The 144,179-nt window shown below is 44.8% G+C and overlaps 1 protein-coding gene across 2 annotated transcripts; it reads right to left on the bottom strand.

Annotated features, from left to right (window-relative positions):
* Positions 1-26,012: 26,012 nt before the first annotated feature.
* Positions 26,013-87,373, bottom strand: LMCD1 (LIM and cysteine rich domains 1). Of its 2 annotated transcripts, none has more exons than XM_019800882.2 (6): positions 87,205-87,373; positions 58,440-58,528; positions 52,252-52,507; positions 45,104-45,433; positions 31,714-31,929; positions 26,013-29,684 (listed from the first exon to the last, which is right to left on the bottom strand). In XM_019800882.2, exons 1-6 carry the CDS (start codon positions 87,244-87,246, stop codon positions 29,526-29,528), a joined length of 1,092 nt encoding a protein of 363 aa, XP_019656441.1. In that variant the 5' UTR covers positions 87,247-87,373; the 3' UTR covers positions 26,013-29,525. The 2 variants fall into 2 exon arrangements, with proteins under 2 accessions (XP_019656441.1, XP_034514579.1); XM_034658688.1 differs by lacking the exon at positions 87,205-87,373 and adding an exon at positions 60,346-60,529.
* Positions 87,374-144,179: the final 56,806 nt, after the last annotated feature.

Raw genomic sequence — 144,179 nt, 5'->3', positions numbered from 1 at the left:
GTCTTAACCCCACTTGGCTGCGACTGCCTTCTCTGTCCACTCTGACTTCCCCTCCTGTGCCATCTCTTGTGTTAGGTGGTGCTGGGGCAGCTTGAGCAAGCCTGTGCAAGCTTCATTAAATCTCTGCTTTATCACAATTTGCAGAACACCTGAATTCTATTTACTTAACATTTCTTTACCTTGTCTTCTGGTTGTATATGGGAAGCCAGCATCATTTCCATAAATAGGAAGTGGCTACAGAATTCAGTATGATGAAAATCAAAGTTAGTTAATCTTGGCTAGATACCATTGCCCACAAGGACTCCAAACCCGAGGCTTGGTTTCTGTTAAAAAGGGGGATCAGCTAGCATTAGAAAGGTGTTCAAGACACTGGCACCAAAAGTGAGCCCTTGTCCTTGTAGACACTGGCAAGATGTGAAGAGAATTGACGTCAGAACATGGTAAATTTCTCAACATGTGCATCAGTGTTATTTAGTGCCTGGGCTGTGGACCAGCCAAAGCCATTCCTGCACTGTGGGTGGAACTCCCCCTACACCATGGACAGTCCTGGCCCAAAGACAGGCTGTCATATCAATGTGTCACAGGGCTGCACTATCAGGACCTGTAGAAATTGACATCGACAGGTGGACACAGGTAAAGATGAGCTCAGGATTAATCCGCTTGGCCTTTCAGGCTGGCTTCCTCAAGCAGGCGGGAGAAAGGCCCCATCACACAAGGCTGCTATTTAGAGAAGGCATCTCCTCTAAATAGCTTGCTGATGACATCACTGGAGCCACGGCACAACAGTCCAGCCCGGAGACCACCATGAATCAACTGAAGGGACAAGAAATCTTCTAGAACCTTCCCCAGAGATTCCCCCTTCCCATGAAGGTGGCTGAAGCCAGCAAACTGGCCTCCCAGAAGAGAAAAATGAGGATGAGCACCTTCCCTGCCATGTTTTTAATGAGCGTGCTTTTCTCAGCCCCTGCCCTGCTCCACAGCAATTTGTTCAAATGACTTCCAGAAGGACTAATAAGCACTAACATAATCACGGACAGCAGAATTGACCTTGGCAAACTGTTTGCATCCTTTTAAAATTCTCTTTCTAGGCTGTAACATAAGCAGCGATGCTCAAAATATTGGCAACATCTCCTTTTCAAATCTTTAATTATAGAAGATTTCAAACATATGTAAGAATAGAGAGAATGGTGTCTATGACGAGCCCCCTCGTGTGTAGCACCCAGTTGCAGCAATATGAACTCACGGCCAGTCTTGTTTCATCTATGGCCACCTCCCCCGCTCCCGTACCCCACTAGGGTATTTGGAAGGAAGTCCTAGAATTATGTTATCTCATCCACAAGTACTTCAGAATGTGTTAGGTTGAACCCCACAATTTTTTGAAGTTGGTTTTGGAGTGAAGAATCAAACGGTGTCCACCTATTCTGGTAGCTTCTTTGTGTTGCTGCTTCCCTTCCCTCCACCAGCCTCCATCCTTTTTCTGTCCCCCAGGTGTATAGTCATCCCAAGGGGGAGTTTGGGGAGGGAGGTACATTTGTTTTTGGAACCCCCAAACTCTTCTGGGGGTTGTCTTCTCTGTGGGGTTCCCACCCACCTCCCTTAGGCACTCAGAGATGGTCTATTTTCTACCTATTTAGGAATGTCGATTCTCCAAAAATTCTGATTCCCTGAAGAAAGAGGTTCCAGATATGAGAGAGCCAGTGAATTGGATGGTAGAAGGGCCTCCTTGGTACTTCTGGGCCCAGTGGGGCTGGCATGTCTGTTTAAGAATTGACAGAAACCTTGCCACTGCTCTGTGACCCGGACCCAATCACTCAACCTTTCTGGGCTTCAGTTTCTTCATATGCCACAAGAGAGAATTCAGGTCAGTTATCATTCCTTTCCTTTCCTGCTGTTAGAATTGAGCCTGCCTTGTTCATCACTTTACCAAAATGCCTGTCATGAGCAATACCTCACATGTCGTGAGTGCATGTCATGAGCTCTCACTCAGCTGCTGGGTGAATGGATGATGTGCTCTCAGGAACCCTTCCCCTCTGAAGCTCCGCTGTTCCACCACACCCCGCCTGGCCGGTCACGCCCACATGGAGAGGTCTCCCGTCCTTGTCCCAGTGAGGGAGATCTTCCATCTCTACTTGGCTTGGCTGATGGAAAGGAAAATGATTGTGGACAGTAGTGGAGAAGTGGTCGGGGACATCAGAGGCCACTTCCCCAGTGTCCTTGACTGAATGTCCTCTCCTGGGTGGCAGCCTGGGTCCCCATGCTCAGCTCTATTTCGGTCACCGTTTGGCATGTGTCACCTTCCAGAGGCCTGCGCCCTCAGGGACAAAAGGCCAAAATCTGCTACAAGAATGGTAATTTGAGGAAACCTGGCCCCCTGCCCCTGGAGCTTCGGTGTTCTTTGGGACCAGTTGAGTAATGGTATCACGGAGTAATTACTTTCGGGACTATGAAGGGCCTTGTCTCCGGGCTCAGCCAGTGTGAGGCCCCAGGGAGCCTAATTTAGGAAGAGGAATCAGTGGGATGGCAGCTGTTAAAAGTGCTTGGCTCAGGCCTTCAGCCAGAGAATTTAAGAAAAAGGCCGTTTGAGCACTAGCTCTAGGCAGGTCTTCCCTCCTGAGGCCTCTCAGTTCTTAGAGATGAAAAGGCCCACAGAGGTCCTCTGGGCCCGAGAACACTCTTCCCAACCCCCCTAAAAGGTGGTCATTCTGGCTGGGCTTGATTACTTCCAATGATGGGGAGCTCAGTGTCTCTGGAGACAACCCATTTGATTACTAGACAGCTCTAACTGCTAGACAGTGCCAACCTGGCTTCTACATGGCCCAGGCTGCCTTGATGCCCCTTCCATTACCCTGGGTTCAGCCTGTGGAGCAACATAAAACATTTAAATTCCTCTTCTCTGTGGCAACCCTACAGATATTTGAAAGTAGCTCTCGTGTCCTCCCTGAGTTTCTTCTCCAGGCTAAACATAGCTCTTTCAGCCATTGCTCATATGACATGACTTCAGTCCGTGTCACTGTCCTCAACATTTTCCACTGGACGGACACCAGCTTCTCACTGTCCTTTAGCCGAGAGGAGTCGGACCCGCCCTTTATTTCGACCCTCGCACATCTACTGTCACAGCTCTGCTTGGCAGACGCCCACACTCTACACACAGCAAAAACCCCTGTGTTGTCCTCACATATGCTGCTGTTAAGCCATGCCACCCACTCTGGGATTTGGGCAGCTGCGTCCCAGGGCCCAAGCACAGGGGTTCCAACCATCTGTCCCCATTAAAGTTTCGCCTTGAATTTGTGCTATTGTTCCAGGCTTTCTGGGTATTTTTGGGTCCTAATTCTCTCACTCACCGTTGGCAGCCCCTCCCAGCTCTGGGCTGCCCACACAGTTGACTGGACTGCTTCTTGTGCTCTCTGGATCACTGGGGAACATGACCAGTGGGAATGGGCATGGGTGTCCCTTTCAGTCTCCTGCGAAGCATTATTCAGCACCCGCTCAGGGTGGGCATTTGACATATTCCTGGTTGTAGGGTCCAGTGGCTCCTGTTTCTTCACGTGCTCCCAGGGACAGTTGGGGAGGCTGGGTTGCAATCCTGTGCGCCAGATATTCTGTGTCTGAGCACAGTCCCTGCTGACTTGTACTGTCGAAGGCGATGAGGTGGGTCAGCGGTATCTCTTGCGCAGTGACCCCACGCTACTCCTGGTGTTCTCTGCTATCTGGGGACCCTGGGGGAACCCTCCATGTTGTCCTGGAAGCCAGAGGGAGGCAAGCATGGGGGTGGCAGCCACCTGTGCGGGGTCCTGGGGATTGATCATGAAGGCTCTAGGCTCCTGGCTGAGGTCAACAGGAAGGGCTGGGTCCTGCGTGACAGGTGCAGGGAAAGGGGAGCCACTCACTTCATACTGGCCTGCTCACCTCTGGAACCTTGTCCAGGGGCTGGGCTCAGTGGGTTTATAGCTAGAGGGACTGTAGGCCTCAACATTTCTCTTGTTTATTTTTTTTCCCCCTTCCCTCCCTTTCCTTCTTTCTCACTTTCCCTGCCTTCTCCTTTTCCTCCTTCCTTTCAGCGGTGCCTTACCACCCCTCCAGCAAAGTCTGTCTGTGTTGGTGTTTGTTCACCATTACCCCCCTCCCTACCACCAGGTTGCAGGCCAGTGGATGAGACACGTGTCAATCACTGACATCCATCCTCCTGGTGGGAGGCGGGCCCAAAGCGCACCAGGACCCTGTGGGAATGCTGGGTTTCTGGGTGAGCCCAATCTTGAGCTTCTCCATGCTCTTCATAAAGCCTTTGAACTCCTTGTGGAATTATCACACTTTGGTGTCCACATGACAACTTCCCAGATTAACTTTCATACCTGAAAGAGAGTAAAATTTCTCTGTTAGATGCTGGGCTTATTTTTGGTTTGAAAAATGTATCCCTGTAATAGGTGACCTTAAAGTTAGCCAGCTTATTTTGGGATTCAGGATGCTTCTGAATTTGGGGACAAAGCCTGAGAGGGAGCTGCTAACCATAGGTCAGTGTGATCTGCTGGAATCAGGACCACCTGTGGGCTGGGAGCCTGGGAGAACCGGGAGCTCTTAGGACCTTCTGGAAAGAATGTAGATTCTCTCATCAGTCTTAGGTTTGTATGGTAGCTCTTCCTCTCACTATGTGTGCAATGTTGAGCCTCAGTTTTCCACATCTGTAAAATGGGGACAGTATTTTGCAGTGTCAGTTGTGAGGATTCATTGAATTAGTGCAACACCTGGTAATAGCAGACCTCGTATTTCTAACTTCACTGTTATGTCTCTAATAGCACTATGAGCTCTTTTTAAAAATCTGTCACTCTTCTAAAAAGGCAAACTGTTGGAGAACATGAATAATGTAGTTTCCATAGGGGGCTTGAATTATGGTTTCAAAATGAGTTCTAGTATATTTCTCTCATGCATGTTACTTGGTGTAAGCTTGCCTTTCTTCACTGTTGAGTTTTGTGAGGAAGTCTTTTGAGAGGGAAAGCGCAGCTGCATTTCAAAAGAAAGATGCAGGGCTTTTCTTTGTTTGGGACGGCTGGGCCCCACAGAGCAAGGGTCTGTCCTGATGAACAATGACAGGTGGGCCGAAGCCTGCCCTGATCTGTGCGGTGGGGCGCAGTTAAATCGAGGAGCCCCCCGCAGTGCTGATGGGGAAGTGCTTTTGCGTGGCTATGACAACAGGATGGAACAGTGTCCTGGAATGTCATGCAGGAGAGATGTTGGGAGGCTTGGCCACTCACTTCTCCTGGGCTCCTGTCTAAGGAATGAGGTCCAGGAGCATCAAAGTGGGGAAGATTCCTCCTGCTCTGCTGACCTTCACTTCCTCCTCCCCCCTTTGCAAAGTCAAGGTCTGAATTCCATGTTCTCCATCCTGCCTACCGTCCTCACTTATCTGCTCACCGGGCTCAGCCCAGCCCGGCTGCCAGCTCGCTGCAGGTCAAACTGAACCTCATCTGATATCATTCTCTCCTGGATTTGTCTCCTTTTCCCCTTCCTCCCGAGTCCCAATATGGCACAGTGTCACCAGGATTTCCCAACTCTGAATTCCGTGGCATGGCCAGCCCATGCCATTCCTCATGAAGTTAAGTCAGCAGATTTCATACTATTTATAGGACGATGTAGTAGGTCAGACCTGGCGCCTCGGAGACTGGCCTGGCGGCCACAATACACTTTATTTTCTTTTCTCTTTTTCCTTTATTCTCTAAGTTTTAAAGATAATTATTCTCATTGGGAAAGACTTAAAAAATAGAGAAATATGGAGAGAATGCTTAGAGTAAAATATTTAGGTTTCACTTCATTCAATTCTGACACTTAACAGCTTGGTATGTTTCTTTTCAGTCTTTCTTCTATGCATTTATATACATATCTGTGTAAATATAAATGCAAATGCACATCCGTCTGTGCAGTAGAGATTTAACCTTCCTCAAAAGGACCTCTGGCCATAGCCCCCAGCTCCTGGGAGGTGACCTTCATTTGCCAGGTGGCTTTGGGCCAGCCAGATAGTAACAGTGTGATTTAGGGTGAGGCTGGCCGTGCCAGAGAGACCAACAATGTGATTTCGGGAAGGGGGTTTTGGGTCAGGCTCAGCTGACCTGCAGATGAGACCAACCAAGTAATCGATCACGCCTATGGAAGAAGCACCAGTGAACACTCTGAGCGCCAAGACTTGGGGGAGCTTCCCTTGTTGGTGATACTCTGTACACATTGTCACACATGGATACCAGGAGGGTAGTATCTGTGACTCGATGGCGGGAGGACAATGGGAGCTCCGTGTCTGGCCCCTCTCCTGGACTCTGCCCTACGTGCCTCTTCTCTTGGCTGATTTTAATCTGTATCCTTTCTCTGTAATAAACCAGAACTGTGAGTGTGAGAGTGTTCATGAGTTCTGTGAGTTTTTCTAGCAAACTATTGACCCTGAGGGTTTGGGGCAGCCCCCTGAGTTTGCAATTGATGCCAGAAGTAAAGGTCATCTTGGGGACAGTGCCCTCTGACTTTATAGTTGGCCTAAACTCATCACTGTGTAAATTTACATGCATGTGGGTCTATGTGCGTGTGTGTGTGTGTATTTAAAATTATGTAATTGGGGATTCTATTCATGGTTCTGTCACTTAAATGATTTCACCTTTCATGTGCTTGGAGATCATCTTTTAAGGCTTTTGTGCCTTAGTTTCCTAGGGTATAAAATGGGGTCAGTAGAACCCCTTGTATCTATCGGGTCATTATGAGGAGTAAATGAATGAATGTTTTTAAAAGTTCTTAGTGCCTGGCATGGAGTTAGGGCTAAGTGATGATGATGATGATTTCCACACCAGACCACTGAAGTCTAGCTTATTGCTTTTAATAGCTGATTAATGGTTATCACTTCCGTAAGTTCCCTTTGGGCATCCCACAGAGAGGGTAGTAGGTTGGGGGCTGGAGTGCTTTATAGGCAATGACTCTGCTGCACTCCAAGGTCAGATAAATTAGCCAGCTGGCCTAGAACAAGTGTTTATGAGCACCCATTATTTATCAAGCAAACATTAATTTGGCACACATTATGTGCAGAAGCCCTGTCCTGAAAACTGTGGAATTATCAGAGTAAATGTACTGGGGGAAAGAAACAGAAGAGAATGAGCAACCATTGGACACACTGTGACTCTGTTCTTTCATTTTCTCTGCACCACACCGCTGCGAGGGAAATATTAGGACCCCCAGTTTCCAGAAGAGAAAACTGAGCCTCAGGTTCAGAAACTTGCCTATCTTGACCCCACCAGGTTATGTTGGGGGCAGAACTAAAGCCCAGGTGTGCTGTTTTCAGAGCGCTGCTGCACAAGACCTGGACCTTGGCCCGAGACAGCTCATGTTTCTTTGGAGAAGGTGTGGCAGCGGTGGGAAAGACCAGGCATGATACAATCATTATTATTATTATTATTATTAAAGATATAATTTATTCGTCAAGAGAGAGCATGATCAGGGGGAGCAGCAGGCAGAGGGAAAAGCAGGCTCTCCACTGAGCAGGGAGCTGGATGCGGAGCTCAATCCCAGGATGCTGGGATCATGACCCGAGCCAAAGGCAGCTGCTTAACCGACTGAGCCACCCATGCCACAATTAAAGAAAGCTCCGACTCTTAGAAGCACATCCCCGTTTGTGAAGTTGCTCTGGCCACCAACGTAGCATTGGAATTTTCATAACGACTCTGACATAGGCAAGCATCATCATTCCCATTTGCAGATGAGAAACCTGAGGCTCAAGGGGGCTCAGTGCCTTGTCCCATGTGAATGTCTGTTAAGGTACAGAACTGGGAGTTGAAGCTCAGGGAGTGACCCGGAGTGACAGGCTCCTGTGGGCAGGGAGCCCTTGCTTCCCCCGCCGCCCCCCAGGACTTGCTGCCTGTCCCTGGAGGGTGTCTGCATCTTCTCGGATTCCTAACTCCTTTCTCTTCTGGGCTAAATGCTTGAGTCCTCAGGACCCTGAAAGCACATTCTTTTGGGCTCCTGGTAACGGAGCATTTCAAAATTGAACCTAAATTAAAAATAAAAGCCTTAATTAGTTCCCTTTGCAGTTTTATATGCAAGCAAATAAATGGCTGCCTCTAGAGAGGTTTCTTCATTTTTCCAGGCATGATTCATCGCCAGATAAATGCTTCCTCCAAGATACAGTAGAAAACTAATGAGAATCTAATCTCTGTTGAGCAGAGAAGGAAAAATGCAAGTTGAATGCAGGGATGGCCACGGGGCAGTGAATGAGTGACTTAGAATGCTCTGTCTGGCCTCGTGTGGCCTTCAAAAGGGTGGTGAGCTCTGAACCACCAAAATAAGGTCCTGAATGAAATTGGCATTTATTTCCTACGTGAGTTTCAGCTTATGGGACACTCCCAGCACTTGACCCTCCCTGTGGCGAGAGCTCAACCCCCACAGCCTCTGCAAAGATACCAACTCTTCCTCCCTCTGGCACAACCACACTGGCATTGAGGTGTCCCAATCCCTCCTGGAATCTGGGATATGGTTTTCCTCTTTGGAATCACAGATAAGCCTGGGACAAATACTGGGACCATTCTCTCAGGCTCTGAGGACCACAGCATTGCTGGGTTTTGGGGAATTACTCAGGAACCTTCTGCTCTGAGAAACTTTTGTTCAGTGGAAGCAAAACCAATTCCTTTGCCCCTTCATCCGGACCGCAGGTGTAGCCAGGAGCAGAAGAAATGTGGGTCCCCCGGGGAGCTGGAATACTCTGTGGTCATGACGAAGTGATTTCACAGCCAGCCTCAGCTCGTACCCACCACAAGTACGTGGACGAGGCAGAGATTAGTCCCTGCCATCTTCCAGGTGACAAAACCGAGGTTGGAGAAGGGAAAGTGACTGGTGACAATCGCAAACTTGTATTGGAACCAGGGCTTCAAAGTCACAGCCTTTTCTCCCCCCTGGTGCACCTCCATGCCAACACACTTGGCAAACTACGGGCAAGTTACTTCCTGTTTCAGAGCCTCAGTTTCCCCTCCTCTAAGGTAGGGCTAAGGGGATCTACTCTGCAGACCTGCTGAGGTAAGATGATGTAGATGGATATTAATAGGTAGACGTCTGTCTGTAGAAATAGATCAAACAGATAATAAGATGCTTAAAGCACTTGGCATTCTACCTAGAGCATGAGACCAATCACCATGACAGCATTAATACCAGCCAATCTTTATTGAGTGCTGACAATGTTTCTGGCAAGTTCTATGGCTGTCTCCGTTTTGCACTTGAGAAAACCTAAGCTTGCAGAAGGGAGGTGATTTGCTTGATGTTACCCAGTTTTCTGCTAAAGGTGATAAGGCAAGTACTCAAGGCTATAATATAGGCACATATTCCATTATAACTCCGGGAACTGCATCCCCATTCCTTTCACTGGTGGAAAGAAAAGGCAATTATTTCGGACCCCACAGGGGAGAGGCTGAAAAGCTCTCTTCAGATAGCTTATCCATAGACTTTCCAGATGTTAAGCTAGGCGTAGATTCTTGAAGGAAGACTGGGGCCTCGGGGCCTCACTGGTGTCACCTGACCGATGGGGATGGTGGTAATCTCTCCAGCTTGTTGTGAATATTGAGTGAAGTGCCTGGGTTATTAATGACCTGTTGTTTCAACTGAAGACCTGATTTAATGTCATTTCTTTTTTTTTTTTAAATTGAGAAAGAGAGAGTGTGTGAACAGGGGTGAGCGGAGGGTGGGGGCAGGGGCAGAGGGAGAGGGAGAGAGAGAATCTTAAGCAAGCTCCACACCCAGCATGGGGCCCAACATGGGGCTCAATCTCATGACCCTGAGATTATGACCTGAACCAAAATCAAGAGTTTTATGTTTCACCAACTAAGCCACCCAGGCATCCCTAATCTCATTTTTTAACAGACATGTCCAGAAACTGTTTTCTTGTTCTCGTTTTGCCTTTAATAACCTGCCTCTTGTCTTAAAATAATGGTCGGTGTCACTATATTGAGGTGCGTAATTCAAAGGGGGAAAAACAACAGAAAATTGAAATTCCTTTTCCAGTAAACAAAACACTAGAAATACCCTGTGCTGCTCCACCAATTTTCAGATGTGGTGAAGAAACTTAAGGTAATAATTTCTTTTTGTAGATTTTTTTTTTTTTGCACAAGTATGCTTTCTTATGGTGGTAAAAATATATATAACAAAATGTACTGTTCTAACCATTTTACACATGTAACTCAGTGACATTAAGCACATTCACAGTGTTGTGCAACCATCACCACTATCAATTTCCAGTACATTTTCCTCATCCCAAACAGGAACTCTATAACCAGTCAGCACTAAATCCCCATTCCCTCTTCTTCCCAGCCTGTTAACCTCTATTCTACTTTCTGTCTCTATGAATTTGACTACTTTGAGTATCTCATCTGAGTGGAATCACATAATATTTGTCTTTTTATGTCTGGCTTATTTGCTTAGCTTAATGTTTTCCAGGTTCATCCATGTTATAACATATTATGAGCTGAATTGTGTCCCCTGCCCAGCTAATTCATATGTTGAAGTCCTAAACCCTCAGTCCCTCAGAATATAACCGTGTTTGCAGAGAGGGTCTTTATAGAGGTGATTAAGTTGAAATGAGGTTGTTGGAGTGGGCCCTAATCCAATGTGACTTGTGTCCTTATAAGAAGAGAACATTTGGATACAGACACATACAGAGGGAAGACCATATAAAGACACAGGGAGAATATGACCATCTGAAAGCCAAGGAGGGAGGCCTGGAATGGATCCTTCCCTCATGGCCCTCAGAAAGAACCAACCCTACCAACATCTTGATCTTGGACTTCAGCCTTCAGAACTAAAGAAAATAAATTTCTGTTGTTTAAGGCACCCAATCTGTGGTACTTTGTTATGACAGCCTTAGAAAACAGCATGTACCAGAAATTCCTTCTTTTTTATGGCTGAAAAACATTCCACTGGATGTATGGATTACATTTTTTTTAGGCATGCATCTGTCAATGGACACTTGGGTTATTTCCATCTATTGGTTGTTGTGAATAATGCTGCTTTGAATAGTGGTGTACAAGTATTTTCTTGAGTGTCTGCTTTCAGTTCTCTTGGGTATATGCCCAGAAGGAGAATTGTTGGGTTGTATGGCAATTCTGTTTAACGTTTTGAGGAATTGCCAAACTGTTTCCCAAAGTGGCTGTACCATTTTAATTCCTACCAGCAAAGCACAAGTATTCTAATTTCTCCACATCATTGCCAATATTCATTATTTTACTTTTGGGGGCATATATTTGTTTTTTAATATTTGTTCAACCAGAGGCATCAAAATCAACAACAAGGAGTTACACTTCCCAGATGGCAGAGTAGGTTCCTAATAGGTTGTCCTCCCTCAGAGAACAACTGTGAACACTGGATAAAATACAAGAATCAGTACCTGAAGCCTCTGGAAAGTCCACTAATGTGAGCAGATTTTGAAGAGGGTCAAAACTTGAAAGAAGGGACCAATATTAAGTAGTTTTCAGCTTTTGTGGCTTCAGCTTGAAGGTGCGGTGCAGTCATGGTGAAATGAACAGTAGCTAAAACTCCAGTGGAAATCCTGCCATATTTCTGGCCTGGGAACTAGAGCTCAGTTCTGTGGGGCTATTGTGACCACTGGAGAGCCAGTAGAGTCCTGGACAGGAGAGAGCTGGAGAAGGGGGACCCCCCCCAAATTCTTCTTTTTCTCTAAAATGCTTCTGGCTGTACGTAGAAAACACATATGCAGGGCAGATGTAAGTAGCTTCCAGCTAAGGTTAAACAAAATCACATGTGTTTTTATTTGTTAGAAGTAACAAATTGGAAAGTAAAATTTTTAGACATTACAATATCATCAACAATTTAGGAATACACTTAACCAAAGATATCCGAGAGTTTTGCAATGCAAGACATTGGCAATAAGTCTTACTTACATAAATGAAGTGATATACAATATTCATGGATTGGATGACTCAATATTTTTGAGATGACAATTTTCCCCAAATTGATGTACAGATTCAACACAATCCTAGTCAAAATCCCAGCAGACACTTTGGTAGAAATTGATGAGCTGATTCTAATATTTATGTGGAAAAGCAAATGATCTAGAGTCGACCGAAACAATTTCAGAAAAGAATAAAGTTGGAAGATGTACACTATCTTATATAGTGTAACATTCATTTCAAGACTTTCCATAAAATCGTAGCAATCAAGAGAGGGTAGTATTGGTGAAGGACAGACATATGGATCAGTGGAACAGAAGAGAGTCCAAAATAGACCTACACATACATGATCAATTGATTTTCAACAAAGGTGCTAAAGCAATTCGCTGGGGGAAAGAATAGTCTTTTTGTTCTTTGGGCCAAAGCGGTTCCCAAAGCTAGTCCAGAATCATGGACCAGGGAAATAAACTCTATCTACCTCTTGATGGAAGGGGCAGCCAAGTCACATGGCAAGGGCTGTGGAGACAGGGAGACATGAAGGACTGGTTTCGTTTTAAAATCTACCACCTCAAGCAACCTGAATGAGGCTTTGGGACAATTCATCAGAGAACTCTGTTTGTCTGCCTAGGCTTCAGCTCAAAGGCTACCTACTCTGAGAGGCCTGCCTAGATGGCTGTACCTCAAGGTGACCCACCCATGACTATTTATCACACTGTTTTGTGCAGCTTCTTCATAACTCTTCTACAGTCTTGTTTCTTATTTGTTCATTGGTCTGTCTTCCCCATTAGGGTATGATTATAGTCTAAGATGGCTTTGAAGTAGGTGGAAAGAATTGAGGCTGGAAGGGTAGCCAGAGGCCAGGCTGGGGCTTCAGTGTTCCAGTAGGGAGTTCAGACATTAAGTTGTACAAAGGGTCAGGAGTTTAGAGCAAGGGTGTAACCTGATAATGGATATTTTCTAACAAGACTCCTGTGGCAAGGGCACCAGAGTAGAATTCCTTGAGAGGTGGGGTGAAGGGAGAATGGGATGGGGTGAGAACAGGGACAGAGCGTGGTCCATCTGAAGGTGGCTGGGTCAGTCTAAGTGAGAGTGGATGGCCCCCACAAAGGGTCAGTGGGGCTGGGGAGGCAGGTCCCTGAAGGTGGATATGGCTGGGCCTTCTGATTTTTCAACAGAGCATGGGCATTTAGATGTTCTGTGTGGAATCTCAATATTTTTTGTTGTTGGCAAATAATAAAAATGTTTAAACTATATTGGATGGTGGGGTGTGGCCTGAGCCCCACTGACAGCCTCTCTGCTAGGCATCTTAATTACGATTTAGCGGGTATAATTTTAACTTAACTTGAATGCCTGGAATCCAGGTTATTGCTCTGAATGGCTCGTGTGAGTAACCCATCATACAGCACCTAGGAGACGAGGTCAGAAGGTGGAGGGCACAGAGCAAGGGAAGATGATGAGCCCCACAGGCAGATGGAGGCCCAGCTCTCTGCCATCACGGGGAGGATTCCAATACATGATGAGTGCTCACGGACCAGCTCTGCCATTTCTTCTTTTTTATTTCTTCCTCTTCAAAGTAGGAATAGCTCTGTTCTTCTCACATCTGGTTGGTGGAGAAAGCAAGATCAGTTCTGTGCCCTTTGCCTAAATGAATTCCTAATATGAACAGCAACTCTGTGAAGTTGTTATTGTGTGTGTGTGTGCATGCGTGTGTGTCTGTGTGTGTGTGTATAGTACTTTCAGGCCCCCTGCTGTTCTATAGAGGAGAGGGGGGGCTGGAAATTGAGTCTATAATGGGTCATGTTTACATGATGAAGCCTCCACACACATTCCTAATGTACCAGCTTCAGAGAGCTTCTAGGTTGGTGGGCACCTATACATGGTGGGAAGTGAGCGCATCCCCACTCCATGAGGATTGAAACTCCTGCACTTGGGTCCCTCCCAGACCTTGCCCTATATGTCTTTTCATCATATCCTTACTAATAAACCTGTAAATGTCAGTGTTTCCCTGAATTCTGTGAGCCATTTTGGGAAATGATTTCACCCGAGTTGAGGATTGTGGGAACCATGATTTATATCCAGTTGGTTGGAAGTACAGGTAACAGCCTGGAATGGGTGATGATGTCTGGGTGGGAGGCAGTCTGGTGGGCCTGAGCCCTTACCTTGTGAGGTCTGTACTAACTCTGGTTAGTGTCAGAATTGAGCTAAATTGTAGGACACTGAGCTGGTGTCAGAGAGTTGGTCAGTGTGGAGTAAAAAGCCATCCATCTGGTCCCAGAAGTATTCTGTGGGTCGTGAGCCTGCCGAGTTGGAGAAATAGAGTTTTCCTTTAGTTGGTATAGAGGAGTTTTTCCCTTACAGGGGTATAACACAGAATGACTGGGGACTGGCCTTTCAGATAAAGTGGCCAGAGGTGGCCTCTACAAAGAGGTGATATCTGAGTTGATGCCAGAGCCAGCCATGTGACCATGTGGGGAAGGAAGGAGCATCTCTTGGCCCAGCAAGTGCAGAGCTCCTGAGGCCGGAAGAGGCTTTGTGTGTGACATCCCAGGCAAACGTGGAAAGGCCTGAATGGCTGGAGCACTGTGTGCAAGGGAGGGAGTCATAGGAGAGGAAGTCAGAGAGGTTTGCATATCCCAGATCTTACAGACTGGGTTTTATTCTATAGGGAGATATCATAAGGCTGGAAGTGGGGAATGACTTGAGCTAATGTGTGTGGGACATCAGCTTGTGGGGGGGGGATGCAGGGATGCATCATGGTGGGGGCAGGAATAGAGACCAGTTGAGGCAGAACTGAAGTCGAGCAGATGTGCGAGGACAGAGCACCAGTCACTATGCTGGACAGTGAAGGAGCCACAGTCCGCAGGGGCTTACGGTGTAGAGAGCACACCACCAGGGAACAGACGTTTACATACCTGGGACAAAGACAAGGAGCTCATCTCCCCAAAATGCCAGTTTCATGAGCCTTGTCTTCCTAACTGGACCATAGAGTTCTCCAAGTGTCCAACTTTCTCTCCCACATTGCTCTCCTGCAGGGAGAAACCAGCAGAACCTCTTGAAAAGAAGCCGCTCCCTGGAAAAGCACTTAACAGTATGCTCAAGGCCCCTAACCTTCCTCTCCACTGCGGTCTGGGTGAACTGTGAACAGGGCTCCAGGCCCTTCGGCATGTGCCTTGAATGCAGGTGGGTCTGCTGGGGTCACTGCTGTTTTTTCTGCCTTTTTTTATACATGTTCTTGTTGAGGTATTTGACCTTCTAGAAGTATCTCCCCGGGCCAGTCAGTATCTTAGTGTGGATTCTGTGAAAATGGAGGTCATAGTTGTCTGTCATGGTTCACTGAACTGCACTCAAACTCTGGCCAACACAGGGAGTCTAGCCACCGGCAGGGACTAGGCTCAGGGTTGATTGAACTACTTGGGATGGCTTGATTTTTGTTTGTTTTTAAACTGAGAGGGGAGGACCAACTGCACTGCAGGGAGAGTCTGGTGAAGAATGACAATAAAACAAGAAAAATGAGGTGTTTTTGTTTTTGTTTTTGGATTAATTCTTCATTCGTCAACCTACCTCAGTTAAATTCTCTGAACTTTGGTCAAAGAAATGATGAGGGGGTGCCTGGGTGGCTCAGGCGACTGGACATCTGACTCTTGATCTCAGCTCAGGTCTTGATCTCAGAGTCATGAGTTCAAGCCCCACACTGGGCTCCATGCTGGGGGTGGAGTCTATTTTAAAAAAATTAGAGAAACAGTAACAAAAATAGTGGCAATATCCTTAATAGTTGCTTCTTGCTGCATGAGTTGTTACCACCATTCTTAAAGAGGAGTAGAAAGTTCTGGAGACCAGGAACCAGGAAAACAGGTTCTAGTCCCAGTTCTGCTACCTCCTAGCCACGTGGTTTTGAGCAAGTCACATTTCTCTCGGGGCCTCAGCCTCCTCATGTATAAAGTCCCTACACTACGTTTTATCATCTAGGAAATGCAGTGACACCTGTCCTGCTTTGCCAGCCATCTGCCAAGTGACACTGGGCTTGCTACTAACCTTGCTGAGCCAGAGCTTCCCCATGGGCACAGAGGAGTTGGTAACACCTACTCTGGTGTGGGCAAGACCCAGGGCCTGTGGTAGGGTCCCTGGACACGAGATTTCTAGGCTGTATGACTGGCAGTAATGTCTTCCTCCTGAATTGTCCTCACATTTTCCCTGTTAAAATGTTCCTTTGCTCCACACTTAATATCCTATGATCTACAATGGCACAGTCATGGAAAAACGAACACCGTTGTTTTGAGCTTGTTTTTCTGGGTGCTGGAGGGTCTGTCAGTTTTGGGGAAGAACAGGACTGAGCAAGTCCTCACCAGTTACGTGAGGCTGGGAGCTGGGACTGTGTTTGTTTGTTTGTTTGTTTCTTTTTTTTTTTTAATTAATTAATTAATTAATTAAACTTTCTTTTAGTGTTCTGGGGTGGAGGTTTGTTACTCCTAGGTTATCTCTGGGCCATTTTCAAAGCTGGTTTCCTTCCTGGCACTGCTATCTTGGGTGGGATAGTAGCCCCAATCCACTACTTGAAAGACCCCAAAACTGCTCTGGCAGCTCCAGCTCCAGGGCCAAAATGCTGCTCCAACAGGTTGGTTGGTTAAGAAAAACAAATGTGAGGAAATTTCCCTTAGTTCTGCTATTCATCCCCCCATGGATTGTTTGGTCAAATTGCCTGCTGTGCCTTCCCAACCCTTCCTATGTCCTTCCTCAAGGAGCTTCCAGAAGGAGCCAGCCTGGCAGCAAAGTGGCAGCACAGGACACAGGGGGCTTTAGCTCCTGCTTCTGTGAAGTGGTCACTAGCCAGGGAGGAGCCTGATGGCAAGGTCTAGTCTGGAGCTTTCCCCCCGGTTCCTGGGAGCTGTGGGGTCTGTGGGCGACCTCAGAGGTTGCCATTAGTTTGAGACCTAAGCTGAATGAGGGTGGGGGGCTCTCCAGCTCCCCTCCCCCTGCTAATCCTTGCATTCTTGCTTTCATTTATTTCGTATACAGGGAGGCTATATAAAATTTCATCCATATTAATAGTTCAAAAATGTTTGAACATGCCGGAGCTAGCCCACTGGGTGCTACTGAAAGAGTGTTCATTTCCAACTGCACTAGGAGAAAGCTGATATTTCTTCTGGGAATATCAACTCAGCAGGCCATACACGGATAGGGCTCTTTATCATCTTCCCAAGTCTTGCCTATCTCCTGTCCCGTCCCATCTGTTGCATCCCGAGAGGTGGGCAGGATGGACGCGACCACCTCCATTCTACAGGTGACCGCTGAGGTTTAGAGGGATCTCATGACCCGAGAGCTCAGACCCGAGCTCGGGCTTTCTGCCTTGTAGGCCAGTGCTTCCTTTGTTTCGTATCTAGAACCCCCGAGAAGAACTGGGAGCCCTGGCTGCTGAAAGGGGACCCTGGCGAGAAAAAGCCCTTAGCTAGTGAAGTGTACTGGAAGAGGCGCCCCCCAAATGAGCTATAGACCAGTGAGAACAAGCAGATGCTTGAAAAGCTCTTCAAACAGGGCACAAAAGGAAATCCATTTTTATAAAGTCAATTTGTATTTGTAAAGTTGTCTTCCTTTCCTGTAATAGGAAGAGAAGGGCTTAATAACTCCTATCAGTGGAGAAAATGTGGACTTAATACTGCATAACAAACCTTTCTAAACAATCCTTATTTACTGTACTTTTCTGGCCACCTTTCCATAACTTGCCTCTTCCTCCCAGAAGCCCCAAACCCCTTTTCCTTTGCGTAGACTAAGATTATCTGGAAGCCTCGTTCATCTGGTCACCTCCTTGAACCACATTTTTCTTTGCAAACTGCTGTGTGCAGATAGGTATGTAATTGAAACTGTTCCCCCCCCTTTCTTAATCCATTTTTTTTTTCAGTTTGATTCATTGGCCCCAGCCAATGAACCTAAGATGTATAGAGGGAGAAAGAACTTTTTTTGCTCCCCTGCACTAGTCTGCCAGTGGTGCCCAGATATCAGGGCCGCAGTGGCAGGGGTAGAGCGAGCAGAGTGTCAGAATGGTGTCCTAGTCTTCAGGCTCCTCAGAAAGATCCTGTCTCTAAGTAACACCTGGGGCTGACTCCTTTGGTGCTGAGTCATAGCGTCTACCATTCTTCCTCTTCCTTAACCTTTCCCTGCAACACTGCAGGTAGTGTTCGTAGAAGGGGAGAACTCAGGTGTTAAGGCAGACATGGTAACTCCCCTTCGTCCCCCATTGAAAGGAAGTCCAATTTGGCATGTGTCTCTAATATATTTGTTAGAATAACCATCTGGACTCCTTGCTGCCCAGTTGCCTGCAGATGACTTAGCCTTTTGGAAAAAAGCCATCTAATTCTAAAGAATTAGAGAAAATAGCTCTTCTTATGCATTATAAATGGAACAGACAAGATCCAGATTAGCTCTGTTTCTTATTAATCCTTTCGTTTCAGAGAGTTTCCTAGCGTGGAGGATGCCACCTTTGTCACAAAACATTTGCCTAGAACTTTGGGATGGAAAAAAGTTACGTAGAGGGAATGATGTGCTGACTCCAAAGTGAAATTTGTCCCCAGGCCACTCTTGATACGAAACAGATGGCCAACAAATAGAGCAAGTGTGCATCCCCATGCGGGGGGCTCCTTGGCAAGACGATAGAAAGCAATCACGGTTTGGGCAAAATCTGGAAGATCTCACTCGGACAGGTTGACCACCTAACAACAGCCCGACCAAAACAAAAATGTGTACCCATCAGAAGGCACTTCCAACTCTGAACACAGAAGAAAAAATCAAAGTCAGGAGGCCAGCAGTGGGCTGCCAGATACTTCCTGACTCGGGGACCTGGCTTCTCATTAGTTCATAGGAAGTATCTCTGGAGCCATGTAAACTGGTCTTTAGTTGTTCCAAAATAAGGTGTTTTCATTTGATGTGGGCATTTCATCTAGAACATTTGGCATTTTCTTCCAGGCCCCTATTTTGAAACCCTTTCATTAAAAAAAAAAAAATGCTTTCCTTAAAAAATGTGAACGTTTAGGTGCAGTCATGGCTCATTCTCTTAGACTCTGTGCTAATTTAGAATTTATGATCATTTACCTAATGGATTTCTTTTAGCGAAGTTACACGGGTCGGATGTGGTGTTAAAACCACCTGTGGGGGAGTGGGGTAAGGGTGGGGGTGAGAATTGAAATTCTGCAAGGAAATGACAGTTTCAACCTCTGGCTCCAAAAGAAACCATACCATTCATGGAAGCAAGCCATGAAGTTTTTCCTAGGTGGAAAAGCATGAGTTGCCCTGATTTAGAAATTCAACTTGCATACCCTCTCACATTGTAAAATGAGAAGCCAAGAACACCCTGTCTTCTCCCTTTCTGAGGTGGATATCTTTGGATAGGTTGGTCTGATCCCTCCTTATGTGTGGATTTTACCTCAGTGTGCATACCACCCACTTAGGCAACAACTTTGTAAGGGGCTGGGGGTGGAGGGAGGGAGAAACTCTATCAAATTAAATGTATACTCTAAGTCTAAGATGAATCCTCATTGTATAATGGAGTGTTTTTATATAATGTGTGCTTTGGAAGTGAGGATGTAAGACACTCAACTTCCATCCTCTGTTTCTACAAACTCACAGAGGACAGCACTTTACTGACTTTGAAAGACCCAAGTTGCATTTTAAACTGTTTTATAAGTCATAGATTGTATAAATAGAGACCATCCCCCCATTGTCTAATCAGCTTAGGTCGGGGCGGGGGGTGGCCACTGGCCAAATCAGGTCCACCTCCTGATTTTGTAAATAAAGTTTTATTGGAACCCAGCCATGCTAATTTGTTTACGGACTGTCTGTGGCTCCTTTCCCACTACAACAGCAGAACTGAGAAGTTGCAACAGAGGCCATATGGCTTGCAAAGCCTAAACTATTACTATCTGGCTCTTTACAGAAAAAGCTAGCTGACCCTGGTCTAAGGTTATGCAAACTGCCCCCCCACCTACCAGCCGTAGCCTACAGATATGTTTAGATGGTGTTTTAAAAAGTGATGCAGCAAGCAGGCATACAAGCAGCACGGCCCTGCTGTTGGCACCGGGCCCCCTTCCTGCATAACGCTCACTGCCTGGCACCTGTAGGCAGTAGATCCCACCCCTGGTTAGCAGACTCAGGAAGGGGCTTGGCTTGAAAGTCTGGAGACCCGGCTTGCAGTCTTGCTCCACTTTGAGCTTACCCTGTGACCCTAATAAAGCTAATTCTACTCCCTGGCCTCAGTTTCCCCTTGTCTTACCTGGCTTCTAAGCAGCCCTTTTGACTCTAACACACTCCTGCCTCGCTGCTCCAAATGTGGTCCTCAGGCCAGCAGCAGTGACATCACCCACTACTTGTTAGAAATGCACAGTCTCAGGCCTCCGTCCAGACCTGCTGAACTAGAACCCACATTTTAACAAGCCCCCAGGTGATTCTCGTAAACACTAGGTGTGAGCAGCACTTCGCTAGAATATCACCTTCCTGATGTGATGTTAGCAGCGAAGTAAATTAGAGGTGGCTGGGGCTTTCCATTCTGAGTTGTTTTTAGTCCTAGGGTGAGCTAGGTGAGACTTAAAATGTGTGGTCTTAATGAGCAACATTTCCCTAGGCACTTGCTTAAGACATTGTGGGACCCACTGTGAGTCTGAGGGTCAGCAGAACCGCTCACCACTCTTAAAACACACATGGCACAAATGCAGGACAGGTGCCACCTGGCTGTGAAATGGTAGCTTGACTTTACCAGTAAAGAAAGAGTATCTGTATTCGCAACTGTGTGTGTCACAACTGTGTGTGTGTGTGCAGCAAAATGCTGAAATGTCTCTTTCAGTGGGGAGGTGCTATTCAGGCATTTGCCAGAAGGTCTCAAGGAATCAGAAATGAGGAATCAAAAATGCAAAAATCAGAGCATGTTTGCTGCTGGACTTTAAGAATACACACAGAATTCTTAAAAATTGCTGTTTCCAAGAGTCGAGGAGATTGCATTTGAGTCATCTTCTTCCAGGGTCCACTGTCCAGTAACACAAACAACAACAATAACGGTAACAGCCAGTCCTTCCTCAGCGCCTACTATGTGCCGGGAGCTGTTCTCAATCTTTTAACATGCATAAACCCATTTAATCCTCAGAGCAGGCTGATAAAGTAAATACTATCACTATCCCCATTTGGAGATAATGGAGAAAACTGGGAACAAAGTGAAACAATTTATCTAAGGCGACAGGGCAGAGCCGGGATTAGAAGCCTCTAGCTGCACGCTGTCAGTGGCAGTGTTATGCTGCCAGACGTTCTGAATCCATTTGCTGGGTGACTGGGAAGGACGGAGCTGCCTGTAGCCTATTTGCAAGGAGCCCCGGGGATATCTCGGGAAGGGGATAGGCTGGATTCTGCTTGCCTGCCTTCTTGTCTGAGTAGATAATTGTCTGCTATTTGTTACTCTCCTCTGATAGATGGTAAGTCCTTCACAGCAGGAGCCATGCCTCCTTTGTCCGCCATTGTATTTCCAATGCCTTAGCACAGTGCTTGGGCCAGACTAAGTGTTGAGTAAATGCCTGGTGAATGAATGAAGAATGAACTAGTGAGTGAGTGGCCTATTGCTTGGAGGACAAATCAGAGTCCAACATAGGTGCAGTTTGGCCAAGGGCTGAATCACTCAAATGGTTGAGACTCTGAACATCTGAAGGAATCACTGAGGCCTTCCTGGAAGAGGGAGTGCTTGTGCTGAGCCTGGACGCAGAGTGGCGGAAGGTGGGAGTGAGTATTGAAAAAGCAGCGTTCGCAAGCTCTGGTCCAAGATGTCACAAACACCTCTCTTGCGGAGGGAGACCACACAGGCAATATATTGAACAGACACCTTCCTGCTTGGCTTGGGGCTTTGGCTGGAGCACGTTCTTCTGTCCAGCTTTGGCACCAGATGGGCCCCTTGCATTGGCCAAGGATGCCCGCCTGTCTGCTCCTTCTCCCTCCTCTGCTTATCAGCTGAAGATGAACTCCGTAGAGCCCTCCTGTCAACTGAAGCACAAACCATTCCCTTGTAGGGCAAAGGCTTGTGATTCTTTGCAACAATATTTCATAATTTATATATTTGATTAAAAACCAGAACCTGTGCCAGCAGCCTGCATAATCTAACATATTGGGATCATTAGCTGCTTGTGTCACTCTTCTATTTTAAAACTTTCCATATTTGAACTCATGGAAGTACATCCTTCACATTTATTAAACTTTTCCCATAAAAACAGTTTAGTAAGGATCCATCATCTTTCACAGAATTAAAAACAAAGGCCACAATAAAACCCTTCAGACATTTCCTTTAGGGAATACCATTTTATTTAGGCCTTTAAAAACATTTGTCTTTTCTTGCCAGTAATTAAAAAAATATCAAGACAAATGAGATTTTTAGTGGCTTGATAATTAGTTCAAGATGAGCTTTGTGACTTGGCTTCTATCCTTGCTCTTCGGGGCAGGTCCTCCTAGGCCTCTCAGGAACCTGCGTTCCCCAGTCCTGGGACAATCTTAGTCCCTTAGTCTCCTTGGGTTGGTTCTCTTCCAACTTCTCAGATTGTTCCTTTTCTGTGCTTTGCTCCTGTTGTTTCATCCACCCTCCCTCTCTGTAGAGAACCAAGTCAGCTCTACTTTGCCCAGCAGCCCAGCCCCCCACCTCTGCCTGCCCAGCTCTAACAGGGCCTCTCACTCTTTTTTTTCCCCCCACTAGGGGCCTATTTCAGGGGATCTGCTTGTGGCCCCCTTTGTGAATCCCTTCTCTTCTACCTGCAGTTGCCAGGTTGGCATGTGATTGAGACTGTGCCAATCACAATACCCCAGTCCTCTGGCACAGTGATTGGTCGAGGGGTTGGCACGTGACCCACATTGGGCCAACCAGAGTCCTTCCCAGAAAGCCCCAGAAAGAGACGGTCATTTTTCTTCGGGCTCACCAGCACCAAGGGCAAAAGTGACCCTCTGGCTGCTGCTGGTGGCCATGGCCCCTACCATCTAGGTGAGCTTACCTGAGGATGAAGCCAACATGGAGGGAAACAGAGGTGAGATGTGGAGAGAGGAATCAGATTCTTAACTACATAATTAGAATTACTAGATCCAGTTGTTCCTGAAGCTGGCTCTCCTCTTGAACTTTCTGACTAAAAGATAGATTCTAGAATGTGGATTCCCTCTCATTGTATTTGTTTGTTTAAACTGGTTTGAGTTGGAGGTCCCTCACTTGCAACAACAGTGTCCCAGATAATATTTATTCTGTCCAAATCCTTTGTTATTCAAAAGCTGATGTTGTCCCAAACTGAGACCAAAGAACCACTTTATGCTGATGGTTGCAGTTTCTATTATAGAACAAAGGGAATCAGACCAAGAGATCATTTTGCTTCAAATTAGTGGAATCTGACTGAATGTAAATAGCAGTTGAGAAAAAAGGAGCCAACGCACTTCTTCCTTCAGCAGCTCACCTCCAATGTTGGCCATTGCACAGTCTTGTCTTTTATGTAACTTTCTGGTATTTGATCACAAACATTTGAAGCCAAAGTCTGATAACCCAGTGAGTCAAGCACTTATGTCACTATCTCTTGTGTCCCCATGGGACAGACTGGATTAAAAACCCAAATGAACTGAGGAGTGTAATGGCTTCAGAAGTATATAATGCACCCAGAAGTTTTGGGTGTCAGTCACATTGTTTTGGCTAGAATCAACACGACCCCACTAATGACAAACTATGTGATGAGGCAATATGTTCCACAAGAAGGAAATGTCTCACCCTGCACAAAGAATAATGAAATGTATTGTCTCATGTAACAAGAAGCCCTGGGGTACGTTCACTGCCTGGATGATATAACCAAGTACCTAGGCTCTGTTTGACTCTCAGGTCCATCATCCTCAGCTTACTGGCTGGGTTAGCTTGTCTCCTCGAGGTTCCAAGATGGCACCAGCAATTCCCAACCCAACTGCACCCCACTCAAGAAGAGGGACCTGCTTGAGAAATGGATGACCCCAAAGCTGGGGTAAAGAAAATACAAGATGAGCTGTGAACTCCTGATTGTGCCAGAACGTTAAAACCGTGTGTGAAGAATGATGGTGACATATCAAAAGGACATAGCCAGTTTGAAAGAGTTTTCTCTGGGACAATTTGAACATCCAAATAAATAACGATTATATTAGATTGATTGAGCATCAAAATAAATAATGATAGTGTTAGCTTATAAGTGATTTAATAAAATGGAAATCTATATCTCCAAACTGATATAAATAAGGGGATAAATAAATAGAAGAGAGAGCTTTTCCTTATAATAGAATGCTAATTAATAAACATAGAAGGATGACGCAATTAGAAAAATCAACATTTGGCAGCTATCACAGTAATTAATTCAGTCAGGAAACATCAATGAATACTTAGAAGCAGCGGGTGGTATGTTGATGAGGAATAGCATATTAACATAGTGTCAAATACGAGCATATCTCAATTTATTGCACTTTGCTTTATTGCATTTCACAGACATTATGTCTGTTCATTTTTTTTTTGATTTTTTTTTTTTTTAACAAATCGAAGGTTTGTGGCAACTCTCTACTGAGCAAATCCATCAGTGCCATTTTTTCTGACAGCATTTGTTCACTTCATGTCTCTGTGTCACCTTTTGGTAATTTCCTTAATACTTCAATTTTTTCATTATTTGTTGTTGTCATCTGTGATCATTGATTATGACTTGCTGGAAGTTCAGACGATGGTTCTCATTTTTTAGCAATAGAATTTTTTTAATTAAGATATGTACATTGTTTTTTAGACATAATGCTATTGCATGCCTAATAGACGATGGTATAGTGTAAACAAAATTTTTATATGTACTGGGAAACCAAAATATTCATTTGCCTCACTTTATTGGTGATACTCACTTTGTTACAGTGGTGTGGAACTGAACCCACAGTATCTCCAAGATAGGCCTGCACCTTCCCACAAGATCCTCATTTAATACAAACAGGAAAAGGGGCACTTTACAAAGGAAACACTTAGCTTAATCAAGTGTTGAAAATTAATATCAACACTTAATAGCACAAATGCAAATCTCGTACCATCTGTTAGGGCACAATGAAAAGAAAACAACCTTCCTTTCGTGGCATTCCCACCAAGAATGCATAACCTGAATCTGATGATGAGAGAGAATCAGACAAACCCAATTTGATGGACATTCTACTCAGTAAGGAGCCTTCTTAGATGCCGAGGTCATAAATGTCAACGCAAGAGTGAGAAATACTTCCAGATTACAGAACACTAAAGACACAAGACAACTAAATGGAATGCATCATCCCCGACTGGATCTTTTTGTAGTAAAAGATATTACTGGTACAACTGGTGAATCTGAGGATTCAATGGTAGAGTGTTAATTTCTGATTTTGATGGTTGTTTTGTGGTTATGTAGGAGAATGTTTTTGTTCATGGGAATTATACACTAAAATACTCAGGAGTGATGGGGCATTGTTTCAGCCACACCCTCATATGGTTCAAGAGGAGAAGTTCTTTGTTCTCGTCTTGAAACTTTTTTTGTAAGTTTGAAATTATATCAAAAGAAAAAGGAAAGCAGGGCTATTTCTTCCGGATCGTCTCTTTCCATTAAGGAAGGAAACTTTTCTTCTTCTTTTTTATTATGTTACATTAGTCACTATGCAGTACATCATTAGTTTTTGATGTAGTGTTCAATGATTCCTTATTTGCATATAACACCTAATACTCATTACAACACGTGCCCTCCTTAATACCCATCACCAGGCTACCCGATCCCCCCACCCCCCTACCCTCTCAAGCCCTCACATTGTTTCCCAGAGTCCATAGTTTCTCGTGGTTCGTCTCCCCCTCTGATTCTCACCCCCTTCAGTTTTCCCTTCCTTCCCCTGTGGTCCTCTGTGCTATTCCTTATGTTTCACATCTGAGTGAAATCATGTGATAATTGTCTTTCTCTGCTTGACTTATTTCACTTGGCATAATCCCCTCCAGTTCCATCCATGTCGATGCAAATGGTGGGTATTCATCCTTTCTGATGACTAATGTTCCACATCTTTATCCATTCCACTGTTGAAGGGCATCTTGGCTCCTTCCACAGTTTGGCTATTGTGGACATTGCTGCTATGAACACTGGGGACCCAGCAATTGCACTACTGGGTATTTACCCCAAAGATACAGATGTAGTGGCAGAAAACTTTTCTAAGCAGCTCCCCATTGGAGAAGCCCATTGGCCAGGACCAAGTCACATACTGTTTCTTTTTGGAGCCCAGGGCCACTGACAACAGTGAGTCCTCCAAGAGCCCTAGGCTGTTTATCCTTGCATTTAGTTGCTGGGTGCTATCATAAGGATTGGGGAACCAGAGATAGACTATCCTCTTAAGAAGTTCATAGGGGGAGCCTTTCACCAACTAGGAATTATAACCCAGTAGCATCAGTCAATGATCACAGAGCGCCTCAGATATCTGAGAGCACAGATGAACCTAAAACACCCCAGAGGGGAGGGTGAGGCCAGGGAAGTCTTCCTAGAGAACAGGAGTAATGGGAATGGCGGCTGCTCTTTTTGCTGAATGGGGGATAAAATCAGGCACAAGGTAACACTGTAGGCTTTGAAAGCATACCACCTTCCGGTTCTGCTCTAGAATGCCACTCAGCTCTGGCGGTTCCACAGACGAGGCAGCAGTTGAGCCCAGTGTGGGGAACTCTGGGGAAAGGGAACAGCCTGAGCAATGGTGCAGAGGCAGGGAAAGCCTGGAGCATATCTGGGGCCCGGCAAGCTGTTTACCTGACTTCTGAGTGGGGAGCAGGAAGCAAGGTGGTTCGGGGCCAGGAAAATTAAGAAGCTTGATTGTAAGGCTAAAAAGTTTTGACTTTCTTCCGGGTGTGCCACAGGAAGACCCTGACTGTTTTAGAAGAGGCCTGTGTTTCTGAGCAGTTCATGTGGGCAGTGCGTGGAGAGGGGTAAGTTCGTGGTAGGAAGACTCACTAGGAGACTGTTGTCAGTCTGGGCAGAAAATGTCCAAGGTGAAATATGGCCTCGGGGATGGAGGGAAGGCTATGACAGAGAGAAAAGACTGTGCTGCGTGACCCATCTGACAACAGGGGAGTTTCAGAGAGGATTTAGGTGTTCCAAGTGCAGGCATGGTGTGTCATTAGTAGACAAGGGGATGACAGGAGTGTGTCTGGTGGGGTCTGTCAGGGGACATCACTCCTACCCACAGTGGTGTGGGCAAAAAAACCAGGACAAAATCAGTCAGGCATCATGCTGGGGTTTGAGCAGAGGAGAGCGAATGTATCCAATAATCTCTCTGTCTCGTCATTACCACTGTTGCTTAAAACTCTCTGAAGGCTCCCCATTGCTCTTAGGACAGAGACTGTTTTTTTCTGTTGTCCACAAAATTGGTGTAACTCCTGCGTCTCACACCATCCTCCCTCTCTGTAGGCACCACACTAGTTTTCTTTCAGTCCCATCCATGGGCCATGGTCACCACTGTATTTCCAACACTAGTAAATACGTATTGCATAAACTGATGTTACTTCAGCCACAGGACCTTTGCACATGCCATCTGCCCATCCATCCTTAACCACCTTCCTTTCCCTCTTTGGCTGCTCAGAGTTTACTCACCTTTAAATCTCAGTTCAAGTGTTACTTTTCCAGGAGCAGCTCTCCTGACATCCCTGACTAGGTCCAATCTCTTTCATATGCTTTATAGAGGCATGTACCTCCCCTTTCTGTAATTTTACATTGACTTGTAGGAATATTTGCTAAGGCCCATCTCCCTCACAGACTGTAAAATCCAGGGGGCAGTGGGCACTGTTCTTTCTGTGAACACTCTATCTCCTGTACTCAGCATGGGTAATGGAACTCTGTAATGCCCAGTGGATATCTGCAGAATGAATTAGTGAGTGAGCAAATGAATGAGTGAATATTCCATTGGTGCCTCTGGGAAGGGATTGAGAAGCAGGTTATGCTTGAGAAGCACCTTATAGGATAGACAGAATTTCAACAGATAGTGTTGGTCTTCAAGAAACCAGCACACATCTAGCAAAAGCACTGAAGAGGGCTTGATCAAAGGCAGTTGGTGAATGTCTAGGAGAAACAGGAAAATGGAAATCAAGAGAAATGAAGAATTCCAAGACCAGAAAAACAAGCCAGATTTTGGAAAGATCCAAATGTCGGGGAGGTCTTGGTTCTTAACTTGAGACACGGGGGAGCCATGGAGGTTGGGGAAAGAAGATGACACACCCAAAGCTTCTCCCTGGGGAGATGGACATGACAGAGAAGCCGGTAGCTGGAGACAGGAACTGGAAACAGAAAACCACCAGGCAATTGCAATACCTTTAGCCAAACGTGCGAAGTTGGGGTATTGTAGGTGAGAGATGAGCAGAGTGAAATTCGGGTGGGGGAATGAAAGAAACTTGGCAACAGATGGGAAGTTTAAGAATGAATGAAAGCCACAGGTGACTGGGCTGTGAGCTTGTAAGACTCATGTCTTTTTTGTCTTTGGATCCCCCCATAGAAAAAGAGATTCCTTTTCTTAGAAGTCGTGGAAAGGAAACCAATCTGGGAGCTGCAAATGCTCAGAGAGGCCGTAAAAAGAGAGGAAATCTGGCCCAAAGACTTATTCTATTTGGCTCATTCAGTGTTCAGTTGGCAACATTTAAAAGCAGAGAGATTTCTCATCAACATCCCATATTTCTTCAAGACTGCCCTCACTGGTCACCGTGTCCCCCAGGGCACCCGTTGGCTGAGCTCAGGTGGCCTTGTGTGGCTGCTCCCCAACACTCCCCCTGGTCTTACTCCTGGAGGAGTTCCCTCACTACCTGTGAGGGCAGCTGACCAGCTCCCAGATGCCGCTCTTCAATGTAGCAGGAAACATGACACGTTCCATCACAGATCTGGGGCTTCCTGGAACTGGGGTCAGGAGTTCTGCCCCGAGGACCTACACTCTCAAAGAAATCTGATGAGACGTAGTTGACAAATAGGCACGCTGGCACTTAGGGCACCTCCTGCCACCACTAGGCGCCCAGGGTCACAGGGATCACCGGACACCGCAAGATCACTGCCATGGTGTAAATAACTACACCAGGGCGTATGTGGACTTCATCAAACTTTTATTGATATGTTTATCATGCCAAAAAAGTTTTTAAAATTCAAATTCCATTTGAAAAGGAGGCCACAAATGATTGTTGGGGTCCCGGCCTGCTCCGGGACAAGGCCCCACGCTCATGAGAAAGCACACACATTCTACAGCTACGTGATCTGATCACCGAGAACCGTGTTCTGGGAAACTCCTAGCGATCCCTCGCAGGATGCCAGCTGTGTCTTTAGTTGGTAGCTGGGAAACAAGAACAAAATAACTCCATTCTAAGACTTCTCAGAACATTGCTGGCTTTGAAACTATTGACCCTCAAGGATCTACCACCACCCAACCTAGAATATATGTATGTATGTGTATGTGTGTGTGTGTGTGTGTGTGTGTGTGTGTGTGTGTATATATATATATATATATATATTCCCACTAAAAAAATCACTGTTTTTGTTGCTTGCTGCTGGCACATCAGACCCTTAGTATGGCCTCAGCACCTGGCCTTCCTTCTTGGTGGGATCCTATGGATTCCGGCTGTGGATGGGCGGCCCTTCAGGAGCGCTTGGACTTGCTGCAAGTTGGGCACAGAAGCTGCCCCTTGGTGACGATGTACGCCCGGCCACTCAGCTGCTGCTCACAGCCCTCACAGACAAAGTGCTTTCGGTGCCAGGCCAGATCTTCCACGCGCTGGTAGTCCTCCGAGAATATGATCTGGGGAGGGGAGCAGAGGAAATGCACGACTCAGGTTCTGTCCCTAGTAGAGACAGTGAGTGGAGGACGAGTTATAGATGGTGGTTCCTCTTCCCCATTCTCACCCTGACGTTTAAATGCGTCACTGGAGGATTCTGACCTAAATCTCAGGCAGTAAGTACAATATCTGGCACAGGTCATGACTACATCTTAGCTTCTTAGATGGAAAAAAAAATTCTCCGTCACAGGCAAGTTTTACTTATCTAGCATCTGTAATACTCTTTGGCCCAAATCCAAAGCCCAGTTGTGTTCTGAGATGGGATTACATACCCCAGTGAAGACAGCCCAACGATAGCTAAGGGCCAATGGCCGGTCTTCAACAGCAAGGTCATGCAGGGTCACGTGGGCTTGGAATAAAGTAACACTTTGGAATGTGTATATATATGCTGAGGAATCCCTGAGGAGAGCAGACAGCATACTTACTAAATGTATTTTATGATTTGGGGGGTCAAACAGGAATCAGGGAACCAGCTTCATGACATTGGGCAAATTACTTCATCTTTCTGTGCCTCAGTTTCCATATCTGTGGAATGGGGACATAAAAACTACCCATCCCACGGGGTTTTATGAGTGCTACATGTGTTACTACATATGAAGTACTTGGCATAGTGGCTGAGACACAGCCGATGCCATGTGATTGTCACTGACCTCTCTGAGCTGTTCTCGTCTCAAATGTAAAATAGAGATAATGACAGTCTCTCTCTAAGGGACCTCTGTGAGGTGTAAATGGCACATCGCATATAAAGTATGGAGCAAATGGCTGACCCACTGTAAGCCCTTAATATTGGGTGGAGTGTTGCGACTCTAAGTATACTGTTGTCCTCACAAAAATGAAGTTGTGGGGGAGGGGTGCCTGGGTGGTTCAGTTGGTCCAGCCTCTGACTTCAGCTCGGTCATGATCTCAGGGTCCTGGGATCGAGCCCCAGTCATCAGGCTCTGTGCTCAGCAGGGAGTCTGCTGCTTACTCTCCCTTTGACCCTCCCCTGCTCATGTTCTCTTTCTCTCTCCAATAAAATTTAAAAATCTTAAAAAATAAGGTTGTGGGGCAGGCCTGCTGACAGTCCTTCTCCCTCTTAACCTCTCTTGATCACACAGTTATTAGATAAGACAGTTGTAGGGTTTTAACTTCATATGGAGAGCAACACATGGGAAGGTGGGAGGAGGGAGGAGGCAGATACTGGCTCAAAATGAAGAAGACGTTTCTAACTGTCCTATGTGCCAATGATTAAGGGAGTGAGTTTTCTGTCACAGGCATGCAGACAGTAGTTACCATTATCATAATTATCACTGTCACTGTTAATATACCTTAGAGTTCCTCTAGCCTGAACTCATATTGGAGAGTCCAAGCCCTTCATGGCATCTCTATTGTAACGAACTATAGAAATGATCCCTGAAAGTATAGTCTGATGGCATCTCTATTGTATTAAGCTAATGTTGTAGTACTGTATCATATCATATTATATTACATTGTAAGACTACTAGAAGCTCCAATTTATTAATTACTTAGGCCCTGTGCCAAACGTTTTCATGCATTATTCCACTTTATCCTCATAGCAACCCCTTGGGATGGGCCTATTTTCCTCCCATTTTATGAGTGGTACACTGAGGCACGGGAGTCAGGTAACCACACCACTAACTGTGCAGAGCCAGGTCTGAATGTAGGCAGTCTGCTTTCTGGCACTGCCTCCCCCCCCATAGTGTTCTTCCGAGTACTTACTAAGTGCCAGGCATTGTGCCAAGGATCAGACCTGACAAGAACGATGTGTCCGACCCATCCCCAACAACCCCATGAGTGTGAACTAATTTCTACCCCACTTTGCAAATGAGGAAACAGAGGCCGAGCGCAGGATGTGAGCTCTGAGCCTCAGTTTTCCTATCTGTGGATCACATCCTCAATGAAGCCACACTCACCCTGGCCTCTGGGTCCTCTCCCACAGTAGAGGGAGTACCCACCCCACTGCCCCGACCTCCCCCCACCCCCGACTCTCACCTCATCGCAGCCAGAGCACCGGGGCCGCAGGCTCTCACAGTAATGGCGGCCACACCAGGGTGCACCGTCCTTCCAGAAGTAGATGAGGTCCACCAGTGGCTCGGAGCACTTGACACACACAAAGCAGGTGGGGTGCCACTGCTTGTTGTAGCCTGCCCTGTCTGAGTAGACCACAGGGCTGTCAGCGGGCGCCGCTCCCTTGCAGAACTCACAGAACTAGAAGGGGAGGAGGACACCAGGGATACGAGATGGTCAGAACATTGTGACACAGGTTCGAGTTTCCACGCCTCTCTTTAATCCTGAGGGCCCTCCAGCAAGTTACTGTACCTCTCTGTTCCTCAGTTTTCTCATCTTCAAAGTGGGATAACAATATTGCCTACCTAGTAGGTTGTTGTGAGAACTGAATAAAGTAGTTGTTTAGGTCAGCGAGTCTCAAACTTTTTATCCTCCAGGACCCTTTATATTCTTACAAATTATTAAGAACTGCAAAGAGTTTTTGCTCATATGGGTAATAGCTGCTGAGATTTATCGTAAGAAAAATTAAAGCTGAATAAAAATTAAGTAATTATTTATTCATTTAAAAATAATAAATCAACATGTTAACATAAATATTCACAATTAAAAATAACTGTTTTCCCAAACAGAAAAATGTAGTGAGAAGAGAGGCCCTGCTTTATATTGTTGCAAATCTCTCTACTGACTGGCTCACTAGAGGACTGTGGGATTCTCATAACTGCCAGAGTTCCTCATCGCTTGCCTTATGTTGTTTTCTTTGAAGTATATGAAGGAAATCTGACCTCACACTGGTATGAAGTCGGTTAAAGGAAGGGAGAAGTATTTTAACAGCCTTTTCAGATAACTCTGGAGATTCTTCCTTACTCTAAATCAAAACTGGACAAGTGATAGTCTCTCAGAAGTCAATGTGGAGTCTGAACCATATCAATCAACCTTTCATCCTGGTTACATTAAAACCCACCAGACCATCTTGCACTTTGAATGGATCTTTTATCCACATATGATTATTTTTTAATGAACTTTAAGTTTTAGAAGAGTTCTAGATTTACAGAAAAATCGTGAAGATAGTACAGAGAGTTCTCATATACCCCATACCTAATTTCCTCTGTTCTTAATGTCTTAGAGTAATAATGATATATTTGTCACAATTAACCAATATTGATATGTTATTCACTAAAGTACCAACTTTATTTATTTATTTATTTATTTATTTTTTTAAAGATTTTATTTATTTATTTGACAGGATAGAGACAGCCAGCGAGAGAGGGAACACAAGCAGGGGGAGTAGGAGAGGAAGAAGCAGGCTCATAGCAGAGGAGCCTGACGTGGGGCTCGAACCCATAACGCGGGATCACGCCCTGAGCCGAAGGCAGACGCTCAACCGCTGTGCCACCCAGGCGCCCCAAGTACCAACTTTATTTAGACGTTCTTAGATTTTACCTAATGTCCTTTTTCTATTCTAGGATACATTATATTTAGTCCTCATATCTCCTTAGGCTCCTCTTGGCTGTGACTTCTCAGTCTCCCCCCATCTTTTTTTTGGTTGTTTTGTTTTGGGTTTTTGTTTTTTTGAGAGAGAGAGAGAGAGTGCGTACGAGTGCAGGGGTGGGGAGCAGAGGGAGACGGAGAGAGGGAATCCCAAGCAGGCTCCGTGCTGATGTGGGACTTGATGTCACGACCCTGAGATCATGACCTGAGCTGAAACCAAGAGTCAGACACTCAACAAAATGAGCTACCCAGGCGCCTCTAGACTGCCCTTGGTTTTGATGACCTTGACAATTGGGAGAAGCACTGGTCAGGTGTTTTGTAGAGTGTTTCTCAATTGGGACCTGAAGTTACTGTCATGATTACATCAGGAGGAAAACCACAGAGGTTAATTGCCATTCTCATGACATAGTATCCAGAGTACATACTTAATCCATCAAATCTTTCGAGTCGTTTTGGAGTTATGTCCTGCTCCTCAAAGCTCTGGTGATGCTAACACTTGGTGGCTCTAACATTTCCTTAAGACACGTCTATGTCCAGCACTACGCTCAGGACTGTGCATGCCTTACTAATAGCCCTCACAGAAACCCTGGAGAATTACTTCCCCTTCTAATTTAGCTCCCTTTTAAGGAAATCATTATTTCCCTCCAGATATGGCAAAACTGAGGTTCAGGGAGAGTCAGTGATTCCTCAGTAACGTACAGCTGATAGGAGGCAAAGATGGGATTTGAACACGGGCCAAGCCTGCCCCGGAAGCCAAGGTTCTTTCTACTCCATTGCATGTAGGCGTCAGCAAACTGTAGCCACAGCCAAACCGGGCTGCTGCATATACTTGTAAGACCCACCAGCTATGAATGGATTTTATGTTTGAACTCCAATTCAGTGAAATGTTTTCACCCGAAAAAGAATTCCATTTTTTCTCATTAGTGGACCTGTATTATGGACTGAATTATGTCCCCCCACCCCCCCCAAATTCCTATGTTCAAGTCCTAACTCCCAATGTGACTGTATTTGGCCATAGGGCCTTTTAGAAGGTTATTAAGGTTAAATGAGGTCATAAGGGTGGGGCCCTAGTCAGACAGGACTGGTGTCCTTGTGAGAGAGCAATCACCTTCTCTCCCACCCTGCGTGCCCACAGAGGAAAGGTAGTGTGAAGACATAGTGGGAAGGCAGCTACGTACAAGCCAGGAGGGAAGGCCTTAAGTGGCTCAGCCCTTAAATGTCTGCTTTCAGCTCAGGTCATGATCCCAGGGTCCTGGGATCGAGCCCCACAGCGTGTTCCCTGCTCAGTGGGAAGCCTGCTTCTCCCTCTCACACTACCCCTGCTGGCATTCCCTCTCCCGCTGTCTCTGTCAAATAAATAAGATCTTAAAAAAAAAAAAAACCAAAAAAAAAAAAAAAAAACCNACCTATAGCACCTGCACTTTGATCTTGGACTTGTAGCCTCCAGAATGAGGAGAAAATAAATTTCTGTTATTTAAGCCACCCAGTCTGTGGCATTCTGTTATGACAGCCCGAGCTGACCAATATAACCCGTATTACAAAAACCTATGCTTAATGCTTTTATCCTATGCTTAATTCTATTTTGAATTTCAGAAGTGGAAAACTTGGTGGAAATTTGTTTTCTCTCTTGTTACATAAAGTACCTACATGATATCATCTGTTTTAGCTCTTGGCCTACAACACCTGAAATATTTGCTACCTGGCCCTCCACAAAAACTGTTTGCAGAGCCTGGCTTTAGATGGGAACTTGATCTGACTAAGCACCAATTATAGGTCAGCCCAAACAGAAATACTATTTTGCCATGCAAAGATGAGTAAGCATATGTTAAGAGCCTAAACACTTGGTATCCTTAAGTTAATAGACTTGAATTACATACTTAATAAATATTTTTGCATATGAAGATGAAATAAAAGTTATGATGACGAAAAGTAGGGAAAGAAAACCAAACGACGAGGAACGCCCATGTACTAATAGGGGTCCCCAAGCACAGTAGTTGTTGAATGAATGGCTAGATAAAAAATGTGCTTGCTAATTGATTCGGACAGCCTGACAATGGTCCTTAGAATGTGCTGGACTTGTTTCAGTTATGCCCCCGAGAATGAACAGTGAGTCCTTTACCACAATGAAAACCCTGTTCCCCTGCACATGACTGAGTCCCAGCTCCCATGGAGCTCATCAGAGGGTCTAAACAAAAAACAAGTGATGAATCATCATTCACTTATTTTCACCCTCCCTTCGGCACAGCTGGGAAGTGTAAACTCTTTGGCAAGCGCTGTATGAGTACCAAGTGAGTTTTCTGTCTGGCTGGCTTTCTGTAGTTCACGGGATGAAATTTCCAGCCCTTTACCTCCCGCACAGAAGGGACTTAGTGTCAATCCACCACCCAGTTGGGTATCACCGGGATACACCAGTGGGGCTCCCAACTCCAGATTTCCCAGATGTTGCTTAACATGGAAGCAGGGAAAGGGATGTAAGTGCACCTGGGTGCGTCTGGGGAGTATCGGAAGGCACCCACAATCCACAGAAGGAAATAGAGCGATGGGAGGTCACAAAGGCAGTTTGGGGGGCCGTGAGCCCAGGTTATGGTTGTGACTTCTGGAGGTAATGAGGAGCCATTACTGGTTCTTGAGGCTGGGGGCACTGTTTGGTTCACACTGTAGTGTGATAATTCTAGTGGCAACAGCAGCGTGGAGGGGGAAGGAAGAGAAATCTGTAATCGCAGAGATTCGTCCCCAGCATGTCTGAAAGTACTGTCTCAAGGGCCTCCCTCAATGAGGAGTATCCCTTCCCTCATTGTTCCCCCAGCATCCCTGGCTCATGGCCTCATTACTACCAGTAGCCTGCCCTTTTCAAAGCAAACAGTGTCACTGCCATTTTATGAAAACAAGATGTCTGGGTAATGAGCCCTGTCAGCATGTGTCAGGAACCAATTTCCTTCTCTGGACTCTGAGTTATTTTCTGTGCTCCTTTCCTTGTCATCTCAAAGGATAGTAGACTTGACAGTGTCCCAGTTCTGTCAGCCTGGTGGCCCTTCAGACATGAGGGGCAGGCTGGCAACCAAGGGTCAGAATGCCTAGCCTTTTTGGCTCCTATGATCCTGACCCTGCCTTTCTCTGCACAAACTTTTTCTCCTACAACCTTGGTACTGAAGTTGACAAATTCTAAACTGCAGTGGAGGGTTGAGAGTGGGGCTAGCTGTGTGACTCTGGGCATGTTACCCAACCTCTCTGTGCCTTAGTTTTTTTCACCCATCAAGTGAGGACACTAATAATATTAACATCATATAGTTGTTCTTTGGATTAAATGAAATAATAGAGTTAAAATCTCCTGTTATCCCTTCCCCAGCCCTCTTTATAGATGAGAGACCTGTGGCACAGAGGGGTTAAATCACTTTCCCAAGATGATGAAGACATGTTGAAGGCAGGATGTGCTTTTGGTTTGGAGGCCTGGGGTTTCTTTCCATAACACCAAGATCACTTAGGTCTACAGGGGGTCATTCCTCCTATCAGTGAGCTTTGTTTTTTCCCATCTCCATTTTTCCCATCTGTGCATGGCCAGCGGATAGAGTTGTGTGAATTGCATTGTCAGTCGCTACCCCAGACTCAGCTACGGTCAGTCCCTTCTCCCAAACCACCCCCTGTAAGACAGTGGTTCTCAGACCCGAGTCTGCCCCAGCACGCCGTAAAGGGCTCGTTAAAGCAGACCATTGCGCGGAACCCCAGAGTGTCTGATTCGGACAGGTCTGGGAGGAGCACAGGAATCCGCAAGCTCCCGGGGATGCTGGTGTGGTCAGAGGACTCAGTTTGAGAACCACTACCATAGAGTGTTTAAAGAAGAACTTAAAAATAAGCTCAGCAAAAATGATACCACTAATTCTGTTCGGTTACAGCAAAAGCCAATTTGAATTCCTGAGATGCCTAAATTCTAGACAATTTTTAAGAAAGCCCACTGTGGTCATTCTCAGGCTACTTTCCCTGTGAAGAAGATAGTGTGGCCAAGTAAAAGTCCCTTGGGACTATGTTAAAAGGCATAGAGAAGAGCATTTATCATTAACATATCAGTTGGTTCTTATTCATACTCTCAACCATCTAAAATCAGAGCTTGCCCTTGAGAATCTAACATTTGCCAGATAGCTTAGTTTGCAGACTATTCCCCCCTGGGGGCAGAAGGTGTGGCACAAAAAAAGTGAAGTTACTCCTTGTGCCACTGAAGTTTGGCCCTGTCCCTGTTCAAATAGAGATCCTGAATGAAAAGGGTCTAAATGAAAGGGTTTGAAAATTCTGTACTTTGGGCCTTTTGTGATGTATAAAAACACCTGCTTGGAGACAGCTGAGAAACATTTTAGATTTCGTTGCCTTGGGAGGTAAGACCCCGTAGGGAAGTGATGTTGGCAAATTCTTGGACACGCCTCCAACCAATGTATCTAAGTCCCTTCCTTTGATTGTGTTCCCTCCTTAATGACTTGCTTCTATTGAATAGAATATAGTGTGAGGGATGTTACAGATTCCTGAGGTCGGTCATAAAGACAACACAGTCTCTTCCACTGGGGTCTCTCTATACACACACCTCGGGAGCCCTGGGCAGGCAGGAAAGGAATCCCGAGACCTCTTTGCCTGGGCAACCCTGTGGTTGAGAGGGGAAGAGGCCCAAGGAGCCCCTCCCTGGCTGGTCCAGCCCAGCTATTTGTGTCTTCCTAGCACCCAAGCCACAGACCAGTGAGACAACGAGCTTCACAAGCCTCCAGCTCCCAGCCTGCAAGCTGCTCCAAATGATGCCACATGGGGAGAGATGAGACATCCCCACTGAACCCGGCCCAGATTGCTGATTTGTGAGCAGGACAGATGTTATTTTTTTTAAGCCTCTATACCTTGGGGTGGTTTGATATGTAGCATTAGGTGAGAAGAACAACCAATGTGGGCACACAGAATTATTAAGACTTCTGAAATAGGAGTAACCGAGACACAAAGTGTTTTAGGCAACAGTAGATTAGGGATAGTGGCCAAGGGTTACATGGCCAAAGAATGATCTCTAAGGACGGAGCTGTGTTGGCCTTCAGAGAATGATCAACAGATATGGAGAACCCTCTGAACCAGCAATAATCTCTCTCTTAGGGTTGCCAGAAGTTCTGTCCCAATCATTCTGTTCTTTTCTGGAAGGCTCTTATCCAAAGGCCTACTCAGTCTAAACCCAGAGTGCCTTGTGAAAATCTCACTATTACAATACAGTAAATATTAACACAAGGGCCTTGAATTCAGGCGTTGGGTTCTTTCCAACACAAATACTCAACAATTTATTTATAAACAGCATCTCCCCATTTCCTCTTATGGTGATTATTCACCATCTTTGCTTAGCAGCCTCATGTATCACAGAGGTTTTTTTTTTTTTCATATTTTCTTTCCTTTTTTGGCCCAGTGTCATTTCTGGCATCTTTAGACTCTTGCCTTCTATTCCTCCCCACACTGTCATCTTCCTGAGAGTTGCAGTACAGAATGGGCAGGCTGGATGCAGTGGTTAGGGTGACGGGCTTTGGAATGAGATCGCTGCCATTGCTTCATCACCGGTGAGCCCCCAGACAAGTCACCCACCTCTTTGAGCCTCAGTTTCCTCATTAGTAACATATGGCAGGCCCTGATTCATGGGAGATGCTTTACATATGGTGGTCACCGTTGTTGGTCAACCATTTCACCTCACGCTTCTTGGGGCAGATAACTGAATATGGGGCTCTCTGCGGAGCAAGGTACCATGCTAGGCATTTCTAACTGACTCTCCCTTACCGCTTATCTGCTAAAGGGGGAACATGGAGCCAGGAAGGCTTCATATATGCTATCCTCGGAAGAGAGGCAGTCAGCCTGGGGTGTTCTCAAATCCAGCTCTGACTAGTGTGTAGGCAAGGACTGGCTTCCCATCAAAGGAAAAAGACTGACATGGGATCATCTCTGTTGGAATGGCCATGCTTGGTGCCTGCAACTGCATGGGGGCTGTGGAAATAGAAGGTTCCATTCACTGGAGTCTTGGTGGGGTTTGGGGTAAGGTAGGCCTTAGTTTAGTTCTGGCTTAACTATTCATAAGCTAGATGACTAGAAAAAGGGGAAATTATATTTTGTAGGAGAATTCTTAGAATTCAGTAAAAAAAAAACTATGTGAAGCCATTGGCATAGTGCTGGGCACAATCTAGACAGTTAAGGGATGGCAGCGGACATCGTCATCATCATCCTATTAACCTATAATATCAAAATGAAGTTGGATAAAACCAAAGTAATTCATAAAAAACTAATAACCATCTTTTACAGTGGTTCTAGTTCTGGGTGAGCAAACTACATCTGTGGGCCAAATCCAGCCCACCACTTGTTTTTACAAATAAAGTTTTACTGGCACACAGCCACAGTCATCTGTTTAGATCCTCTCTATGGCTGCGTTAGGGCTACAAGGCCAGAGTGAGTGGCTGTGACAGAGACCGTATGGCTTGCAAAGCCTAAAATATTCACCATCTGCCTTTTACAGGAAAAATTTGCCAGCTCCTGTTTTAGTCAATGGAATATGACGCAGCCCACTCCGGAAAAAAAAAAAAAAAATTGCTTGTGAAGCTTATGTGGCAACGTGGAAAAGTATTTATAGCATAAAAAGTGGGATAAAGGGAATTTTCTGTGGAAAAAAAAATCCCTTTAATGTCATTAAAATATCCCCATTGTAAAGGAAGGAGGCAGATGTTGAGAAGCTTGGTAACCATGGTGATTTTCTGGGCCTTTTGGCCTGGGTCCTCCAGCTCAGACAGGGCTCAGGATTCGGGGGTGGGGCGCTGGTTTCAAATTCCCAGAGAGGGGCTGGCAGGAAAGCCAGCCTGCCGAGCCCACAAGCCAAACATCTGCTGCACAAAGATTTGGAAGTCCCTTGCCCACAAATATGTCCCTTGTTGGGGCAGGAGTCGGGCTGAGCAGCCAGCTGCTGTAAGTTTCCATCTGAGAGGCAGACCTCAATGGGAGGGGCGCTGCGGGGAAGGGGCTGGGTGGGGGGCACCCGGCAGGGATGATAAATACTAAAGGGTGGAGATTACACCCAGTGCTATGTTCTGGCTCTCTTTCCCCTTTCTTCAGTTACAAGTTTGGGGTGTAGGGAGAGGCGGAAATTCCACGCCCAGGAAATCCGTATATTTCATTTCTGAGAAAATACCAAGTAAGCATTCTAAGGGCGGGGAAATGTTTTGGTGGGGCTGTTAACAATCAGAGCATTGAGGTCATTGCCCTCGCGGCCCAGGAGCTCATAGGTTCCATCCAGGTGGGAGAGGTGGGGAGCAGAGGGCCTGGAAAGTGGATACAGGGCTTTGCCATTCTGGAGTGAATGTTCCAGGTTGCTGGCATTGGCAGTTCCCTGGCCATGGAGCCCTCTGAAGCCCTCCAAACCCATGAGAATTCATCGTGAGTGGGATTGGGGTGTGGTGGGAAGATCCTTCCATTGTTTTTGGCATGCAGACAAGAGGCCCCCAGATTCTTCACTGGACTGGGCTGTGAGTGACTCCAAACATTGCCGCTCATCCAGCAAACCCAAATACAGGCACCTTCGTGGCATTGTCCCCACCAGCCCAGGGCCCCACCCCAGGGCTGCTCAGACCCCTCAGGACCGGTGATACACAAGGACCTGGGATGGAGTCTCAGCCCCACCTCTTATCAGCAAGCCTCTTAACCTCTCTCTGAATCAGGTTCCACATCTGTGAAAAGGGTTAACAATTCCTGACCTCTCCAGCTAATTGTTAGGAGGGTTCCAAGACATGAATGAGTCTGCTGGGCAGTAACAGGCCCTCTCCCTCCTACACCGCATTCCTTGCCAGCACATATACCTGCAGCAAGTAAAGAGAGGGAGGTGAAATATTTTGGGTTTTTAACTGGCATCACTGATTCAAAGGGCATGCTTTGGGAGTGACAGCAGCTGAGTTAGCCCCTGGGATTCTTCTCCTCATGAAGACAGATACCTGCGACAGCATTTCCCAGGTGTCCTGCCTCTCCTAACGTCAGTGTAATAATGACACTTTCAGAGGGCTGCTCTGAGGTAGGTAAGGGCAGCCACAGCTCTTGGATTCACTCTTCAGATGTGCCTTGGCTGATGTGAATTTGCCCCGTCCCTTCAGGGGGAGGCTGTGTGAGGGCCCGGAGCAAGAAAACTGGGGTGCACATCTATGAACCGGACTCAGATCTGAGTAACGGCGCAGCCCCAGCCACACAGGGGAGTTGGGCTCAGAGGGTACTGTTCCCACCAGCAGGCTGGCCTGGCCCACCCATTGTTATATGGCCTCACCCCTAACTCAGCCCCTGGGGGCATTTCCACATGGGCGATTTGGAAAAGGCTTCTGGCAACAGTGTTCCTCTGGTCTGGATAACCCTTTCCTCAGCGCATTTTGGTGGAGGGGCTTGGTGAGGAGGACTCCACGGTCTGACTCAGCCGTTGCCGGCTTCGGGCCCCTCCCAAGGTCTCTGAGGGAGGATATCACGGTAACAGGCTGACAGCAGCTTGACGGAGCCAAGCGAGCTCACTGGAGGACCGCCCTGTGGTGTAGGCTGATTGCAGCACAGAGGAAAGGGAGCTTGTGACCTCAGGCTGCTGAGTAGTGTGGTTGCGTGGGGTATAAAGCAGTGTATAGAGCAGCTCTGTGTTTCCAGAACTCCCCATGGACCATTCAAGGAACGGGAGAGTGTTGTGCAGTGTCCTTAAAGCTGGACTCCCGAAGCCAGAGGCCAAATATGTCTAGAGAATGCCCGTGTTGTCATCTCTTCGATCCTTGCCATATGCCAGTTTAGTGATATCCTTTTTCCCGAGCTTATATACTCCTTAGCAGTGGTTCTCAAAGGGTGGCCCCCAGACCAGCATCAGCATCAACCATGGTGCTCAGTAGAAAACCTGGGTCTCTGGCCCAACCTGCCCCTCCTGAGCAGGGAGCTCAGGGGTGGGGCCCAGCCCTCTGGATTTTAACCAGTCTTCCAGGTGATTTTACTCTGAGAACCACTGCCAGCATCTGCCATGGGCTCTCAGAAGTCCCATTACAAAGAAACCCATGTAGTTTTGGTCACTCGAATGTCTCCTAAACTTACATGGCCATGTAACCCTTTATGGCCTAATATCCATTTAGCTTTCCAAGGAATAAGCTTTGGGCAACAGGAAAGATGGACTTGGGGTCTGATGGAGGTTGGTACAAATCCCACAGCTTTTCTTCAAGGCCTTAGGTGGTTGGGAGCTTTAAATCAGATACTCTAGTGCTTAGCGCTACCTTTGGTTCAGAGAAAGCTTCCCACATTGTGGCTGCTAACGATAGTAACAATGATCACTGTTTGGATGATAAACCAAGCTATGTCACCAATATAGTTTTAGGAAAATAGTTTTTGTGTATCTTTCCTTTTGCCTCCATTTTTCCCCCCTAAATCGCCTCTTGGATTTGGGGTTTCAGCTGAGTTCTACAATTTCCTCTCCATATCTGGGTTCTCAAATTGAACACCCTGACCACTTCTGGCAAAGTTCCCTGTCCTCATCGGGGAAGCAAAAATCAGGATTCCTGCTTGATGCTTGGCTCTGGTAAACTGTCCTATGCTGCCCATTATGAGAAACAGCAGGCACAGCACACAGTATGGCCAGCACCCATGTCCACTTAAGCTGGCTACTCACTGGGGTAAGGCAGAGCAGTCCTGGGAGCACACCCACAGCTAAGTTTGGGGTTGCTAGGGACACACTATCTATGGTCTATGTCTATCTAGGTACCTTTATAGCATTTGCTCCCTGGCTTCAAGGAGATAAACAGGGAGTTATAAATGAGAACACCCAGCCTTCTTTCTTCCTGGAACAGATCATGAGCAAGGTTTTATAACTCTGCATCATGTAGTAGGAAAAGTATCGGATCTGGGTTCTACTCCTTAGAAACTATGGGACCTTGGAAGAGTTACCTACCCTTCCTCTCTGAACCTCTGATTCCACACCTATAAAATGGGGTTGGTGAAATTCACTCTACTAGGCACTTGTGTGATAAACAAAGATCCTGAAAGAGTGGGCAGTGTATCTGGCTAGCACAAAGCAGGTGCTTAATAAACGTGAACTTGGATCCCATCATCCTCCTGGGCAACATGGCCATCTAGATTGTCCCCATTGTTTGAGGCTCTAGTTAGTTAGAACACTCATTCATCCATTTGTTCATTCATTCATGGTTCACATATTTATTGAGCACCTACTATCTATATCAATGGCACCTGCTGAAGATACAGAGATGAAAAAGACAAGCCAGCAGCACCTAGAGGTGACACAAATACAGACATACAGACATGAATCCGCTAATTACATAACTAGTTATCTAAGCAAGATTGGGGTTAAGGTAAGGAAGGAGAAGGCCATCTTCCCCAGCCGGCCCAGCCCAACCAATACGGGCTTCCTTCAAATTCTCTGTTTATTGTCTGATCTTGTTTATGTACTTCCAGACTGTCACAGCTACTTCCTAAAGTTGATGGTAGGCAGAGACCTGGGATCTCAGGGCACCTTTGCCCCACCTCCATGCTGTACAAATATGTGGGGCTGAGTCAAGGATAAAATATGTTCTCAGATCAGCATCTGTCTCCTGGGCATGGCAATTGGGAACTGTCACAATGACTTGAAGAGATCGCCTTCCAACTTGGAATTAGGTAGTATTTATGCTTTAAGGACAGATGATTATGTGGATAGAGGGCTGGCTGGAGAGGAGACTAGTTTATGAAACATGGTAACTGGATCTAAATTTTTTTTAAGTTGCTGGGACATATATTCTTCCTGAGAAATGGGTCTTTTCAACACCATTTCCAAATTTGTGGTAGTGAAAATAAGTTTTGTCCTTTTGTCTTCAAGTTCTCAGATTAGGGGCACCTGGGTGGCTCAGTGGGTTAAGTGTCTGACTGAGGTCGTGATCTCGGGGTCCTGGGATCGAGTCCCATGTCAGGTTCCCTACTCAGTAGGGAGTCTGCTTCTGTCTCTCCTTCTATCCTGCCCTCTGCTTGTGCTCTGTCTCTCTCTCTCTCTCTCAAATAAATAAATAAATAAAATCATTCAAAAAAAAAAGTTCTTAGATTAACAGTGTGTTCTCAGATTAATAGTTCACTGGATGGCAAACCCAGATGAATGTGCCAACACATGGGGGTTGGACATGTAGGACGTAGGTTTTGAATGACAAGTTTGAGTCACTGCAGGGAAGAAAGAGCCCGGCCCTCTCTGAATGCAATGACACCATTATTGGGGTTGCCATTTCCCTGGGATGTCTGGCTCACACAGGTGACTGCCAGCCTGTTACCAGCAAGGCAGGTAATTTGCTTGAGGGCTCCCTGTATTGGGACATTTATCTCCAAATCTCAAATAGAGGCAGTTGAGACCAGTTGGCTGATAGGGGCGAAGGGAAAAGGTAGAAGGGGACCAGAGGCAGGATACGGCAAACATCAGTGCTCAATGGCACCTGCCTCAAGCTAGTCCTTTTACCACACTCTTTGGAACTCAGGCCTTTTGCACACACTCCCCTCTGTAAGGCAGCGTAGGCCTTCCCTACCAAGCCTGAAGACTTGGATGCATCCTGGCTATTCTTCCCAGGCTGGTTAGGCCTCAGCTCCTCCTCTAAGCTGACCCTCACCCCAACCAAGGTTAGATGCCCTTTCTCTAAGCCATGACAGTTTGGTAGTCTGTGACCTCCCCTGGACAATGAGCCACTCGAGCATGGTGATTGTGTGTTATTTTCTGCAGGACAGTGCCTGGCCCAGAGTAAATGAGCACCACATAGCTGCCGGCAGACGAACGCATGAATGAACGCATGAATGAGGGGAAAAGCCTGGAGCTGGGGCCCTGCCCACGCAAGCTCCAGACCTGGTGGTTTCAGCCACATCGGGAGGCAGGGGAGAGACTTACGTATTCTTTGGATGGGTCGCCGATGCTGCCATTGGTGGTTGGGGCGGTGGTCTCCATGCCCTCTGGCTTTTCCTGCTGCTTCCCCTCCTCCTTGGGCAAGCCCCCCTGCCCAGGGAGGGCCACCTCTCCCACGCCCAGCGCGTCGTTCTTGTATTGCTTGACAAATTCTTCCATCACTTTCACCTCGTTCTCCAGAAGTCCACGGCAGCGAGAGGGGTCCTGGTCGTAGATGGGGAGCTGGTGCATGAGCTGGCGGCGGCGGTAATAGGCGCCCTCGGTGCCTGTCACTGGCTGCTTCTCCTTCGGGATGAGCTCCATGTACTGTAGGCCCTAGTGGGGAGGAGATAGAGCAACCGTGATTTGTAGGCACCCACACAGGGATCTGGAACTGGTCAAGTTTCCAGCATCTTCGGGTTTTCTACAGAACCTGAGGATGGTCAAGGCAGAAATGTCGTGAATCTGGCAACACCCAAGAGAGGCCTGATTTTCACTCTGCCCCATGTTGTCACAGATTTCACATCCTGGATGAGAATGGGGTACTTTAAGTCAGTGTTCATTTTAGATTCATTGGCTTTCAGGTACATGTTTGGTTTCCTTCAGCACTGAACATTTTTACTTCATTTACCTCTTGGCAATGCTCCTGATTAAAAAAAAAAAAAAGTCGATCTAGTTTAAAATTGCTTTTCTTAGAAAAGTATAATTAAATCATTATAGGCATAAGGTATTTTATGGTTTATTAATTTAAAAACAGGCAAAGGCACCTTCTAATAGAATGAATTGACAAGGTCTCAAGGTAATAACATTTCCACATCAATATGACTGGTAACCATCTGAATATTAATATGTCCATAGATAACTGTACAATTTGGCTTTTTTTTTTTTTTTTTTTTTTTTTTTTTTTAGTGAACAGAAATCTTATACTTGGGTGGGTGCCAGGGATGGGGAGATTCAGGGGAGATAAAGGTCAATGCCAGACAGCATGAGAAAGTATGAAAGGCAAATTGTTTTCCTTGACAACTGTTCTCAGCTTCTGGGCCTGCACCTGACTGTGACTCTGACATCCCCACCAGGTTGCCTGATTCCCACAGCCCAGGTGGCTGTTTCCATATTAACCCTCTTGGAATCTGCTTGCCCCATGTCACATCACTTGGGGCTGGACTCATTTTGGAACTGAATTGTGTTAATCAACACGGAAAGTTATACAGCAATTCATAATGACACCCCCGTCGTTGCCTGATGTTAGGGAGTAGGGGTGAGGAACCCGAGGGAGGGGCATATTAGTCCAGAGCCTGGTTTGCTGAGTTTCATAATAAATGAATTCTGGATGAGAGGAGTTTTGGAGAAGGGAGAGGCAGGTGACCCGCATTCCCATGGGACTCATGAAGCGAGTGGAGGCTGTGATGCCCCCTAGGTGGCTCTCTCCTAGATCCTGGACCACCTGGCTAAGCCGTCTTCTGACTCTGTGGGCTTATGGTACACTTGTTAATTTCCCTTCATCTGCATAGTCCCCAGCACTTTTCCAGGTGCTCTGCTGGTCAGGACAGGAAATTTGACCAGACAGGAACTGGCCTGGTGGTGGACATGGTCTTGGGGTGTCAGGAAATGTGGGGTTCTAGCTCCTGCCCTGTTGCTGTTCTCTGGGTAGCCTCAGTTTCATTATCTGCAAAGTCTGGGGTAGACTGCATGATCTTTAAGGGTCCTGACCTCCGTGAGAGTCTGTGGTGACCTCACGCAGTCCTTACCTCAACCAGGAGAGAGAAGCGGTAGCAAGGACCTGAGTCTACAGCTTCGGAAAGTGGCTCAAGGATTCTGGTTGGCCCAAGAGGCCAAGACCCCGACCCCCACACCTGGAAGAACAAGAAGCACCAGGGGGCCACACAACTGACTGCGTGTCTGGCAAGGGCTGAATCCTGACTCTGTCTGGGGAAGGCAGGGGGGATGTGGTTTTTCTCTGGGTCAGTATGAAGTTGCAGGGGGCTTTCAGCAGGAACATGCCAGGCAGGTAGGTGTGAAGAATCTAGTCTCACATTTTAGGGTACATAAGAATCACTGGATGGCCTTGTGAAAAAGCTTCCTGGGCCCACCCTCAACTCTGATTTAGGAATCTGTGAGGGGCCGAGAAGTGAGCACTTTTGCAAGTCTTCCTGGCTGAGTGTGAAGCAGAACATCTGAGGATCGGGGCCTCTCTGGGGACAGTGGGTGGTGGGACAGGATGTGACCATCAGAGGACAGGGAAAGCAGCAGACCAGCAGCCTACAGGCTGGGGCAGGGCACAGGGCCCTGGGGAGAACGGGTTAGGGACAGCTGTGGGGGCAAATACCTACCCCAGCCATTCCGATTTTGTGTCTGGGGCCTGCCCTGCTCCCAGGATCTATGGAAGGATTTTGGAGAAATAGAAACAAGAGCATTGCTCACTGTGCCAGAATGGGCACCCAGACTCGGCCAACATCTCATTCATTCCGTGTTGAAGCAGCTCCAGTTGCATGGCTGATGGAGCTCATGGGAGCATAACCTCTTCTCCTAAGGGGGCCGCTGACCCCCAGGTTGAGTGGTTGAAGGCATGGTAGGAGGAGCTACCCCTTACATGGTGCTTCCTCTGATCCGGGCACCCTTCTAGGTGCCTGACCCGTGCTAACGCATTTAATTCTCACAGAACCCCTAGGAGGAAGGAACTAATAATATTACCCCTCAAAACACCGAGACACAGAGAAGGAACCTCCCACGACTCGTCTGTGGTAGGGACAGCTTGGTACTCAGCAGGTTGGGGCTCAGCCACGTGCCTACGACTTCTCCAGAAGATGAAGGATTTGCCAAGAGGAAACAATTTCCCCCAGTCTCTAGGGGAGTCTCCTTTGATCTCTCCGTCAGGGTGAGGAGGCCATGTAAGCACTGCCTAGGGCCATGGTCCCCCAGTGTCTGGATGTGTCTGAGACTCCGCCTTCAACAGCAGGTATCCCTCCCTGCTGAGCGTTACAATGAACACTACAGCAGAAATCCTGCAGCAGAGGCCCTCTGCAGGTGCTGGCCACCTGCATGTTGATCCCTGCATTCACTGTCCTTTCCTGGCTCTGTCCTGGCCACAGGTGTTTGTGGCCCGCAGAGCTAAAGGATTCCTGGCCAGGGCCCTGGAGACAGGGAGTGTTCCTTCCCCAGGAACCCAGGGTTCCCGTCGCAGCTCAAAGCCCCGGCCGGGTACCGGAGCACCCAGCTGCCACTGGCGGGTGTTCTGTGATGGCTGGCCTTGCCTGGCTGGCCGGAGCAGCCGATTCACACACCTGCGACAGACTCTGTTCATTGACCCTGGGGAGGGTATCAGAGTCGGCCTCAACACGCCATTCAGACAACCACTGTTGGTTGGTGTGGGCTTGGGAAGGGGCTGATGGGGACAGAGGGCTGGGTCAGAATCAGCTGCCTGTGCCGCTCAGAGCTTGTAAGAGAATCTCTCAGGAATTTCTCCAGGAAGCTGATTAAGGTCATGTTCCCAAAACCTTTAGCAAGAGGTCTTTTCTCAGAGCAGCTGGAAAGGTTGGTTTAGGTTTCAGGTTTTTCACGAGGACCTTTCTGAGTCATTTGTGCTTTACTGTCTAGCTGGGACATCCTGGGTGAAGAGGTTCCCAGAATTGGGCTTTATAAGGAGAAGAATTAAAAAGGCAGACAGAAAAGTGGAAAAGAAAGGTGCTTTATGGGGCACCTGGGTGGCTCACTTGTTAAGTGTCTGCCTTCAGCTCAGGTGATGACCCCAGGGTCCTGGGATCGAGCCCCGCATCAGACTCCCTGCTCAGTGGGAAGCCTGCTTTTCCCTCTCCCACTCCCTCTGCTGGTGTTCCCTCTCTCGCTGTGTCTCTCTCTGTCCAATAAACAAATAAAATCTTTAAAAAAAAAAAAAGAAAGAAAGGTGCTTTATTCCCAGGGTTGGGCAGCAGAACACACATGGACTCTGGAATCGGAAGACCCAATCCTGCCTGTTTTTTCTCTTTCTCCAGCTGTCAGGCAAGGACAGACAACAGGCTTCATGGTACATGTCAATCCTAGTCAATAGTGGCTACTTGAAGTTCTGTGTTGAGGAGGATTCTGAGGCCCAATGAGGGCTCCATGGGAGACAGTGACCTGATTGACCAGCAATGTTTGCCGGGTATGGGAGTGGAGGATGAGGTAGGAGTGCCACACCTGCGTAGGCTCCTCAAAAGCCTGTTTGCTCTCCCATAAAATGGGGTTATTATGCACATAGGGACTGGTCAGGTGTTGATGATATATCTTTATGTGTATATCTCTGTCAATCTATCTGTCTATGCAGAATGCTCAATGGATGCTGGTTCCCTTCCTCTTTTCCTCCTGGCCTCCCCCCAAATCCTGGCTAGAGTTCAAAGATTTGCCTAAGTTTCCTCCCTATTCTTAGAAGTCTTCCCTTAAAAGGGCTAATCCAAGATACCTGTTTCTTTCTGCCTCTCCTCCTACCTGTTTGGTTCCCCTGGCCTGGCTTGGTAGTGAAGAGCCTAAGCTTTGGAGTCAGGGAGGCCTGAGTCCAAGGCCTGGCTCTGCCATTTAAGCCACCTATGGGCCAGTTGGCTAGTTGTGTCACTTCTCGGAGCCTCCCTCTGTGGATAAGCATAGTCATAGTACATCCCTAAAGGCGTTGGAAAATTAGATGAGACTGTGCATGTATAGCTCTTAGCACAGTGCTTGGCACACATAAGTGCTCAATAAATATTAGCCATTAGGTTTATTGTGACTAGTCTTTAAAGGCTTAAGAATTTCTCCGTTTTTCATTCTGGTTGGGAAGGATGACAGCAAGATCCAGTCCCATTTCCAAAATATAATCAATCCCGATCACTTGGTAATTAAAAAAAACGTCAGGAGGGTGAATAGGAAGGGAGAACTGTCCAATCTCAGAAAGGCAACTTGCTCAGGCAGGCCAGATGCGGGGCAGACAGAGGGCCCTTTATACCATGTGGTTTTATGAGCCAGCATTAATCACAGCCTGACGATGCCTTCCTCTGATTAGTCTGGGGCCGAAGTGTTTGGGGTTTTCACCAGCCAGTTCCTGACGCCCACAGCTAGCTCTTTTACGAGCTGCTTGCTTTAGTTTCCACTGACATCTTGGAGACCTGCTTGATGGCTTACCCAGACCTGGGCGCTGGAGGCAGACCCGCACTCGGAGCTGCCCGGCATGTCCCAGGACTGCTGTTGTTGGACACCACCCTCTGTGGCCCGGATGTGCCCCTGCCTAGCCCCTCCAACTGGCAAAGGCCAATTAACCATGCTGTGTTTCCTTACGTGTAAAATAATTCCTACTTCACAGGGTGGCTGAGCTCACAAACGCTAACATATTCTTTTAAAATACGTCTTCAAAAAGTATAGCTTTTAAAAAAGCATCTTGCCAATCTCCACTTGATCTAGAAGGGATTCCCCCCTCCTTTCCCCCACTTAAGCTACAGCTTAGAACTGCGCTGCTCAGACTCTCTATGGTGAAGGATCAGGTTTTTTTGTTTGATTTTTCCACCTATTGCAGAATGATTTGTGGGCTCACTGCATGAAATGAGAATGTAGCTCATGCCACATGAGATTTCCACGTGAGTCTGACCACAGTGGAATTCTGTTCAGTGAGAGGAGGTCTCTGATCACATGCTTGGGTGTCAGTTGCTACTAAATTTCCTGACATTTCTTCTCAATTTCTGTACCTCTCCTTGTGGGCCAATCCCAGGATTTTGTGGTGCAGTGTCAGTCCACAGACCACATGTGGCCAGGAGGGTGACGCAGCACAAATACTCATCAAACCTATGTGTTCTGCATGGTGCAAGGTGATGGATAGGATGGTGTGCAGGACCGGTATGGCATCTGCCCTTGATGATAACTAAGCAAAGACACACATCAGACAACTGCAACTTGCAATCAAAGCTTCTAAAGAAGCATTGGTGAACTGAGAGAGAAAAAATGTAGCGGGAAGGTAGGTGGCATCTGCTGTAGATTGGGTGGTTCAAGAAGGCCTGTCTGGGACCTGACTGTCAGAAAGACCCAGCCACGCAAACAGCAGGGAATGGACATTTCACATAGAGGGAACAGCAAGCGCAAAGTCTCTGAGGAGGGCAAAAGCCTAGAGCGTTCCGGAGCAGGAAAGAGGACGGTCAGGGCACTGTAAGGTAATGAGTGAGGGGTATAGCTGAAGCTGTGGGAGGAGCCTGTGGGGATATGAACATGTAGGATGCTGAAGCCTCTCCTTTTTTCCCCAGAAGAGTTTTAATTAAAATGCCAGGCTTGCATCTCTAAAACTGTAGGACTTTTTCATCTCATTAAATTGTGGAAATTATCTAGGCCCTTGCTATTTCAGGTGTGGTCTGGGGGCCAGCAGGAGTGGCATCACCTGGGAGCATGTCAGGAGTGTGGAGTCTCAGGCCCAGCCCCAAGCTTACTAGATGTATTTTGGCAAGATGTGCAGATGACTTACATGCTTGTTGAAATCTGAGGGGCACTGGTCTGGTCTGTTGGATCTTGAAGGTGGCTGCATGTGGGATGACCTGAGGGGTTAATTGCCCATGTCTGGTGATCCTGATCCTGCAACCTAGAACTTCTGATTTACTGGTCTGGGCTGAGGCCTGTGCATGGGGACTTGTTAGGGGTCTTTGTCATGGTCAGCCAGGGTGTGGCCTTGTCCTTCTCTGGGTGCCTCTTCCTCAGGGTTGTGTAAAGCTGGTTTGGTTCTCCCTTCTAAGCCCAAGAGGCCTCCACTGTTGGAGAGGAGAGAGGACTGTTTCTGTGCTCCTCCACGGGCCTGCAATGGGTACATCCCAGGCCACTCTGAGGGAAAACGAACATCTCACACATGAAGACAAGCACTCTGAGTTTAGAATGATAAACCATCCTTTGTCCAGAAGTGGGGAGCCCAAAGGGAACCATGGACAGCCCTGGACTAGAGCTGGAAGGGCCTTACAATTCATAGAGACCCTTCTATCCATTTCATGGATGAGGAAAACCAAGGCCCAGACAGTTTTCACTTCAAGATCACATAGCGAGGCAGGAGCAGGTTTAGAACCAAAGCTATTCCTATCATTTCTATAATCTTGCCTTCTTTTTACCCTATCTTTGAAATTTAGGCATGACTAAGATTTATAAGGATAGGAAAACCACCACTTGGTTGGAGGAAGCTGCCTTACCAGTTTCTGGGTGACTCCAGGCGGGGCCCACTCATAGGTGATGGTGTCAAAGGTGGGATCTTTCCCAGTGGCAATGGGATTGGTCATGATCATCCGATTCCTCTTGTAAATCCGGATGCCGTCCCCGCCTTTCACCCGGGCCGTGAGGGTGGAATACTTGGAGTCCATCAGCAAGCGGCCGATTTTCCGATCGTCTTCCAGCTCATTGCTGAAGCAGTGGTCCTCGTGGCTGCATTTGCATGACTTGCATATTTTCCTGGGGTGGGAGGTGAATTGGGACACATGAGATCAACTTCCAGAGGAGAAGAGCAGAGTCTCCTGCTGGTAGCATCTGCCTTTTTTGAAAGCAAGTTCAAGGTTCAACTTTAGTAACTTGGAAGGGTTGGCAGCCGACAAGTGGTAACCGGAGATCAAAAGGCCTCTGGGATTAGGAACTGCATTTGGGAGACTATCAGTCTGTGGGGAATTTGGGATATGACTTTTGCTGGCAAAAAGAACAGCACATTTTTACTCACTTTGGGTATGACAGCAAAGCCTGGTTTATTCATTAGAGATGCTCGAAAGCAGGAGTCTTTATGACCTGTGGGGTAAATCCGGCCCACAACATGCTTGTGTAAATAAAGTTTTATTGGAACCCAGCCATGCTCATTCATTTACATATTGTCTCTGGATGCATTTGGGCTACAATGGCAGACTTGAATAATTGCAATGGAGACCGTGTGGCCCACAGAGCCTAAGATATCCATGATCTGGTCCTTTATAAAAAAGTTTGTTGACCTCTGCTCTAAGGAATTATTGAAATTGTCTCCCAAGATCCATGAGCCTTGGAGCTTCAGCAGCTTTCAACTCTTTAGCATTCATACTGAAGTTAGAATACAGCTGGAAATTTTCTTCAAGAAATGGGTGGATAGGACCCAGGGGGAAGGGAATGAGCTCAGAAAACCCCTTGGGCTGGAGAGATTGATGTTCACTGGCAAGGCTTTGTGGTGAGGCTCAGAGAAGGAAAAGCATCCTGGGGAAGTGTCAAATTCACTTGAAAGCCTTATGGTTCTGTCTGACAATTAAAAACTAAAGCAACTGGCTGCTTTGTGCCATGCTGTTCAGGTTTCAAAATCCACAGTGTTCCCAGTATAGGGGAAAACCGCTTCCCTCCCTTTCTGGCCTGACACCTGAGGTGTGCTCTATCTCCGTTGCTCTCACGCATGAGATTTAAGAACTTGTTAAGTAAAGTGAGCAACGTCAAGACCTGCAACAGGGATGAGGCAGGCCCAAGCAAGAGACGTGTCACTGCGTAGCACAAGCACCTCACAGCCAGGCACGCCCAAAGCAATCCTCCTTTTTTCCATCAGTCGTTCTTTTTTTTTCTTTTTTAAGATTTTTTAAATTTATTCATTTGACAGAGAGAGAGAGTGCGCGCGCGGCAGGCAGAGGCAGAGGGAGAAGCAGATTCCCGACTGAGCAGGGAGCCCGACTCGGGACTCAATCCCAGGATCCTGAGATCATGACCTGAGCTGAAGGCAGACACTTCACCAACTGAACCACCCAGGCACCCCTTCCATCAGTAGTTCTAAACTAAGGTCACATCCCCAGGAGGCATGTGGCAATGTCTGAAGACACTTTTGATTGTCACTGTCACAGTGGGGTGCTACTGGCTTCTATAGCGTAGAGGCCAGGGAGGCTGCTAAACATCCCGTAATATAGAGGACAGCCCCCTCCACAACAAAGCATTGTCCTGTCCAAAATGTCAATAGTGCTGAGGTTGAGAAACCCTTGTCTAATATAAAAGGAGGGAGGCCCCAGTGCAACCATCCAGGAGCCTATAGTTGGGGTGGGAGAGGGAGAGAAAATCCAACGGACACTGTAACAGAGAGTAAGGTTGGGCCCTGTGAGGACTGCACATGCTCTTGGCGGGGGTGGGGTGGTGGTTCTGCTGGTCTGGACCAGGGCACGTGGAAAAAGGCTCAGGGTGATAAGTATGGGAGACAGTGGGTTACAGCAGGTTAAACACATTTCTCCAGTGCAAGGCTGATTCTTGTTTTTAATGCTCTGATATACAGCGTGACTTTAAGGCAGGGAGAACGCAGTGTTTCCAGTGTTATCTGAAGAGAAGCTTGCAGTCCAAGTTCACATGCAATGCACTATAATTTGAGAAATGGTAAAATCGATGACCTCAAGGATAATTCCAGTATTTCAATACAGAACATGACCCTGAAGATGATGCAGGGCAAAACAAGAAGTCTTTTCTTTTTGTTCTCATAAGAAGGGATTATTCATTTTACAGAATTGGGGCATTTTATTCACAATAAATACCCTCTTGCCTCTCCCTTTTACAAGCCAGGCATGAAGAGACTATCTCTAAGGTAGGGGATGGCACAACCAGTCTACACATGGGGAGGGACAGCAGCAGAGGGGGAAGTGGAAGGAGGAAGAGGAAGGAAGTAAGGGAAAGCCTGGTGTCCCACGAGATCATCTGAGCCCCAATGCCTTCCATGTGTGGAGCTGGGTGGGGAAGCCACCATTTGCTTTTTTGGTTCTCAGGATGCTGTTAGAGATGTGGCAAATGCAAAACATTTTGAAATGGAAAATGTTGATGGATATGAGATATTCTTTAAAATTGGGTCAATGTTCTTTTGCCCTTTATTCATACCATCATGTTGCCAGGCACTGTTGCTGGGATTCTACAGATGAGGAAAATAGCCCCCTACCCCACTCTACTCTTTCCAGGCACCCAGACTGAAGGGGGCACAGACACATCCAGAAAGATCCTCAATGGTATTAAAATGGCTATTTCTGCAGTCTGTCCTGGGCTACCTACAATGCTGGAAAAGGCAAAGCCTTGGACTCTACTTCCAGCCTGAATGCTTGCCCAACACAGGCCCATGGTCAAGTTTCTAATCTGACAGTGAGAGAGCTGGTCTACAGCAGGAGTTGGCAAACTACATTCCATTGGCCGAATCTGGTCCATCCCCTATTTTTGTACAGCTTGTGAAGTAAGAATAGTTTTTATGTTGTGACATGGTTGGAAAAAAAATTCAGAAGAAGATTACTATCTTGTGACACAGGAAAATGATATGAAATTTGAATTTCAGTGTCCTGAAATAGAGACTTATGGGAACATAATCACATTCATTCATTTACATGTTGCCTAGGGATGCTTTCACGCTACAAGGGCCAAGTTGACTAGTTGTGCTAGAGGCCATATGGCTTGTCAAACCGAAGATGTTTATGAACAGGCTGTTTACAGAAAGTTAGCTGACCCTTGGTCTAGTTGATGAGTTTTCAAACTTTGCTGCACATCTAAATCACCTGGGGAGCGTGGTAAACTTGGAGATGCCCCCCACCCCCGCCATGGCCCCAGCTAGTCAGATTCCATGGGTCAGGAGTGGGATCTGGGCAGGGGTACTTGTATTCCTGTTCAGAGGTGATTTAGATGCCCATCAAAGTGCCAGAGTCCCTAGTCCCTAGTCCAAAGTGCCTTTCAGGAATTTAAGCAGCTCTGGTTGACTTTCTCTAGATTGTCTCCCGAAAAGCACAGGCATCCCAGCTCTTTGGGCAGAGTTACCAGTAAAGATTCACTGCCCCGGGGAGAAGAGGCAGAGTTAACACTGTAATTCCCGGTGTAGCCACCTACACCAGCATGGAGACAGGACCTCATCAGAGGGGGTGCCACGATGAGGACACTGGGAGAATCCAAAGAATGACCCCTGAAGAATGTAAAATTGGGTAATCTGAAGAGCCAGTGGTCTGTCTCCCATTTTTCATACTATGTCCCCTACTTCCCTCAAACTGGGGGTTTTTCTCTACTCACTGAAGTCAGTGTGCATTTAAAAAAAAATAAAGCTATTAGGATTATGATAATATTAAAAAAAAAAGAATCCCTGCAAGGAAGAGAATTTCTGTCGGGCTCTGTCTGAAAAGCCTGGAGTCCTGGAAATGTGTGTGCCCCTGCCCTGAAGGGCAGGCCAGAATCCTGAGGATGGTTCAGAAGGCCAGGGGACCGGGCATGTCTGTCAGGGAAGCAGGAGGTTGCAGGCTGCTCGGGGAGCCTCCCCTTCTGTTTTCATGAAAGTCTGCTTTTGCCTTCACTCTGTACCCTTCTCTCCAAATAATTCTACCATCTGTGCCACTAATTGTAATTACCATTCTAATTCTGCTAACCATGTCAATCACTAATTTGATTATAGACAGCTTGCCCGAAACTACTGATTTTAAAGCCAAAAGTGGAGTCTAGAGCACATGGGCTCCAATGTTTCCATTTTTCAGATGGGAAAGGTGAGGCTTACAGAAGGGAAGTGTTTGTTCAAGCTGAGTCAGCACGTGAATTTGTCCTGTGATTATTAGTCCAGGGACTTGCTCATTAAAGCAGGCTGGCTGTCACTTTGGTCATTCAAATATCTTTCAAACTACTGAAAGTAGTTTGAGAACTGGAGCATAAAAATGATTTCATGTGGTTTCACCCCTAAGGTTCTGGGACCTCCCTGCTCCAGTATGACATGAATTTAGGTCCCCATTAAAGTTATTCAAACCAAAGACAACACCTGACATTGGGGGCCAGAAGCTACAATCTGCATTTCTCAAGGATCAATTTACTTGACGTTCAAGTCCTTTGTAGAATGGTGGGGGAATGTAGGGATTAAAACAATGCCGACATTCCTGCTTATAGTCCCGAAGAACAAGGCCCAGAATTGCCCTCTTGCCATAAACAGCTAGAAAATCAGACAAAATATGTTGAATGAACCTTTTCAGATGTCAGACAACAGGCAGTAAGGGACTGATCCTTGAGAGGGGAAAGTATTACCAAACTGAGTTGGTGGGAGCATTCAGGGAACATTACCCCCTACCCTAAGGATTCTAAAAGGAGCTATCCCAGCTGTCTTCGGAAAGCTGATGAGGAGTCAGCATTGTTCTGTGACATCCTGATGGCAGATTCAGGACCAGGGGGCGAAAGGATAGGGAAGCTGCCTCTCCTCAAGCCCAGAAAGGGCTCCAGTGGCCAGAGTAGATGTGCAGGGCATTCTCCCAATGGGGAGTGTGTTTGCTGTGGGAGGAATTTGTGCAGGGGATGGAGTGGGGTTTGGACGACCTTAAAGGTCCCTTGCATCCAGAAGACTACATGAGCTTCTGTGAGGTTCAGGGCTGTCAGGGAACGGAGTAAAGGAACAGTTTTGTGCTTCAAAGGCTTATGACCCACAGTACTGCCAAGCATTTGAGGGGATGGGGGTAGGTTTCATGAAGACCCAAGTTTGAGTTCTGCCATGTATTGGACATCTCCCTGCTACCCACTCTCAGTTTCCTGACCTGAAAAATGGAGAAAATGCTACCTACTGCTCAGGGTTACTTCAACATTTAAATGTAAAAGACTTGGTTCAGCTCAACAAATGTTTTTGCAATTGCCGTCTCACAATGGAAGTCAACAACTCTGAGATAAAAACCTCCAAATTTTCCTCCCCCATTGAGTGCCCAAGGAAACCCTCTGGCAGAGGAGACAAAAACTCCCTCTTTGCTATCGTGCCCTACAGAGGTTAACCTCTCTCTCCCAGGGCTGCTGGGACAGTCACAAAGCCTGTGCCCTACACACCTCCAGTGGGCACCCTCCATGTAGATGCTGATGGTGATAGCGCCTGGGAGCTTTGCAGTGGGGCAGCCCTACCTCCGGTTTTCAGAGTCCTCAATGAAAAACAAGAAAAACTCTGCAGATCCCAGTCCAGCTGGGTCTTATGGCCCTGCCTTGTGGGTATGAATGTACCACAGCCTGGTTTTTAAGTCCTGCGGACACAGTGACTTTTATTTCTGGCCCAGGGGCATCTGAGATTAAAAACAGGGACGATGACACAGTATGGGGAGATCAACCACATGCACCAAGCCCCAGGATAGAACAATCCAGAGAGGACCAGGCACCGACTAACAACTGCCCATATCTTCCCTTGGTGCAGCCTTGGTGGGCTGAGTTTGGTGGCCTCCACCTTGAAATGGCGTGTGAAGCACTAAACTCCTTCTCATCTTGGCTCCCAAGGGCTTCTCTGTCATTTCTGAATTAGGCCAAGCAGGAGTGCATTCACTCCGGAGCCAATCCTCCCCGAAACACATGCATCTTAAGCAGTCCCAGCAGAGAAGAATGACCAGGGGTTCCCAGAAAGGACAGCCAAGAAATGAAGGCAGGCAGAGCCTCTCCTGACAAACTCCGTTACCTCCATGGATGTGGCTCGAAGCCTGAACACGTCCCCTTGCATTTCAAACAAGGCACACCTCTTGCTGACTGCTGCTGGCCCAGGGACATCTGGAAAAGGAGACAGAAAAAAGGGTGTTTTCCTTCTAAAAGTCTTGGACCGGGGATCGCTTGACCTCTAAAAGACTTGGCATGCCAGCAAAGGGATTGTGTGGGGTTCAAAGGGCTCGAGATGAATAAGCCATCAGTTACTGTTTACCAAGAATGGAGAAGACCAGCCAGGAAAGTGGCCATAGGGCAGGCAAGTGTGGAAGGGTGGGGCCCTTCCCAATAAAAATGGAACGAGGTGGGGGCTTTCGGTGCTGTTGCCAGCTAGCCACCAGGGCCCCGCTGGAAATCCCCTGCTAGTGAGGGATCATCTCCTCCTTCTTCCATATTCACCAGCTCCCCTGGTCCACTTGTCACTGGAATGGAATCTTCCTCTCCCTCCTTCGTGATTATTGATAGGGTGTGATTAAACCAAAGCTACAGGCACAAACAAATGCTCATGCTGCCAAATGTTTATAGCTCAAAGCATAACTTAAATATTTTGCTAAAACACGGAAAATCAGGAGCATTTGAAATCTGGTGGTCCTTTGGAAGGAAAACAACACACAGGACAGGTTTTATTCTTTGTCACCAGCTGCTGCTGCTGCTGTGTTGAGACCCAAGTGGCTCTCCAATGGGGTCTTCAAATCAGCAGCATCATGGGAAGCTTGCCAGAAACACAGCCCCTCAGCTCCCGCCCCAGCCCTTCTGATTCAGAATCTGCACATTCACGAAATTCCAGGAGCTTTGTATTACATCAAAACTGGAGAAGCAGGGGCTTAGAGTGTGGATCTGCTGGCTGAGAAACATACCTACCCCTTCACTGGGGGTGGGGAGGACTTGCTACAGTTATGCACGTGTATTATGGTTTTATCAAGAATGAGGCTTCATCAACTCATAAGATAAAGGGATAACCTCCTCACTCAACAGACTATTGATTCATTTAACCATTTGTTTAGCATATGTCAGGCACAGGGATACATCATAGGACTCGGGTGTACCCTAGAGTTCTCAGAGACTAGAGGGAGATGGAAAGACACATACTTATCACCTGCTTCTGGAAGGGGTAAGTTTGAGGCAGAGGGAGCTACCTGTTATGTAGCAGAAAGGCATGGACTTTGGAGCCTGGGAGACGTGGATTCCAAACCCAGCATCGTGACTCAAAACGCATACTGGCCTTGGACACACTGGGCTTCAGTTTCTCTACTTGTCAAATGGGTACAAAGGTAATATATATAAAGTGCCCGTTCACACTGGGTACTAAAATCTGGTAGTCGGTGTTATTTTGCACGCAGACTTTAGGTGCATAGAGAAAGGTGTGGATAGATCTGTATGGGAAGTCCAGGGAGGCTTCTTAGAGGAGGTGACTCTGGATGGGGGTTATGCAAAACGAGCAGGCAGAAGAGGAGACGGGGGTTCCAAGATGGGAGAAAATGTGCAAGGGCAAAAAGATACGAGAGGACATGATAGATGAGATGCTGCCATCTGAGCATCACTCCTTAGTCTCTTTGCTTTTAAGTGGGGGAAAAACAGGCAGTGGAACTTGGGAGACCGTCTGCATCACTACGGTTAGGATCCGAAGAAGTACACGAGAAGACACACTTATTCTTCACCATATTTCTCTTCTGTACCTCAAATCTTCCCACAGTGACCCTAGCTCCCCATCTCTCACTTGACAGCTGCTGTTTGCACACGTGCTCGCGGACTGCGCTGTTCTGATACATGTTCACAACTCTGCGGAATAAGGGCGGTGCTGCACGCATTCGAAAGAGAGCATGTTCACATCTGTGCCTGGTCAGTGCTAGATTCTTGGTAACAAAGAAAAACACGAGGATGCTCACCATCAACTCATTGTCCGAATCTGGGGAGCTTTCCGTCACAGGCAGAACTTTGTTCTGTAAAACACTGGCATCCAACACCTTGCAAACCTCCACCTCTTACTGCTTCTGACTCTTGTCACCTTGGCTTCTACCAGTTGAAACACAGCGATCCTTTCACGCTTCATGTTTGAGTGATTCAGTGGTTATTTTGGAAGGTATACAACTTATGAACAAGGCTTCATTGTTGGATCATTTTAGAAAGACCCAGAGGCAGCAAAGCCTGGAAACAGAAGAGCTATGTGGAAGCATTTCATAAGTGGCAAAGCACCCTGCGTGTGAGCATTGCTGTTCTTCTAACGAGTGGCTGATTTAACAGGCATCCTATAAGGGGATTAGTCCTGTTGCTTGGCCCAAGAGCTGAGCTGCTGGCTCAGGGTTTGCTTAGAAATAGTGATGCGAGGCAGCAGCGAGCTGCAGAGCATGGGCCTGCGGGGCAGGGGGCTGGCTCTGTGGTGCCAACTCTGACATTTATTAGCTGTGCAGCTTGAGGCAACTCATTTCCTCCCCCAGCCGAAGTTGCTTCTCTGTAAGATGAGAAAACTGGCCTGGATCAAGGTTGCTAGAATCCTGTTCCACAGAATCCTTGTTCAGTGAGATGTTGCAAAGGGGTCATTGATGGCTGGGAGCACGAAGGATTACATGATCAAGTAAAAATGGTGGACACTGGGTGTGTGCAATGGCTTTCAGGGCCTCTGAGGTGCTAGCCCATGTGAAGAACAAGACAAGAGGTGGGGAACAGGCAGCTATTTCAAGTGAAGAGGTCCAGGCTTTGGGGTCACAAGGTCTGGATTTTAGTCTTAAATTTGTTCCTTTCTTCTGTGGGACTTGGGCAAGTGACTGGACTTGCAGAGTCTCTGTTTCTCCCTCTGGTAGTGGAGATAATCGGAACCAACCTGCCTCATGGAGCTACTGTGAGGGTTAAATGGGTTGCTGCAGGGAAAGGGTTTGGCATGCACATATTATGCACTGTTTGTTCTTCTTGTCAGCACACCTCGTGTAAATGGTCTGAGAGACCCTGAATCAGATGTTCTAAAAAAAATTCCCTTTCCAGCTTCAGAATTCTAGGGAACTTTAGAGGAACTACTTTCTAACTCCACACCTCATATACTTTCTTACTGTCTCCTTTGCTTCATGTGTCTAAGTGTTGCCTCTCTGAATAAGTACAGGAAGCAGAGAGTTGGCCTTAGTCTCCATCCTGCTAGTGGGACAGTTTCCATGGCGACAGAAGTCCGTGGGAGAGAAAAATAAATGGCCTTGCAAGGAAGAAGCAGATTTGGGCCATCAGGCCACACTTGCTGCCAGTTTCCTGGCCGACTGCTTAACACAATAAATAGCCATTTGTCCCCTACATGTCATTCATCCAGGAGCCAGACAGACCTGGCTATGTCAGACACAGAAAATGATGATCCTGTTTATTGAGAAGAGGAAAACATCAACCAGAAACAGTGTTTCAAACAAGATATTCTGGTTTATAAACAGTAGGTTTCTCTGATGTGGACTCTGTCTTGGATGAAAGATGGTGCAGTGGCGGCTCACAGTGGCTCACAGTAGCTGGAAACAGAAGAGCTTAAAAGGAGCCATCACTTTAAAAAATGGGTTCCTGGAATGTAGCATCTCTTCCATCATTTTTCCTGAGGGGAGATAACATGTTTTGACAATTTTCTTTGGCTTGGGAAGAGTAGGATGTTGTGGAACTGGAATAGCATCAGGGACTTAAAAGGACCTAGGCCAGGAGCCCTGGGGACACAAGGGCTGGAGGACAACAGGGCCTCCTCCCCACTTTGAGCATTTCCTTCAGGTGAACCCCCAGGGGAAGTCTTACAGGGGGATAACAAGGTAGGACAGACATGAAGAAGGGAAAAGAAGAAATGCAATATGGAGTTTAGGAATGAACAGAGGACTTGGGGTTAGACAACGGGAATTCCCCTCCCATATGTAACTCGGTTTCCTCCTCTCCAAACGGGTTTTCCCTGCCCGTTTTTGCCTCCACGGGGCTGTTGTGAGCATTAAATCAGATTAAAAGGGTGTTTGTAAAGTAAAATGTTTACCATTATTTAAAAAAATATCCAAAACTTGAGCATAAGGCAGAAAAGTGGGTGGCACGTCCTCTCAGTGTCATCTGGTGGCAATAATCCCCTCAAGGATTATCTAGATGTATTTACTTTGCTGTACTCCCAGACTTGGTGAAGTTATATGTTAATTTGGAGATTTTTGTCTGGTAAAGATACAAATACAAGGAGTTTTTATCTTTTTGAAATAGATAACCTGGAAGGTTATGGTTTATTGTCCTGTTGGGCATTATCTAGTTATGTACCTAACCCATCAATCTTGTCCTAACATTAAATTGCCTATAAATACCCAGCCCCTCAAATCCTTTTTGAACGGGTCTAAATATCTTATTGAGTACTTCATCAACTAATGAGTTGAATAAAATCTTTGCTAAGTTTTATTTTATATTTGCACAGGAGTCGTGATTTTACGTTTTTGGAAATTCTATCTTCTCATCATCACATGACCTCCTAACCATCCCCGGGTTTGCTTTCTGAGCTAGGGTGTTCTGAATCTTAACACTAAATTCTATTCCACGTCAATCACTCTGATTTGTCTTTTATAGGTAAACTCTATAGGCATATGTGTCATTAAAGATTATTAGCCAACATGCTTTGCTACTTGAAAACAAACCCTTTCCTCCCTACCAAGGAGAGAAGTGGAGTAAGGGCAGTGAAGGGTGGGATGAGGTGAACATGACAAGGTCCAGAAAAGAACTTCCATCATACACAGAAAACAATAATCCCAGAAACTCCTCTCCTGGTATCACCAACTCCAAAATGTGAGCAGCTTAACAATCCATGGAGTGATTTTACTTACTGAAGCATTCTCTTCCTGAACACTTGACAACCCTGTGGAGTGTAATCATTATTCCTAATCAACAGAGGATGCATGACAGTCAGAGAGCAGAAGCAACTTGTCCATTCAGAATGGTCTAGACTGAAGATCCTATGGGAAAAGGGGGGGTCTCCTCACTCTACCCTTATCTGTACTGGGCTTGAAGCAAAAATGTTATAGCTTTCTTAATGATTCTGACTGAGCTAACATTTATTGAGTACACCTTATGTGCCAGGCATCTGCCAAGCATCTCATAATATTTATGCTTGATGAGAGGTACTTTTGGTGACTTCGTTTTCAGATGAGGAAGCAGGCTCAGGTTAAGTCTCTTTTTCAGGATCCAATAGCTAGTGAGTAGTGGAGCCAAGAAGTGAAACCAGGCGGGTCTTACTTCAGAGCTGTGCTCTCCTCTAATCTGCTGTGGTACTTTCCACTAAGGGTACAGCACTTGACAGTTTACAAAGTGTATTTACATTCCTTATCTCACTTGGTTTTCCCAACAACCTTAGGATGTAGACACTTTGCATTTGGCTCATGAAAAAAAAATGCTCATAGAACTGATGGGATTTGCTGCTGCTCAGGACATAATTCACACTCATGTCTTTGGAATCCAGATCCTATGATTTCCTACCACACTGAGAGTCTCCAGACCTCAGACAGCCTCCTACGAGTCTAGCCTTGACTCTGGGCATCAGGCCAGTTGGATCCAAACAGACGGGACAGTGTGTCTGTAGGAGTGGGAGGTCCCGGGTTAGGGTTGGGGGCAGCAGGACAAGGCCATGATCACCTTGGTCCCAAGATTTCTACCACCCAACCCAGTTCTGCTAAATAAACTAAAGTACAGATGTTCAAGGCAATGGACAGGTCTCAGAGGCAGCTGGAGAGGCAGTGGCAAGAGGAGAACATGAATCAGAACCACAGGCAATGCCTATGGCAGAAAAGCACCAAGGCACTGGCTTCCCTCCCTGGAAGCCCAAATGAAACACAAGAGGTCATGTGTGCTTAGTACCGGACCAGGGAGCTGGAGCTCATGCTCCAACCCCAGGCCTGTAGATGACTGGACAGACAGTGGCTTGGGGTCAGCATGCTGAAAACTGTCTTCTAGAAACTGCTACCACTTAAAAAAAGAAGAAAACCATAATAACCAAGAAGCAAGTCATTTCTGGGTTTATTCCCAACTCTTAATAGTTTGTTTATATTAAGGATACTAGCACCCATCTCATTTTGAAGTTGTATTGAGCTGCCTTTAAAGGGATAAACATTGTTGAGTGTTAGATGTCACGGGCTCCCATGATGTGGTCCACCTCACCGGGCCAAGTGTATCTATTTCTACTTCCATATCATCTACTCCTTCTACCCAGTACTACTATTTCTCTTTCCAACCACCCGAGCCTCTTACACTTCTCCTAAATATACACTGGGGTTTTGGTACATGCTCATCTAAACCTCAGAGAGCTCACCCCCACCCACTCTTTAGGGACCAGCTCAAGTCCCATCTTTTCCATAATAAAAATAGTTAATAGCAGCTGTAACAAGTACTAGGCTTTGCAGTTTCCTAGTCACTGTGCTACGCCTGAGCTCAGGCAAATCTTACACCACCCCTTTGAGATAGGGGTCTTGTGGTGGTTCGCAAGATGTGGTCCCTGAGAAGCACCTCAGAACTCGTTAGTAGTGCAAATACTCAGTTTTCACCCCAAACCCACTGACACAGATACTCTGCGTAGGGCCCAGTCATTGCTGTGCAAGCTCCCCAGGTGATTTGGACGCACAACTGAAGTCTGAGAACCACTGATCTTTGCTGGTATCCCCAGGGAGTGTATGAAGTAACTGAAGGGAAACCGATTCTTGGTTGGCCTGAGACTGAGTCAGAGCCTGGAATGTAGGACTTTTTGTGCTGAAACCAGGAAAGCTCTGGACCAACCACGATGTGCTGGTCTCCCTAATTAAGACTATTCAAAGGAGTCAAATTAAGGTGCTGGCGCTTAGATTTGAACCCAGGTGTCTCTGAGTCCTCAGTCTCCATTTTAATTAAACCAATGCACCATAGGTGATGCCAGGAAGACTTTCCCAGATATTTTGGGATGCTTACGCTTATTTCTCAAAGAGCTCCTATAACTGTAGAATTACAAATGCAATTGGAGCCAGGAATTAGAAAAAGAGTGTGCCATGAGTTGGTACTTTAGTAGGGGGATTTGGTCTGGTCTGCGTGTGTTTGGAGGCAGTGACACTTTGATTAGCATAAAGATCAGCCAGGCTCTAGCTAATAGGAAGATTCTGGTCTTGCAAGTCTGGCGTGAGCCTGATATTCCACAGTTCTGCTGGCCTCCCAGCGAAAGCTGCTGCTGCCAGTCTGGGGCCCACACTTTAAGGAGCAAGGGGCTACATCAGAGGTTCCCAAACTTTTCTGCACATTAAAATCACCTGGGGAGCTTTTACCACTTCCAAATTCCAGGCTGCATGCTGGAGCAATTCAGCCATAATCCCTGGGGATGGGCCACAAGCTGCGGTCATTTGTACAGACAAGTTTGGGAACAACTGGGTCTCCCCATTGTACCCTCAGCCACTACAACGTGGACTCTGAGGCTCTCAGCTCATTGGTTCGACATCTTCTACATTCTACTTCCAGACCACCATTCCATACAAGGGGTGTTTTTAACAGCACTCCTGACTTCTGTTATTTCATTTTGGTCCCTTCTTCCCCTGGCACAAGCCCGGCTCACAGGCTTTCATGTCAAGTGCAGGAACTCTCTTAACAGTTAGACAGGAGGGAGACCACAGCCCTTCCTCTGCTTCTAAATTTCATTGGCTGCCTGGCTCCCTGAGGGACTCACACTGATGTTGAGTCCCTTTGCCAGGCCTGAGGTCAGGGGTGGTCCCCCCTAACCCAAGTAGGGACTGAGAGGTCCTGCCAGACAGAGGTGCCCAACCTAGGACCCCTACAGCCCAGATGGTCACATGCTGCATCATGGAAAGTTGTCCACTCCCCCACACCCCCTTAAGAAATGTGAACATTTTGGAGAGTGTCCTGGCTGGGAAGTATAATGAGAGCCTTACATTAACTTTCCCATTCAAAAACCCCACGGTCTTGACAAGGTCTGGACTTCTTCCATTTTTTGAAGCTCCCCAATGATTGGAAGAATGAGTTGCTAAACAGCCTTACAAATTCTTAACAGAGTAATGAAATCAGTACACTAACTAGTATAATAACTGCCCATCCTTGATGTCAAAATGACATTTGCTGCCCTTCCTGAATACAAACCATCCCTGTGACATGTCCTGTATGCTACCAGAGGTAGGGACTGGGGCCCAGGAGCCCGGGGAAGCTGGCTGAACAACACAGACTCTTTCCAGTCTGTCTGCTCTTACATTCGGGGGACTTTGGGCATCCTATTCCATAATGTATATTTGTTTTCTTTTCATGTAAAATGGGCATTCCCTATCTTGCTCCCTCCAATCTTAGGCACAACTATTGCTCTGTGTTTGGCTTCTGGCTTCTGGCTCACTCCCCTCCCTGTTGATGCTTGTACTCTTCCTGGGGAAGCCTCAAGCTAGGGCTTCAGTTTGTGGTCAAGAAAACCCTGTTTCCCCAAATAGGACATGAAAACTGGGATTTGTAGCCCCAGTCCTGGAGGGTTCTATTTTTTATCCCACTTGGCCTTAAGATGGCTGGCTTAGAATATGGTACGCCAGAGGAGTGAGCAGACCCAGCTGCTGGTGGTCTTACTTGTTCGAATTTCCATTCTGCACTGACTGACCTATGCTCTGATGCCATGCAAATTAGCCACGGAAACAAGTTAGGATAAAGCACCTCCTAAAACCAAGCAAGTCTCACAAAGGCAGCAACAAAGACCGTGTCTACATCAGAGGTCATATCTGGGGGGCACGAATATTCTTCAGGGGACTGTGTGTGTACATGGATGTGTGTGCAGATGTAGGTAAATATATGTGTGGGAATGTGTCCAAATCTACTCTTTCTACCCCAGGGTTGCTCCTTGGGCACTTCTAGTCTCCTGTCCGGACAAGCACAGACGTAAAGAAATCACTTCAACTTAGATACCCTTTTCCTGAATTGTGTAATAAGGATAAAAATGCACAGACTAAACAAATTGAGATTAGCCCAGCTGATCTCGTAGTCAGAATTCTATGGATGGAAAACTTGTTCTTTTTCCTTTTTGTTTTTAAAGACCAATCTTATTTAAAGCAACAGAAAAGGAAAACATTTGGTGGGTGATGAGCTGATGGCAGAAATGCTTGAGTTGTCAGTATTTCAGGGTACGGATTCGATTATCTTTCCTAGTCAATGGTTTGTGTGTATTAAATTGATTCCACGGACCAGCTGTGGTTGACAGAGTTAGTCTGATGGATTTAGCCCATGATGTTAGGAGTATCTGGTGTCCCAAACAAAGTTTTTCACAAATGCCCAACAAAAGAGTACTTTTTACTCTCTACTAAGAATTTGTTTTTTCCTCTTCTGTCAAGATAGTTTGTCCAGGCTTGACTCTAGAAGAATTTGTGTTTGGGACAAAATACACTGCCCTTCCTTTCTCAACACATCATGTTTCACAGGTAAAATTAAGTGGAAATCAGGGCAGCCAGCAAGGAGAAACAAATGCACAGAATCCAGCACACGCTGCTCTAGAGTATGTGGGAAGTTAGCAGAATTCCTGGTGGTCCCAGCCCCTTTGGGGTGGTGAAAGAGGCCTGTCGCTCCCCTGTCTCCCCAGAGCTGTCCCTGACATGGGTCCCAATCCCTCTGTTCAGGCTGCTTGATGAACAGTGCACCTGGGGAAGTTCTGGAAACCACTGGCCAGTAACTCCTATCACTTCTTCAGGAAGCTCTCCCCTCTCCCCTCCCCTATTAGCTCCTTACCACCATGGAGGACCTGTTACACACCCATCCACATGCATGCACACACACACACGTGCATACATCTCCACACGCACATGCGCACACAGCCCTCTACGGAACGATTCTATACTTGTCATCATTTGTTTGGTTCTGTCTTCCCCTCCAGGGAAGGAAATTATTGGGGATTCCCAAGATTCACATCATGTGTGAAAAGGGTTAACAGCTTGAAAACTGAGTAGAAAAGCAAATCCATATGTGGACAGGGAAATATGAAATGAAAGGTTTCTCTGTTTAAGANCAAAAAGGGTTAACAGCTATGAAAACTGAGTAGAAAAGCAAATCCATATGTGGACAGGGAAATATGAAATGAAAGGTTTCTCTGTTTAAGACCCTGCTCTAGCCTCCTTCCCCATCCCCCCTCCTCCTCTTTCAGGCAACCTTCACTGACTTGAGGCTGGTTCCAGAAAAGCAGGAATGCCCAGACCCTGGGCCGTGAACAGAGTAGGCACACGGAAGCCTGCCTTTGGGCAACAGCTGATCCCATCCGTAACTGGCTGCATCCTGAATATCTCCTCCCGAAGAGAACGAGCAATTGCAATCAACCCTGTTGTCAGGCTTGGCTGGCTGAGTCTGTTTGTAATGTCTACCTCCTACCACATCATTACTTGGCATAATGGAGCAGACACTGTCAGAGCTCTGCTAGCCGAGATAGGGGATTATCTTACTTCTTTTTCTTCCCTTCTGTCTGCCTTTTTGGTAATTTTACTCTTATATTTTTAGCACTTTCATCAAAAATAGGCAAAGAAGCAGTAAGACTCAAATTAGTATGTTTTCCAAGGGTTTGCAGCTCTTGGAAAGGCCTGGTGTGAGGGAACTTTGGACAGAGGAGCTCTACCCATTCCAGGAGACAATGCACATGGCTGGGCTCCTTTCCCCCTCGGCACCGGCCAGAGCCCTTGAAGGTGGGCAGCCTCGAAATATTCATAGAATATCTCTTATCTTTCAAAGGTGAGGAGGCTGGACTCATTTTGAAGAAGAGGAGTACGGAACAAGACAGAAAGTTCCAAATCCTAAATTGAGCAGTTGATGGCAGGCTGATGGCATCCGTGTGATGGCAGGGCATGGAAAATGCAGGAAATCATCAGGCCCTGCTCAGAACTCTGACTCCTTTGTTTGACATTCCTTTGGCAGAGCAAAAATGATGTTGACCAAGGGAGAGAGGAAACCAGCCTCTGCGCCATCAGCTTCTTGCTGACAGCTGATGGGTATGTGTGGTTGAATCCAAAGCAGGTCCACAAATTTTATGTATGAGGGACCCCGCTGGACTGAAGTGATAGGATTTTTAGGATTGAACTAATATTTTCCTTTGACACCAGCTCCCTTTGAATTAGCTACAGACGCTGCCCACTGACAAACCATTCTCCCGTTTTTGAGAATTACCTGTTTTTAGACAAGTCAGCCCATTATTTGAGGGGCACACTGCTTATTTGAAATAGGCAGTGGGAGGAAGGTCTTCCTACCTCCCCCCACGTGCAGACTTTTTAGGGATCTTTTGAGACCACTAGGTTCCCAAAGTGTGGACATTGTTTTCATTGACGACGAAAGGGATTCCCATAGCGCAAGAGTGGGACCCGGCATTTCTTGCCAAACTGTTTCCAGAGGCTCTAATGCTATCTTTTTAAAACTTGTCTTTTTTCTTTCATGGATAGGCCCTGCCAGTTCTTGGGAAGATGTAAGTAAAGCCACTAGTCTCACTATGAGCCAGAAGTAATCCAAACCCCTTGGGAATTTTATCAGAGATTTACCAAGTGGTTTGAGGGAAGTTAAGATAAAAGAAAATAAAGTCCTCGTAGGGTTTCTTTACTTTCCCCTCCCCCATTTCCTAAATGAGAACAGGCTGTTGGTGTCTCCAGGCCTAATACCTTCAGGCCATACTTGGAAATTAAAATCTAATTAGCTTCATGGTTCTTAGGTTTCAGCCCTTAGTAGACTCCTTCTCAAGGATAAGACTGCCAGCTTGAGGCTGGCAATACTGAACTTATTATACCTCCCCAGTTTTATTAGACTCCTGATTTTAGCAGCCTACTAAGAACATCTTCCTGTAAGGATGTTAATTTGGTGTGTGTGTGTGTATGTGTACTTGTGTCTGAATTCTTGTAGCATTACTGATCTAAGGATAACACACTTTTATTGGGTTAGTTGTGGAAATGGAGAGACTTAGCAAACCAAGTTGGGGAATTTTTAATCTTGCTTATCTGAATCTTAATATCGTAATAGTAAGTGTGCCATGTAAAAATACAGCACTGTTATTAAATGTCTGGAGACTTTGCTTATGCAAATGATTCCTGCTGGGAATCTCACACGTAAATTCTTAGGTTAACTGATGATAGTGGAAGCCTTGACACACACACACATTTCCTTCAGGCAACTTTGGTGCCTTGATGTTAAGAAACCACTTGTGTTTTGAGTGCCTCTAGCAAGATGGTTTCTTGGTTTAAAAAACAAGTACCCTTGTTATAAATGACTTCCCTCTTCTTTATCTTCGCATCATCACATGTTTTCTTTTCTTTTTTAAAAGATTTTTATTTATTTATTTGTCAGAGAGAGAGAGAGTGAGAGAGAGAGAGTGCACGAGTAGGGAGAGCAGCAGGCAGAGGGAGAAGCAGACTCCACGCTGAGCAAGGATCCCCATGTGGGACTCCATCCCAGGACCGTGGGATCATGACCTGAGCCAAAGGCAGATGCTTAACCCATTGAGACATCCAGGCACCCCATCATCATATGTTTTTCAAACTAACATTAAATACATTTTCAAATATTTCATCCTTCCCTTGATTTTCCCCCTCCATAATGAACTAGTTGTACATACTTTATACAGTGGAATTCTATCTTTAAGAAAAATCTGGCACAAAGAAATCATAGATTCTTAGAAATGAAAACACCTTAAAGAGTATTTAGGTCAAGTTTTTCTAAGCCTAGTTTTATGAAACAGAAATTAGCAGATGGTCATTCACTTTGCCAATAACTCATTTTCAAGGACTCACCTTTGCAGCTCATCTAACACAATTAAAATGTAAAATCAGAACTACAGAAGCCAAGTCACTTTCCAGAAAATGATCTCTTGAATAGTTTTAGGATATTCATTTAACCATATGCTCCAGCAAAGATGTCACATTCCTCTGAGCCTGCCCGTATGCAGTGCTCTCTGCTTTGAACATTTCTCTCTCCCTTCACCTGACTTCTATTTGTCATTCAGGTACCCGTCTCACACAGTCTTAGGAAACCCTCTATTTTGTACCGCTTTGTAGTACCCATCATGATTGTAATGATTCAATGGACCTCTACAATGACATTCTGTCCTGCTAGACCGTAAGCTCTATGGGGGCAGGGTCCCCGTGTAGCGAGTTTATTGCTCTAACACCAGTGCCTCAAATACTGCCTTGCACAGAGTAGCTCCTCAGCGAATATATGTTTGACTAGCTTCTTTTATAACACTTTCATTTTTGCCTTCGATCAGTGCTTGTTCCTTGTTAATGTGAAAAGATATTGCATAAAGGTATCCTTCATCCGAGGCTGATGCCTTGTGGGAAGAGTTGAAAAAACAAGAATCACGCTGATTTCCTATAGTTTCAGGGATTCTGGCCTCCACTGGTTGCCCAACCCTTCTTGGCCCTCCTTAACGGCTCCCTGCTCCCCTCTAAGGTTCTAGCACTGGTCCTTACCTCCTCTTGATTCTCAACATGCTTCTCTCTTATGCATTGATTTATTCGAATGGCCTCAGGTATTCTCTATGGCTCTCAGTGTTACCTGCAGGAGTGTTTTCAGCTCCTGAAATCTCTTTGTGGGTAGACTGATGGAACTGCACTCTTACCTTCTTTGCCACCAAACTCACTGGTTCTCCCCTGTTAATGTATTCCTGCCGGTCCAGTCACCCAGACCTGTGGTCTGAATTCGGGTCAGTTATTCAAGGCAAGTAGACATGGAAAGAAATGCTCTTCTTTTTGGGCAGAATCCAACTTTTCCTCTTTGAGGGGCCCATTTCTAGTTTGTGCCATCCCATCTGTGGTGTACCCCTGAAGGTAGGAGATGCTCCCTGGATGGGAGAGCCATTTTCTGAAACTTCTGGAAGGTGACTCATCAGAGAGAGAAAATCAGACTTCTCTAGAGCAATTCAGAATTTAGCAACCACAGGCTTCTGTGAAACAGAATATATACAAGCACTGGGAAACTGTGAAAATTCAGGCCAGCCCATGAGAGTCGTTAAGCTCTGTAGACTTTCCATGGCATTTCTGGTCTTGGCTCATTGCTTTGGAATATCCCTTTATCCACTCCTGCCCTTGAAATGATTTGCTGGCGGGGCACTGGGGGAGCACCATTCATGTTGGAGCTGGAGGAGTTGAACCCAAGCCCTGGCTACCTTATCACTACCCGTGTGACCCTGGTGAGCAGTTTCTGCTCTCTGAACCTTGATTTTTTTCACCTTTAAAATGGATCATAATTCCTACCAGCTTCATGGGGCTGTTGTGAGAATCAAACATGACACCACATGTAAGATGTTGAGAAAATTGTGAAGTGCTATAGAGATGAGGGATAATCGAATATTAGATGTTTATGAAACCCTATGAATTCTGTCCTCAATACACCACCTGTGTGATTATTTGTTTTTCTTTAAACAAATTACTTATAAAAACTTCCTTCTTGAAAAATAAAAACCTTTACCCTTAAAATGTATTAAAACAGAAGGTAACGGTAAAAAATATGACAAATATGAAACATCATTAAGTTCAAACTAATACCATTGTCTTTTAAAAGGTCTGAGCCTGAGGCCTACTCTCTTCATGGCCCATCTTTCTGGAACCCTACAAACATGTTACATATAGATAAGAAATGACATAAAGGGAAGAGGGAGAGCTGTGGATTGAATTTCATCCATTTAATTCATGTTCATCATCTAGCTATGTCACCAAGGCAATTTATTTAATCACTCTGAATCTTACTCATCTGTAAAATGAGATTTCTGTAAACGTTAGGAAAAAAAACTATGTACCACAGTGCCTGACCCATGGCCTGTGCTTGGAAGTGCAGTTAATATGCCTTGTGCAAGAGAGGAGCTTCTATTTTAGTCCCTCATATCAAGGGCAGAACTTAATGAAATTTTTTTTGCATTTTTGCTTCTGAGGAGTATGGAGTGACTAATAAAACCGAAGAGGGCCATTTGTCAACTAGCAAAGTAAAGAAGTGAGTTAAAGTGATTAACCATCCAGATTTTAGAAAGGTGGGAAAAGTACCAACCAGCAAAGCAATTTCACCCAGCTAAACTTTGAAGAGACTTACCCACTCTTTCAAGAGTGTTCATGGTGTCCAGGGCTAGGCTAAAATTATAAAGCACTGAGAGGTAGTGATATTAAGTATTTTTTTAAAAAAGGAGTGCCAAATCTAAGTTTTCGGGATGAGAAGAAATATGATGGGTCCAGGGCCTTCTCAGAATTTCTTGTACTTCAAAGAGCATGTACTTGGCAATGATTCCGCTACTTTCCTGAGTTTGGTCCACGTGGCTGAGGGAAGGCAAAACTCTTAAAATCCACACAGATGGAACTTTTCCACTGGCCCTATTTTGGTATAAATATTCATCAAGGACTAGAAACTTAAAGTCGATATGGGTCTGAGCTATGAGTGGTTTGGACTAAACTTCAGCCAATTTTCAGTCGTCCCGCTGGCTCTTGTCTCTCAGGAGGGCCAACTCTCCTGAGATGCGGCTGCTGTTGTCCAGAGACCTGAGCCAACTGCTTCCCCAAACCATGGAAATCACTGGAGTTTGTTCTCAAGAGACTTTCAGCCAGAAAGAGGGGGACCTCAAGGGTCAGATGAAGGTTCAAGTCAGTCGTTTGAAGGAAGGAAACAAATTAAGGTTTGGCTCATCCACCATCCTAAAGCCAATCCTTTCGTAGGCGAATCGGCAGGAGGATAATAAAACTTGGGACCAGACATTAAAAATTCAGAGTCTGGTTTGGAATGGTGCCTTCCCCAACCCTCTCACTTTCATTTCCTTTTCATCTCCAGAGTCTTCCTACATCTGCCAAAGAGTCTCCCTCCCATGCCTCTGGCCCCACTCCTACCATGCCAGTTCTAATCTTGAGCCATAGGTCAGAAGGTTTTAGATTAAGCCACATGGGTGAGGATCCCACTGAGGGGTGCTGGTCTCACTCTATTCCATGTCTGTCTTGTATCCTTTGCCCTCATGTTCTCTGTACCTCCTTCTACCCCCTCAGGATTCTTTGTCTCTACCAGTTTCCCAAAGTGGTTGTATCTTTTTAAAATTTTTTTTTAAAGATTTATTTGAGAGAGAGAGAGAGAGAGCACGAGCACACACACGTGCATGCACATGGGAGGAAGGGCAGAGGGAGAAAATCNTTTTTTTTTAAAGATTTATTTGAGAGAGAGAGAGAGAGAGAGAGAGCACGAGCACACACACGTGCATGCACATGGGAGGAAGGGCAGAGGGAGAAAATCCTCAGGCAGACCCTCCACTGAGCGCAGAGCCCCACACAGGGCTCAATCTCATGATGCATGAGATCATGCGTCAAGCCAAACCAAGAGTCAGATGCCTAACCAAATGAGCCACCAAGGTGCCCCAGCAAAGTGATTATATCGCTTTACATTCTTCCTGGCAACGTATGAATTCTAGCTGCTCCACGTCCTTATCAACACTTTTGCTATTGTCAGTATTTAATTTTATTACTCTTCTGGGTGTGCAATGTTATCTCACTGTGCGTTTGTGTTTTTCTGATGATTAATAAGGTTGAATATCTTTCCCTACACTTAGTAGCCATTTAGATATCTTCTGTGACATGCCTGTTCAAATCTCCAGCTTTTTTTTTTAAACTGGACTGCTTTTTAAAAATTGATTGAAAGGAGTTATTTATATATATATTCTGGATATAANTATCTTCTGTGACATGCCTGTTCAAATCTCCAGCTTTTTTTTTAAACTGGACTGCTTTTTAAAAATTGATTGAAAGGAGTTATTTATATATATATTCTGGATATAATCCTTTGCCAGATATATGTACTGTGAGCATTTTTTCTTTGTGGATTGTCTTTTACTTTCTTAGTGGCATCTTTTAATGAAAGCAAGTTGGTTTTGGTGACCAGCCTTCATATTTATTTTTTGAGCATTCTCTCCAGATGGAAAAGTCACCAGGATATAAAATTTACATTACTCTCTTACTGCTCTAGCATTCCACATAGTAATAAATTATGACAACTTGGCAAATATTTTTTAAAGCTTTTTAAAAAGATATTACCTCTGCTTATCAAGGTTTTCTTCTTTTTCTTCTTTGTCTTCTCTGATTTCTTACCTTCCCCTGCCTCCTGCCCTTTATAAATGAGGTACTTTACATGTGATACAGTGCAGATTTTTCATGAGTATTTATGATGTGGGTTTGGAGTTCCCAGTGCTTTAGGGTTGCCTATCCCCTTCTCTTCTGCCATGTTTTTGTACTGTAAAAGCTCTGCTCCAAGAAATAGAAGTGACCTTCCCAACTGGGTGCGATTAGAAGGAGAGGTAAATATGCTGCTCAGATGGAGAAGGGGGAACAAGTCACCAAACTCATGTCAAAACAAAAACTGGGAGCTGCCTGTTGGCCATCTCACTCAGCTGAAAGCTGACAATAGGTCTCCCAGAAGGCAGGAACTAACCAAGGAAACAGATGCTTTGACTTTCATCCTGAACAATATGTAGGACTTGGTTAGTTACCAGAACTGGAACATTAGAAAAAAGTGGTCACTGCATCCTTGAACTGAGGAGCTAGGGAAACAGAAGCAATGGGAAAAAGTTGCAGAGAGAGAGATTAGCTCACAAGAACTTCTAATATTTAGAGGGGTTCAAAAAATAGGTCCCTTCAGGAGCTGCACGTGCTGGTCAGTGGTATTCTCAGAGCTTCTGGCTTTTCTGTCCAATTCATCTCATTTTAAGGCTAAGGATGGGATGGTTGAATAGAATAAAGTTTTAAAAGTCTTTCTGAACATGAAACGCTATGAGACCTCAAATTCTTACCCCAGCTCTTCTACTAACTAGCTCTGTGACCTTGAGCAAGTCACCTGACCTGCTAGATCTGTTTCCTTGTTTGCTAAATAAGGAGGATGACCTAGGAAAACTCTGAAGCCCTTTCTACCTCTTAAAAATTAATTGTAATGGCTGAAATATACAGTACAAGCATTATTCAAATAAGCGTATCATGATTTACTTTGTGATGGCCCCAGCCCTGGGCTGGATCCAAGGAAAGGTGCAGAGGCGGGTGACAACAGCCATTCTAGATAGCATGAATCTTATTACAGGGTGTCTCTCCCTATGGGCTGTTTGGGCCTGTTGGCTGTGTAGGAGGACAGACTCAAGGAAACACAGCTTTTCCATTAAACTTTGCCTCTTTTCAGGTCCTTGCAAACACAGGCATGATCCCCATAACTTCATTTTCCAGATAGCTGAGAGGAAATCGTCTGGGATTTTTTTTTTTTAACATATCACATACAACTGACAAAAATCAAGAGCAATCATTCCAGTGGCATTTTGACATCCAAACCATGTGTTTTTCATTTCGATGCCTCACCTGCTCTAACACATGGCAATGAGGAACCCACATTGTCAGGCCAAGTGAGAAATCTGAAGAACTTTACAGAAGGAATTGTTTTGATGTAAGATTCTGGATCTTGTTAAACAAGTTCCGTATTTCAAAGGGTTGATTTTCTTTCACTTATTTCATCAAAGAGTCCTAGCTGGGATTTTTCCTCCAAGTATCATTTATGGCATCAGAGTTTAAAGGTGAATAAAACTTGGGGTGCCCAAACATGCCCTGTGATGCTCTGGATCATTTTCATGTTCTGCTTACATATGCAGTGTGCTGAATTTCACAGGGTGTGTGTGCGTGCGTGTGTGTGTGTTCCTTTCTTCCCATTGATATTGCATATTCTCAGTTATCTGAACCTAAATCTTCCTGCAAAAATTCAAACTCAAGGGGGGTGAGTTGGCTGCATTTCCTTTGCTGGAACTGAGAGAGTCTCAAGCCACTGCCATAAAGCTTTCTGTGTGCCAGTTTGGCAGGGCCTGCTATCCTAATCACTCTCAAGTGTTCTGGTTGAGAGGCAAGAGGAGCAAGTCCTCAGATGAGAAAATAAAAGATACATACGTGGGGATGGATGCATACATGGAAATAGATTTACCCACAGTTCAAGATGGAGGACATTCCCCCAGTTAGAAGTCAGGTAGGATGGAGAATATACGTGCCAGACTTGGAAAGCATAAAGCTGGACTATGACCTGATCCTGAAAGCTCACTTAACCTTGTCTCTCAACACTTGGCTCAGCTGTCGTCTCCTGGGTAAGTCTTCTCTGACCTCCCAGGTGGGGTGAAGTACTGCCTCCTCTGATCTCCCTCAGTTCCACACTTGTACCTCTGCTCGAGGTCTTCAGGCACTGTTCATTCTCTGATGGCCACACTGGCTGTTCCTTTCCTGAAATCATCAGCTTCTGAGACTCTTCTCCTTCTACTTTTCCACTTAACAGCTTAGTCCCTTTGTCCTAGCATATAATAAATGCATATAATACATGTTTGCATGGACTAACTTCTTGAAGCGTGCCAAATTAGAAGTGGATAGTTTCATCAAAGTAATATTTTTATTAACTTTACCATTTTGCTCTCATGTGCTCTTTTCATAGTGATGGTAACTCCTGTTTAACGTACAACATTATTTGTCAAGTACTGTGCTAAGAACTTAACAGATTGTTGTTGAGGACAACTTTTAGGCCCGTTTTACTGATGATGAAACTGAGGCTCAGAGGTAATGTGACTTGTTCAAGATAGTAGGAAATGAGTGGCCAGGCTGAAGTTTAAAAAGAGCCTCAGATCTCAATCCACTACAGCTGTACGTGTGGATGTGTGTTTACATATGTACATATTTGTGTATATGTATATAGAATACTGTTAAAGCTTTATTTTGACAGAGGTCTTAATATATTTGGGCTTCTTTGGTTGTCTGACACGAAAGCATCCCTTCTCGGAACAATGTTTTAAATGCATGAAATATGTAGGATTACAGAGGATAGTACCAATATATAAAAACTGGTCTATAATTTAGTAATATACATGCCTTTATTAAGTTAATTAACAAGACTTAGCAGTGGATTTATTGTTATATCAGAACATGGGCAAGTATAAGTGGTACATTAGACATCTATAGCTGGAACAGGTATGAAAGTATCAGATTCCATCGGTATCAAGGGCACAGGGCCTATATCCAGCTATCTTTTTCTAATGTAAATGTCTTGTACAATAGCTTTATTTGGTTAAAAAAAACAGAACAAGTTAAGGGGCTGCTAAGCTGTCAGGGGTTTTACCTTCATTCATAATTGAAAGAAATCCTGAATCAGAAAGAGGCTGGGTATATAAAGGTGCAGTTTTTCTTCATTTACATTCCTTGATACTCTCAATTCTGTCCACAGATCCCTAGTTAAAAATGTCTCCTCTATCTGCTAACAGGATTTAAAAAAATTTCCTTGACTTCTTCTAAAATAAGCTCCCAAATGCTGACCCCTCCTCCTGTTATGGCCAGATCCCCTTAACAAGGACACCGGCTGGCCACAGGAATGCCTCGGCAGGTGGATGGCCCTCCTCCAGGATGAGGGCAGGGCTGGGCACCACTTTCCCTCCACTTCTTCCAGCCAGTGGATTAGCCAGGCCAGTCACCTTGGTAGTCAGCCCCATGAATCAGTACCTGGACATGCCACTTAGTCATACAGCCCAAATAGATGCTGTATTCTTAAAGGCAGGTTATAGGGGTGTTAGTTAGCCAGGAGGCCCTTTCTCCATGCTCTTGTCCTTTGGTACCCCTGCCATTAACACCACTACGGACAGAGCCTGGGGTGTTGGGCTGCCTCTGAGGACATAGGCCGAGCACGGACAGTTTGTCCAGCACCATGTCTGCAAGGCAGCTGAAGGGGCTGCTGGTTACCAGAAGTACCTGAGAGCTGCCAGTAGTTTCCCCTGGCCTCAGACTTTTCACCACTAAGTACCCTGTTTAAAATGCACTAACTGGGAGGTGCCTGGGTAGCTCAGTCTGTTAAGCGTCTACCTTCGACTCAGCCCACATCCAGCTCCCTGCTCAGCAGGGAGTCTGCTTCTCCCTCTCCCTCTGCCCACCGCCCTCACTCTCAAATAAATAAATAAATAAATCTTTTTAAAAATGCAATAACTGGGAGAATTATCACACTCATTCCTCTGTTACACTGTAGAAATGACTGGGGTTGGATGTGGCTCAGATGTGTGCAGTGCTGGGAAATATGAGGGCGGGTAGCAAAGGAGAAGAATTAAGTGTGTAGAGGTGTGTGTTTGTGTGCGTGTGTGTGCACGTGCGCATGCGCACACACAATACAGGTAGTCAAGGATTACACCAAATCATAGAACACTGACATTATTTGGCCTTTATGCTACCTTTATGAGAAATGAATTTCACCAGACTCAAGTTTACATGGAAGGGACCAAAACTTTCTTATTCACTGTCTTCAGCACTCAGCACAATGCCTGGCACATGACAGATGCTGAATAAATATTTGCTAAATGAAGAGATGAGTGACTATTACCTTGATTTATAAGCAAGACATCTGAGGCTCGGTGAGGGTGAGTGCCTATCTAAGATCACATGGTTGGGGCCAACCACTGGTCTCAGGCAAGGGGAGGGCTGCTTTCTAGAAGTGTAGCAACCAGCCACCCAAAGCAAATTGTTGCCATTGTCACAATTTTGCATATGATGCAGCCTGAGTATATTTATGGCTAAGTCTAAGTTTAGCTACAAAGAGAAAGTCCTGCAATCTGATATCTTAGAAGCCACATGTGACATGACGTAGGTAAGCTGAACTTGGTTTTCCATGCTCTGGTGCTTAACTACCTATGGGATTTCTGTGCTGTACTGAGGAGAGAGGATACCAGGAAGCAAGAGGAAATATTTTTTGAGCACTTACTAGGCATCCAGGCACCTGATGTGCTTTATCTCATTAACTATTGTTTACATGTAGAACTATTGTTAACTCTCTTTCTCTAATGGGGAACCAGAGGTCCAGAGAGGAAAAGCAACTTGGCAGAGGTTGCAGACCTAGCAAATGGCAGGACCATGAGTCACACCTAGATCTCCATGCTTGCAAAGGCTATGTGTTTAACCACTTCTCAATTGGCCTCTAAATCTTGTGGCCAGAGCTAAGTTCATAGCTACAATGTTCACTTGACCTTCTGATGTTTGAAGGTATGAAGCTGACATGAAATTAGAGTACTCTGGGCATGGAAGTGACAGAATATAGAACATACCCTTTCCCCCACATTCATAAAAGATGCTGTGAATCAGTGCATCTTTCAGCTACGTCTCATGAAAGTTTTGGATATCCTATTTCTCCCCCACGTCCCAATTGCAACACAAAGGGACTGACCAAGCTGATCCCTAGATTCTGCTCAGCTCTTTTAAGTAATGATTAATTTGCATTTTTCTCCAAAGATTAATTTTATAAAGAATCTAATGTTTTAAAACAGAAGGAGAAAAAAAAAATCCATAAACAGATCATGTGGATTTGAAACAGCCGCCATGGGCTGGACCCCAGTACTCCTTTGTGCTTCCAAAGAGTTACTTGCCAAATGGAGCCTTTGCTTTTCTACCCCTCAGCAATCTTATTTCCTTTTAAAGCATGTCCTGGTGGGGGCTTGGCTATGTTTTGCTTGGTCCTGATTCACGTGTTATTGGGTAGACCGTGAGTCAGGCTGACCAGCCATGTAGAGATACACATTCCAGAGGCCAGGCTTATCCCCAGGCTAGAATTTCCTGGAAGCTCTGGGACTGGGATCTCTAGGATTTTTTTATTTTTATTTTAATTTTTTTTGGTCAAGGGTCACTGCTTCTTCAGTAATTTTAGGATACTGTTGTATGCTTCCTTAGATTGTCTGTCTACCAGCCTCCTCCCTTGAGAGTTCAATCAGACATCTAGAAAACCAGGAACAAGGTGAAATCTAGAAAGCCCTTGTTCTATACCTGGAAAGGGCTTTGACTTATTGTGGGTGACAAGAGACACCTACTAGTGACCAAGAACTACCAGAGAGATACAAATGCCTGGTAGCATTTGGCAAATGCTGGGCAATTCCTGAATCAGATGTGTAGAGAGACCTTGATTTCTGAGTGAAGCGCGCAGTGAAAATCAGAGCTCCTCTCTACCAGACTGCTACTTTTGAGGAAAGCCTTATTTTTTCTTAGAGTGGAAAGAGCTTGAGGTTTGGGATCAGAGAAGAGCTTAAGGTTTGAGTTCTTAACCCGCCATCATATGATCACTTAGTCTTAACTTACTCATGTGGAGAAAGGACATTCACATTTTTGCATGGTAGTCCTTAAGGCTAAATGGGAGATGAGAAATGTCAAGTGCCCTGCATGCGCTCAAGAGAGGTCTTTCCTTCCTCTCTGTGGTCTTTCCTCAAATTTGTCAATGCTAGCAGACAACGGATGAGTCTTCCTTCAGAGTTCTTAGGGGACAAGAGTCCAAACAAATGATAAAAGGAAGACCAAACATGTCCCCTCTGAGAAAAAACGAAAAAGGGTTTGCTTCTCATATAAAAGGAGTAGACAATGAGTGAAGAGTTGATCTGGGAGTTTGACAAAGCTTTGTACTTATTTTATTGTTTCTGTTTTTGAGAAACCACCATTAAATTTCTTCATCAGATATTTAGGCCTAGATACCAAGTTTAAGTGGTGGCCACTGAAAGAGTCTCAGTGCACATATGAGACCTAATTCTTGTTTGATATTTTCTTTAAAAGCTTTATAGAAAAAGAATTCTGGAGCTGCAGCAGATCCAGGCCAATGATATGTACAAAGATCCAAGAATGGGTTTAGGACATCTTGAATGTTCCATGTGAAGTTACAGAAATATCATAATCTCGAGGGACTCCTGTCAAATTGGTTGGTGGCCCTGGACCTGGCAAGATCGTGGCAGCTGCCAGTCAAATCCTCTTCCTGATAGCAACTGAAAGGGTGTGTGTGTGTGTGGGAGGGGGAGTACTTCCATAAAGAACAACAGTTGTCTCTTCCTTCTGGATGTCCTGAAAAGCTGTTCCACAATTCTACCTTCAGTGGAACAGAGTTTTAGGCCTGTTTTTCTAGAATCACTTATTATTTGGGAGACAGCATGGTGTATAGGAAAGGTCAGTGGACTGGAGGGAAAAGGAAGAATGGTCCTTATCCAACGTCTGCCACTTATTAGGGAAAGTGACCTGTCTAAAGTCACCTGGTAAATAAATGCTTGCGGTTATTAGAATGACTCAACCCCTGCCAGAAAGCGTTTCTCATAATACATGTTTAAACGGTGTTGGATGAACACTGGGGAGTTAAGAACTCCCAAGGTCTATACTCATCATGCCAGATTTCCACTTTATTATTCACACACTATTCACACTATTTTGAATGTGCAGGTTGGAAAGAAAAAATGATTCTTTACAAAGTCAAAGTCAAGTCGAATACCTCTTCTGGAGCCCTGTGACTCCAGTGGGTTGCAGGAGGAATTATCCCCTCACTTCTCTGCTCCTTACCTCTTCCTCACCGGAAGTGGTAGGCATGGCGGTGGGAAGAATGATGCACATGTGAGTCTGTGTCAATGTCCCTCCTTCCTGGTCCCCAGCTTTTGCTGGACTCAGCCTATTCTTTTTCTTCTTTATTACTTTTGGCCAGTTAATATGGAGAGAAGATCAAACTACGGGCCCTTCAGAGGGGAATACCAAAGTCCTTTTCCCACTGTCCTGCTTATAGAATGGTGGGTAGGCCCTGGCTAAGAGAAGGTCTTGGAGCCTAGGTGGCTGAGAGTAAAGCCTAGAGATGGTCTGTGATTAAGCCTTTCCCTGCCTCCCATCTCCCCAGATGGTGGATGCACTGGTGAAAGTCAGTCATCAGCCCCCAACCCCATATATTCACACACGTCTGCACAATATGACAAGCATCTGCGATGTACAAAGTAATGGCTTCAGCATCTGTTTTCGGAGATTCTTTAAGAAGGACTTGGATAATTTCTTTCTTTCTTTTAAAATAAGTCCTCTCTTTTGGGCCAACTTGCTTATACACCTATGGGCATGTCTCCAGTGGCTTGGCTATTACGGTCTTTAAGTGACAGCTTAATATATTTTTAAGATTGAGGGAGCCAACAACAATTCTCGAGGAGCTGTGTTTACATTGGATCGGCTTGCTCAGGCAACGCGCCAGCAGCGTTGCACGTCGCAGGAACTGGAGGTGAAAGCAGGAAGGGCTGAGGACAGCGGGGAGGATGAAGCAGGAGGACAGGAAAGCCAAGAGGGAGGGGATGCAGAGAATGGTGTGGGGAGACACCCAGCTGAACCTGGCATTGCACTTAGAACCATCATTTAATGCTCCTTTGACATTGCGTTGAGGGGTGAAAAAGAGAACCTTTTGGAGCCAGTCCACTGGCACATGCACAGTCCACAGTGAACATGCTCTCAGATCTCTTTGTTCTTGTCCTTTCTAAATTCCTGCAAATGGCTCCTTGGCAGCCAACGGGCCTGTATTGTTGCAGAGCCTAAATGGGCTTCAGTACATCTCAGCAATCTCAGATAAGGAGCTTGACCCCTCTGGGCCTCAGTTTCCTTGCCTAAAAAGTGAAAAGAGCTCCCTGTCCTCTTGCAGGCCTAAAATTCTGTGACTCCAGAGTGAAATGACTGGTAATCTCTGTTCCATGTAAGCAGATTTTGTATCTGTTGGGCTAGAATGAACACGAGATCAACGTTCAGCTTATCAAGACTGAGCAACTCACTTTGGTTCAGTGGAATGAAAATTAGCTGCTCTTCAGATGGGATAGTCATAAAGAAAAGTGTGTCCTTCATTCACCAAAGACTCCTTTCAGCATTCACACCCCCATCAAAATATACCATTGCCACCAATAATAATAATAATAATAATAATAACAACTAACTCTATTTGAGAGCTTCTGGGCTGAGCCCTTTATATACATTATCTCATTTAATGATCACAGACACCTTGGGAGGTAGATGCCGCTACTGTCTCTCCAATTTTCAGATAAGGACACAGACTTAGAAGTTAATTAGGTAGTACACAAGAGCACACAGCTAGTAAGTGGTAGCGCTGGGGTATGAACCTCGGTCTGGTTATAAGAGTAGTAGTACCAGTATTCTTAAACACGTTTAATAAACCGTAGAAGAACAAATCCACAGTAGTGGTTGATTGCGCTGAAAGAAATGGGATTTGGCCTTCAAGGCCCTTTATTACCAAGGAATGTTGACTATTCTTAGGGAACTCTCTGTTCTAGGAAATCTTCTCTTTCCCAGTAGAAAAACAAATGATGGCTCAAGAGCGGCCATTGGGAGCATTTAACTTAGCACAGATGAGAGAAGGCAGGTAACTATTTCTAAGCTCTGCCACTAACTAGGTATGTGATCCATGGTGAGCCACTCAGTTCGTCTGGGATTGGTTAGACGATCTCTAAGGTTACTCCAGGTTTTGGGTTTTATGTTCTCTTGAAGACCTTTTTATGACTTTCCAGCTGCTAGGGATTCCTCAGACCCCACTTCCCCTTGGGGTTAGGGCAGTAGAGACAGTCTGTATGCCATTTTAAACCATTTCTCATTTTGTAAATAGGTCCCTTGCAGCTCCAAGAGTCTATGAAATCTTTTCAAAATGCTTAAGTGTGATTATGCATCCTGAAGCCAAATGTTATAAAACCCCCCACTGCTGTAGATTTAAAGGGTAAATATGCAATAAAAGCTTTTCAACATGCTGTTGGTATGACATGGTGTTTAATCACTATTATAATGCTCAGCAAGGAGAGTTTCTCCCCCACTCCTTTCCCTTCCTTTGACTTTTTGAGTTGAAGACATCGGTTAATGTACATAGTGCTGATTGTCCTCCTCATTGCCACAGTCCCAAGAAGTTAAAAAAAAAATCCACCCTTTCATCTCTACCCACATTCTTTCTCTAAGCCTGAAATTGGATCTAAATGGAAAATAAACCCTTTGCAGGCCAAGGAAGTTGGCACTAAAGGGTGACAAGAAGGGGAACATGTTCCACCTCTAATCCAGATAATCACACTCTCCGATGCAAAGGAAAATAAAAACAAGGCTTCCTCCAAGTGGTGGCTTTGGCCTTCAGCAAGGAGGAGGGTTTCCATGTACTGGGTCTTACTTCACACATTATCTATCAATCAGCTTGTAGTAAAACCACCCCAAAATCATCTGACTTTCTAGAGGACCATGGGGCTCTGCCCCTTTAGTTCTAAACTCTTTTACCTCAGCTGAATTTCAGGAGGCAGTTCAGACACACAAATATCCTGGTGCTATAACAAGCTAAAGAACGTTCATGTACAAAATGTACTGTCCACGAACACTATGGTCTTAGCTGGATGGATATTCAGTGGTTCACTGATAGTTTATTGAGTCCTGCTGTGTATGGTATGCTGTGTTGGAACAGAGATAAACGGTTTGTCTTCAAGGAGTTTAGAAAGATGTATAAAGAAATAACTTTATTTCTTTGCATGCATGACTTGCTACTAGGTAGAAATTAACAGGTAGCTTACCAAGGTCTAAAGTGTTAGGAGAAGTCCATAGAAGGAGAGAGGACTTGATTCTCTAAATAGTCTGGCAAATGTGATGGGATGTGGTACATTCCAGAGAGATGCCCTGATTAAGTCTGACTTGGTGTACACATTCAGAAGGGTCTGCTGGACTCTGTATGGGAGTCTGGGGAAGGTCAGCTGTGTAATGGTGCAGCTATAAATCAGATGCATGAACTCTGTGCCTCTAAGTTATGTGGCTTGCATTTTTATTTTGATTCTGACATACATTTGGGGTTTTTGTTCTTTCTTTCTTTTCTTTCTTTCCTTTCTTTGTTTTGTTTTGTTTTTGTTTTTGCCCCTCATTCTACTCCACTGGTAATCGCAGAGGTCTAAGGAGGACTTTGCCCTGCAAGAGTTTAAAAATGACTGATGAGCACTGGGTGCTATACATGACTAATGAATCACTGAATACTACATCAAAAACTAATGATGTACTATACAGTGGCTAACTGAACATAATAAATAAAATAAAAATAGAACTACACTATGAAAAAAAAAAATTGACTGCTTTGGGAGATTAACCCACAGTGTACTACTGCTGTTACTGCTTCCAGGAGAGAAGCGGGACTATTATCCGCAAAACCAGAGACAAGGAAGAGGAGGCACAGAAAAGTGATTTGGTCAAAACAGTGCAGCTAGAAAGTGGCAGGGCAGGGTTTCAGTGCCTATGGCTTTCCATATGCTCCACTGCCTGCCGGAACCGACGCTCTATAGCCCTGGGCTTCAGTTCTCCATTGGCTTAGACTGTCTGTGTCTCTGTCCCCTTGAGCTCACTTGTCCTCTAAGCCTCTGGCCTGTGCCCTCTCCCAACTGCATCCAGGTAAGTAGCCGGTGGGTGTTGGAGCTACAAGCACAGCTGCAGGCCCCTCCTGCAGTAATTCACCCGTGACCTTCTGGGCTCCTGGCCAGCCCTTCCTGAAAGGGAAACATGCAGACCTGGGGACAGAAATTAGTTCCCATGTGCTGGAACTGCTGCCATGGCCAATATCACCAACTAAAGAAACTGGTGTGTGTATGTGTGTGTGTGAGTGAGTGAAAAACACAAAACACTAGGATGACCGCAAGAGGGAAGATTCCTTATGAGTAAATATTACCCTCCCCCCAACCTTCACCTCATTCCCAGGAGGGAGAAGGGAGGGTTTTTTCCTCTCTACAGACAATAGGATTGCTATTTAAAAAAAAAGTTTTACTTAAATTTTAATTAGCATCATGGAAGAACTAAGATTTTTTGCAAATACTTTACACAATGGCTTTGAAGAGTAAGTTTTGGGGTGTGTGCCAGTTAGTTCAAGTATGTATTCCCAACTGTTCTGTTTTCTGGGAAGTCTTGGAATTTAATGAGTTTCCTTCTTACGTCTAGGTAAGTCTCCGCGAAACCTGGGGGAGGGACACGGGGAAAAGGAAGAATGTGGGTAAGTTCAGGCAGATCGCAGCTCACCTTTTGAACTCCTTGCTTGAGGTCCTTAGCCACCTTTGCCATTCTCTGTGGTGCAGGAACAGCGCCTAGCTTCTCGGGCAGAGGCGCGAGGGCGCGCAGCGGGGACAGCGCTGGCTGAATGGCCAAGTTCGCGGGCCCAGGGAGAGCTCTGCGCGCTGCCCCGCGCCGCGGGGTCCTTTAATTGGAGAGCGGGACTCCCTCTAAAACCGCGCCAGCCAATCCTCGCGGGCGCTCGCGCTCGGCCAGCCAATGGCAGAGCGCGGCTCCCCCCTCCCTCGGGGCAGCCTGGGCCGGGTTGGGAGGCTGCGGCGGCGCTAGCGCTGCCCTGACGTCAGTGCGGCCGCGGCCCCTGCTTGCCCTGGCGGCTCACATCTGTCCCTCGAGCGAGCGGCAGGAATCCGTCCCCACGCCCTTCTCCTTTAAAGGACAACGGGCAGAGGGTGGGGAGGGCCGCTGGGCCCCCGCGATCCATTCAGGTCAAAAGGGAGAGTGATCAAACAGGAAGGCTGCGGTATTTTTAGTGAGCTGGGTCCAAAAATAAATGCTGAGCCGTGTTCCCCTTCCCACCCTTTCTGCCTTGTCCTGGGGGGAGGGGGGTGCGGGGCGACGGGGGAGGCAGGTGGTGTGCGGCTGCACTGACTGGGCCTGCTAACTTTCCCAAACCGGGCAAGTCCTCCAGTCACCAGACAGGAGGTGAGAACACAGTGAGATAGGATTTTTTTTTAAAATTAGTATTTGTAAATTATTAATCTGCCTTTCATAACTTGCTTTGTGTAAATCCTCCCAATTCAGCGAGGAGAATACAGTCTTGATTTTATAAGCGCTGAGATGTACATCTTCCTAGTTTCAGAATTACCTTAGGTGTTGCTATTACCGTGATGATGGTGATTATCACTTGCATTTGGTACATGAGGCCATAGGCTCACAGAGGGTGACTGGTCCAAAGTCGAACTCTTTGGCAAAGCTTTAAATCTGAGTTAGTGAGAGTGAGAACTTACCAGGGGAGAAGGGGCACAGGATGACAAGAAGCCATAAACTAGGAAATTCTAGTTAAACTCCATAAATTGGGCTATGGAGATCTGGACAAGCAAGATTCCGTCTGTGGATTTCTCACATCCTTGGGGTGAAGTGTTTGGCAACATCTAACATAACAAGTCCTGTAAGACAGTATGAGCAAGGTCTTCCCTCACTATGCCATCTTGTGTGCCTAGAAATCTACATTTGTACTGAGCCAGTTCCACAGACCTGGGGTCCCAGAGGCATTTTCTTCTCTACCCGACAGAGGACCAAACCAGCCCCTTTTTACCCTGTGGAGAATACTGCTCTGTCATGAGGTTTTCTGTCCTGTAACTCACGTTCGCAGTACCACCTGCCAGAACAGGGCCAGACATGGGCTACCATAAAGCTAGGTTGCAGGGAGGCTGAAGTGGGGGGGGGGGTCTCAAAGTACTTCATATGACTGATTTAGGGGGGTGGGGAACTGCAGGTAACATTCTAGGGCTTTCTCTCTTATTGGAGATACTTTCCTTCTTAAAGCCTCCTCCGTTTTTGTTCTTAACACCTCATCATCCCCAGCTATCCCAAATCTTGACCAATGATTCCAAATTATGATTCCTTTTTCACATTCCTGGAAAGGGCTGTTTGTGATTCCCCTTTTCTTCTTTCATTGATCTGCTATAATTGATGTTTGTTTTGCTTGCTCCCATCTATAGCCCCAACACCTAGCATATGTGAGACACTCGGAACACGTGTGTTGAATGAATGCAGGTTGGGTTCTGGCTTTTAATCACCAGGGAGCCGGCAGGCAGGACTCAGAAGAGATGGTGCAATGCTACACCTTGGTCTAGTTTGTCCAAACTTCCAAGGTGGGCTGCACATTAAACCAGTGCATAAATAAACAGTGGCCAACAGAAGCCTGGCCTGGAAGAGGTTTCTATGTGAATAGCCCATTCAGTAGCAAATCCTAGGAACAATAGTGCTGAACTGGGATGTCATGCCAGAAGCCTTTATATTTCAGAGTTATAGGAACAGAAGCCAGGAGAAAAACAAAGACATGCTTTATCCCTTGTGAACTGGGCAGAAGCCTTCCCAGTGAAGTCATTTCTCACTGCCTCCCCAGCCACCATTCTTGCCCCATCTTGAGAAATTATTGTTCCATGGAATAATTCTAATTTTACTAACTTTAATGCTGTGCTGTATAGCTCCAAACTCATGACCCCCTTCCCCTCCTTATTTTTACCATTGGCTCCTGTGTCAGTTAAGGAGGCAGATATTGTGACTCTTTCTCAGAATGTGAGACTCAAGAGCTATGCTTGGGGTGGCCCAGTCTCTTTTTTCTGGAGAATAACCTGTTGTGGGCAGGAAGGTGACCCCCAGTCCCTGCTAGTACTTACTCTTTCCCTGGCTAAAGATGCTCACTCTGACTCTTTGAACCCTACTCTTGAGCCAGATGTTTCAGGGGGACCTATAGTCAGAGTCTTGGCTGGACAGCTAGACAGACTATTATAATTTGGGACATGCTGGAAAATGGAGGAGATGTGGCTATTATACCTCAGCCTCATTCTAGCACTGAGATCCTTTTGCTTCTCTTTGGAAGAAAATGGGCTATCTTTTCTAGGTTGGAACAGTGAGAGATCTGATTTTCCCAAGGCTCATTGTTTCGTGGTGCTAGGGCTTATTGGAAGCTTCATTCATCCACCAAGTAGTTTTGAGGCACCTGCCTTAGCCAGGCAAGCTGGGTGCTGGGGATACCTGAGGTAAATAAAAGAATCCTTCCCTTCAAGAATATCTTGGTCTAATAAATGTCATTGGGGCTCTCCAGTTGACAAATCTCTTCTCTTACTTGAACTTCAGGACAATCACAGAATAATTCTAATTATTTCATAAAAATTCTAATTGTTTTTCTTGGAGAAAGTGGGGATTGTGGGCAGTCTAGGGCTCTATCCAAGGTCGCACAGCAGAATGTGGCAGAGCTAAAATTCAAACTCAGGGCTTCTAACTCCAAACTCTGTCCTTTTAACTATACCATACTACATCCTGAACAAATCTTAAGGATTGACCACCCGGAAAAAAGTAAGCACTTGAAGGAAGATGATATTTTTGTCATTGTCATTACCAGTGGGTTTGTCCTAACTGGAGTTTTTGGCTCTGTGTCTCATGCACTTTTCATTGTTCATTCATTCATTCACTCATTCAACAAACGTTGAACTGTGAACTACAGTGGGTGAGGAGGCCCTGAGCTGAGGTTATGATAGACCATGAATAAGACAGGAAAGTTTCCTGCCCTCACACAGCTTCTATTCTAGTGGAGGGAGACAGGCATTAAACAGGTGAACAGATAATTAGATAAGGTAATTGAGGATGGCAGTGAGTGCCTTGGAGGAAGTAATGGAGGAAAGATTCACTGGCTATGTTGTCCATTCACATCAGGTAAAGGCCTGACTGAAGGGGTCATGTGAGCTGAGACCTGAAGGAGGAGAATGAGTCAGCTATGAGTGGAGTCGCCATGGAAAGAACATTTCAGAAGGATGGAGTCATGAGTGCAAAGACCCTAAGGTGGGTACAGGCTTTCTATGTCTGCAGGATCATAAGGTTGCCATGGCTGGAGGGTAATGAAGGACAGGAAGAATGCATAAGGGGATCCGAGAAGTAGGCAGTGACTGGATCACATTGGATCCTGCAACGGAGGCTAAATTCTTTTCTGAGAATAGTGGGGAATTACGGATGAGTACTTTCCAGCTGAGACATAATGTGTGCCAAATATGTCATTTAAGAATTTCTAAGGAAACAGGTGAACTATTTATAATATATTTTAGTTAACCCAGTGTATCTCAAATGTGGTCATTTCTACATGTGATTGAAACAGCATTACTGAGATGTTTTACATTCTTTTTTTGGTGCTATCTCTTTGAAATCTGGTGTGAGCTTTATACTTGCAGTCCACCTCTGTTGAGATCAACCACACTGCAAATGTTCAGTAGTCACATGTGGCCAGTGGCTACCATATTGGACAGAGCAGTTATAGAGTTTTAAGCAGGGGCCATGATAGTATCTGATTTACTATTTAATTCACAGTAAGGACACCCAAGAGGTACTAGTAGAGACCGAGCTGGTGACTAACAACCTCTCATTGTCAGGTGAAAAGACTGAGGGTCTGAGAACCAGTAACTACCTTTCTGGTCTACTGTGTTTCAGGCACTGCACTGGGAAGGACAAGTGATTTGCCCAAAGCCTCAAAGCTAGAAAGAAGCCAAACAAACCTTGAACCCAAATCTTTTGGCTTCATGTCAGACACTTCAGAAAATCTCCAATAATCATGGCTCCTGAGGATGCTTTTATTGTTACATTGTAGCCAGTGTGGCTTGGTTGTTTTGGTATGCAAATATGAGTTATGGCTTCTATTTGGTTATGACTTTTTAGATATATTGTGTTCATTAAAACACTCAACACTTCAGAGTGGGTGTATGTGAATAACCCAAGAATCACCTAATATATTTTGATGTGTATTAATTGATACAAATAATCCCTGAGCCATATAGTATATTTTAATGTATATTAATGGATATAAATATGCCCCAAACCACTTATATGTTTTAATTTGTATCAACTTGGACCATCATTCATACCATATATATGTGAATTGTTCACAACTTATATTTTTGGTTTCTTTCCTGTCATTCTTAGAGTAACTTTAATTTTAGAATAACTATTTAATTTTCTCCAGATTTTTGGATGGCTTCCTAGATCAAGAAAGTCTTTGCCAAAGGCCAAAACATCTGGATAAAAACAAAACATGGTTGTTGGACCCAAGCATTCTCCTGCCTTATAGCCTAGCTTTGACAGGGACTATGAAGGACATGAGGAGAATCTATCCATTGTGAAGGAGCACTGGATCAGGAGTCCAGAGACCTACATTTTGATCCTAGGTCTGTTAAAATGTTGTGGCTGGCCATCATCTCTAAGGCTACTTGCAATCAAATGTATTATTATTTACTAGGAGCAATTGATCAATTTTCTCTGAGGATCAGATATATATCCTACTTGATGGTGCAATGGAGCCATTCCCTTCTTTGCCAGGTCAACAAGAGTATAAAGAGCTGCTCTTTAGTTAGGATCCAAACCCAACTGGGATCACTTATGAGATGCCTGGCTTTACAATAAGGGCTTAGCTTGGACAAGAAGGGGAAACAGCGTTCCTTACCTTTCGGGATTGTTCTGGATGTTTTCTGTGTTTTCCTCCAGATCCACTCTTTGCTCTCCTCCTCTATTTCTGTGTCTGGTAGGCTGACACACGGACTCCCTGCTTGGGCCCCTTTGCTGTCTTCCTGGGAGCAGGAAACTCTGGTAGGAGATCAGGGTTGAGTATATTTAATCTTTCCTCTTCCTCCCTGTTGGCCTGGGTTTTGGAGGTGGTAGTTATGTTCGTCTACCTCTAGCCACAGCTCCTGTGAGCCTGGAGACAGCTCTCTCCCATGACCCCTTCAGGCCTGGGGATGGTCTCTGCTTCCTGCTGTCACTGGCTTCAGGGTGCTTCTTCTCCTTGTATGGGCCCATTGAACCCTGTTTTTTTTTTTTTCATTAATAGTGCCTTTATTAAACTTCCTTTGGTTACCCCTTTAAGTGTTTCTAGCCAGGACCCTGACCCATACAGAAGCAATGTGGGTTTTAGAGATGATCTCAGTGTGGCCTTTGCTGGATTGTTGAGATACAGAGTACCGTGTGGGTTTCTCAGGTACTTTTTGAAGTAGTTAAAATCATTTGGGGTTTGGCAAATAATTAGAATAGGAAAACCAGTTAGAGGTACTGAGAGAAACAAGACAGAAATCTGGGGACCTTCCCTCGGGCAGGTCTGCTAGCTGACCATGGAGTTCTTCAGCCATTGACAGTGACTTTAGGTATATAACTCCCTTGTGCCTCTGTCTTCTCCTACGTCAAATGGGGCTCACTGTGAGGAGTGAATGTGGGGTCATATGCAAAAGTTTGGCTTAAGCCTGACGGCCCTTCCAAATGTTCCGTTCCCATGCCAGGGTTCCAGCTGACATGAATCTAGTCTTGTATCCTTGGGGATGAGGCTCAAATGTGAGATACTAGGGAACTTGGAGCAATTTGCTGAGGTGGACCCTCTTGAAACATTGTAATTTGGTGACCTGCATGTAAGCCAAGATGTACCAAAATACTTGTGTTCTACACAGCCCACTGGGAGTGAGGTGTTGGTATCGCTCACTACAGAGAAAATATCTTGAACGGAAAAAGAGGCAATATTGCAGCTCTAAGTTCCTAGTGTAAGAATGATCTTGATCTTTGGGGGAGTGGGGTAATGGTAGGGGTGGACTAGCTTGGACAGGTTGGGTTGTGGGGTGACAGTGGCCTATCAAAGGGGAGCTTGTCCAGCTTCAATGAACATACTCAGGATAATTGGTACCAAGTGCCATTTTTGAGCTACCACCAACATGACCACCCAGCTCTTTCCATGGGCAATTGTATTGCATCCTCCCAGCCCTTACCTGAGGCAAGTGGTCTTATTACCATTTTACAGAATAGCAGACTGAGCCCTAGAGGTGTTAAGTAATGGTCCCAAGGTCACATAGCTGGTTACAGAGCAGGAATTTGGACCCACATGTGTCAGACTCCAGAGATGGTACTGATGAGAAGTGCAGGAAACCAACTAAAGCCCCAGCAATCATTTCCTTAGCACCATGTGCCATGCCATGCTAATCACATTTAATTCCGGTAGGATAGGGTTTGGATCCCTATAATAGAAATAAACCTCCGCCCCCCCCCCCACTACACACACACAGACACTTAACACCTGTGGTCCAATTATAGGTGTCCTTCAACAACCTAATTATGGGTACCATTTAGAATAAAATTCTATTTTGGAATAACTTTGTATATACTAGATAATGGGGGGAAATCAGGCCTGCTCAACCCATTAGGGTTGTATAGCCAGGGATTGGGGGTAGCATTGTAGCACCCCTGTTTCCCAGGAGACAGAAAATAAAAATCAATACAGTTAAAGGTATCACCATCATCATCTTCTCTCATTATCACATTTTCCATTCTGTTGGCCATCTTGGCATTTTAATTTTCCAAAGCCTTATGAACCTGCATTACCTGGTAACATCTCCTCATGGAATATTGAAATCATGGGGAAAAATGGTGAAGTTGCTTCTGTATATTACCTTTAGGGGCAAAATTGACATCTGTGGGTTTTGTTCAGATTAAAATGTCTGAGGGCCTATTTATGAACTTGCATCACTCATAGTTTGGAACCAGTTCTGTGGCTTGGGTTCAAGGCTGAAAGTTCTACTTGCATTGTGAAGAAGATGATGTCTGGCTTGATCCGTTTCCTCTCTGTTACCTGCCTTTGCTCAGTGATTAAGTTGCCTGTCTGAGCATTGCATTCCGACCTACACTCTTGTGTTTTACTTCGTCCTGCAGCTTCCTTACTCCTCTTCTGCCCATCATAATCCACCTGTCCTAAGCACTTTCTCTCAGCCCCCTGCCCAACCTCCCTCCCTCACTGGGTTTGGCAGCAAACTGTTGAGAAAAGAGTGAAGGTTTTGAAGTCAGGCATATCTGAGTTTGAGCCCTTACTTATTAGCTATGTGGCCATGGGAAAATTAGCTTTGCTCTTAGACTACTTTAGCTGTAAGATGGAAATGATCAGCCCTACTTTCAGAGGGTAGCGTTCCGCTTTATGAGTGAGCATGTGTGAAGCACCCCACCCGTTGCTTGGCGCAAAGTAATACCCATGGTGTCCTTCCTCTCACAAAATTTCTCTCCCTTCCAGTGTCCCCCCCAGTTCTTTTGTGCTCATCACAAAGAGATTCAGAGTAACAGTTCCCCGCTACTCCTTCCTCTAGCCTCAGGGAGATGAAGCTTGCATTCTGCAGACATTGTTTTACTTGCATGCTTGTGCAAATGGTGATTAGGTGTAGGCGTGGGTAAACTTCTCAGATGATTAGTGGGCACCTACCCGAAGCAGACAGAGGGCCAGGATCTCAAAGGTATCCCACCTGCTGCTGTGGCACCTACCTCCTGTTTGGATGCTTTCCGTGTTCAAGAGCTCATTCTCTCACCAGACCTATCTAACAGTTTTGGACGTCTCTCATTGTTAGAAGGTTCTGTGTTACTTTGGCTGACATCTGTCTTCCTAGAGCCATCACCTACCTGTTCTTTCCAGCCTTCGCAATCTAGTTGAAGGGCTCTCCCTTTTTCACACGATGACAGTTGATCGATTAGAAAACTGTTATTCATGTGTTCACAAGGTCTTCACTCCTCCAGACTTTAGGTACTATTTTATCCTACCTAAGTTATACTCCATTATTCCATTCCACATTGTCAGCAGTCATGATTTCCCTTATCTCAGGAGCTGTGTTGCAACCTGTGGAGGGGTAGGGGCATCAGCTTTGAAGTCAGGCACATTTGGTTCAAATGCCTCCATGGGCACCTACTGGGAACTTACCTATCTGTAAAACTTACCTATCTGCAAAATAGAAGCAGTAATATCAGTATCATAGTACGCTCAGGCAGATTAAATGTGCTGATGTATAGAAAGTATGCAGTCTCTTGCCTTGCATGGAAAAGAAGCAGTAGCTGTATAATTATTATTTATAATTTCCAGGAGAGTACCCACCATGCTTGGTTCTCTTAGAAAATCTTCCTAGTGACCTTTAAGGCTTTCATCACCCTGGAAATGGGAGTTTTTTTCCCCCTCCCTTACACCAGGAAAATGGCATTAAATGAGTGTTCTGTTTACTTTGTTACAATCACAAGATTCTTAGGAGGAGGATAACAGTCCAAATACCATTCCATGGTCATTTTAAGTATGTTCATTCAAGGCAGGTTTTAATTTAAAAACAGTTTGGATAGTCTGTGGCTAAACATGTACATTCTAAGAGGTCCTTTGGGATTGCAGTAGAATGTTCAGACATTCATGGGCAGAATTCCAGAATGCTTGAAAGATGAGTGTGTCCTGCGGCTGATGAACAAGGTATGAAGACACCAAATCCCCCTGATGAAGTCCAGCAATGCCATGCCACTGATCGGCCTTTCTGGAAAGACTAGATGAGCTCACCAAGAAGAAAGAAGTTGGTGGGAGATTTCAGGAAAGATTCTTAGTTATCAGAAATTAGGCATTGAAAGATCTGGGGCTTCCTGTTGATTCTCCAAGTTATTCTCACAGCCCAAGACACATGGTTGGGCCATGATGTCATCTGACATAGATAGACACGCTGAGACCAGAAACTGTCAAGCAGATTCTGGATCATGATGGAGGGTGGGAGGGATGTGCAATTTGAGGGCCATGTGAGTGTGGAATGAGTAATGTTTTCCAGGAGGGTATTATCACCCATCCTATCATTGATGGGGGTGGGGGAAAAACTGAACTCTAAGATATTCAAAAACAAGTATTATATATCCCCCTAAAGACCCTACTTTTCCAAGTTAAAATCCTATGTTTAGTAGTCTCATATACATATCCAGTTGAATTTAGATGACCAATCTCTATCATTCATTCGTTCGTTCATTCCTTCATTCATTAAATCACTCAGTTGGTCATTCAGTCATTTGGTCTGTGGTTCTAGCAGTTATTCAGTCTGTCCCTTCATTGGTCCATTAGCTGTTTAGTTTTTCATTCAACAAATACCTATTGGACATCTTTTTCTCTACTAAGAGCTCTGCTGGGTGAGACATGCAGCAGTGAAAAAAGATTCACAGAATATACTCTCCTGGGAAAAACAGATGTTAAACAAGCAATTACAACAAAAGGTGATGAATGGGGAGCATTCTGATAGGAAAAGCACGGGCCCTGAGGCAAATGAAGTTCAGTTTGGCTGGAGATCACAGTTTTCTGTTACCTAAAACATCAGATCCCAGTGGCTTAACTTCTTGGGTGTCTAAATACATAACTCCAAACATTCATCCACTAGAAAGAACAAGAGATAACATTTGTGGACCTCTTGCCATATAGCCAGCTACTGAGTCAAGTCCTTTACAAAGATGGTCACACTAAATCTTTCCTGAGTTAGGGACTCTAAGTATCACCATTTCACAGATGAGGAAGTTGAGCCTCAAAAAGGATAAATGGCTTTGGATAAGGATAAACTACAGCTCTGCAGTCACATAGGGCAAGTGGCAGAGCCAGGAGTTGAACCCTGGTCTGTTTGATTCTACAGCTCACAGTAATAACCATGGACGTTTCCCTCCTCCATGTGTTTAGGAAGTGGAAAACCCGTAACAAAGACATTGAGATGTCAGGGCAAAGAGAGCCTTTGGACCTTGCTAGTGTACTCCCAAAGAATCAAGAGCTCTGTAGTGAGCTTCACAGCCCATGGGGAAAAGAGCAAGAACTTGGGGTGACCAGGTCAGAGAACATCATGGGGCAAACCCTGTTCCTGCATCCCAGAAGGCATGAGAAAGCTTTGCGGGAAGTTATTTGTAACAGCAGAAAGAGCTTAGGCAATCCAACCCAGAAACAAATCAATCTTATGCTCGCATGTACATTTTAAATGCAGTTAGAATAATATAAAACCGAATTAGAAAGCCTAATATCCACATGATGTCTTTATTTAGTGTAAAGCAATCCATTACACACGCTCTCTTTCCTTTTCAGTGATTAAAAAAATAAAGTGAGTCAGTCATCTTTGCAAAAATAGTTCCCTATTTCAAAAGAAAATAGTTTTCTTAGAGAACATAGCCTTCTCTCTATTTTTTCTCTCTCCTTATGTCTCCTCCTCCAGCTCAATAATAAATATCTCCTGCCCAGATGTTAGATCATGTTGAGATAATTTGGAAATCTTAGTGCTTAATTTAGACATGATTCATGTACACATTGAGTAGTACCTAAGTTTGGCCAGGGATGAGGATAGTTGCTCGTAGTGGTGGTGATTCAGGCTTGCCCATGAATGATCCGCCTTCTATCACTTGAGATATTACTCAACTGCTGTGATGACTCAGCTTGAGTCGGTGCAACTGTGAACACAATGGTGAGCTCCCAAAGCAGCTTCCCTTGGTGTTCCCCAAGTGGTTGGAGATGATTCTGTGCTCACTGGCACTTGCTAAGTTTGTGCCATGTATTCTCGATGAAGGCACGAGTGAGTCATGTTTCCATGTGTCTTGCTGTCAGGTCTGTTTGGTATTCTGTGGTTACCACAGGTCTAGTCCATACATCATCTCCTTATTCAAAGGGGTTCTTTTACCTGATGTCTTCATTATCATCAAAGAATCTCCTTTCTAGACTCAAGAACCCCGAGCTTCAGAATCCAGCTCATCTGCCTATATCCTGTATTGGTGTACAATGGTATTACTTCTTCTTGACACCGGGTAGTACTACTCTACTGGTGTAATACTGCAACTGCCATCAGCACCACCATGAACAGCATTTCTCTTCCCACTAGGAAGCGGGATTTGGGAATACGTAGAATGTTACGAATACTGGTTGAGTTCCTTATATGCTTTATCTCAATTATTCATCATACCAGTCATATGTAGTATTTATTTATTTATTTTTTATTTATTTATTTTTGAAGATCTTATTTATTTATTTGAGAGAGAGAGAGTGAACGAGAGAGAGAGAGCGAGAGAGCGCACAAGCAGGGGGGAAAGCAGAGGGAGGGGGCGGAAGGAGAGGGAAAAGCAGGTTCCCCACTGAGCAGGGAGCCAGACTTGGGGCTGGATCCCAGGATCCTGGGATCATGACCTGAGCTGAAGGCAGTTGCTTAACCAACTGAGCCACCCAGGCACCCCCACATATAGTATTTAGATCCCAATTTTGCTTAGGAATTAAAATCAAGGCTTAAATATGTGAAGTAACTCACCTATGGTCTCATTGTTAGTAAATCGCAGAGGTATTATCTAAACCCAGCTTATTTGACATGATGCTTTTGACCAAGACACCAGTGTTTTCTATCTTCATGATCTTTTTCTCCATCTCATATCATCATATCACCCCTGTGCTGTTAATGATGTAATAGTGGCTGCCTGGTACTCACTACAGTCATATGAATAAGGCTGCAAGAGCAGACAAGTCGTTTGCAACATGCAGTACTTGTAACCTACTGATACTGGGACCACAATCTGCATCATCTATCAGAATAAATCCCCTGAAGGAAAACAGAAATCCTGCATTAGCATGGGCTCTGAGGGATGACATTCAATCTCCCAATATCTTCTCTCTGGCAGACATTTTTCTTATCAATCTCCAGGCAAGAGAGCCGTTCTCTAGGTAGTTCTTCCTCTTTGCTACATGACTTCTTTACTGTACTGAACTATAATTTTGTTTTCTCTAGTGAGGACTTTAGTTCTTTCTAGGAACAGTCTCAGGCCATCTATAACATTTTGTTCAGGCTTTATTTGTCTGGGTTGAAACTCTGCCCACAAGGACCTGGTAGTTTATTTGGAAATTGGAAATTATCCTATGGTTTCTAATTTCATGCGGACTGTAAAGAGTGGTGACTCCTAGTACTGCCTTTAGAGTCAGGCAAGAGTGGCTCCTGTCCTGTGGATTCCACTATGGTCTGGTCCTCTGGCCACCCATCCCTTCCAGGCTAGGCATAGGTTCCATGGATCCCTGAATTCTCTTCTTGAAGGACTCCAATCCCATTTCTAGAAAAGAGTGGGCCTCTGCCATGGGGCCATTGGACCAAGAATGGACCTTGTCACAGTTTACCCCAGGCCCCAGGGGGAAATCAAGAGGTGGTTGCTAATGGGATGTGGTTAAAGTTTGAGTATCTGCACTTATTTGAGCAAGACCCCTTGTGGTGTGGGGCAGAGCTAGGAGTGGGAAGAGAAAGTGGAGACAGACCAGAAGCCAGAGGGGAGTCCAAGAGGTTGGAACTCAAACCCAGCTTTCCAGGTTGTTTTGAAGACATTTGTCATGGTAGGAGGATAGAACATATTTTTATTAGGCAGTGTGTTAGCTTGATTTATAACTTCTGTATATTTAGACACATATCTTGTGGGCCTCCACTTCTACCTTTTGCCCTGGCTCCCTCAAGTGTTAGGGATAGGCCTGTTAGCAACCACTAGCAACCAGTAATCCCAGTGTGCCTGAGTCTAAGGGGTTTCCCAGGATTAAGGATTTAAAGTGCTAGTGGAAAAAGACGTGGGGAAACTGGAAGAAAGTGTGTTGATCACCCTAGACCACCCACTCCCTATAATGTACTGACTGTTGTTGATTTATATAACTGTACAGAACTCAGACTCCTTCCTAGGACAGAAAGAACTTCTATTTACATTTTCAACATAATAGCGTGCAAGATATTCCATTTAATGATAGACCTTCTCTCAGAGTCAGGAGATAATTAAAGGTCATTTAACCACTGGTAGGCATCCTGTCTCCAGGGCAGGATGCAGCCATTAGCAGTGTCCTTTGTAAAATTGCCACTAAAATCAACAATGAGCATTCATTGACCACTAGAAGAAGGAACATCATCAAAATTGTTGCTGGAAGTCAAAATAGCTTTGTGGACTGTCTTATTTCTTCAAGAATGAGGAGAGAGGGGATGTTTCCATGTGACATTATTCCCATTGATACCTAGTTCCAACTTTCCAACTTGGCTACAACTGCCTAAAGCAACTCCTTTCTAGGGAGCCTCCAGATACCTAAGAGGTAGGAATATTTTGAGGTGTTTGGCAACTGGAAAAGGGGAGATGGAAGCATCTTTAGCCAAATGACTTTCTGGGAAAAATTGAGAGGTAGGTGCAGTTAATTTCTACCCATGCTGCTGTTTCTACTTTTCCCACCATCTTGTTTCCTGAATTTTTAGGAATAAGACATTCATTCATTTATTCTTCCATCCATTCACTCAGCAAATGAGGCCAAGAGTGGTAGCACTGCGTGGAAAAAGAAACAGCAAGAGCAAAGTCTCTGTGGCGGGAACATACTTGAAGATCTAAAAGCAGACTAGAGGGGTGGGCCAGAAAAGGAGGAAAGGGGAGCAGAATAGGTTCCAAAAGTTGAGTGGGGGTCAGGTCACATGGGACCTTAGGGGGCCACAGTACAGACTTTGGATTTGATCAAGTGCCGTGGATTGATAATCCCCAGAGATAGCCACATCCTTGTCTGAGAATTGTCCACGTTACCTGATACGACCAAAACGGACTTTACAGATGTGATTAAATTCAGGATCTTGAGATGGGGAGATTATCCTGTACTATCCAGGTGGGTCCTATCCCTATTGAGAGGGAAGGGGAGACTGGACAGACAGAGGAGGACAAGGCAGTGTGACTGTGGAGGCAGAGGCTGGAGCGATGTGGCCACAAGCCGAAGAAGCCTGGCAGCCCCCCCACACTAGAAGAGGCAAAGAACAGATTGTCCTCTAGAGCCTCCAGAGGGAGCAGGGCCCTGCTGACGTGCTGATTTTAACCCAGGAATGCAGATTTTGGACTTCCAGTCTCCAGAACTGTGAGGTAATAAATTTTTGTTGTTTTAAGCCACCACATTTGTGGTAATTTGTTACAGAAACCAAAGGAAACTGATAGGCAGTTTTTGGCTTTAAGCTGGTATATGACCTGATGAGATTTCCATCCTTCAGTGACCTCTTTGAGAGCTGTGTGGAACAGAGATCAGAGGGCACAGAAGGAGGAGTAGAGAGACCGGCTGGGAAGTTCTTGGCAACCAGGTACACGAGACACAATGCCCCTGTGGAGGTGGAGAGGAGTAGAACATTCAAGATTTTCTTTGGAGGTATAATGCCCGGACTTGCTGACAGATTGCCATCAGGAAAGCAGGCTTTGAAAAGTCATCAACAACTTAGTCTGAATGTAAATAGGCCTTTTCCTCCAAGGGAAACTTGTAATTTTAAAAGGCAGCACAGGGATAACCCAGCAGTGGGATTTTAGGCTCTGTAATACACCAAATGTGGAGAAAGGGGCTTTGTGGGTTATGGGCTTGTGGAGTTTCCCTGCAGCCCATTCTGTTATGCTGCTTTGCTGACCGCCTGCTCTGTTCATAATCTGTCATAAATCCTTTTTTAGAAGTAGATGGACCACAAATCGATGGGTGATATATTCCATGTTGTCTCAGAGGGAATTTTCTGGGTTGGGGAGGCACCTGAAAGATGTGGTTTAAATGCCCCATTGAGGTTCTTATGACATTTCAAAGGTTTTCTGTATTAGTTCTCAAACTTCAGCCTGTATCTGATTCACTCGGGGAGCATCTATGTCAGGCGGAGTTGAGAAATGTGGCTCCAGAGATTTTGCTCCTAGGTGGGGGAAGATTCTAGGACAGTGCTTCTCAGACTTTAAAGGTTCTGATTCTGCAGTCCTGGGTGGAGCCTGAGATTCTGCATTTGTGACGAGCTCCCAGGTGATGCTGACACGGCTGGTCTCTGGACCACACTTGGAGTAACAAGATTCACAGGGATCATTTTCAGAGCTTTAAGCCCCCATGTGCCAAGGATGAGTCTGACTCCAGTTTGGATGTGACACCACATGTGTCAGAAACAAAGGTAACCCAGACACACTGCCAAACCCTTCTGTGCGATGGCCCAGCTGTCACCTTGGTGCAGCAGATTCTTTTCCCCTCTAAACCGGTGACACTCTGCATTCTCTCCTGCTGAGCTCATAAATGCCTCCTTGCCAAACCCAACAGGGACCAGCTTCCCAGACTGGGTTACGAGGTTGAGGTTTGCCAGGCTTGCCCCTTCCATGAATGCCATGGGCCAGACGGCTTCCTTAACGCAGTGCTGTCTGTCTTGCTTGGGGCCATGAGGGTTGGCACGCCACAATCATCATGCTGTTTCCAACACATAGTCCCGGCCACGCTCTTCCTCCATCTCACACCCTGCCCTGGCCCTGGTCAAGCTCACTGGCCTGCCCACAAAGTTCCTCCTCCATCTCTAGCTTTTACAGTCTACAACCCAGCCAGATAGAGCCACCGTGAGTTCCTTGTTTCATAGGCTTGATTTCTCTTCTCACCAAGCCTGAGTCATAGTTTAACTCAAATCATCCTCACATGATGGTGAAGGATACACGCGGTAAAGAAGGAACAGAGCTGTGACATAAAGAGAGGCAGTGCAAACCAGTGGTTAAGCACAGGCTTTAGTATGCATCCCAGCTAGGTCACACCTCAGCTACGTGACTGTGGACTAGTCTCTGTGCCTCAGTTCTCTCCTCTTTAAAATGGGGCAAATAGGGGCATCTGGGTGTCTCCGTCAGTTAAGTGTGCAACTCTTGATTTCAGCTTTGGTTGTGATCTCAAGGTCGTGCGATCGAGTCCTGCATCGGGCTTGCACTCGGTGCCGAGTGCACTCTCTCCCTCTGCCTCTGCCCCTTCCCACCACTCCACCCTGCACTCACATGCTCTCTCTTTCCCAAATAAATAAATAAATCTTTAAAAAAAACCAGAATGGGATAAATAGAATCTTTCTCACAGGGCTGTCAAAAGGACTTAATGAGCCAATGTACTTAAAAGGCTGAATTTTGTGACAGGCTCTAGTAAGGGTGGAGATTAGCAATTCAGATTAGCCACTGCTGTTTGTCGGTTCTCTTCCTTTCTAACCTTACCATTTCCCCCCTTCTCTCCTTGTTCTTCCCCTTGAGATCTCGCGTCCTCCATAGAAGTACAGTTCTTGGCATTTCACCTCCAGGTGAAATTCCACAGGGTTGGGAAGTATCGATTGTATTTCAGAAAATTGTTTTTGGTAATTGACCAATAGGAATTGTTGGGACTGTTCACTTCGTTACATTATCAGCGGCACTTTAAAAGGAAATGAATGGAAATGCACATTATTCCGGCCATTAGACCAAACTTGGAGCAAACAGGAATCTCTGGGTCCAAACATTTCCCCTCTAAAGCTTTGTTTACCTTAGAGACCGAAGTCAACACAATGAGGTTGAGATATCAGCAACACGGAAAGGCTTGAAGTCAAGGGCAGCACAAGCCTTTAATGAAGCTGGTGTCCAGGGCCACAGTGAACACCTTTCTCTCTAGGCTGGGAACGGGGGGCGGGGGGAGCATTTCAGGGTTGCCCCATCAGATTGAGTAATCATGAGCTGACATTAGATTCCAGATAAGATTATCACTAGAGTTATGGGGGAGACTCTGTACAGATACGGTCCAAAGATGAGCATTTGCTGAGGCCCAGCTGTCACCACTGCCAGGCAGATGAGACCTCAGTTGTCCAGGGAAAAGAAGTAGAGGCTTTGACTAGGGTTCATTCACGCACATTAATCAACAGGTGATTCCCAAGTACGTGCCAGCCACTGTTTCAGATGCTGGTGGTGCAACACAGTAAAGGAAACACACAGAAATCCTTGCCTCCATGCAGCCCATGTGCTACTTAGGGAATATCTTTAGGTCTTAGAGAATATCTACGTGCCCTAGCCTGAATTCAGAGACCTAAGGGATTCTAGATCCCTTTGGTTCACTATCTTTCTTAGGGTCACATGTTTCTTAAGGAATATTGTGGAAGCCATGAACCCGTGAACTTCTTACCTCTCGAGTTATGCTGACTTCTGCTTTTAGTTTCAGAGGGTCTCTGCCCTGTCTTCCCTACCTCCCCAACCTTATGATCCTGTTCTACCATCTGGAGAACATTCCTCAGCATCCTTGCTAAAACAAGCTTACCCAAAGGTGTGGATTTTTTTAAGAGACGGGAGACTTGTTGCCTCTCTAGGGAGCCATTCTATCCAAGTAATGGATAGGGGCAGCTCTACAGACTACAGACTCTACCAGTTTCCTCTTCCACCCTGTTCCCTGCCTCTAAACCCTGAGACTGGGATCTGGTGCAAGTATGACTGGCACCCTATTCACTGGTGTTCTGGTTTTTTCTTGAAGGTGCAGAGAGAAGTGCCTACTTCTACCACCTTCCTAGGTTTGGGGGCTGTTATGGGCTTGGCTACTATCCTTTTCCCTGAAAGGGAAAGACTCCAGTAATGTTTCTTCTCATAGTCTCTCTATAAAGATACTAGCCTAAGACAGGCCTCCTTAATCTCCTCCACCCTCTGTTTACCTTCTTATCTGAAAATATGACTGGATTTGCAGATTAGCCAAAGGAAACAGAGACTTGTTTTTAAGACTGGCGACTTGCTTTTTGAGCCTGCCAGTATTTATAAGGCTTAAATGACTTCTCTGTTCCTTGTGTTGTGTGGGAGGAAAAAGAAAACTCTTACCTACAGCCGGGTGAGAGAGCAGTGTCAACAAGGTACCCCCAACCCCCTCTGCTAAAAGCCAGTTTTTCTTTTAAACCAAAGTCCAGGCCACGTGAAACCCTTCAGGAGGACAGGGCCAGAGACCCAACTCTGAGGATTCCTTCTGAAGGGAAGGTAGTACAAGCACGTGCCAGCACTCTGAAGAAAGAACGTTGGCTGAAGATTTTGGAAGTAACTGGATGTTGTTATCTATCAGACAAGAGCTGTGTCATCTTGAAAAGCAAGGCCCCCCGAGAGGGTAGAGAGGTTGCACTGATTCACAAAATCAGTGGAGCCGTGAGGCAGAGGGAGTTGGAGTGGAAGGAATTTTGTTTTCTTTAGCTCACTCCAAGCTGTTTTTGAGCCACACGTACACGTAACCACCACCTCCCAGGAGTTGAATGTTACTGTGCAGGTGCCCAGGAGCTGGGCCGCGCGTTCGGAATCCTCACAGCAACTGCACGAAGAAGGAATCCTTGTCATCATTGCTCTTTAGCTTCACAGAATTAAATGGACAGTGACTCTGGGTTCATGACACATGCTCAGAATCACATATTTTAATAATGCCACAAACACTCATGACCCTGGAGCTAGAACGAAAGCTCAGACATTGACAGAGATTCACATCTGTGGGTATAGCTCCCTCTCCCATTTCATCCCTGCACCTCCATCAGAGGCAACCATCATCCTGAACCCCATTTCTACCACTCTCTGGCTTTCCTCTATATAGCTGGGTTGTATCTGTGTGTGTTATAAAGATATATGTGTATACTTCATTTTAGTTGTGTTCACTTTATATAGAAGGCTACTTACCGCACTTGGCACAATTTCGGTGTAATACCTTGCGGAGATCCGTCCACATTGTGTACTCCTGTGTAGTTTATCCGTAGTGATGGCTCTGGAAGATCGCACTGTGGGAATATCCCACAGTTTATTCATTCGCTCCTCTACTCATGAGTTTTTGGGTGGTTGCCAGCCTTCTGCTCTTGTTAACAGTGTGGCCTTTGAACAATCTTATGTGTCTCAGTTTTTCCGAATGGTTGCACCAATTTGCACACTTACTGGCAATGTGTGAGAGAGCTTCAGATTCTGTCCAATGCAATGTTTGGAATGGTGAGATTTAAAATTTTTTCCCAAGCTAATAGGCATAAAAAAATTTGTCTCCCATTGTGGCTTCAATTTGCATTTCCTTGATCACTAATGATATTGAACATCAATTCATACATCCTTTTTTTGGCTCTGTTTCCTCTCTTGTGAGTTGTTTGTTTCTTATGCCTGCTTTTTCTATTGCATTGGCTGTATTTTGCTTACCAAATTTTGGGGTTTTTTTTCCCTTATGTTCTTGTTACTAATCCATATAAAAGAATTAATATGTGCATTTTATCAGTGGAGAAACTGAGTGTCCTAGAGAGTAAGGGACTTGCTCAAGACCATGTAGCTATTCATGGAAGACCAGTTTGACTTGGTATATATTGAGGGTTCCCGGGCTACACTGTCTTCCTGTTGTCGAGTCTGTGGACATGGAATGTGAGGTCTGGTTCTGGTCCTGCTATACCACCAGTGGGCTGGAGAGCATTGAATTAGTCCCTATGTCTTGGGCCTTACTTTCTTCATCTGTACAGTGACAACTTTTCTTCCAGCAAAGCTCTGTGGACTATCTCCATCTTTTTTTTTTTTTTAAGATTTGTTAATTTGAGAAAAGGGTGGGGAGGAAGGGGCAGAGGGAGACGGAGAGAGAATCTCAAGCAGACTTCCCACTGAAAGTGGAGCCTGTCGCAGGGCTCGGTCTCATGACCCTGAGATCATGACCTGAGCTGAAACCAAAGGTTGGATGCTCCACTGAGTGAGCCACCCGGGCATCCCTCCATCTTTTTTGATTCTCACAACTTTTAAGAACCCATGTGTCCAATGTGCTGGGAAGGACTGTTCCCCACCCGCCCACATTCCACTTCGTACTGTCCACAGTGTGGTGTGCGTGGTCTCGAAAATTGTGTCTGACTGGCAGCTCTAAGAGTTTTCCTTGCTTTGGGGTGTGGGGAGCCTGAGTGAACAAGGATAGTACTAACATCTTTCTCACTTTTCTTTGATTATCGTTGGCCATCACTGTCTCCAGGAAGCCAAGATTAAACATAGCAGAAGGGAAGATTAAGGATATTGTCATGATAGCTTTCTATTACCTTGTCCATCTAACAAATAGTTTTTAGTCACTTACAATGCATCAGGCACACTGGCAGATAGTGTATTCAGGTATCAGACAGGCTTGAGTTCAATGCCTTTTACTAGTTGTGGGAACTTCAACCAAGTTTTTCAACATTTTGGGGTGCTTCCATGTTTTGGCCCTAGTGAATAATGTTATTATGAGCACTGATGAGTACTTTTTAAAATAGGAATGTTGGGAGGGTAAGATGAGATGATATATGCCCTGGCCCATAATACAAACTCAATAAGTAGTGGTGATGAGGGTGGATCCTAGGAAGGGGAGGAAATGTCAGTGAGAAAGTATCAGAAGCCTCCCTGAGGAACAATGGGCTGGATTACTAGAGTCCATCTAACTACATGCATACTGCAGAGAAATGCATCTTTACTCAGAACATGTTATTTAGGGCTAGACGCTGGAAATAGAGACCAACAGTAGAAGTGGTACACATTTACACAGCACTCACCATGTGCCAGGCCCCATCCTAAGGGCTTTAAATATATTAACTCACTTGATGCTCACAAGAACCCAGTGAGATAGATGACAACTATAAGTCCCATTTTACAGATGAGGAAAGTGAGGTACAGAGAGTTGAATTAACTTGTCCCAAATCACAGACTAGTAAATATTTGAGACAGGGCTGGAACCCAGGCCGAATGGCCCCACGGTACCACTGCAGAATGAATGACACTGAATCCCTGTCCTAGGAGAGTTCACGTGTCTCAGGATGGACATTTTATTGTAGTGCAATCAAAAGTGTCTAATGGATTCATGAGTGTTCATGATGATTACCTCCAGGAGAGACACTGGAATTTATCTCGCTTTTTATCTCATTCCTTCATGTATTGTTAGGATTTTTTTTTAAACGTTTGACATCTCTAATTTGGTAATAAAAAAAAAATCACACAGGCAGGTACAAAACAAAGAAATATGGTGGAGATGACCACAGAGATGTGGGCTGGTGCTGTGGGAGCCTGGAGGAGGCAACTCCTAACTCTAGAGGAGGAGGTGATGGGGGGTTTGCAAGATGGGTGGGAGTGCACGTAATAGAAATGAGCAGAGAGATTTATTCCAGGAAAAAGGACCACTTGGATAGAAGCAAGCATGGTTGCCCTCAAAATAAGAAAAGTGTTGGCTCAGATTGCGGGACATAGTTGTGTATGGTTAATATTAGACTCCCAGTCCAGTGCCCTAGGATATAGGGAGTGGCCATTTGTGCCTCTCTCCTGGATTCTACTCATTAATATTATACTAGTTAGGATTAAGATTTCTTGGTAGCCATTTTCAAAGAACCAAACTGTGTGTTTCTTATGGCACCAATCCGGCCACACAGGGAAAACTGAGGTTATATCTGGCAAAAGAGGTTGAAATCATCAGGAGTCAGTGTACCCACACACTTCATAGCTTCCTTTTCAGGCAGGGTCCTCATCACAGGCTCCCTCTGTCCCCTCTTGTAGCTGCGGACATGGGAGGAGGGGAGGTCTGCCCTTCCCAGTAGTTCCCCCAGAAGCCTCAGACTCTTTTTGAGTGACCCAGACTGAGCTGTGAGCAGGTCCTGAACCAATCCCAGTGGCCAGGGCAACAAAACATGCCCACTGGTGAGACCAGGTTACGTACATCAGATGTCGTTGGGACTGGGACTAGAGTTCTCCTCTCCTGGACCCTGGAACACAAGAAGGAAATGGTTGTTCCTCTCCAGTAACACTAGGATGATGCTCCCAGAAGAGAGGATAGATGCTAGGCAGGCAAAACCAACCCAAACCAAACAGAAAAAACAGGTTTTTAAAAATAAAACATGGTTTATTAGGATATGGGTTCAGGTAGGGAGTCCCTGATACATCCACATGGAAATTCTTCCTGTGTCTCTCCAAGCTCATGAAGAATTAGAATTAATGAGGGGAAAACTATCATAGAACATGTTCTTTCTGTTTCTTCCAATTTATCTCTCTTATCTCCATTTTTGGATATTTTCAGACTGGGGAAATGTGACCCTTTGGAATACATTTTTAATATTGTTTCTCATCCAAAAAGTGGCTTACTTTTATAGACACTCATTCAGATCCGCTGTTGTCATTGTTTTCATTCTTTGTGTTTCCAAAGGTGAGCTCTAAAGGCTGGGTCAGGGCAGTTGTGTGAGGGGGTAGTGTTCATTACCAAAGTATTTTTAAAGCTTCAGGGTTGCCATGGATACAGATGTGAGCAAGGTCATATGTCTCAAAGAGGTCTAGGGTGTCTCCTGTGACTTTGAGAAATCTATGTTCTTTAGAGAGCTCTTTTCCTGACTGGAAACCACGTCTCAGCTGGCATGATTGGGCTGTAACGTATAGACATCCACAACCTAAGGAATTGGCACCTGATCAAGGATTCAGACTCTGCAATCAGGCTTGTGTTCAAATCTTGGCTCTACTGCTTATTCGCTGTGTGATCTTAGGCAAGTTCCTTAACCTCTCTGAGCTTTACTTTTTCATCTGTAAAATGAGGATAACATTAGCATTGAGAAGACTAGACGACACAATAGGAGAAAACTTAACCCACGGAGAGAACAGACTGAGTCTTTATCATCAGGAAGTTAATAATAAAGTGACAATTAATAAAATGACCAAAACCCTACAGTGTGTTACAGCAAGAATGCAAATGTTGGCTTCTAAGTCTGGATTCCAACGCTGGCTGTCCACTCAACATCTGTGGGGACTTGACTCTCTGAGTTTTACTATTCTTATCTGCAAAATGGGGATGAGGAGACCAACTTGCAGAGTTAGTAGGTGAATTAAGGTGATTTCTGCAAACCATTTGACACAACGTCTAGCGTAAACCAAGTGCTCAGTTGGGACACTAGCTTCTCCCTCCCTTTCTGTCTGAGAAGCTGGGGCCAGCCCACATCCCTGCACAGGGGAGGGTTGCCCGATATAGGTATGGTACAAATCGCTGAATTCACTGGGGTTGGGAAGAGAGGGTATTTCACAACAGATGCTGTCATTCAGTGCTGAAAACTACCAGATCCCCACCACTGGGTACCCAGAAAGTGCTCATTAAATTATTGCCCCTTGTGACGGGATTTGACATGCAGAAAGAACAAATGCTTCTGTCATGCCTGTAGCAAGTGTCATCCGCCACGGAGGGAAGCTGCATACCAATGGCCAGGGTGACCCCAGCTTTCCCTGCACGGCCAGGGCTGCACACTGTGGTAGCTAGCACCTCACACAAGCTGCCTCTCTCACTGACTAAGTTCCCAGGCAGCTCTGAGCGCAAAGCCTGGGTGGCATTTCACTGCCGTGACCCCACCTAGGAGAGCACTCCAGGGATAATTAATTGCAGTATGAGAGTCTGGGTGGGAGTACTCTGCTTCCAGAGTGAATAATTCACTCAGTACAAACAGTCCCCAGCTGCGTCCCACCGAGAAGATGCTGCTTCTCATCCTGGCACTGCTGCCACTCAGGCTTGCTAAGTGAGAGGCAGACAGCAGGACAGCAGGATCAGAAGGAGGAATGAGTGTAGAAGATAGGTTTGCCTGGAACTGAGCCTTGCAGATTCCCTTTGGGGGCCTCAGGAGTGGGAGATAGGATACAACATGATGCTTATTGCCGGTTACTTCCTTCTCTTATCTGATGTCCCTTGTCCATTCAAACTTTTCTTGTCTGTCCTCTCTATCTTGTATCAGAACACCCTGTCCTCTGTGTCTCTCTCATTGTCTGACCCGGTAGTGTCATAGCCCTGCTTACAGTTGGCTTGAGAGAAGCAGAGAGCTCCTCATCCCCCAAACTGATCCCCCTTAAAATATACAGTAGTCCCCCCTTATCTGCTGGGCATATGTTCCAAGACCCCCAGTGGATGCCTGAAACTGCAGATAGCAGATGTAGGGCTCAATACTATGTTTTTTCCTATACATACACACTTGTGATAAAATTTAACTTATGAATTAGGCACAGTAAGAGATTTGCAACAATAATTCATAATACAGTAGAACAATTATAACAACATACTGTAATAAAAGTTATGTGACTGTGGTCTCTTTTTCTCTCAAATTATCTTTTATTGTACTTACCCTTCTTGTGATGATGTGAGATGGTAAAATGCCTACATGATGAGACGAAGTGAATGGCGAAGGCATTGTGATACAGCGTTAGGCTGCTATTAACCTTCTGATGATATGTCAGAGAAAGGATCATCTGCTTCTGTACTGCAGTTTACCACGAGTAACTCAAGCTGTGGACAAGAGGGGATGGCTGTATTTCTAGCTGTCTCCTTGCAAGGCCTATCTGCCATAAAACATTGGGATTTCAGGAGGCTTATGTTGTAGGGAAAAGAGATCACCCAGGAGACTAGCATCACTGATGCTCAATGTACTGGTTAGATATCACTGGGTAACAAGTAAACCCAGAATCTTGTGGTGTACAACAATGAGTATTTATTTTACTCATAGTTCTGTGCATTGGTTTAGGTGGCTGGTTTGGCTCTGCTCCTCATGGGTTCCTTCTGGTAAAAGGCTGAGGGAGTCGTGTGTTCCTGAGAAAGCTCATTTCATGGGGATGGCAGAGCTGTCAGAGGGTAAGGTCAAATGCACAAGCCCATTTCAAGCCCCTACATGCATCAGGTCTGCTAACATCCTGTTGGCCAAAGCAAACCCGTGACCAAGCCTAAAGAAAAGGGATAGGGTTATACTGTCTTTTTGTGTGTGTGTGTGTAGGAACTACATGGCTTCATGACAGAGGGAAAAGTGAAGAATTGGGGTCAGTAATTCAATCTATGACAATGCTTACCACCTGAATATGAATTAGGTGGCTTAGTGCAGGGAGAGCAGTAATGGGAAGGCCTAGCAGATAGGGCTCATACAATTCCATGAGGGGAGGTGAGAAGAATATAGACAAAGCCCAGTTATTCTCTAGATGGTCAGTGATTTGAAACCTGGAGACAATGTAAGGGCACTGGATACCCAATAGCAGAGGTTCTCAAAATTTAGCTTATCATAATTCCCTGGGAAGCTTGTTAATACAGATTGCTAAACTCTACTCCCAGAATTTCTGAGGCAGTAGGTCTGGGGCAGGGCCTGAGAATTTGTGATTTCAACGAATTCTAGGCAATGCTGATGCTGTTCCTATAGGAAGCATGCTTTGTAAACTGCTGCCCAAAGGAAATTGGTTTTACTGAAGGCAAGCCAATATACATTAGTGACAGTCTCGCCTAAGCTTGACCTAGCCCACTCTCTCTTGATTCCATGCCAGTCCTATTCCATCACCTTTGTTTCTTTATTCCCATTCATTTCCCTCTTGATTCCACACCCCATTTTTCTTCCCAGATGGCTCTTCAATCCTTCTACTGCTCTGTAGCACCTTGACCTGTGTTTCCCTCCTCCTTGCTCCTAGATGAGAGAACCCAGGGTATGAGTGGCTAAAGTGTGCCTACCAGACACACCAGTCATAGCCTGGCAGCTGGGTCATAACCTCCAGGAGAAAAGCACTCCCTGTTTTGGATAGAGATCACCAGCTGATATGGAGATGATATTCTAGGGAGTATGTGGGTCCCTTAACAATATTCTTTGGTGGTTTGTTTGTTTGTTTATTTATTTATGCATATGTGCAACATCTTGTACTTTCATTTAAAAAATATGTTTGGTGTCTGGTGGCAGCCATCACAAGGCACTGACTTTAACAACTTGTGAGAGATGAAGATATTCCCTTTGGGACCATAACTGATGTGCCATGCAGCTTACCCAGAAGTTTGGGAAGTGGTTAGACCTAAAATCCAGTTCACTCTCAGAATTCAACCCAGGGCTAGTGCTGTCCAGCATCATCATAAACTCCCAGTAGGCCCCCCTCAGTAGTGGGCTAGAGTGCCAAGAGATCAAGGTTATGGCTGTTCCAGCATACCCTTCAGCTCCTGCCTGAGTAAATTAACGGTTCCAAGATGTTTATGGCTGGGTCCCAGAGAGGGACAGAGAGAGACGAAAGAGAAGGGAGCTGCTGCACTGGGGCCACCGGTGGCTCCTTTATTGCTAAGGCCTCTTTACATTTGGGGGCCCATGTTGTACAGGTCCCAGGGGCTCACCCTGTTATGTTCTCTTCTCAGTTCTACACACTCCACCAAGCCTGGCTGGGGAGTGGTGCAAGTCTTCCTGACTCTTTTCTCCTGCCTTTCCAGAAGACAAGTCCAAAGGGACTTTCTCCCCCAAGCCTGGCTGGGGAGTGGTGCAAGTCTTCCTGACTCTTTTCTCCTGCCTTTCCAGAAGACAAGTCCAAAGGGACATTTTGCTGAACTTAATGCTAATATCAGGGGACATCACAACCATACTGACCATTGGTTAACAAATCTGGACTATCTCTGCAATGGCAAATGAAAGCATCAGGTTCTTTATTTTCTTGATTGCAGGGCTCTATAAATTCTAATTGCTTCTGACCTGGCCTTAGTGTAGATATCTTTAGCGAAGGGGTCTTTCTATAAACAAATGAATGACTTTAATCTCCTCTGTATTAGTTTTCTATTGCTGTGTAATTACCAAAAACTTAGTGGCTTAAAACAACATAAATGTTAAGTACTTCATTGTTTCTGTGGTTTGGAGTTTGGGCACAGCTTAGCTGGATCCCCTGCTCAGAGTCTTATCAGCCAGAAATCCAGGTATTAGCTAGGGCTGTTGCCTCATCAGAGGATCAACTGTGGAAATAACCACTTCTGACTTCCTGTAGGTTGTTGGCAGAACTCAGCTGCTGTGATCGTAGCACTGGGGTCCCGTTTTTCTCAGTGGTTTTCAGCTGGGGCCACTGAGCTCCAGAAACCATCTGAAGTTGTTTGCCAGATGGTCCTCTCCATAGGCCTTCTCACAACATGCCAGCTAGCAGTAGAGAGAAAGCCTTTTCCATTCAAGTATGCTGAGATGGAGTCTTATATAATGCAGTGCAATTACAGGAGTGAGACCCCACTGCCTTTACCATATTCAGTTGGTTAGAAGCAAGTTCCATGTCCCACCACAATTACACAAAGGCATAACCAGCAGGAGTGTCTGTCTTTCACACCCTCTTCCAATCTGAAGATGTAGTACAGGCAGAATGATAGGTACCTCTTGGTCTTCGAAATCACTTTGCTTTTCTGAGGACCTCTGATGGGATGTCATTCAGTTCTGGAAACCTCTTCCTCTATTCATTTCTGTTGCCACAGGACATTTTTCCAACAACCCTCCCATTTGGGAAAGGAACTCCAAGACTGTCCAGCACTGAGTGGCTGTCATCCTCATTGCATAATTCATTTTTATCACTTATTTTTAGTTCACTCAACAAATACTGACTGAACACCTGAAAGGTTCTGGGCACTGTTTCAGGCACTGGAGAGACAGTTGTGAACTTGACAGAATCCCTGCTCTCATGCAATTTACATTTTAGTTAGGAGAGAGAGACAATAACAACTAAATAAAGAAATGCATAGGCTAGTGACAGGTGCTATGGAAGAAGTAAAACATGGACAGAACATGCCAGAACAGCGCTCTAAACAGGGCAGTCAAGGAAGGCTTTCTGAGGAATTGGTATCGAGTTGAGCCTGGGATGATGGCAAAGAGGCAGCCATATTACCATTTCAGAAGAAGAAAATTCAAGGTAGGGGGAACAGCATGTGCAAAGGCCCAAACGGTAAAAATAATTTAGCTTATTTGAGCAACTGCAAGAAAACCCATTGGCTGGAGATAGTAGATGAGGTTGAGGACATAGGCTGAGGGCTGATCTTGCAGGTTCTTCTGGGTCATGGCAAGGAGTTTGGGTTTGATTTTTATGTGATGGGCAGCCAACTGCGGGGGCTTCAGTAGGGATGTTATATAATGTAATTTATACTTTATGAGGCTCATTGTGGTTGCTTTATGGAGAACAGAGTTTAGGGCAGCACAGGTAGAAATGAGGAGACCCATCAGGAATCTGCCACAGTTTTCCAGGCAGTGATACCATCAGTTTGGGCTAAGGTCACAGCAGTGGGATTGGGGAGAAGTAATTGGAATTGGAACATATATGGACATGCCTCATTTACTTCCTAAACATGGGAGTCTAACACCCTTAGTTGTTCACTAGGGAAAGAAATCAGTCCTTGAATCAAAAATGACCCATTTCTTTTGTTTTGCAAATGTTTGAAAATTTCTATAATGAAAAGTTTAAAGATCTTTTCGATGTACCACCTCAGGCTGGGCCTCCAGCCACCAACTCTCAGCAGCACGAGGGATTGCTCCAAAGTGGAGCCTCATGAAATAATTATAATTTTGCTGGCTGAAGAATAACACATGCTGGGCCCTTGTGCAAAATGACTTCTGCCCCCGTGGTGTGATTGTAAGGCATCCACAAATACTTTCTTTGTGATTCAAGGAGTAAAAAAAAAAAAAAAAAGTGCTACTAAGTTCCCAGGGCAAATGAGTGGAGCATTTTGTGCTGAAGCATGAAGCAAAGGCTTCTTGTTAACATAGGTGTGCAGCCTAGCATCAGAGCTAAGAACACAGATAACAGTTAGTGTATTTGCCTTTGAATCTGTTTTGCTGCATGACCCTGAACAAGTTATTTAGCTTCCTGCTGCCTCAATTACCTTATCTGTAAAGTGGGATGACAATAAAAGAGATCTAATTGGATGTTACTAGGATTTAATGAATTAATACTTTTTAAAAAAAGATTTTATTTATTTATTTGACAGACAGCCAGTGAGAGAGGGAACACAGGCAGGGGGAGTGGGAGAGGAAGAAGCAGGCTCCCAGCAGAGGAGCCTGATGTGGGGCTTGATCTCAGGACTCTGGGATCATGCCCTGAGCCGAAGGCAGACGCTTAGCGACTGAGCCACCCAGGCGCCCCATGAATTAATACTTTTGAAGTGCTGTTAGAGAATAAAAGTAAATGCCATAAAGATATTTGATAATTTAAAAACAATCATCAGGTATTTTGATTTTAAGGCCCTCATGATGTATAAGGAACCTGTTAAAAATCAGCATTGTTTCCTCTTCCTTTACTTTAAATGTCAGCACATTTGTTGTGGAAAAAAACAAACAAACCATGGGATTTGGTGTCAGATGGACCTGATTTAACCCCCAACTCTGCTATTTAATGGCTGTGTGGCCTTGGGTAAGTCACTTAACACCTTGAGAAGCATCATGTCCTTCATGAGTAAAATAGAAAGAATGATTGGAGCGGCATGCTGGTAAATAGATAATAACTAAATCTGAAAATAAAAAGCCATTATTTGTAGTGTTTTTTGGTGACCCTGTTTTAAATATGTCCACTATAGCTGATATCAGGCTATCTATGTGATCTCCCTAAGTGCAGAGTTGGGAAGAAAGGCGCATAGTCTGCTCTTGGGAGACAGCATGATTGACTCCAGCAGGCTCATGAATGAAAGCAATATCTACCATTTACTGAACACTTAATATGCATACAGTCCCAAGTTATTCAAAGTGAAATAAGTGTTTTACCTAATCTTCAAAGCAACCCTATGATGGAGGTGTTATATTATCCTTATTCTGCAGTAGACACAGTAGAGGCACAGCTGGATAATTTGCCCAAGCTCACATGGCTAGCCGGGATGCAAATCACTCACTTCAGTGCCTGGCCCCTGAGAGGCACCCAAGAAGAGGCAGACATTGATAGTATTGCTTCTGCAACAGAAGGAGAGATATTTCTTAGTATTTATATATAATGTTATATAATAATGTTATAATGTTCCATTGGTTTTCACAAAGTTTACCTCCAATTGACATACTTCTAAAGGAAGTAAAATATTTTGTCCTTTCCACTAAAGCAAGGATGAGAGTATGAGGTTTTATTAAGATAAAAGTTTATTGAGATAAATCAGAGGATTTGACTCTAAACATACTTGAAGGAAAGATTAGTGATCGAGAGAAGATATGGATGTTTGTTGGGTACTTACTATATGCTAGGTGCTTCATATTTGTAATTTCATTTAATTCTCCGTTTGACAGATGAAGATGCTAAGACTCAGAGCAATGCAGTGACTTGCCCAATTTTACATCACTAGTGAGTGGTTATGCTGGGATTTGAACCCAAGAGAATGAGCCAGACTTGGTTTCTTTTCATTGTACCGTGCTGCTCATACTTGGACTCCCCTGTCTTGTGAATGTCAATAAGGCTGTTTTCTAGAATGCAGGTTGGAGCTCTGTGAAATAACAGAGCCTTGCCAGTCACAGAGCATCTCTTGCCAGCCGGCCCAACCCTTCTGCCTCTGACCACCATCAGTAAGAGCAGTGGCGCAGCCATTATCATGATCAGTGGCCTAGAAAAACACAGGGGCCTCACTATGGGCCTTGGGTACTGTTTATATGAAACTGTTCAGACCATGCCCCTGGGATGCCCAAAGCCCTGGCCAGTTGTTAAGGGAAAATGTCAGCCAGTGCTCCATTCTGGTCACCATCTGTACACATTCCAAAAGACAAATAGTCCATTTTAGCTGATGACCAACTTAACTTTGAGACTGCAGAGCCCAAGCCCTACTTGTCAGTACTCACGTTCATCTTATTTGCTTTAGGTCCAGGGCCCGAGTCTAGAGCACTCCTGAATTTAAATTTTTATCTGTATGGCCAGGGTGGCCAAGTAGATGAGATTACATGTGAAATTACCTTTGTAAACACTGACAAAAGTATTACTATTCTGTTATCTTGAGTTTGCTGACCCAACAAATTGAATGGGTAGGGTTGCCTTTAATTCTTGCTGAAGGGGATAGCAAGCCAATGTATTTCTCAAACATTACTAGGAGCCCTAGAATATCCAGATGAAAAAGGACTTTACTCACTTACTCATTCATTGCTTCATTCACCAAATATTGTTCGGTCATCTGCCATGTTTCAGGAATTGTTGGGTGTCCAGGTTAAAAGTTCAATTTGGCATGATTCTTATTAATGTAGAGCTTATGATCTAGTTGGGGAGGCAACTTCATAGAACAATCTTATCTAAAATTGCAACCGTGACAAATATTATGGAAGAAGAAGTATGTGGGCCAATCAAAGCATTTAATTAAGGGTCTTGACTCAACTATGGGGGTCATGGCAGGCTTCCCCAGGGAAGTGGCATTTGAGTAGTGAGATAGAAAATGATGGTGGTAGTGGAGAGAGAATTCAAGGTAGAAGGAACAGCATATGCAAGGCCTGAAAGTTGAAGATAACATGGCTTGTTTAAGAGTGGAAAGAAGATCAGAGTAGCTAGATCATTGAGTTTAAGTAAGGGTAGGATAAGATGATATTGGAGAGCTGAGCAAAAACCAGATCATGGAGGGATTTGATGCCAAGTTAAAGATATTGCTCAGTCTCCTGAGAACAATGGGAAAGCACTGAAGATTTTTAAACACTATGGTAACATGATCAATGTTGTCACTATAACAGTGCGTCTGTGGAGGAAGGAATGGAGGGAGGAAAAGGCAGGTTGAGTGTGGGGTTGGGGAGTTCAGATATATCATTTAAGCTGTCAAGGGGAGAGATGATGGTGGCTTGGCCTAAGATGGTGATATTGCAGATGAAGAGAGCACTGGAGGCAACTCCATTCCTGGGAGATTTAGGAAGATTCATTGGCAGGACTAGAAATTTTAAAAATTTTAATTTTATTCTTTTGTGAGAAAGGAGAGGAGGTGCCAGAGATGAATTCCAGATTCATGGCTTGTGTGGATAGATGGATATTAATCTCATTCAGTACCATGAGAACATTGAAAAAAGAGCAGGTTTGTGGACTTCATTAGTCAGCTTAGGCTAGGTTATTCTGAGGTAATCAAATGACCCTCAAATCTCAGTGACTTACAAGAACAAAGTTTTATTTATTGCTGTGTTATATGGCCACAAATGCCAGCTGCATTTCTGTTCCATATCATCTTTACTCTAGGACCCAGGGTGATGGAGCAGAAGCTGCTCATAGGACAGAGGGAAAAGAGATGAGGCAAACTATGTGCTGGTTCTTAAAGCTTTGGAAATGACACATATCACTTCTTACTTTTCATAGTACAAAGCAAGTCACATAGCCATGCCTGAGCATACAATTCACCTACAGGTTGAACATTTCAGGGTAGAAAACAACTATTTTTAACAATAAAATCTACTGAAAGGAAATTTAAACTTCAATATCTGAAAAATGCAGATGATGATAGTAAATTTACTTCATAGGATTCTCATGATGGTTGAATGAGTTAATGCACAGAAAGCTGTTAGAACATGCATAGAATATACCCTATGGTTCAGAAAGGAAAAGGAGTTTCCCCTGTAATACCTGTTAATATGTATACCCACACCATCTAACTCTCAGGTGTGTGGTAAAAATAAAATTCCATCTGGCAAACTTTTACTGACTTTTATACTATGTACCAGGCACTGTGCTGAGCTGAGATTCAGATAGGAAGACTTCCACTTTAAGGAATTTATGGTATAATGGGGCAAAGGGATGTGCCAGCAAGTACAAAGCCCAGGGATCATGTAACAGTACTAAGTCAGAGTGGTCAGTTTTGGACTTTGATTTTTCATTTTGGATGAGGAAACATGTACAGAATCACCAAGATTTCTCATAAGTGGGCATTCTTGACTTGAGTCTTAAAGTCTTAAGGGGCTTATCAGAGAAGAAATGTGGGAAGGACATTCCAGGAAAGGGGAGCAGCATGTGCACTCAGGGATTCAGAGCTGTGTGGTTCATTTGTAAACTCTATGTAGTGAGTGAATTAGGCATCAGCAAGCACTCAACCCTTCCATTCTGGGACTCACCAAGCCTGCTGGGTTATCAGGGTTTGCCTAATGATCTGGCTTCACTGAAACCTCTCAGCTCTCCTCTGTGGCCCTGTGGCCTGGCTCTTACTTTGTTCAGTAGATATTTGAGCTGAGTGTGGGGTGAGGAGAAAGAATTAACCTCAGTTGGAGAACAGTTTTTGCATAAAGGAGAGATACTGTTGACAGTTATAATGGGGAAAGGAATTTTGAGGAAATATTTTGAAAGGAATTTTAAGGGCCAAATAATGCAGAGTAATCCCTTTTTCAATCTTTTTATACAGACCTTCAGTATAATTCAGCTTTATTGTTTGAATGCTATAGGGCATAGATTTGAGTGTCTATTTATTTATGTATATATGTGTGTAAGTATGAGTGTGTTGGGAGGAGGCGATATGTTGAACTTGACTGTGGTATAATGGCAGGTTGGCCATGAAAGTTCAGGTGCATTTGGATCTCATATTAGCACCTCAGTATTGTTAGCATGTAAAATAAAATGTAGGCAATGTTAGGATATGAATATGTAGGAGCAGGCAGGGCCAATTGTGATAATAGCCTTGAGCATCAAACTAAGAACTTGGACTTCAGAACTCAAAGTTAAAAACTATTTATAGGTACAAAAGATTAATGTCCAATGGGGGACTAGAGAAAGAACGGCAATCCCTTGGTAAAGATGGCTAAGGTGTCCTCACATGCCCTCAAGAAAGCCTGCCAACACTGGTGTGATTGTGGAGTGAGAGAAAAAGGAGAATTCTGTTCAGTTTCAAGATAAACAGTATTGCTTAAAAAAAAAATAACTACCCTGCCATATCATTCTATGTGGTGTTGCCATGGAAAGAACTATTTTCATCAGATGTGAGAGCAGGAAGCCACATAAAACAGAGAAATGGCCAGAATGCAGGCTTGAAATATCCCTGGGCTGCCCTAACTTAGCAGCATTTTTAGGGAGGGCAGTTTCTTCATGTTTATATGACAAGAATGAGAAAAATGAAAGGTCTCAATGACCTATTCCTTCCATTTTCCCATTGAACAAAAAAGCATGCCTAAAATCTATGGAATGGAGGAAATATTCCAAGTAAATGACAACTTGCTGAATGAAGAATGGTCCCAGATGGCATATCTGTGACCTCACGCCCATCACAGCCTTCCCCTCCCAACACCACTTCCATTTTGAATAATATAGCATATCTCATTGCCTTCATGTTAAATGTATGCATTAAAACTATTTAATCAGTTGTGGTTGACTTTTCAAGGGGCATATTATGCTCCGGCAAAGCATGAAAGACAGTAATAGGACATACAGATCTTTCCAAGAAAAATATGTTTTAAAAAAGAAGCACATTCACAATGCTGGAAAAAAGAAAGCATAGTCAGAACTTGGAATGAAGTGCTGGAGCCACCTTATGTGTCTGAGAAAATGATTGGTGCCAGGGTAAGTAGTGAAGTTATGGGTTGGGACAGGAATTTGCAGTCTTGGGACTCTGGGAGCTGAAGGCTCCTGTCAAATGCACCAGAAACCGGGGAGGCAAATAATATTTTGTTGGCATGTCTGGCTCCTCTGTGGCCCTGTGGGCAGGATCTTAAAGTTGACACAGTCTCTGAGGGTGAACAGGGAAGGGTTGGCAATTTTAGGCAGCAAAAGGTTAGAATAGTAACTCTTGTGTTTTCTGAACAACTTTTGGGGGAAACAGACCTCCACTTGAGAGCTGAGTGTGAAGAGGCATCCATTTCAGAGACCAGACACTCAGATACCAACCAAATGTTACTTCCTGCTTGTTCTGTGCAATTACTCTTAGTAACCTCTTGATTGCTCACACTAATAAACATGGGTTAGAAGGGCAGAGTGCAGACTACACAGTTGATTGAAAACAATTCTGTTTGGTGTGGGAATGTGGGGTATGACTATTTTCTCATGGCTGGTGGTGTTTCTTCTTAAAGTTTTGCTTAACACATGAGGCATATGGGTTTGCTTTCTCTGGATAGCTGCAGGTCATGGAGAAAGGGGTACAGAAACCACTCAAATGCCTGGGTCATGTTGGAATGGCATCCAAGTTAATTGGACAAACGTTAATTGAGCACCTACTATGTTCAAGGCAACATGCAGGACAAAAGAATACAAAGAACAGCAGCATGTTATCCCTCCCCTGAAGAATTCACAACCTATGGTATACACAGATCCACAAATAGCTGTGATTACTTCTAGAACTCTAAAACAATGATGTGAGGTACTGGGGCTGGACATTGTCTATGTACGTGATCTCATTTAGTTTTCCCAGGAATTGTGTTAGTTGATGCTATTATGATCTCTATTTTTCCAGATGAGGAAACTGAGGCCCAGAAAAGCTAAACATTTTCCTGAGCACCCATAACCAGTAATTGTTGGAACCAGGATTCAAACTGCCTGATTCAGAGTCGGTGCTCTTTCTAGAGCGTCACTTTCTACAATGAGATCAGAGAGGAGCAGGAGTACTGATGGTGGGGGTGGGGTAGGAGCAGAATTGACTCCATCATGGACGGAGGTGGGGGTTAAGGGAAGCTACAGAGAGTAGCTGACACTGACTGAGACCCTGAAGAATGAATGGGGTTCATTAGGTTATTGAACGGTATAACAATGGGGAAGGGCATTACTCCCCTAGAAGGAAACTCTGCAAGGGTTTGGAGGCACACAAGGATAGAGTAGCAGGGAGTCTGTTATGGTTCTTATCTGGGCTAAATTTTGGAGGAAGGGGCCAGAGATAACCATTTCATCTTTTTTTTTTTTAAAGATTTTTTTTTTAAATTTATTTATTCGACAGAGAGAAGACAGACAGCGAGAGAGGGAACACAAGCAGGGGGAGTGGGAGAGGAAGAAGCAGGCTCCCAGCGGAGGAGCCCGATGTGGGACTCGATCCCTTAACGCTGGGATCATGCCCTGAGCCGAAGGCAGATGCTTAACCGCTGTGCCACCCAGGCGCCCCACCATTTCATCTTTTTAACAAATATTTGAGGGCCAATGTTATGCCAGTCCCTGGTGGAGGCACTGGTCATATGTGGCCAACCAAAATAGACAAGGGTCCTGTCTAGATGGGGCTGTCCCTGAGCAAGAACATAAATGAGTCTACGAATATGCCAGCAAACCACATACATATCAGCTAGTGAGATGCTGAGAATTTAAGTAGTACCATGAGAAATAGATCATAGGTCAGGCCCCTCTGACGAGGTGACGTTTAAGTTGATATCTGAAGACCAAGCATAAACCATGGGGAAGGGCATTCCAGGTGGGGAAATAAGCAAGGGCAAAGGCCTATAGTGGGAAGAGTGGGCCAAAGAATACATCGCAACCAAACCTGCATTGTAATGTGCACTTATGTTTGTCATGTGATCACCCTAGGGGGCTGTGATGTTTGCCTCCAACAAGCTCATGCAGGAGGGCCCTGTTTTGGAGATCTTCCTAAAATTAGGGCATGTATTGTGGGTTCTAAATTACATAGAAACCACTCTCGTGTTCCACCTACCTCCTTTCCCAAACGGACAGGCAGCCTGGAATTTTACTTAGGCTGTGCATTGTTAAGATGTTGCTTGCCTTGTTTGTTCTGCCCTGGCCCTCTCCCTACCCTTTCCCATCTGAACAATTCTGCCAGCGAGTAAATTGTCAAATTTTAACCAAATGGCACCAATTATGCTTACCCCCTTTATTTTCACTGTAGCCATGAAAAACAAATCTCCATTAATAATCTCCAGAGTGTTCCCTTTCTAAGCCTACGTTAAATGAGGTTTTACCACTGAGATCATTTGAAGACTGTCCATTTGCATTAATTAAACATGAACTTCTTTTCCCATCTACCCACTCTGCTCTTGGTTTGGAATGCTTCTTGGAAGTATTTTTTTGTTGTTTAGCAGGAAGAGGAGAGTATTGAAATGCACAGATTGTTCAATTATTTCCTATTTACCCAAGAAAAAACAGGTGGAAGCTGTGAGGAAACAATGGAAAGGGAGCCAAGTCATATCCTTTTCCCAGCCTCCATCCCTCCCTTGTCTTGTGCCTGCTCTGCGTCCATGTCCCCTTCTGTTCCCTAATTCTGAGTAAGTGCCCTCCTCCTCCTTCCCCTGCCCCTGGGGTGGTCATGTGATTCATACCTGATGGCCATGTGACCCAGAGCCGCCCAGTCAGCCCCCTCACAGCCACAAGAATCGTATCAGGCATGGACGTGTGATCTGAGCTAGCTCACTGAGTGTCAGACCAAAGACTGGTGTTGAAAGATGGGGCAGGGGGGAAGCCCCTTTTTTCATGGGGCTATTGAGCTGGGAGCATTTGGGTTTGCAGCTCCTGTTGTCTATCTTACAAAAAGCCTAGTCAAGGGAGAAATTGAGACAGATTCCTGAAAATATTACTTCAATACTTAGATCCATTCATGTCCTGAAGCCAGTACAATCTCAGACTTCTCAATTATGTGAACCAATGAATATAATTTATTCTTCTCTGAAACTAGGTTGAATTGGATGTCTATTTCTTTCAACTCAAAGAATTGTGTTGAATATGTATCCATAGCCACTATATGGCTCCACCTCTTGTAACCATCCCAACTTGGTTTTTCCTTTTCCTCATTCAGAAGACATTTATGGAGCCCCTACTGTATGCCAGACACATTGCCATGGTAGCAATGACCCATATCCATTTCTCACCCACCCCCACTTTTCCTGGCAGGCAGGACCTCCAGTAGTTTACATTTGCCTTTCCCATAGAGCTATGGGTCAGGCATGGTGACGCTTTTTCCGTTCCCCGCAGTGGATTTAGTCCAAGCAATTCTCTTACTCTTCTCTTTTTTTAAATCAAATTTTGGCCTAATTGTAAGAGGCATGTCACCAATTTCTGTTCAATGATGTGTGAAGGGAAATCTGGGGGAGAAGGCACTTTAAGGAATAAAAACAGGGCTGGAAAAGCCCCTTTAATTCTGATGGATATTATTTCTGTGTGAGACACCAAGAACTGTAGCAAGATAATGGCTGAGCAAAACGGTGGGGAAAAAATCTGGTACTTGGTGACATCATTGAGCTACTGAATTAACTCAGTCTGCGTCCTCTGAACTTCCTCATATGTGAAGTAATTAATTCCCTTATTAGTTAAGACTTTGGATTGGGTTTTCTGTTGCTCACAATCAAAAGGATTCTAACAGATGCAGTTGCTCAGTAAATACTGATACATTCTCTGTGCCTATTCTTTCTACTGTTTCCATAGCCAACTTCAGTCACCTGACTTCTGTTTGTTGTTGTTGTTCTTTTTTTTTTAGAGAGAGCGAGAGTATATGCATGCAGGAGCAGGGGCAGGAGGGTAGGGTGGTGTGGTGCAGGGGGAGAGAAAGAATCTCGAGCAGGCTCCAGGCTCAGCACGGAACCTGACATGGGGCTTGATCTCATGACCCTGAGTTCATGGACCTGAGTTGAAATCATGAGTCAAATGCTTTACCAACTGAGCCGCTCAGGCACCCCATGTTTGTCCTTCTAATAGCAGTTTAATGTCACCTCCTCCAGGAAACCTTCCTTGACTATACTCTCTCTCCCCCTAAGCTGTGTCAGGGTACCCTTGCAGATTACTCAGGTGCCTTTGTGTTAACCTAAGTATTTCATTTCTCCCCTTGTAGTTGCCTATTGACTTTCTGCCTCCTCCTCAACTGTGAGCTCCCAGGAGGACAGGGACTGTGTCCATCTTGATTCCTATTGTATCCCCAGTTCCTAGGACTTTGCTCTATGTCCCAGATGATCAGCATATGTTTGTTGAACAAACAATGAGTGAATGAATGACTGTGAAGATATTCACAGAGCCCTTCTCCCCATCTTACTTAGGTACTTCCAGTGGCTTTTCAGGATGGTTTTTTTTGTGGGTCACTTGCTGAATAGGTGTTCAGTCCTTCTGTAGTTACTTAAATCCCCTTAACTGGTTATTTCCAGTTACTCCTAGTCAGTCTGGGAGTCCTGGTTTGGATTCAAACAGATCTGTGTTTAAGATCTCTCCTCTGTCGTTTACTTGTAAGCTTGGGAGATTTTCTTCATGCTTAGGAGATTTAGTTTTACCATCTGTAAAATGAAGCTGATGGCAACACCCTGTCTCATGAGGTTATGGTGAGAATAGAAACAAATGTAGATAAAATGCTTTACTCAGCTCCCATAATATACTGGGTGCTCAATTATATTCTCAATTAGTACCATGGAGCTTTGTGCCAGTCCTGAGGTCTGGGATGGAGACACGATTAATTCTGGAATTGTGGAGGGCTGACATTTTATGCCCTCCATTATAGAGGAAGAAAGAACTCAGGGCTTCTACCTAGCATTTCCAATGATTATGTTTTTCCATAAATAATATAAAAAAACCCCCCAAATGTAAGAATGTTTGAGTCCAGCCCAAGAATGTATGTTATGTTCTTTAAAAAGGAAACGTCAACAGAATATTGGGTGACAACCAGTCTCACGCTGATCTTTCAAACAAAGCAAAGAGGGCATTCCACGGAAAATATTTATAAAGAACCTTATCTTAAGGAAATTAGCCTTAAGTTTCCTTCTAATTCAGAGAACAGGGGGTTCAGATCATTGGATGTAACAAGACTTTGGGAATGAGGACTGTAAAAGCTGAAAAGCTGTGGAGCAGTGCACAGATGGGAGGGCTACAGAGGCAGCCTGGCCTTGTGGGGGCACTCACCATGGTCCAGAATCTACCTCCACCATGCCCAAGTTGACATCTCCAAACTCAGTTTTCCCATCTATAAAATGGGCATCACAACAGGTAGCCATCAACAAGAGATAATGTGAGGAATGAGTGCACACGGCACACTTGGCACTGTGCCTTGCACATGGATGGTCACCAGTGGAGGTCTCTCTCTCCTCCTCCACCTTTCCTCTTTTTCCTCAGTGACTATGCTATTATGACGACCTACCATTTCTATAACTACTATTATTTCTTTCATTACTCCTGTACTTCTATTACTATGACTTCTTCTGTGACCCCTATATATTTTTTTACTACTGACTCTATTACTTCTCTATTACTTCTCTTCTACACTACTGTTAGTACTGTGGTTTCTTCTAGTAGTATTATTTCTCTTATTACTACTATTTCTTTTTTCCCTCTTCCTCCTCCTTTTTTCCTCCTCCTTCTATTACTACTAAGACGTCTACTACTCTTTCTATTACTGCTACGACTACTACTTTTATTGCCACTATTACTTTTATTACTATTACTACTTCTATTACCACTGCATCTATCATTATTTTTGCTGTAACTACAGCTACTATTTCTACTACTACTTTAATATTGCTATTACTAATACGTCTACTTCTTCCCCTACTACTACACGAGCTCATCATTTATAGCAATCATTTCATTTTATAAATGGGAAATGTAGGCTGAGAGATAGGAATGACCTGCCCAAAATCAGAATTTGCTGGGAACAGAGGTGGGGCCAGAAACCAGGTCTACTAACTCCTAATACAACACTCCTTACATTCTTCCATGCACTACCATGGCTGGACTGTGTGCTATGATGGTAATTCCCAATCATGAAAACTTAAGGTAATTAACAGGTTCAGGAGGAAACTCTGGGGAACACTGACTGGCTGTGTGACTGTAGGCAAATCATTTAACCCTTTTGTACCTTACTTTTCTCACCTGCAAACTGGGGATTAGAAAGTACACACCTGGGTGCCTGGGTGGCTCAGTCGTTAAGCGTCTGCCTTTGGCTCAGGTCATGATCCCAGCATTCTGGGATGGAGCTCCACATCGGGCTCCCTGCTCAGCGGGAAGCCTGCTTCTCCCTCTCCCTCTGCCTGCTGCCCCCTCCGCTTGTATTCCCTCTCTCGCTGCCTCTCTGTCAAATAAATAAATAAAATCTTTAAAAAAAAAAAAAAGAAAGAAAGTACACATCTCCTAGAACTGTTGTGGGCATTAAATGAATCAATTCAGGTCAAAAGTGCTTCTAGCAGGGACTGGTGTGCTCCTAACAAGCAGGAAACTCACTTACACTTGTCCCCCAGACCACTCTCTCTCTCTTCTCCCTGCCAAAGGAAGATGTGACTTGGCCATTTCCTGAGCAGGTGTCAGCTTGGGAAGTAAGAGCTTGCACTTCCCTTACTTGTAGGCACCACTGACTGGCAACTCCAGCCATCTCTGTCTGTCTTGTCTCTTTCCTTTTCCCTTTCTCCCTCCCCCTCTTTTCCTCCCTCTGTCTTTTCCAGCAACACCCTTAATCTTCTGCTTCTTTGCAGTATGGCTGGGAGTGGGGGTGCTGGTTGGGGGTAGTGTGTTTACTTTGAATAAGCTCCAGTGGGGATCCTTGATGCTTCTGAGTGATCAGAGACCAAGAGCACAGATGTTGGAGCTTACCTGTGTGTAAATCCTCACTTTGACACTTACGCACTTTGTGACCTTGGGAAAATGACTTCACCCGTCTGAGCTTTGGTTTCCATATTTGTTGTGAAGGTTACAAATTGAACAGATGTAAATCTCTTAGTACGTGTTAAGTGCTAAGTCAGAGAAAGTCCTGCTTCACATTGTGTGTGTGTGTGTGTGTGTGTGTGTGTGTGTGTGTATAAGAGAGAGACAGACAGACCCTAACAACCCTGTCTCTTTATATGTCTTTACATCTTTGATGCTGGGAGAAGAGACACGGAAACCTAAGTGGGGTTGAGGGTGGGGGGGTTTCTGGAGCAGCTATTATAATTGGTATTAATTGCTATTATTATATCATCAAACCTCCACATGATCTGTTCATTCTACTTGTCCAGATTGGTCCAACCCTTCTGATATACCATATTGACACAGAGTGTGTTTTCTGGGAGCAGAGCTGGAGATGTTTATTAGTGCACGTGATATTTGTTAAGAGTCAACACTGAAGGATAGGAGCAAGTGGGATTGGGCAGAGGGAGAAGCTGAACTGCCCTGCAGGCTCCACGAAGTCTCCTCAACCCAGGGGAGCTCCGGAGTGAGTACTGCCTGTTGGAGTGTCCCATGTAGTATAGAAATGGCCGGGCTTTCTATCCCACCTCACTCAGTCACTGGATATGGGCTGCTCCCAGAAGGCCATGACTTTGGACGGGACAGCTCTCTGCAGCTGAGGCGGAGCCCTAAGAGCCGAGAGAGGCAAGAAATTCTACTCTGAAGGTAGACGTGGCTTTCCAATGTTTAGGTATGTAAGCTCTATCCATCACTTAGAAAATGGTTCCTCCTGAGTTGTTCTTCCAAGACAGACTGCAGAACAAACAGAGGAGCTGCAAGAGATGTCACAAACCCTGTCAGCTCCTCTTACCTAACTAGATTCTGAGGTGGGGGGGGCATGTGACTTATCCCTACAAGCCACTGAGCTGGAATTAGAAGCCAATGAATGGTGTAGAGGGTTGGGGGTCCACCTGGCTGGCTCAGTCTATAGAGCATACGACTTTTTTTTTTAAATTTTATTTTATTATATTATGTTAATCACCATACAGTACATCCCCAGATTCCGATGTAAAGTTTGATGCTTCATTAGTTGCGTATAACACCCAGTGCACCATGCAATACGTGCCCTCCTTACTACCCATCACCAGTCTATCCCATTCCCCCACCCCCTCCCCTCTGAAGTCTTCAGTTTGTTTCTCATAGTCCATAGTCTCTCATGTTTCATTCCCCCTTCTGATTACCCCCCTTTTCTTTATCCCTTTCTTCCCCTACCGATCCTCCTAGTTCTTATGTTCCATAGATGAGAGAAATCATATGATAATTGTCTTTCTCTGCTTGACTTATTTCACTTAGCATTATCTCCTCCAGTGCCGTCCATGTTGCAGCAAATGTTGAGAATTCGTTCTTTCTGATAGCTGAGTAATATTCCATTGTATATATGGACCACAGCTTCTTAATCCAGTCATCTGTTGAAGGGCATCTCGGCTCCTTCCATGATTTGGCTATTGTGGACAATGCAGCTATGAACATTGGGGTGCATATGGCCCTTCTCTTTACTACGTCTGTATCTTTGGGGTAAACACCCAGTAGTGCAATGGCTGGGTCATAGGGTAGTTCAATTTTTAACTTTTTAAGGGACCTCCACACTGTTTTCCAGAGTGGCTGTACCAACTTGCATTCCCACCAACAATGTAGGAGGGATCCCCTTTCTCCACATCCTCTCCAACAATTGTTGTTTCTTGCCTTGTCTATCTTTGCCATTCTAACTGGCGTAAGGTGGTATCTCAGTGTGGTTTTGATTTGAATTTCCCTGATGGCTAATGATTTTGAACATTTTTTCATGTGTCTGTTAGCCATTTGTATGTCTTCATTGGAAAAGTGTCTGTTCATATCTTCTGCCCATTTTATGATTTGTTTATTTGTTTCTCGTGTATTGAGTTTGAGAAGTTCTTTGTAGATCTTGGATACCAGTCCTTTATCTGTGGTGTCCTTTGCAAATATATTCTCCCATTCCGTGGGCTGTCTCTTAGTTTTTTTGACTGTTTCCTTGGCTGTGCAGAAGCTCTTTATCCTGATAAAGTCCCATAAGTTCATTTTATCTTTTATTTCTCTTGCCTTTGGCGATGTGTCGTGAAAAAGGTTGCTCTGGCCGATGTCATAGAAGTTGTTGCCTATGTTCTCCTCTAGAATTTTGATGGATTCCTGTCTCACATTGAGGTCTTTCATCCATTTGGAGTTTATTTTTGTGTATGGTGTGAGAGAGTGGTCAAGTTTCATTCTTTTGCATGTAGCTGTCCAATTTTCCCAGCACCATTTATTGAAGAGACTGTCTTTTTTCCACCGGATGTTTTTTCCTGCTTTATCAAAGATTAGTTGCCCAAAGAGCCGAGGGTCCATTTCTGGGTTCTCTATTCTGTTCCATTGGTCGATGTGTCTGTTTTTGTGCCAGTACCATGCTGTCTTTGTGATCACAGCTTTGTAGTACAGCTCGAAATCCGGCATTGTGATGCCCCCAGCTTTGTTTTTCCTTTTCAACAGTTCCTTGGAGATTCGGGGCCTTTTCTGGTTCCATACAAATTTAAGGACTATTTGTTCCAGTTCTTTGAAAAATGTCCTCGGTATTTTGATCGGGATAGCATTGAAAGTGTAGATTGCTCTGGGTAGTATGGACATTTTAACTATGTTAATTCTTCCAATCCATGAGCATGGAATATTTTTCCATCTTTTTATGTCTTCCTCAATATCTTTCAAAAGTGATCTATAGTTTCTAGCATATAGGTCCTTTACGTCTCTGGTTAAGTTAATTCCAAGGTAACGTATGGTTTTTGGTGTTATTGTAAATGGGATGGATTCCCTAATTTCTCTTTCTTCAGTCTCGTTATTCGTGTATAGAAATGCAACTGATTTCTGGGCATTGATTTTGTATCCTGCCACCTTACTGAATTGTTCTATAACTTCTAATAGTTTGGGAGTGGATTCCTTTGGGTTTTCCATATAGAGTATCATGTCATCTGCAAAGAGAGACAGTTTGACTTCTTCTTTGCCGATTTGGATACCTTTGATCCCTTTTTGTCTTCTGATTGCTGTTGCAAGGACTTCTAGTACTATGTTGAATAATAGTGGCGAGAGTGGGCATCCTTGTCGTGTTCCTGATCTTAAGGGAAAGGCTTCCAGCTTTTCCCCATTGAGAATAATGCTTGCAGTAGGCTTTTCATAGATGGCTTTTATGAGATTGAGAAATGTACCCTCTATTCCTACACTCTGAAGGGTTTTAATCAGGAAAGGATGCTGTATTTTGTCAAATGCTTTTTCTGCATCAATTGAGAGGATCATATGGTTCTTGAGTCTTTTCTTGTTGATATGATGTATCACATTGATTGATTTGCGAGTGTTGAACCATGCTTGCATCCCAGGTATGAATCCCACTTGGTCATGATGGATAATCCTTTTAATGTACTGTTGGATTCTATTAGCAAGGATCTTGTTGAGGATTTTGGCATCCATATTCATTAGAGAAATCGGTCTGTAATTCTCCTTTTTGAGGGGGTCTTTGCCTGGTTTGGGGATCAAGGTAATATTAGCCTCATAGAATGAGTTTGGTAGCTTTCCTTCTGTTTCTATTTTTTGAAATAGCTTTAGGAGAATAGGTATTATTTCTTCTTTGAATGTTTGGTAGAATTCCCCAGGAAAACCGTCTGGGCCTGGAGTTTTATTATTTGGAAGGTTGTTTATCACTGACTCAATTTCTTCATAGTTAATTGGCCTATTTAAGAAATCTATTTCTTCCTGTTTCAGTCTTGGTAGTTTATAGGTTTCCAGGAAGGCCTCCATCTCTTCCAGATTGTTTAGTTTTTTGGCATATAGCTGTTGATAAAAGTTTCTAATAATCCTTGCAATTTCAATGGTGCTGGTCGTGACCTCTCCCTTTTCAGTCATAATTTTAATAATCTCAGTCCTTTCTCTTTGTTTTTGGACAAGTTTTGCCAGTGGTCTATCAATTTTATTGATTCTCTCAAAGAACCAGCTCCTCGTCATGGTTTATTTGGTCTACTGTACTTCTGGTTTCTAATTGATTGATTTCTGCTCTAATTTTGGTCAACTCCTTCCTTGTCAGAGCATACGACTCTTGATCTTGGGGTTGTGAGTTTGAGCCCCACTCTGTGTGTAGAGATTACTTAAAAATAAAAAAAGAGAAGCCAATAGAACAGAAGAACTGATTTTTAAATTTTATTTAATTTTGGATCATTCAAATTTAAATAGCCACATGTAGCTAGTGGCTATGTACCAGACAGTTCCATAGCCTTAGAAGAATGTATCTCCTTAACCTCACTGAGAACCCCTAATGTCACTTCCGGACAGCAGCAGAGAAGGCAGAGAAACAAGAGTTGTTTGAGCTCTTCCTCCCGGCCCACCCTGAGGCCAGTTTTCTGTCTCCATTCCAGGGTGCTGTTAACGTCCTTTGTATGGTTTCAATCCACTGGAAAGACTTTGCTTGCAGATCTGTAAAGATTGCTTACTCTCCTTTGCTCTTCTGTGCTGCTTGCAAACATCTGATTTGGTTATCTGCAGACTAGTAATCTCTTATATTTCATTCATAAGGCACTCATCTAAACCTTGCACTTCACCTGCTATAATTTACATAAGGAACTAGCAATTCAGCTCCCCAGGGTTCCATGTTTTGGTTTCTCCTGTGCCTTCCCCCATCTCATTTTTGTGGTAAAGCAACGTAATTCTCTCTATAATAATCTTCTCTCCCTACCTGGGTGGGTTGGCTGCCTCTCCAGCCATCCGTGTGGATTATGCCTAATGCTCTGCCGCAGTGGTGATTTTGCTTTACGTGCTAGTAATGATTACAACACATCAGCCTGTTAATGATTAGAAAGTACCTTGGAGCCTTAAATCTCTGCTTCTGCTTGTGAGGGCATAATTCTAATCACAGATGGTCTGCAAACCACCGTAGACGGAATTGCATCTAGGTTGGGGCACTTTCTCTCTCTCTCTCTCTCATTATTATTGATTTTCAAAATGTTACTATGTTCTTTAAAAATAAAAACAGTGGGCTGAGGGTGCTCACTACTATACAAATTGAGTCTTAGTCAACTTTCTACAAATCCCCACTTTCTGGATTCACACTGAAAGGTGAATTTGTCCTGCTGTAATTAATTGATAGGAATAGTTTTCAGTGACTAAGATTTTTCGGTTATTAGTAATCACATAGCATCTACATTTGATGAGTATTCATAAAGGACTCCATGCCAGAATAAATACTTCTTATTCTTTCCTGTTAATCTTCAAGACCACCCTGTGAGGTAGGTCCTAACATTATGCCCATTTTACAGATGAAAAGAGAGAAAAATGAGGAAATGTTTCACCCAGAGTCACACAGTAGCAGAAACAGGGTTCAAACCCAGGCTTGACTGCAAAGCCCATGCACTTAACCCCTAGACCACCCAGTAATCTATCTTAGAGTGAGGGGAAAGCTGGAAACACAGGAAAAGTTTGCATCATTATGGTGGATCTCTGTTGTTTTGGACTGTCTAGCAATCTCTCCCACCCCCATTTCTTTTGGTAATAACACCTTATCTTAGGGCAGGTTCTCCTTTTGGCAGACCCTGAGAGGGGATTTGGGGACAAATGAGTTATTAAGAAAGTGTTCCCAGGAGATCCATTAAGGAAGTGGGAAGTAGGCCTGGGGCAGGAGGACATGCCAAGCAAGTGGGCAATCTCAGCAAAGTCCCAGCCTCAGCCTAGTCCCAGGGGAGTTCTGGACTGTAGATGGCTCCTGATTGAGTCAAGAGATCTGGGGTTTCCTACCCACCAGCCCCAGTGAAATGTCTCCCGTGAGAGAGCTATAAATTCCCAGGCACTCCCAGCTGTCCAGCTTACAAGTGGCTCCAGCAGCCCAAGAACTGTCCTTTGAAGGAAGATGCAGGTAGGAGCTGGAAGAAGCAAAGACTGGGGAGGGAAAACAAGAACTGGCCAAAGGGATTCAGGGGAATCTGAGTGGAAGAGTCAGGGGTCATGTCCTCTACACACCTCAACTTTCTGTTAAGAAAATATCCCTTTTCTATTCCTGTTGGGCCCATCAGTCAAGATCAAGTCTTTTCAACTTTGACACTACTGATGTTTGGGGCAGGAGGTTTCTTTGTCATATGGGGCTTTGCTGTACATTGTAGGCTGTTTAACAGGATCCCTAGTTGTAACAGTCTACCGATGCCCCAAAATATCTCCAGACAGTACCAAATGTCTACTGAGGGGAACCCCCCTCCATCAGCCATAGAAAACCATAGGTCAAGGTGATCTGCCTTCCCTGGCCAGAGGATGGATGTTTGACCCAGACTCTCCCACCCAGGACTTTCACTCTAGCTGAGTGATGATGCAAGGGCACACATCATCAGGTTGATCAAGAATGCCGTATCCTGAGGAGACTGGGCCTGACTTCTTGCACCTGGATGCTCACAGATGCCCTGGTTTCTGGCTTCCTGGGGCCTTTTTGTTTCTCCCAGTTTTCCTCTGATTCCTATCCATCAGGAAATTCCTTGTCTGCTTGAGCTAACTTGAATCTTTTCTGTTGTCTCTGTTAAAATACCCTTGATAAATGCAATGGTTAATCCCTTAAACTTTATAACCTGATAACTCTAAGCCAGAAATTATAAAGCAGACACAGAATGGAGAACTCTATTTGACCATGGTCACTACTACTTCTTCTTCCCTCCCCCTCTCCCTCCTCCTCGTCCTCCTCCTCCTCCTTCTTCTTCTTCTTCATCGTCATCGTCGTCGTCGTCTAGATTGTATTTATTTATTTGACAGAGAGATGGAGAGCACAAGTAGGCAGAGCGGCAGGGAGAGGGAGAAGCAGATTCCCCACTGAGCAGGGAGCCCGACGTGGGGCTCAACCCCAGGACCCTGGGATCATGACCTGAGCTGAAGGCAGCCGCTTTACTGCCTGAGCCACCCAGGTGCCTCTGACCATGGTCACTTCTTGCTGCTAAACCTTCGCTCTCCCTCTTTCTCACTTTCACATACATTTGTGTGACAACCTTCCAGGGTTGGTTGGATTTATTAACTAACATAGTCAGCAATCCCTCTGGAGAAAACCTCTTCCTTTGCTAGCTCACCAAGTGTTGGCTACAGAACAACCTATTTATTGCTTCAGGGGACATCATCTCACTAGGAAATATATAACTGGATTGTTTCCGGGGATTTATCTTTTCTATGTCTCAGCCACAGTTCTTCCTCTCCAAAAAAAGGAGTTGTTCTTTTCTTTTTTCCTTCCTTTCTCTTTCTTTTCTTTCTTTTCTTTCTTTCTTTTTTTCTTTTCTCTTTTCTCTTTTCTTTTTTCTTTTCCTTTCCTTTCCTTTCCTTTCCTTTCCTTTCCTTTCCTTTCCTTTCCTTTCCTTTCCTTTCTTTTCTTTTCTTTTCTTTTCTTTTCTTTTCTCTTTCACTTGGAGTCAATCCATTCTGTTTTCCTCTCCTGGAAAGCTATCTAAGACTCTGGAATTATTTCACTCCCAGATATGTCTAGTGTAGACTGTTCTTGATGTTTGAGGATGGCCCTACTGGGGATGGGTATGTGTGGCTGAACATGTGAGCCCTGTAAGTCCTCCCACAAGGCTCCCAGGATGTGATCTTCTCTCAGCTGTAGCACACAGTTTTCTGTTGTGTTTGTCTGTTTTACATCAGCTTCACTACTGCAAAGTATTATGGGAAAGCATTAATGGTAGACTAGCAGTTTTTAGCAGCACTTATCAAATCCTTATGTTTAAACCATTAGGAAACATTTTAACTATTTAAGGATGTTCTTAGGAATTTAACGTTAAGAAAAACCTTCTCTTTCTTAAGGATTCATGAAGAGAATCAGTGCTGATTCTAAAACATCTGATGCTAAAAATCTGTAGTGTTTCCTTCACCCACCCCCTGTCTGCCAGGAAGCTCACAGCCAAATTTGATGCTACTCATAGATTTTATGTTATCTGAACCACTGTGTTTCGTATTTCCTCTTCTCCCTTTTCCTTTGTCTAGATTTACTATTCCTGTATTTACTTTACTAACTTTGTTATACACTTTGTTGGAGGCTTCCCCAAAGTCCTTTTGAGAAAGAAATAGGGAATGAGCGAACACATAATTTTAGCCAGTTGTTGCTCCTCTGAGGTTGATGATACTTGCCAAGCATCTGAGCGTTGTACTCTACGATTCTACCCTTTCCCCACTTCTGCACCTTTGAGGTTAGTAAATGGACCAACCCCAGACACTAGCAGACACTCATTCAGTACTTGATCATTTTTTCTTTGTTTTCTTCATCTTTGGTCCTTTGGATTTGAGAGGATCAGGTACCAAGATACTTAGTTTATGTCAAAATGAGGAAAGAGACATTTTATGTAAGAATCATGAACTGGTGGCTTGGGTGAGGGCTGTCACAGTCAATGGAAGTGTTTCATCCTCCCATTTTATTTGGTATGCCTGGTGTTTTAAAGAGGCAGCACAACAAGGCAGGAGTTACATTTGGTTGTACAATAAGCAGCTCAGCTCTTTTGCCTTTCACTCCTTTGGGTTCAACATTTTATGCTACGTGTTCGGCCCTGTGGTTATTTGCATTTGATATGCCTGCTTTATGGTTATTAACCCATTTCCCCAGTAGGTAACAAATTAATAAAAACAAAAATAGTTCCTAATTATAAGAAGTGTTCAATATAAAGTCATCCCAGATTCCCAGTGAATGAGCACTTATTTTATTTTTGTCTTTACAGGCTCTGACCCCAGAATTTTAATGGAAAATTATCCAGTGCTGAAAGTTTAACACTGAATGCATTAAACACTATAGATGTATTACATCTTGACTTTTGAGAAGAGGTAATGTTTTGTGGGTGTATTGTAGTGCCCCAATATCCCAGGCATAAAATGGCATTATATGTGCATCTATGTGTTTGCGTGCGCATGTTGGATGTTAATATCTCAGATGTAAAATGGCATCGTACGTGTGTGCATGTGTTTGAATGTGCATTTTGGGTTTGGGGGGAGTGGACTGAATATTCCCTAAGTACCTTCCAATACTGATACGTTTCCACAAGACCTTGGAACAGCCACTGTAGCTCTCTGGGCTTCAGTTTCTTTGGAGAGCTTTTGACTGGATACATTCCAAATCCTTGTCTGTTATTAACTCCTGTAGTACTGCCATCACCTTGCAATTTAATTAATCTTCAAAATGGTATGGCTAATCAAGAGAGTAAAAAGTCAGCCAATACAATGAATAAAATATTTAATAATCATGTATCTGGGGGTGCTTGGGTGGCTCATTTGGTTGTCTCTGACTTTTGATCTCTGCTCAGGTCATGATCTCAGGGTTGTGAGATCAAGCCCTGCATCAGGCTCTGCACTGGGTGTGAAGCCTGCTTAGGAATCTCTCATTCCCTCTCCCCCTTCTCCCATCTCTGTCTCAAAAAAAAAAAATCATATATCTGGTTAGGGTCTAGTATCAAGAATATATAAATAACTTTTACAACTCAACAACAGAAAGACAACCTAATTAAAATATGGGCAAAGGACTTGAAGAAACATTTCTTCAAAGAAGATACGTAAATGGTCATAAGCACATGAGAAGATGCTCAATGTCATTAGTTGTTTGGGAAATACCAAACGCAAACCACGATGAGAAAGCTGTTTGTGTCCAGTAGGTTGGCCATAACAAAACAAAACAAAACAAAAAAAAAGGAAAGTAAGTGTTGGTGAGGATGTGGAGAAATTGGAACTCGTACACTTATTTTTTGGAATGGAAAATGGTACATCCTATGGAAAACAATTTCACAGTTCCTCAGTAAATTAAACATAGAATTATCATATGATCCAGCAGTTTCACTTATACATATATACTCAAAAGAACTGGTAACAGATGTTCAAATGAAAACTTGTACATATGCATTTATAGCAGCACTATTCATACTAGCTAAAATGTAGAAACAATAGAAATATCCACTCACTGATGAATGGATAAATAAAATATGGTATATCCATACAATGCAATATACTTAGCCAAAATAAGGAATAAAGTACTGATATATGCTATAACATGGATGAACCTTGAAAATATTCTGCTAAATGAAAGAAGCCAGACACAAAATGTTACATATTGTGTGATTCCATTTATATGAAATGTCCACAGTAGACAAGTCCATAGAGACAAAAAGTAGATTAGTGGTCATAAGGGACCCAAGCGACATGGGAATGGGAAGTGATTGATGAGTATGGGGTTTCCTTTTGTGGAGATAAAACAGTTCTGGAACTAGATAGTGGTGACTCGTGTGCCACATTGTGAATGTACTAAACACCCATTGAATCGTGTACTTTAAAACAATTAAAATGGTAAAGTTATGTGTATTTAACACACAACCCCAAAACATGCATGGTGGCCATTTTTCTAGATTAAAAGAGATTTAAAAGACATTAACAACTGAAAACAAGGCATGGCCATTTTTGTTTCAATACAATTTGTATGGATACTTTATAGATAGGTGTGTATATATATATATTTTTTAAATTTTATTTATTTTTTTGAGTGAGAACCTAAGCAGGGGGAGTGGCAGACAGAGGGAGAGGGAGAATCAGACTCGCCACTGAGTGGGGACCCTGACGCAGGACTCGATCTCAGGACCCTGAGATCATGACCTGAGCTGAAGGCTTAACGAACTGAACCATCCAGCCACTCCTATAGATAGGTATATTTTTAAATATATAGAATAATATCAGTTTTACACAATGTTATTCCAAGTGTGATCTGTATATTGGCAGCATCTGTATCACCTAGAATGTTGTTGAAATATAAATTCTTGGGTCCCCCTACAGACCTATTGAATTGGGATTCTCTAGAAGTGGGCTCAGGAATATGGGCTTTAACAAGCTCTCTAGACAGTTCTTATCCATGCTGCTTGATAATTCATCAGGCCAGTGGTTCTCAACCTTTGGTAAGAATCACTTGGAGATCTTGTTACATCTGCTGGTTCTTGAGTCCAGAGATTAAGATTCCTTACATGTGGGTGATGGTCACAAACCACATTTTTAACAGACATCCAGGAAATTCCAAGACAGGTGGTCCAAGAACCTGTTTAAGAAATGCAAAAAGAATGGGGGTGCCAGGGTGGCTCAGTCCTTAAGCGTCTGCCTTTGGGATCTAGTCCCACATCAGGCTCCTCTGCGGAGCCTGCTTCTTCCCCTCCCACTCCCCCTGCTTGTGTTCCTTCTCTTGCTGGCTGCCTCTCTCTCTGTCAAATAAATAAATAAAAATCTAAAAAAAAGTGTAAAAAGAATGGAAGGAGAACTGATTTTCAAACTGTGTTGGTCATGAATATCACCTGAGAAGTTTGCTAAAATGTTGTTTTCTGGGCCCCACTTCCAGATGTTCACATTGGATAAGTCTAGGATGGGGCCTAGGAACCTGCATTTTATTTTATTCTTTTCAAAGATACTATCCAATTTTATTTGTATAGATAAAATTCATTTACCACTTAGAACCTGCATTTTAAACAATCACCTCTGCTAATTCTAATTCAGGGGGTTAAGAGATCACATTTTGGAAAACACGGCTCCGGACAGGAAGGTCTCTGAGGACAGATGACAGCTTTCAAATCATCTTGCTAGACTACAGCTATAGCCTCAATATGATAAAATGGGATTAACTGGAGTGGTCGACAAGTCCAGAACTTGAATCCAGTTTGTCGGTTACATTGGTAGAAAATGTAGGAGATGTGGTGTAGCTGTAGTCAATGTAAAAAATAAAAAGGAAAAAAAGCCCGTGTAGTTTTATTCAGTGGGAGGTACTGAGAAAGTCAAAGACCTTTAGGCTTATGTGACAGAAATATTGTGCCTGGAAAGAGGGACGTGATAGTCCTATGGTTGTATATGGTATTCAGACCATGCCTAGAATATCTTCAGTTCTAAATATCACAGATTATATGGATACACTTTAGTGGGAAGTGAAACTAACTTTTATTAAGCACCTACTATATACCAGCTGAACATTTATTAACCTATTTGGTCTCATTGAATGTTCACAATGACCCTGTGACATGTAGATAATACCCATTTTAAAGGTAAATATAATTGAGACTGCTAGAAAGGGGAAGGTAACTTGCCCACAGATTTTCTACTTCTTTCCAGAATAACTTAACACCTCTCTTGCCACTGGTGCCTATAGTCTGGGAAGGCTACATGCTGCAAGATACTCATTATAACTATGGCAGAATGTTGAGATGTCCCTTTGTCAGCCCTGTTGTATCGGGAGATGGTCCTTTGTAACATGGGAATCAAGCCACACAGTTTCCAAGTTCAACATTTCCTCGTGGAATGATTCCAGCACAGCGTTGGGATGACTTACTGTTTGCTTTGTGTCTCTGGTATGTGCCTGGTGTAATATTTACCAACTGGTCAGCTTTGTGGACACAGCAGGCTGTGAGACTGTCTGTGTTTGCCCCACTTTGCTTCCCTGTGGGGCCTGTTTCCATGGCAACAGCCTTTCCTGTCAGCAGCCTTGAAGGGATGCATAAAAGAGCACACTGTTGAGTATTGCTGTCTGGAGTCTAATGAGGTTGGATTTTTCTCTTGGATCCTTAACAAGGAAAGAGGAGTAAGTCTTTCTCTTAAGCATTCCCACTGTATTTTCCTGTGCCCTGAAAGCTATCTTTTCAGCTTTGTGCTCTATATCAGCGAGGGAGTTTGATTTTGTGATTTGGTGAGGAGTAAGAACTTCCTCCCCAACGGACTGTCTTTTTGCAGGGTAGTAATCTGAATTAGACCTGCCAGGTATTTTTCTTCGTCCTAAGTAGCTCTCCCAAGTTTCCTTTCTCTGTTTCATTCAGACCTAAACATTTCTGATTTAGCAAATTGTAATGGCTCTGAGTGCCCTCCCAGCCCATGGCTTTACCCTGCCCATCTCTACCCACCTGGGGTGTTTCTAAACCCTCATTCATAGTACTGAATTGCTTCTCTGCTGGAAACGTCTGATGACTCTCTCCTGCTATAAGATGAGCCCCATGCCTCTTATGACACCACTCAATGCTCTCATGCTTGAATGGGCCCCAGTACTGTCCAGTGGAGTTATAATGCCAGCCACACATACCATCTTAATTTTCTAGTAGTCACATTAAAATAGTAAAAACAAGAAGGTGATAGTCATGTTAACACATTTTATTTAGTTTGATACATCCCAAATACTATAATTTCCACAGGAAAACAGCATAAAAATATTAAGAAAGTATTTTACTTTCCTTTGTTCTGACCGAATCTTCAAAATCTGCTATGTATTTTATGCTTGTGGCACGTTTCTATTTGGACCAGCCCCACTTCAGGTGCTTAGTGGCTTGTGGCACCAGATCTAGCCCTTGTCTCCCACTCTAGTAGCCTTCTGTTCCAGCTTCCCACTCTCCCCAAGTTTGCCAGTCCACCAGGCATACCAGAACCTTTGCCATCTTGTGAACTTTTTATGCCCTTGTGCCCTTGTGCCTTTGCATCTCCCCTTCCTATTGATTGGCATTTGCTTCTATACCTGAATTTCTCTTCATCTTTTAAACCCAGATCCAGTGGTTTGTAAAGTCATTTTCCCTTACATCTTTTCTTCTCTCTGTCCTGTTTTTCCCTCCACTAGTGCTTTGTGTCTCAAATATAGCCCTGGATGTGTTGTACTGTAATTATTCACTTAAAGTTCTTCTCCACTGTGGGGACCAGCTGTAAAGGCAAGGGCATGCCCTGGCCACTTCTGTGGCTCCCAGGAAATGTTCAGATGAGGAAATGAGCACACCGAAAGCTCCTTTGATGCTGGGATGTTCCAGTTTCTCTTCCGGTACAGGCAGGACCATACTCCCTGCCAAACTCTTATTGTCTCTGGACTTTTGATGGTTGAGTGGTAGGCTTCTTAATATGCCACTTCTCTCTGTCAATCTACATTTGCATATATTTCCTGTGTCACACAACATGTACCCTCACACGAGTGCTTTCCCACAGCAAACAGCATTGAGACGCTACATAGACTGCTCAAAACACACAACACCTCCCTCATCCTCCCAGATGAAGTGCAACATTACAATATAAGTCAAAAGTTTTTTGAAAAGTTCTGTCTGGGGTAAATCAGAGTACCATTCCACTCCATTAGTTGTTCCAGTTAGTGGTTGTAAAATCAAGGAAAAAGAACGTTAGTAGAATCATGGAGTCAATGAATTAAAGAGTCGCTCTGGTGGACCTTTTGAGCCTCAGGCCTGGTGACAGCCTGTCATGTCCCAGGGAGTATGTCATGGTAGAGGTGAACGAGCTCAGCTGTAAGGTGTGAGAGACTGGGTTCAATCCTAGTTCAATCCCTGGGTTCATAGCTAGCCACTTCCTAGCTATGGGAACTCAAGTGGGTCAGAGCCTGCCAGGCTTTCCGGGTTGTGTTCTTGCCTGTAAATTGGGGCGAGTAGTGGTATTGCCCCTCAGGGCTGTCCTGAGGGTTCATTGAGATACTGTGTGCCTGAGAGGGAGATGATGGGACACCAGGTTGTGGCATCTCCTTTGGCGACATTTATGAAAATCAGTGCTCCTTGACCTACAGCAATCTGGGTGTAGCATTCCTTAGCTTTAAGACTTTCCCAGGGCTGAGCTGAGGAATTTTTAAGGATTAAGATTCCTGGCTTTGTTCTCCAGTCTCCAGCGGGTTTTGCATTTGGTGACATCTAGTGGTTCCATATGGTAGTTGTCAAAGCTGAATGCAAAGCCTCAGATTTGTTCTTCCTTCCCAGATCAACTTTCCCCATTCTTCCCTCTCCATTTCCAAAAAACTGTCCCCCAGCCCACCCCAGGTCTGCCACCTTGGTGTCTGTTTCTCCATCTCTCTAGAGTCAGGCAACAACATCCGTCCTCCAACATGTCCCAGCAGTCAATCCTAACTAGTCCTCTCCCAGGCCCTCATCCTGTTAGGATGACTGGAAAGAAGGTTTTGGTGCCACATGATTGACAGTTCCCTCTGCCTGAAGTTCCACATCACCTCGCCACAGCAGTCATTCTTCATGGATTGTCCGCAGCCACCAGCTTCATGAATCGCCCTGCTCTGCCCAGGCCAAGCCAGGCATGGCTCCTCTGGGCTTTCAAGACATTTCTTATTGCCCTTTATTTTAACTCATTTTTAATCTACTCATTCAGTCAATACTATTTTCTGAAAACCCACTACATATGAGGCACTTATTACATCGAATTGATGTAATATTATTCACAGGCCTGTGTCCCCCATAAAAAGTATAATCTACCTCCCCACCTTCATCCACTCTCTTCTTTCTCTTCATTCTCTCTTTTTCTTTTATATTCCGGGTACTAACACAAAACTGGCACACAGCATGTTCTAAATAACAATTTTTTTAATATCTTTTTCCAGATTTAAACACAAGAGAATTATAAATGCAGAAAATGTCAGTCCCCTTGGCCCTCGGCATGGGTAATATTTTGGGCTAGTTGGAGCTAGCCTAGTATCCTTCAAATTAAACCCCAATTGACTGTGTATTTGGCCAATAATCAGAATGAATATAAATCTATGGCTAGTT

Source organism: Ailuropoda melanoleuca, chromosome 4, assembly GCF_002007445.2.
Source record: "Ailuropoda melanoleuca isolate Jingjing chromosome 4, ASM200744v2, whole genome shotgun sequence".
Taxonomy (NCBI): Eukaryota; Metazoa; Chordata; class Mammalia; order Carnivora; family Ursidae; genus Ailuropoda; species Ailuropoda melanoleuca.
This window is presented reverse-complemented; position numbering and strand designations above follow the sequence as displayed.

What these genes read in the sequence shown, in the direction of transcription:
- LMCD1 (XM_019800882.2), bottom strand. Translation starts at nt 87,246, where the DNA reads ATGGCAAAGGTGGCTAAGGACCTCAAGCAAGGAGTTCAAAAG. An exon ending in TCAAGCAAGGAGTTCAAAAG is followed by an intron (nt 58,529 to 87,204) that starts GTGAGCTGCGAT and finishes CTCCTTTTCCAG; the next exon opens with ATGTCCCTGGGCCAGCAGCA. An exon ending in GGTGCTCTGGCTGCGATGAG is followed by an intron (nt 29,685 to 31,713) that starts GTGAGAGTCGGG and finishes TCCCCTCCCCAG; the next exon opens with ATCATATTCTCGGAGGACTA.